This window comes from Antechinus flavipes, chromosome 1 (genome assembly GCF_016432865.1).
Source record: "Antechinus flavipes isolate AdamAnt ecotype Samford, QLD, Australia chromosome 1, AdamAnt_v2, whole genome shotgun sequence".
Classification (NCBI taxonomy): domain Eukaryota; kingdom Metazoa; phylum Chordata; class Mammalia; order Dasyuromorphia; family Dasyuridae; genus Antechinus; species Antechinus flavipes.
Window position 1 is genome coordinate 80,279,007 of NC_067398.1, and position 117,805 is coordinate 80,396,811.

The 117,805-nt window shown below is 44.8% G+C and overlaps 4 protein-coding genes across 9 annotated transcripts in view; 2 read left to right on the top strand and 2 right to left on the bottom strand.

Annotated features, from left to right (window-relative positions):
* The window catches only part of STAB1 (stabilin 1), a 58,410-nt gene extending 43,794 nt beyond the window's left edge, over window positions 1-14,616 (bottom strand). The window contains 12 exon segments of the mRNA XM_051985036.1: window positions 497-640; window positions 1,433-1,515; window positions 1,750-1,877; window positions 5,928-6,067; window positions 6,323-6,513; window positions 7,189-7,308; window positions 7,636-7,731; window positions 8,191-8,260; window positions 8,418-8,503; window positions 8,826-8,941; window positions 9,334-9,467; window positions 14,440-14,616. Of these exon segments, the coding sequence (XP_051840996.1) occupies window positions 497-640; window positions 1,433-1,515; window positions 1,750-1,877; window positions 5,928-6,067; window positions 6,323-6,513; window positions 7,189-7,308; window positions 7,636-7,731; window positions 8,191-8,260; window positions 8,418-8,503; window positions 8,826-8,941; window positions 9,334-9,467; window positions 14,440-14,520 (1,389 nt within the window). The 5' untranslated portion in view covers window positions 14,521-14,616.
* Window positions 14,617-23,971: 9,355 nt separating this feature from the next.
* NISCH (nischarin) lies at window positions 23,972-76,533 on the bottom strand. 5 transcript variants are annotated; one of them, XM_051985060.1, is made up of 21 exons: window positions 76,057-76,518; window positions 70,714-70,797; window positions 69,680-69,862; window positions 55,972-56,020; window positions 50,022-50,185; window positions 49,409-49,504; window positions 47,767-47,862; window positions 45,628-45,780; window positions 43,947-44,015; window positions 43,147-43,332; window positions 42,831-42,959; window positions 40,566-40,679; window positions 39,952-40,060; window positions 35,996-36,117; window positions 35,010-35,062; window positions 32,906-34,180; window positions 28,820-28,994; window positions 27,852-28,005; window positions 26,886-27,014; window positions 26,139-26,300; window positions 23,972-24,761 (listed from the first exon to the last, which is right to left on the bottom strand). In XM_051985060.1, the coding sequence occupies exons 1-21, from the start codon at window positions 76,153-76,155 to the stop codon at window positions 24,130-24,132; spliced, it is 4,233 nt and encodes a 1,410-aa protein (XP_051841020.1). In that variant the 5' UTR covers window positions 76,156-76,518; the 3' UTR covers window positions 23,972-24,129. The 5 variants fall into 5 exon arrangements, with proteins under 5 accessions (XP_051841020.1, XP_051841029.1, XP_051841034.1 ...); XM_051985069.1 differs by lacking the exons at window positions 23,972-24,761; window positions 26,139-26,300; window positions 26,886-27,014; window positions 27,852-28,005; window positions 28,820-28,994 and having other exon boundaries at window positions 33,940-34,118; window positions 76,057-76,531; XM_051985074.1 differs by lacking the exons at window positions 23,972-24,761; window positions 26,139-26,300; window positions 26,886-27,014; ... (1 more) ...; window positions 28,820-28,994; window positions 35,010-35,062 and having other exon boundaries at window positions 33,985-34,118; window positions 76,057-76,531.
* On the top strand, window positions 67,193-90,566 carry TNNC1 (troponin C1, slow skeletal and cardiac type). Of its 2 annotated transcripts, none has more exons than XM_051985103.1 (6): window positions 67,193-67,228; window positions 88,184-88,214; window positions 89,179-89,325; window positions 89,617-89,731; window positions 89,832-89,968; window positions 90,114-90,566. In XM_051985103.1, exons 1-6 carry the CDS (start codon window positions 67,208-67,210, stop codon window positions 90,143-90,145), a joined length of 483 nt encoding a protein of 160 aa, XP_051841063.1. In that variant the 5' UTR covers window positions 67,193-67,207; the 3' UTR covers window positions 90,146-90,566. The 2 variants fall into 2 exon arrangements, with proteins under 2 accessions (XP_051841063.1, XP_051841071.1); XM_051985111.1 differs by lacking the exon at window positions 67,193-67,228 and adding an exon at window positions 85,293-85,394.
* A 4,738-nt stretch (window positions 90,567-95,304) lies between these two features.
* Window positions 95,305-116,958, top strand: SEMA3G (semaphorin 3G). Its single transcript, XM_051985119.1, is given in 17 exon segments — window positions 95,305-96,250; window positions 101,666-101,826; window positions 102,204-102,266; window positions 103,465-103,584; window positions 104,014-104,104; window positions 104,656-104,772; window positions 104,928-105,073; window positions 105,312-105,426; window positions 105,530-105,599; window positions 105,844-105,988; window positions 106,419-106,560; window positions 106,563-106,649; window positions 107,151-107,242; window positions 109,952-109,993; window positions 110,965-111,193; window positions 111,736-111,875; window positions 113,269-116,958. Coding segments are annotated over 17 exon segments (2,292 nt in total). The 5' UTR covers window positions 95,305-96,150; the 3' UTR covers window positions 113,701-116,958.
* The last annotated feature ends 847 nt before the right edge of the window (window positions 116,959-117,805 follow it).

Genomic DNA, 117,805 nt, shown 5'->3' on the forward strand with positions numbered 1-117,805 from the left:
GACGCGCTTCCCAGAACGCCGGGTCCCACATCTGCTAGCCTAGACTCAGAGACCTGACAGAGACACTACCAGGGGATTCCATCCCCAAGCCCAGCGGCCGCAGCCTTCCTTCCTCCGCTAAGGGACCTGTCCCATCCACCTGCCGCCGGCACGTCCGTGCTCAGCGAGTCCTCTCCTCCGGGCTGGCGGCCCCTTCCGGCCCTCTCCTGTGGCCAGCTAGAGGCCCAGCAGCTGTCCTATCTCTGGGCAATCCCTGAAGGACGCACCCAGGCCGGACCGTCCCCCCAAACATCTCGGAGGGCCTGCGGCCAGAGCCCCCACAGAGCTCCCGAAGGCCAGACCTGGCTCTGCTTCTCCCCGTGCCCTTCATCCTGAGCTTCCCAAGAGCGGTCCCAGAGCCAGTCCTGCTTTCTCTGTCCCACCTTCTCTGTCCCTCACGCCCTTAAGCAAGGACCGAGCCCCAGAGAAAGTGGTGAGGGCCTCGGGGCCTCCTTACTAGGTACTTGCTGCCAGTGATGGTCAGCGATTCTCCGGCCAGTGTCCACCACGTCTGGGAGTATGAGGGAGCCGAGAAGCGCTCCTCTATCAAGTGCTGTCCGGGGACGATGTACAGCTTGCATAGCGACTTGGACACCGACTCCTTCACAGAAGGCAAAAGGAGGGTTTTAGGGGCTTCTTAGGAAAGAAGACTCGGTGTCCCGGGGAAGGGGGTCCCGGGGCTGGACGGTTGGGGGTCGGGATGGTGGGACCTGGCTTGGAATTCTCTGACACAGATAACAAGTCTCAGTCATCTGTAAGATGAGGAAGTCGGACTAGGGGGCTCCCGAGTCTTTTCTGGATCTAGATCGGTGATCCCGTGAAAAGACTGGGGATCAAAGCCCAGTGGAACAAGGAAAGAGAGCTTTGCTTCCCCTTCCGACTCTAGGCTTTAGGGGCATCCTCGCAGCAATTCTTCCTGGCTTTGCCCTCAGGGACCACCCAGGAAAGGGGAAAGGATTTTCTCCGAAGGCATGGACACCTTGGCGGGGAAGGGGATTTCTGGGGGCCCCTCAGGGACCACCCAGGAAAGGGGAAAGGATTTTCTCTGAAGGCATGGACACCTTGGATGGGAAGGGGATTTCTGGGGGAGCTGGCACTGGACCGAGAGGTCTGGGGCAGAATATCACCCCTACCAGCCCCACATTTTTCTCTGATGTATTGGTCAAGCAGGGAGAAGGCGATGAATGCCCACGGGGCACCAGTCTGGGGAGGGGTATTTGCCAGGGTTCAGTACTTTTACTCCATGATGTCTGACACAGGAAGCCCCAGTCCCAGGCTGAGGGGTATAGGGATAAGGTGGTCTGGCCCCTCTGAGAAGGAAGGGAAGGAGGGAGCGGGTGAAAGAAGGGGCCCAAGCAGAGAGCTCTGGGGCCAGGGGGCCAGCAGCACTCACATTCAAGGTCCGAGACACGTACAAGGATGGGACCAGCACTGTGAAAGGCCCGGACTTGGATAGGATCTCCCCACAGCCATTTTCTGCCAAAGGGAGACATGTCAGAGTCCCCCCAACTTGGGATGGGAGGGAGCAAGCCTCTCTCCTCTTACAAGGGGTCTCCTTAGTATTTATCCCCTGCATATAACAACCCAGCTCTTGCAGTTCTCCTATTCCTCTCCCCAAGGAGCTGCCGGACCCGCTCCCCAGAATCCTGGGCCCAGGCCCTCTCGTTGCCAGGGTGTCAGGGTCCCCAGGTCAGCTTAGGAGGGCATTACCCAGCATGCTGAGGGCTGTAGATAACTTCCTTTTGAACCGGTGCTGGCTATTGGCTCTCTCCAGCTCCCTGATAAAGTGTCCATAACAGGAGCGTCCATCTCCGATCTCTCCTTCTTTGCAGGTACACCTGATGGGGGATGTTAGATCAGCTTGCAATTTCCAAGCCCACTGACTCAGCCTCTCACTCAGGCTCTGACCCGCTTTGTCCCCTGGGTCTCATCTTTCTGCCTTCCTTTCTTCCTCCTTCTTGTCTCCCTGGTGAGATTCGGGTCAAGAGACCTTAACTGGGGGTTCCTTTGTGAAGAACACTGTGCTGAGCTAAAATGGGGAAGAGAAGACCCAGACCCTGCCTTCAGGGAGCTTTAGTTTGGTCTGTTGTAGCCTCTGAATTAGTCACCCCGCTTCATAGTCTCCTTCTCCAATCCATCTTCCATACAGATATCAAAACGAGTCCCTTTAAGTTCTGTTCCAGTTTTGTCGCTCCCTCACTCAATAAACCCCAAATATAAGATCCTCTGCTTGAAATCTGAAGCTCTTCAGAACTGGCCCCCACCTACCACACCAGACGTATTTATCCATGACACATTTTCTCAGGCTCCACAATTCATCCAGACTGACTTTTGTGACACTCTTTACCCCCAGTGCCCATCTTCCTTTAAACTGGCTGAAATCCTCTCTCTCCTCACTTGCATTTCTTAGAATCCCTTGTTTCCTTCTAGGTTCAGCCCAAGCATCAGCTCCTCATCCTAAAGCCTTACTGGATCTTCTCGATGCCCCCACCCCTCAGGCCCCTCCCAGCTGCTCCCTCCCAGTACTACTTTTTGTTTACTTCATGGGCTTGTATTTATTTTATTTTATTTTTTCCTGAGGCCATTGGGGTTAAGTGACTTTCCCAGGGTCACACAGCTAGGAAGTGTTAAGTGTCTGAGACTAGATTTGAACTCAGGTCCTCCTGACTTCAGGGCTGATGCTCCACCCACTGCACGTAGCTGCCCCATTTCATGGACTTTTAAAAACATTTTTTTTAGTTCCAAACTTAAACATTCCAAGAGAGTTTTTTCATACACACATTTGGTGTTTCATGTCAATCATTTCTCTGTCAGATGGTCGCGGTTTATTTTTTGTATATTCTCTCTCTTTCCATACATACATACACACATATCTATATATAATGTGTGCACATACATATTATCCACATGTACATATTGTCCCCCTCAATAGAATATAAAATTTATATATACATACATATGTATATGTAGGAAAGCTTTATTTTCATCTTCTTTTATTTAGGCACTTACTAACTGCTACTTTATTATCAACAATATGGAAGGCACAGTAAGGAAGAGGATCGGGTTTTTCTCCTTTGGGAAACTCAAAGTCTGCTCAGGACAGGGCACTTGACAAATGCTGCTTGGTCCCTAATGCTCCTACAAGCCCAGCTAAGAGAGCAGCTGCCCCCTCCTCCCCAGCCAAAGTAACTCTCAGTCCATTGGCTCAGTTGGCCTTGAATTTCCCCATCCCCATTTCCCGATCTCCTGTCTCCCTCCACAATCCCAGATCTGCAAGGACCTTCAGAGCCTATCCAGTCTGACTCACAATAGGGCAAGTTCCCTTGAAAGAGAGCATCCTAAGTCTCCGTGAGACCTCCGGCGATGGAGAGCCCTCTCCCTGTTGAGACTCACTCATTTTTTAGATATCTCTCATTGCTTTTCTTCTATTAGCCAAAAATCTGCCTCTGCAACTTCTATCCGTTGCCCCTAATTCTGCCCTCTGGGCCCAAACCAAAAAAGTCTAGTCCTTTCCAGCGATGGTCATTCTACAAGCATTTATTAAGCACTTGCCAAGGGCCGGGCACTGCTAAGCACCAAGGAAAGCAAAACAAGCGTTTCTGTCCTAAAGCAGCTCATGATCATTTAATAAAGAAAACAGGCACAAGCTCTCTGGTTCACCCAAGACGGAGCCAGAGCTGATGGGAGATAATCTCAGAGGGGAAGCCACTAACAGCAGACCCCCTGAAGAAGGAAGGGTTGGCGCCCCAAATTGAGGCGCCCGAGAAGTTTCCTGTGAAGGAGGAAGGAGAACGTGGCAAGCATGGGGGACTGCCAGTGCAAAGACTGGGAAAAGGGGTATTGGGTTTGAGGAAGGACAATAGGTCTATTTGGCAAAAACACAGGTCTCGGAGGAGACCTTCGCTCATATCTTCAATTTCATCTCTCCCTATTCCTCCATGACTTGACTTGGCCAATCCCCCTCTCTCAGGCACCCCTTTACTAGCCCATTCCTCTCAAACCACAAACATGCTCTGGTCTTTCCCAATCTAAAAAACTTCCTCTTGACTCTATCACCCACCCCTCTCACATTTCATCCTCTTTCTCTCTTCCTCTTCTGGGAAAGACCAAACTTCCAAGAAGACTAGTCTACCCTTGACGCCTCTGCTTCCTCATTACTCCCTCATTCTCTCCTTAGCTCCTTTCAATTACTTTTCATTATGACCATTTTGCTGACATTGGTCTCTCAGAGGTCAAAAGTTAGGCCTTCACTGACATCTCTCTTAGGCTTTCTTTCCTTCTCTGCTTCTGCTGCCCCCTTCTTCTGAATATTTTCTCTACTTTTTAGCCTGCCATAATGGTGGACACCACTGGCTCTCTCCCTATCTGTCTGATCTTCTCAATTTTCTTTCCTGGTTCATCCTACTCTTGACTTTTAAGAGTCTTGGGTGGAGAGAGGTCCTGCCCCCTAACTCTTCTCTTTGAAGAGTTCTCCATTTGTTTTATTGACATTCTCCATCTTGCTATCTCATCCCCTCCCTTGGTTTACATTACCGCCTCAATGAAGATGGCTCCTAAATCTATCCCTGCCCCGATCTCTCCTTAGACCTCCTGACGCACATGAACAATCTCTCACCCACATTTCAAGCAGAACTCATTGATTTCCCCCTTAATCTGCCTTTTCCTGTTGATGGTATCATCATCTTCCCAGTCATTCAAGTTCAAAATTTCAAGGTCATCTTTTCTCTCCTTTCTTCCCACTACCTAATCAGTTGGGAAGTCTTGTAACTCTATAATACCTCTCTCATCCATCCTCTTCTATTCACAAACTCTAGTTCAGATTGTTACCCCTTCTTTCTTGGACTTCTATCTCCTTTCCAGTCTATATTTTACTCAGTTAATTGTGTAACTCCCTGATCAAAAGTTGAGTGGTTCCCTACTGATACTTGGATAATGCTAACAATCGTAATTATTATAATTGCTAGCATTTACATATCTTCCTTACAAAGCTCTTTTCATGTATTATCTCATTTACTATTATTGTCCCCATTTTACAGAGGAGAATAATGAGGCTGAGAGAGCTTAAGAGATATGTTCAGGATCACACAACTAGTGAATAGCTGAGGCATGATTCAAAATCAAATGCTCTGGGGCAGCTAGGTGATGCAGTGGAGAGAGCACCAGCCATGTAGTCAGGAGGATCTGAGTTCAAAGACACTTAATACTTCCTAGCTATGTGACCCTGGGCAAGTCACTTAACCTCAATTACCTCAGGGGAAAAAAAAGAACAAAATCAAATGTTCTGACTCCAAGTCTGGCACTTTATCTGTCAGACCATGCTGTATATTCTAAAATACCACCTCCTTTTTTCCAGGCCCAGCACTCCATCCACTGTGGTTCCAGCTGCCTTTTATACTTATTTATGATGTAATATACTGTGTCCATCCCTCACTGTTCCCTTCCCATTCACTAGTAATTTTTTTTCATTTTTTTAATCTCCAAAATCGGTAAACATTCAATCATTTGGTACAATGAAATGAAATTGATTTAGGCATCTTAGTACATACACATACCCTACCCACAATCCTTAGAGAGGGAAGGGACCTGAGATTATATAAAATCCAACTTTTCCTTCTGCTGCCTTATTTTGCATTAAAGTGAGGTTCCCAGGGTTAAGTGACTTCCACAAGACCACTGGAACCATAGACTCTGGGAAAGCTGGAACTTGAACCAAAGTTCTAAGTCTGATTGGTGTTCCTTCCGCACCCCAGGCTGCTTCTCATTTATACTCACACAGAGAATAGGTCATACCATCCCTCAGATTCTGGTCCCACCATCGTACCATTAACCAAGACGTTACAGCCCACCCCGGTACGCCCACATGCTCATTCACACTGTCATGTGCTCACCTGGGTCTGCCCTGCACATCCAGCTGGCAAGTGGCTGAACTGTCGCAGAAGAAATTACGGCAGGAGGAGATGATGGGTCTGCAACCTTCCGAGATGTTGTGGCTAATACCGGTTAGGCCTGGTTTGCAGGCACAGATAGACTGGGGAGCCAGGGGAGGAGAAGAAACCCTTGGTTGGCCGTGACGAAGTGAGGAGAGGGAAGGAGCCGAGGCTCCCTTAGCCCCTTTTTTCGCACTCCCTACCATCACTCCAGTCTGGCTCCCATAGGTTCTGGAGCCTGAGTCCCAGATATGGGGTGTAGGCTATCCTAAAGTCTTCTCAGCAGGGAGAGTAAGGGAGAGTCCCCCCCCAACCTTGCCCTCACCCAGTGTCCCTGGCTGGGAGCCCTCGGTCACCTTGCCTGGACCCAGATATAGGCACCGGGTGGTGTTACTGGGACAGCCACCATAGTTGGAAGTGCAGGGGTCCACGGGCTGGCAGAATTTCCCATCACCATGGTAACCAGCCTTGCACTGACATTCAAAGTCTCCATTCTCCAGGGTTGAGCATGTAGCAAAAGGAGAGCAGGAAGAACAGGGATCTTGGGCTGAAAGATTTGAGGAAGAAAAGGGGCCATGAAAATCAGGAAGGGACGTTGTGGTTAGCCTATCCTATGGACGGCAGGAGGGTAGGAAGGAGCCAGATGGGATATTAGCAACAAGTCTATAGGAACTTGGTATCCCTTCAGTGGATGCATGGAATGGATGAATGAATCAAACAATCAGTGAATCCTTGGTCATCTTGTTGACTGATTAGAACCTTTGGTTGTCCCTATAGAATAGGATATGATGTCAGGGCCTTTCCTTCCCTGACCAGTTGCCCAATCCACGAATCCCTTTAATGAAGACAGTGCCTTTCATTTCCCATAAGGAAATCAGGCCAGTGCCTAATTGGAGATGAATTCATATTAAAGTGAATTTTTATTAAAGTGTACATGACTGAGTAGGGTCCTTTTTTAGTTGGAGAGGGAAATGAAAAGAGAACAGGATAAGAACAGGAGTATGAAAAAGGGAAGGGAGAGTGCCAAAAGGAGAGGCTCAGGGCATTGAGGTCAAATTTCCCCTTTTTCATCATTTGCCTCTGAGTTACTAAATGCACATGGGTATTTGTGCAAGAATATCCATAGGTGAGAGCTAGGTCTGCTTTGGGGTGTAGGGAATTGGGCAGGGGTTACTCTTTTTTTGAACAGCAAGGGCTTCCCTTGGGTCTTAAGAGGGCTCACCTTGGCATTTGGTGCCCCGGAGACGGTAGCCCGGGAGACACTTGCAGCTGGGTGCCCCAGTATCTGTGTTCACACACTGTGAGTTCTGTGGGCAGGCCAAGTCCTTGCAGGCCGCCGCTTCTGGAAGCAGAGCAGAAAAATAGGGCAGAATGGTAGACGGACCCAATCAGAAGTCCCAGGTCCTAGTTCTAGCTGACTCACTGTGTCAACTTAGGCAAAATATACCCTTCCTTTGAACCTCAATTACCCTTTCTGTAAATGGGCCAGGGAAGATTGGACTCAGTGATCTCTAGGCTCTCTTTTAGCCCTGAGGTTCTGGTGGATCCTGTAAGGCAGGAAGGACTTGACCCACAGTCCCCACCTGCCGAGCTGCCCTCCTCCTCTTGCCTGTGGCCACTCTCCAGCCTGGAAATGCCTCCTGAGGCCCTGCTGGCCCAGGACACTCACCCTGGTCACACCGGGGGCCAGTGTAACCAGCAAAGCAGACACAGCTCCCATCACCTTGGGGCCCGTTCTTGCACACACCATGGACACAGGTACACACTGTGAAGAGGAAAAGAACTTCATGCCCAGAGGTCACCCAGTACCTTGACTGGGCTTAACTCTCTGAAAACAAGACCATGGACTCCATCCCCACCCTACTTCCATCCAAAATCCATTAGAGCTTGGAGGGGCCATTTTTTTATATGGATCTCTGCTCCTGTCTCTCTCTTGATGTCTATGACTAGTGGTTTCTCTTGGTCTGTGTATTCTGTCTCTGTCTACCTGTCTTAGTCCCTTTCTGTCTCTGTCCTTCTCTTTTCATCTGTCTTCAACTCTATCTCCACATCTCTTTGTCTCTTTTCCCTGTGTCTCTGAGTATGTCTCTCTATGTCCAACTTCTCTCTATGTCTTGGTATCTGCCTGTATTTCTGCCCTTCTCCCCAGCCCTCACTCCCCCCCCCCAGTCTCTGTCCCTCCATATGTGACCCCTTCTGTTCTCTCTAAGCCCTGCCCCCTTACCTGACTTGCAGTCAGGACCAAATGAGTTCCCATCCTTGCAGTCCTGGCAGGCAAAGCCGCCATATGCTTCCTGGAGAAAGATGCAGCAGTTGTGTTAGTTACAAAGTCCTCCCTCTACTTCCCCAAGGTGCCAATGCTTTCTTCCACTCTTGCTTCACCACGATCCCAATATAGGGGCTGATTGCCACTTCTGACCTCCTCTCAGTGCCCATCCCACAGCCTCTCACCTCACACACACAGGTCCCATTCTGACCAATTCCATCCAGGCAGGTACCATGCCCATTACAGGGTTTATCAGGTCCCCCAGGACACTCTGTGAAGAATAAGGTGGGATCAGTGGGGCTCAATTTCCTGACCCAGAAAATACCAAGCCTCCAACTTGAGCCCCCTCATGCTGACAGTGCTGAGCCAGGGAAGCAGACACTTTGGGGTTTCAGGATTCAGCCACCCCTCTCCCTCCGGGGGTGAGGCAGCAGGTACCTCCTACATCTAGGGGAGACCCTGAGTCTGTTGGAAGAAGAGCCAGTGGTAGGTGACCATAACCTCGGGCAATCATAGTCCCTTTCTCATAGGGGAACTGAGCCCACCCCTGTGTTACAAAGTTTGCGATTGTCCCATTGGTCCCTGCCCCATACCATAGCATTCAGAGCCCCAGTACCCAGGACAGCAGGCCTTCTTTTCCACCTCTTTCCAGCAGACCTGGCTGCATCCAGACATCAAGATGGTATTCTCTCCCAGAGTCACAGAATAACTGAGACAAGAAGCAAGTCAGTAATGGAACTCCTGCCCTAAGGGACCCTTCCTTGGAGCAGCAAGCAGTGGGAACTCTCGGGCATTCAGGACTCACGTTAGAGAGGGGAAGAATGTCTGAGAATATGTCTATCCACTGGAGCTTTTTGGTGTCTTCCCCAAACTTATCCTGTTCATCTGAAGCTTTCAGCATCGATTTCCCTCCCATCTTCCTACCTCCAGATAATTGTTCCTTTTTTTCCACCCCACCAGTGCCTTTCTCCAAGTTTTTCCTTGAGATCTTCTCAGCCAGACGCTGCCCCTTGCAATTTCCTCTGTCTGGGGTGGGACTTCCTAACCACAGGGTGTTGGGTATTTGGTGGGGAAGTGGGGATAACTAGGATAAGCCAATACCTGCAGTCCTCAGGGCCTTTCTCCCAATTCTTGGTCCAGCCTACTGGGCAGGCCTGATTCTTAAAAGCCACACAGGAGGTACATGGAGAATTTGTGAGGAACTTTGTTTTCATGTTACAGTGTTTGGAATGGATCTATAGAGGAGGTAGATAGTGAAGAGTGAAATGGATCTAAAACCTCAAGCCCCCTCATATTTCTACCTAGGAAATATCAGAGCTATTGGGGGCTTCAGACACTATGTACTAAAATAATCTCATTTTACTGAGTGGGAACTGAGGTCACAGAATAATGTTAGGGGCAGAGGTAGGATGAGAGTCCAGATATCTTGACCCTCAAGTTAGTACTCTTTTCACGATCATATTATGCTTCCCCCTATTCCTTGTAAGAAGTTATACATTTATTTCTTTAAATTTTGCTCCAAAAAGGTTTCCTTTTTAGGCTACCTTTTCCTTTAATGCTAATGATGACTAAATTTAGAATTTTAAAATAACCTAGATGTTATTTAATGTTATTCCACGTTATTGCTTTAATATAATCCCTTTTTTGTAAATATATCTGTGCTTGAGTGGAGCATCATTGGATTTTTTTTTCAGTTAGCCATAAGTGTGACTGAAACCATAATGTTTAGACCAGATAACCTAACCTAAATACCATTATTCATTTGTGACTTAATTATAAACAAAGACTCCAGGAAGAAGCCAAAAGTCTCATAGCAGGGCAAGAGTACTGAGTTTGGAGACAGCAGATCTGAATTTGAATCCTGGCTTTGCTACTTGCTGTCTGTGTAACTCTTGAACAATTCACCTAATGTCTCTAAACCTAACTTTTCCTCATTTATATATAGACTAACTGTTTCCTGTAATTCCTCCTCCTGCCTTACATGGGCCCTCATTTTATTGGAGTAGATCAGAGGTGTCAAATTCACAATACTGCAGAGTACATCCTGAATTAGATTAAAATATAATTGGAAAATATTTAACAAAAAAATTAAAATGCAACAGAACATAGATAATGTTAGTGTGTGGTTTTCTAAGTCAATATGAAGCTGTCAGGGATTTTTATGTAGTTTAATGGCTCCATTTCGATTGGAACCTGATATTACTGACCTAAGATGTTCTATGAGGTGTCTAGCTCTAAATCTATGAGCTGTTGAACCTGTGACTTAAAGTGACAATAGAAATATGAGGGTCCTTGGAAGGCAGACTAAGTGACCCAGTGTGAGTTCAGAGGAGCTTGGTATAAGCTATGACTATGCAAGCATGTGATTCTTGGTTTTTAGCTTTGTGGTGACCGATTGCGGAAGCTCCACCCTGGGAAGAGAGCTGAGTCCTCGATTTGGATAGGTCTTGTGCTAGGGAAAAGCTCTCCAGGCCTATTCCTAGAAGGGATGTGGCAACAGCTGTCCTCCCCTTAATACCCCCCCCTCCAATAACTATTGTAAAAGAAAGGCCTGTGAGCAAGGGGGTGAGTAAAAGGGATTAAAATGCTTAGGGTCAGCGCTAGTTCCTTTAACTGAAGAGGAATTATTTGGAAGGTTAGCGTGAACATAAAAAAGAAATCCTGGGACCAAGAGCTTAGAGCATGATGCCTTAAGGTCAACTGTTTGGACCCCTTTGCTCCCTCAATCTATGCATTTTACTTCTTTCAAAATATGGCCAACAATTTCAAACTCAAAAACAAACTGATCCCAGTGCTGGCTTGTTGGTGTAGAAAACCACAAATTAACATTATCTATATTGCATTGTATCTTTGTTAATTTTGTTAAATATTTCCCAATTTGCATTATAATCTAAATCAGTCTCTATGTGAAAGTTTTGGGGCTCCAGGTAGCCCTGCCAGACTGAGTTTGACACCTCTGGGACCCATCTCCACCTTTTTCAGGAAGCTTTTCTTTGACTAATTCCATCTGAATCCAGAATCCTAACCAGGAAACCCAGCCCTTGAGGCAAATTCAATTGCGTGGTGGTGGTGGTGCTAACAGTAGACAAGGATCCTCCTAGATCATTCCAAGACCAATGGCCATGGCATTTGTTTGGAGTAAAATCAGTTGAATATGAGAGAGGAGGTAAAGAGTTTGTCAGTCCTAGCCATGCACAGTCTCACCAAGGAGAAGGGTAGCCTGTCCCCAAGAGGGTTAGGCCCCAATCCCTGTAACTTAACTGATGGCACCTGGCCCTCAATCCTCAACTCCTAGGGGAAAGGGGAGTAGAGGGTGGCAAACTCCAGGAGAAAGGAAAGAAACTTAGGGAGTGGGACCAGAAGACCTTAGGATGGGATTCAGAGAACTGAAGGTCCGTTAAAAGAAGAAAACACTCCCCAAATCTCTGGAACAAAATCCCAGCTGCCCAGCCCTAGTAATGGTATTTCCTAGACCACGCAAATGGTGTTCCTATAAATCTGCCAAAGCCTTCATTGCGCCTAATGATTTCTCCCCGTCTCATTTTTATCTCTGACAAAATTCTGTGTATTTGCTTTTTGCCTTTTCCATTCATTTCCCAAAAGGTTCCCACTGCTCTCATCTCTAATCTGTAAATTCCCTGAGGGCAGGACTCCTCCTGGGATGCAAGAATCTAGAGATCTGGGGTGCTAACCTTGGCTCTCCCAATGACTCACGCTGATAGCTCTTCTTTATCCCCTCTGGACCCTAGCTTCTCTTGTTAATAATTTCTCTGTTACATAGAGAGAAACCCATGTGACTGGCCTGCCTTTCCCACAAGGGTGCCTAAGGTTTTTAGGATATAATGGATGGGAAAGGACTTTGAAGCAGAAATGTCAAGTTATTATTATTGTCCTTTGCTATTCTCTTAAGGAATCTCAAATTCCACTCCTAATTCAGTTCCACCTGGTGCCAGTTCTCATCCAGAAAGCTTTGCATCAACCTTGTACTGAGCCCAGCTAGGGAAACTGAGATTTTGACTTTAAATAGAGACAGAGACTCAGACATAAAGGGATAGAGATATTCCATGGTTAAGAGAGAGAGAGAGAGAGAGAGAGAGAGACAGAGACAGACAGACAGACAGACAGACAGACAGACAGACAAAAAGAGACACAGAGACACAGAATCAGGGACAGAGCTGCATGGATTCAGAGGGAGGGAAACAGCCACTTGACAAGCCATTCAACAACCTCATTCACTGCTGCAGCCATTCTTTCTTTCATTTATTCATTCATCCATTCATATACTCAGCAAATATGTATTCAGCACCTATGTGCAGAACACTGTACAAGGTATTAGTGGAGGCACAACAAGGATATTGTTTGACAGAATTCTTAGTCTCACATACTAGGAAAAAAATAAACAACAAAAAAAAGATATAACATTCCAGAGTGATGGAGAAATGGAACTCAAAAGTGCCCGAAGTCAGAGGAAGAATGCTGCTGCTGATAGAGGAAGTTACAGAAGTGTTTTTGTAGGACTTGGGTTTTAAAAGATGGGGAAGACTTCAAAAGGGGAAGAGAAAAGGTATTTCTAGGCACAGGGAAGAGGAGAGGAAAGAAGAAGAGAGGAGAGGAAAGGAAGGAGAGGGAGAGAGGAAGGGAGAGAGAGTAGAGGAAAGGGAGAGAGAAGGGAGGAAAGAGAGAGACAGAGAAAGAGAAGGAGGAAGAAAAGAGGAGGAGAAGAAAGAGGAGGAGGAAGACGAAGAGGAGGAGGAGGAGGAGAAGAGAAGAAGAAGAAGACAGATCTAAATAGAGAAAAAGGGGGAAAGAGAAGAGACAGATGTAAATAAAAAAGAAGGGAAAAGAAAAGAGAGAAGAGACAGATGAAGAGGGAGAGAAAGAGGGGGGAGAGGATGTAGACACTGACACATAAATCCATTAAAGAGGTGTTCAAACAAAACTGGCCAATAAGAATGTCTTAGTTCAACTCCAAACATCAATCCCTTGATTGTCAATGAAAAGCATCTTTGGGAACTGGAGGGAGGGGGAAAGACTAAGCAGTTTCTTAGGGATGTAGAGAAACTAGAAGCTCAGTGACTATGTATCCGGGGGAACAAGCCCACAGTAAATGCCCTATCAATGCTAGGGATTCTTAGGGGACAGGAACAATATCTACTCTAGGAATAGGGGATCGTTTTCAGGCCTGGGGGGCTTCATGAAATCTGTGGCCATATTTTCACTCAGGCTAGATAACACTGAGGCAGAGAGACAAGGAGGCAGATAGGGAGAGAGACACACACACGGACCAGCAGAAGATGGTGAGGGAGGCAGAGATACAGCTATAGGCAGAGAAAGGAAGATAGAGTACAGATAGAAATAGAGAAAGGGAGACAGAGGGTTAAAGGCACAGAGATACAAAGAGATAAGGAAACAGAAAAAATAATCTGTCCATCCTCAAATTTTCCTAAACCATTTTATCTGGCTATCTCCCTTGCTACCACAATTAATTTTAAAACTTGCTTATTTCTGGGTCTGATCTCTGCTCTTGAAATGTAAGCTTCATAAAGGCAGGGGATTTGTATTTTTGGGTTTTTTATCATTGTTATCCCTAATAACAAGCACATAATAGGTGCTTCATATATATTTACTGAATATAGAGTCAGAGAGACAGATAGAAAACCAAGTCTCAGTCACGTACTCACAGAGAGCAGCAACCAGATGAACATAGAGATCTAATCAGCCATCCAGCCAGAGATGCCCCCAAATTTATATATGGAAACAGAAAGGAGGGAGGAGAGAGACAGAGACAAAGAGAGAGAAAGAGAGACAAAAACAGAGAGAGACCGAGAGAGAAATACAAAGAGAGACTGACATGCAGAGAGACACAGAGAGAGAGGGAGGGAGGGGAGGAGAGAGAGAAATAGAGGTGGGGAGAGAATGAGAGAGAGAAAAAACAGGAAAGTTACCCAATAGTTTGTTCACTGACACAAAAATGGAGTTGACAAAGGTACTGTATCCCAAACATTCCCTGCCCCCCCCCCATCCATCCAGCCCGTCCCTTTTGATCTCATCCCAGTTCTCCTCACAGTCCCAGGACAATTCCCAAAGTCTGACATTCACTCTATTCTCTGTTCCTTTCAGGGGAATTGAATCCAACCCCAAATCCCCGAGACTCTCACCAATCCTACTCCCCCAGTCCTGGCCCAAACCCAGACGGATCCAACCCACCTTGTCTCCCTTCCCCTGGCCCACACCAGCCAGCCAGAGAGCCAGGAGCCAGAGGAGACGCGGCCTGCCAGGGCCAGACATGGCCAAGCGCTGCAGGACTCGGCAGCCTCAGGATGGGGGAAGAGGACTGTGGGCAGAGGAACCTCCGGAGGCTGTCTAGGACACAGATGATCCAGAATGGGGCTGGGGGGAAGCTGCCTTCCTTAAAAATCACACACACACACACACACACACACACACACACACACACCAGCCAGTTCACCCCAAACAGGAACCCATCAGGATTTCCTCTTACATATCAGCCGCAAACAGGCGGAAGGAAAACCTCGGCCACTGACCACCAGGAACAGACTGCTCAGGCCCTTGGCAGGTCCGGAGGCTGAGCCCGGAGCAGGCAGCCCGGCCCAACCCCAGTGATGCTGCCAGGGGGCACAGGAAGCCCACCCCCACTTCTCCAGCAGCATCTCCCCCACCCCTCCAACGGCCGCACAGGGAGGGCCTAAAATGCCATCGTTACAGTGAGCGTCCGGATTCATCTCCCCCGTTAGGTACAAATGTGTGGGAGGGGACGCCTTAGAGGTTTTATTGTGCCCTCTTCTTGATTCCGTTTGGGGTTTTCTTGGCAAAGACTGGAGTGGTTGGTCTTTCCTTCTCCAGCTCATTTTACAGAGGAGGAAACTGAGGCAGACAGGGCGAAGGGACTTGTCCAGGGTCACCCAGCTAGCATGTGTCCAAGGCCTGACTCCAGGCTCAGTGCTCTCCCACTGTACAACCTTCACTGACATTTTAGAGGGAAGGAGTCATAGGATCTTAGCTTAGGTTTTCAATGTCTGTGGCAGCCCTTTTTGTAGTGGCGAGGAGCTGGAAGCCCATCCGCTGGGGAATGGCTGAGTAAATTATGGGATAGGAATGTTATGGAATATTATTGTTCTGTAAGAAACGACAGCAGGATGAATACAGAGAGGCTCAGACTTACATGAACTGATGCTGAGTGAACTGAGCGGAACCGGGAGATCCTTGTACATGGCAACAAGAAGACTATACGGTGATGAATTCCGATGGACATGGTCCTCTTTGGCAATGAGATGATTCAGATCAGTTCCAATGGCCTTGGATAGAGAGAGCCATCTGTATCCAGAGAGAGGATTGTGGGAACTGAGTGTGAATCACAGCATAGGATTTTCACCTTTGTTGGTGGTGGTGTTTTGTTTTCTTTTGTTTGCTTGGTTTTTTTTTTTTTTTTCATCTTTGTGTTTTTTCCCCTTTTCATCTGATTTTTCTTGTACAGCATGGCAAAAATAGAAATATGTTTAAAACAATTGCACATCTAACCTATATCAGATTGCTTGCTATCTTGGGAAGGGGGAAATACAGGAAAAAAATTTGGAACACAAGGTTTTGCAAAGCTAAATGTTGAAAACTTTCTTTGCATGTATTTGGAAAAATAAAATACTATTAAAAATAAAAATAGGTTTTTAATTGATAGCTATTGTTTTTATATCACCTAGATTTTCCAATTTCCCTTCACTTTTCCCCTTATCTCAGAAATCCATCCCTTATAACAAAGACTTTAAAATATTACTATTACTATTATTACTACTACTACTACTACTATTATTACTTCTACTACTACTGCTGCTGCTGCTGCTGCTACCTAGAATTTATATATTGATTCAAGGCTATAAAATTCTTTACAAATATCTCATTTTATTCTCACAACCTTGAGGGGTAGATGTTATTATTATCTCCATTTTAAACTTGAGGCTAAGGGAGAATAAGTGACCTGGCCAGAGGTCATACAGCTAGGAAATGTCAGACATGAGCACATTATACAGCATAGATTTTCTTTTTCTTTCCCTTTTTTTTTCTTTTGGTTTTGGAGAGGCAATCAGGGATTAAGTGATATGCTTAAGGTCACATAGCTAGTGACAAGTGTCTAAGGCTGGATTTGAACTCGGGCCTCCTGACTCCAGGGCCATTGCTGTATATATTTTGCCATCTACTTGTCCCTTACTGCATAGATTTTTGAAAGGTCTCCAGAAGGCATTTGGTCCAATGCCTTGATTTTATAGATGACAAACCTGAGCTGCAGAGAGCTTCGGCAACTTGCTCAAGTTTACACGGGATTCGAAGCAAAAACTCTGACTCCCATCTACTTATAGGGGTGAGATGGGTAGGAAGTGGGGGATTTTCCAGGTGTTGCAGCAAGGAAAGGAACTGAGGCTGGAAGTTAAGACCCCTGCGTTCCATTTCTAGTTCTCTCTGTGAATATGATCAAGCCCCTTCCCCTCCCTATGTCTCAGTTTGTAGAGGATGATCTCTCAAGGCTCTTTCTAATCCCAACCTTCGTTGTTAACACAAGATTAACAGAATCAGGATCCAAACACCAGAGATGTACCAGACTGAGTGGGAGGGCGAGCACGGGGCAGATATGTGGAAGTATAAGAGGGATAAATTTCTACATTTGCTTTTTTAAAAATTAAAGATAATTGCAGAAGTATAAAAAGGGAGAAGTCTGAGGGGTTTGGTGGACTTAAATTTTGATATGAGTCAATAGTGTATGAAATCTCTTTGCTGTAATTTCCTCATCTCTAAAAGGAATAAAGGATATCATGGCCCCTTGATACAGACTCCTTACTACAACTGTTGAACTTACAACTCTGAAGTCCAACTCTGAAGGATGTGATGGTCATCTTTGACTGTCAGTGGAGTCCAAGTTCACAGAATGAAGGAGGGGACGATAGTCCTATTTGTACTGGATGGTGTATGTTGGGAAGGTCGCCAGCAAAACGGAATACTTCCAGAGAAAGGTAAACAGGATGAGAAGATTGGAAGTCCTTCCCTCCAGCGATCCATGGAAGATCCTGGTAGTTGTCCAGGGGAAGTGGAAATTCAGAAGGGATTGAAGATTCTAAGGTTGATTTATCCATTCCTAATTTCTCTACTGACCTCCCATAACACATCTCTACCTACATATTGTATATCTCAAATTGGATGTCCCATAGAAAGCTTGAATACAACATATCTAAAATAGACGCCATTGTCTTTCTGTCTACTGTCTACACAAGACACCCCATCTCCAGACTCTGGGCATTTTCTCAGGTTGTCCCCCATATCCAGAATGCTCTCCTAATTTCTCTGGCTTCCTTTAAGTCCCAGCCAAAATCCCACTATCTATGGAAGTCTTTACAGATCCCTCTTAATCCTTGTGTTTTCCCTCTGTCGATTATTTTCAATTTAGCCTACATATCACTTATTTGAACACAGCTCTTTGCATTTTATGTTCCCATTAGAGCAGGTGATCTTTAAGAGCTGTCACTATCATTTGCCCATTTTTGTGTGTTTATTTCCCCAGCACTTAGCACTTAGTCTGGTACACAGGAGACCCTTGACAAAATGCTTTTTTCAAATATCTGATGGAATGTCATAGAAGGAGAGGTTGGACTTCTTCTGTGATGAAAGAGGTGGCTTTTGGTGAAATTTGTGAGTTATCTATTGATTATTCTGATTTTTGAAATGAGCGGGTAGTATGGCATTAACCTTATATAACTGGCCCACATTCTCTTCTGGTCCTATGGGACTGATGAGATCTTTCATGACATTTTTTTGTGTAATTTATCATTGTAGATATATATACCCCTTTGGGGTTCCTTCTCCCTATAAGGTCTAGTAAGCCCATGATTCAACTCCTTTCTAGCCAGGGAATATCCACATACACATGTGCACCCACAATATATCTTCAAACTTTAAAATATACTTCATTATAATTAGTTTTATTTTTAATCCTATGAATTTTGTCTTATACATTTAAAACTATGATCCTGAGTAGGAGTCCCTGACAGCAATATAAGCCCAGAAGCCCTGATCTAAGGGAATCTGTTTCCTTGTCTTGTAAAATGGGAGTAATGCTATTAGGCACCTCAGAGTTGTGAGGTTCGAGTTAGATTTGTAAAGTGCTGTGTCACTGTCAGCTCATTAGTGTTATTACCTCTCAATTTGGGGCTGCTCCATTTTTAAAGAAATTTTTCCTTAGATTAGGGGATGAGCAGATCCTCACTCTGGAATCTGGCAGGACTGAAGGGAAAATAAGCCTGTTTCATTGCTCTCTAGGAGCTGCAAAAATAGGCCCCGCCGCTAGTTTCCTCACCAGAGCCCAGTGTGTTTGTGGCCGCAGGATGGGGGCAGAGAGGGCGGGGCGGCCTGTTCTTTCTTTGTCCGGGGTCAGTGCCCCCTCAGAAGCATCATCCTCTGAGTCATCTCAAGGTTCCCGGGATCCCAGACCCCATTCCCTCCTCCACTTTCACTGCTCCAAGTCCCCAGAGTCAGGACACTGAGTGGTGAGCTGCTCTTTGTCCCAAAGGCAAGAGGGAATGGGGAGAGGTCCAATCTATTTCTCACCCCATCGTCCCATTCGCAATCCCCCAACTGGCCGCAGTTTCTGCTGGGCCTTGGGGAAAACTCTGGGTCATCTCCAACCTCCCTGTGCAGGGTCTGGGGTCATTTCCTGCCATTGAGCTTATCCCCTCCTCTTCCCCAGCAAAAGATGGATTCTGCCTGATCCCCAGCTTAATGGCACAGCTGGGTAATAAAGTCCAGCTGGGGTCACCTCAGCAGCCAGGGTCCTAATCATGCTCTGGGTGGAATGGCTCCAGGGGTAGAATTGGTCCATTGGGCAGGGCCAGAAAGGACAAAAAGAACCACAGTCTCAGCAAAGTGAGATCCTGAGTTTGTTCAGATGGCTTGCTAGAACAACTCAGTCAGAGAGCTGGATGGTAAATGTGGAAATGTTTCAAACTGCACATGTTTAACCTACATTGGATTATTTGCTGTCTAGAGGGGGGTGAGGCAAAGGGAGGGAGAAAAATTTGGAACACAAGGTTTTGCAAGGGTGAAAGCTGAAAACTATTTTTGCATGAATTTTGAAAACAAAAAGCTATTAAAAAAAGAAAAGGGAAGGAGGGAGAGAGGAAGGAAGGAAGGAAGGAAGGAAGGAAGGAAGGAAGGAAGGAAGGAAGGAAGGAAGGAAGGAAGGAAGGAAGGAAGGAAGGAAGGAAGGAAGGAAGGAAGGAAGGAAAGGAGGAAGGAAGGAAGGAAGGAAGGAAGGAAGGAAGGAAGAAGGAAGGAAGGAGGAAGGAAGGAAGGAAGGAAGGAAGGAAGGAAGGAAGGAAAGGAGGAAGGAAGGAAGGAAGGAAGGAAAGGAGGAAGGAAGGAAGGAAGGTAGGAAGGAAGGAAGGTAGGAAGGTAGGAAGGAAGGAAGGAAGGAAGAGAAGGAAAGGAGGAAGGAAGGAAGGAAGGAAGGAAAGAAAGAAAAAGAAATTAAGAAAGTCATAGCTGGACAGAATATTGGAGGGTATCTCATCCAACCCTGCCATTTTACAGAGGGGAAGTTGAGGATCTCCAGAAGAGACTTGTTTGAGCTCCACACAGGAAGTTAGTGGTCATACCTGAACTAGAATCTCTACCTCTGTGCTATTTCCACTGCAAAATGCTCTCTTTTGCTTAAAGCATGAGGGGCCCTCTGCTCCAGTAGTTGGTATTATATAATCTCCATTAGTCATTCTTTTTGGGTTAAGGCTGCTATCATGCAACTGTAGAATCAAGAAAAGTAGAGGGAGGGCTACCCTCTCCTCCTCCAGCTTGCACATTATTTCCACATAGTCCCCTATGATTACAAGCCCTTCTTACTGCATCTAAACACACAGTGCTGTTTTTATAACAGGAAATTGACATTTTGTTCATTTTAAAAATAAAGCTCATTCAACAAATATTTATTGTATCTCTCACATTCAGGATCCTATCTGGGAAAAGGAGATGAGTAATGGTATCCTTTGCTCTTGGGACCCTCAGAAGCTAACAGGGAAACTAAAATTTGACCTTAGTCTAGCCTTAACCACATTACAAAGCAAAATGCAGTAAGCACATAGGAGAGGCACAATGTTCTAATTTGAGAGGTAGGAATATTTCCTGCTTAGGAAATGGGGAATTTTTAAAGATAATGTGCTTAAAAATCACTTAAAAAAAAAACAAAACACCAAAACCCCAAACCTTTTCTTACATGCCCTAGGAGATAACCAATTTTTTTTTTTCCAAATTTTTTTTCATTGCCTACATTCCTTTTCACCTCACCTCTCAGAACACCCTCATTTCTTTCTTAAAGGGGAAGAAGAAAAAGCAAAAACAATCAACATATGAGAAAAGCTGATATATACAGTGATCCACACTTACAGTCCTCAATTTTTGCAAAGACTAGAAGGAGGGACATCTTTCCTTTGGGGCCAAGCTCAGTCATGACAACTTCACAGCATTTGGTTTTTATGGCTTTGTTGCTATTCTTTCTATTTCTATTGTCATTTTGTGTGTATTTTCTTGATTTTGTTTTCCTTTCATAAAAACCTTTTCATGTATCTTATTTCATTTTTTCTCCTTGTGGTGGGGTAGGAAAGAAACAAGCACTTATGTGTCAAATACTTTACAAATATTCTTTTATTTGATCTTCAAAACTACCCTGGGAGGCAGGCGCTATTTCAGCTGCAGAAACTGAGGCAGAAGCAAATAACTTATCAGAGTCACACAGCTAGCAAGTGTCTGAAGCTGGATTTCTGACTCCAGATGCAGGTTTTCATACATTGTACTAACCGTATATTTCTCTACAACCATGTACCACAATTGGTTTAGCCATTCCCCAAATGATGGGTTTCTACTTTGTTTCCATGTTCTTACCACCCACAAAAACAGGCTATATTTTGTTACATATTTTTGTCCCTGACCTCAAGATGTGCCCGCAGTGGAGTCAATGGGTAAAAGTGTATGGATGAAGGTGATTGGATATTTTAATCATTCTCGTTAACTCTAAGATGCTTTCTAGAATGACCTGTGAGTTAAGTTCCACCATACTGCATCAACGTGACTCCTTTCCATCTCTGGAATTAAACTAACACCAAGAGCACAGCACAGATTGAGACAGGATAGAAACAGCCTGACAGAGTCATCTGCTCCATCCTTGTATTTTTCTGAGGAGGAACCTGGGAGTTTGAAGGACTTTCTAAATTCACATAGGCAGTGAGCATCAGGCAGCAGAAGTCCAGGACTGGATTAAGTTACTTCTTGCCCTTTGTATCCCAAAGAGATCATAAAGGAGGGAAAGGGACCCACATGTGCAAAAACGTTTGTAGCAGCCCTTTGTGTAGTGGCAAAAAACTGGAAACTGAGTGGATGCCCATCAGAGAATAAAGTGAATAAATTATGGTATATGAATATTATAGAATATTATTGTTCTGTAAGAAATGACCAGCAGGATGATTTCAGAGAGGCCTGGAGGGACTTACATGAACTGATGCTGAGTAAATTGAGTAGGACCAGGAGGTCGTTGTACACGGCAACAAGGCTACACTTTGATCAATTCTGATGGACGTGGCTCTCTTCAACACTGAGATGATTCGGATCAGTTCCAATGATCTTCTGATGAAGAGAGCCATCTACACTCAGAGAGAGACCTGTGGGAACTGAATATGGATGATAAATAGTATTTTCACTTTTTTTGTTGTTTGCTTGCATTTTGTTTTCTTAATTTTTTTCTTTTTTGGATCTGATTTTTCTGGGGCAGCAAGATAATTGTGCAAATATGTATAGAAGAATTGCACATATTCAACATATATCAGATCACTTGCTGACTGGGGGAGGGAGTGGAAAAAGGAAGGGAAAAATTAGAACACAGGGTTTTGTAGGAGTGAATGTCAAAAATTATCCATGTATTTATTTTGAAAAAAAAAAAAAAGCATTAAAAAAAAAGTTTCTTCTTGCTCAGAAGTGCTTCCAGTTTAGGGTAGCCATTCCTGAATCTTGAAGGAAGGCCCCAGATCAAGCCCAGTCAGACTCGGGGATGGGAGGGCTCTTGGTTTTATGTCACAATTTGGCTTGTAAACCCACATGAAAGATCACCTGGTGGAGGCCTGGAGGTGACAACCTGGACCTGCAGAGGTCCCCCTACAGGCCAGATGAAACAAAGATCCCTTCTAACTCTGAGGTGCTGTGGAAGGTGAGAGTGGTAAACTTGGCTGGAGAGTCCAAGCAACTTATGAAACAATCTCTTAGGGCAGGGGGTCTTAACCCTTTTGTGCCGTAGACTCCCTCCTCAGAATATTTTTAAATGAGTAAGAAGCAAAGGACTGAAAAGAAAATAAACTGTATTGAAATACAAAACCCAAAGTTGAGCCCCTGTGCTAGGGTATAGGGGACAGGTAGGCCTGCCCTGATCAAGTCATAAATCCTCCAAGTACTCTTCAGAAATTAGTTTTCACTTTAAAGTGTACTTTACATAATATATATACTAATATGTATATTATGTACATAGTAATGTGCATAAAGAATTCTGAAAGAAATCCACATTTAAAAAATCACTGTTAACTATCACACCACACTGTGCTCTCTGTGATTGCCCTTCTCTGCTTGGGGCTCCATGGCCTCCCACTCCCCAAAAAATCCAAGTTTGGAGAGACTACCCTTGCTGGAGCCGAGAAGAGATTTTTGTCTGTCCCCAACCCCCATGCGTTCCTCCTCCTGCTCTTGCTTCTGTCCTGTGTCCTTGAACTGTGTGCTGGCCCCTCCATGCTTCACTCCCTCCCTCCCTCCTCCCTTCCTTCCTCATATCCATGGGCAAAATTCACTTTACGGCAACAATCACTTTAAGTAGAGGTCTGTGAAAGGTCCACTTATGTAAAGTAAGAGCAGCTGTTTGGAAGAGGGGGTCTAAGGGAGTCTAATCTTTAGTTTTTGGAATCCATTCCAGACCTCTTTCTAGACTGCTCTAGGACACGAGTCATTCCAGAGGAGCAGGGGGCTCATTCAGAGATGCTGTTCTCCCTAATGAGATATGCTGGATTCACCCTAAAGCACAGTGACCCAAGAAAACAAGACAGTGTTAAATTCCACTTTATTGGTACTGTGAAAGGAGGCAATGGGGGTTAACACTTGGTGGTTGGAGGGTGGATGGTCCAGTTCTCATCCACAGCCAGTCATGACCCATTTTTGTCATCCCTGTTCCCACTGGGAGTGAGAGTTCACCCTTCCATCCAAGTGACATCCCCATTTGGGATATCTTCATGTGAATTTTGTTATGACATTCATGATTAGCAGCAAAATAAGAACCAATTCTGACACTTCATAAAGGGACAAAAGTAAAAGTGCCTATAAATCGTATTAACTTAAATGTTTAGCAGCACACCCAATAAAATACAGCTCACACACACAACACTTTACTTTTGGACAACACAAGCGCTTCTCTCACCATTATTTACAGTGGAATAGTTTGAACTGACTGATATATACAGGAATCTAATGTGGAAATAGAGACAGCCCTAGACAGCACTACATCATAGTGTTTTGACTCCTTTCAATTTATACAGGTTCCCAGGATACAGAGCATGATAAAATGTTTACATATTCAGCATAAAAATCTCGAACAGGTTAACCAAAAAAAAAAAAAAAAAAAGAGAGAGAGAGAGAGAGAGAGAGAGAGAGAGAGAGAGAGAGAGAGAGAGAGAGAGAGAGAGAGAGAGAGCGCCAAGCCCCTCTGAATACCGAAAAGATGCAAGTACACAAAGCTCAGTGTTCTAGGAAGGCCAAAGGCTTGACAAGCTGGACTGGACTGGTTTCTCCTGGTCCTTGTCTATTTGCTGCCCAATGTCTAGTGGGTTATCCTGTGAGTTCGAGTGGTAGCTCCCGTCCACACAGTGTTTCCCACTGTCTGGCGAGCATTGAAATGAGCTTTTCTCGGCTCTCAGCACTTGGGATGAAGATGTACCATTGCACTTCCCTGGCCCCGTCACGTCCCCTGGGTTTGGGGGCTCCTTGGGCAGTAAGCAAAGTGTCTCCAAAATGATCCAGGGTCAGGTTCTGCATTAAGTCGTGGTTTTGTACATCATCAAACACGAAGGTGAGGGCCTGAGGATACATCTGGTAGCCCATGAGGACTCGGTCCAGGTCCCGGATCCTCCGGCCATCAGCAAACTGGTATTTGTCTTTCTTTGGTGGCTCTTTAGCAAACTCAGGCAATGGGTAACTGACATAGTCCTCATCAAAAAGAAATAAACCTGAACTGGTCAGAATAAGTGTCTTTGGCTGGAGTGAACTACTAGCTGAGTAAGTGCCTTCTACAGGATTCACTTGGAATGCCAAAACATAGAGGAGGATATTGAGAGCAGGGCGATCTGCCAAGCCATCCATCTTCTCGGCCACAATGAAAGCCAAGTCTCCAATCTCCTCCTCATTAGGGTAAATAAACTTGACTCTGCTAGAGTGGATCAATTCATAGTTGTCCATTTTTCCTGCAAAGACAAATGCAGGTGAATTGTACATTGCAACCCCATGATTCTTGATTGTGGCTTAGTAGAAACAACAATGAACTTGGGAGTTAGGGTAACTGGGCTCCTGTCCTAGATACCCTATACTCTACAGATATCCTACTCCACTTAGGAGACATTACTAATGTCTGAAGCTTTTGCCATTAATTCAATCAATCTAGAACTCCTATCACATGAGAAATACCAAAGGAGAGCCCATAACTGAACCTCTGAAATCTTAAGAATCTAGCAGAAAAACAAACTTGACAACTCTGAAACAGATTCCTAACAGAAAGCAGGAGCTCAAATGCTGCTGGTCAATGCTATTTAAGATTTTAGTTTAACCACTACATAGAATTCCCAGTCCCTCTATTTTTGTCCGTCTGTATTTTTGATTTCCTTCACAGGTTAACTGTACATTATTTCAAAGTCCAACTCTTTTTGTGCAACAAAACAACTGTATGGCCATATATACATATATTGTATTTAACATACACATTATTTAATGTGCATTGGTCTACCTGCCATCTGGGGGAGGGAAGGAGGAGAAAAATTAGAACAAAAGGTTTTGCAAGGGTCAATGCTGAAAAATTACCCATGCATATATCTTGTAAATAAAAAGCTATTAAAAAAAAAAAAAGACGAGTTCAAATTCTGCCTTTCACTTGCTATGTGACCCTGAGTTGTGTAGATTTTGGACAGAACATAACCTATTTTGTCCTCTCTTTGCCTTCTTCCTTTTTCAGTGATGTCTCTTTAACAGTCTTGTGTATGTGTGTCTATGAATGACAGAGAGACAGAGAGATACACACAGAGGCAGTGAGACAGGGAAATATTTCTGGAGCTGTCCATCTCCTACTGATGACTCCTATGTATATGTCCCACACTTGAGTGGATAAGTAACTTGCAGTTTGCCTGTTTGTCTGTGCTGGTTTATTTGTGTGATGCCTAACAGGCTCTGAAAATTCCTGCAACCTAAGTTACAGATGGGATACACTAATGAAATCCACACACTCTTGACATACCAAGATTGTATATGTCAAGGAGACCAAAAGCTAGAGAGATCTGAAATGACCAGGGAAAGCTTGTGGCATTTTGGGGATCCAATATCTAGGGGCTGACTGGAAGGTTTGCAGAGTGGGAACAAAAGCCCTGGAGATCCTCATTTGCAGATGGGGAAACTGAGACTCATTGATGTTAAATAACTTCCTCCCGATCACAGAGCTTTTCAGTATCAGAGGGAAGATCTAAATCCACATCTTTGCTAACTTCATGTCGGTTCTTCTTGTCCGATACAGGGATACATTTGCCAAACAGGGAAATGAGGAAGACCAGCCCACAAAGCTAGGAGTTTTTCTTTACCTGTATTTTTGTTTCCAAATTCAGAGTAAAAATCCTTGTCGACTGGTTCTGGGGAAGGCGTGCGGGCCAGCAAGGAGAGGACGGCCATGAGGTGCTGAATGAAGGCGTGAGTAGAGTAGCTGTCTCGAGTCAGGCAAGTGACAATATGATCTGCAGAAGAGCCTGAGGAATAAAGCCTGTGCTATGAACCTAGAAAGGCCATCCCATCCCCTTGCCTAAAAGACGCTGAAACTCTTCACTGTGCAGCATGATTAGGAATAAACCTTTGGAGATCAAACAGTAGGATGAGATGTCCTGCAAAGCTCAGATATAAAGTGTTGAGATTGGCAGCAGTTTTGGAGGCAGGAAGGGCTGACACACATTTTTTGGAATGGATTAGGAAGGCTTAGAAAAAAAGCTGAGCTTTCTCTCTTTAAAATATATTTAGGAAGTGTTAGCCAGAAACATCCTGCATGCTACTGAGAGGGAACTCCAAGGTTCATTCAGTCTGTCTGTTTATTATTCTGTTTACTTGGTTCCTTGCTGACAGGTCGCTGGTGAAATTTTTGACTTCTGACTATGGTCAAAAGGGCAGATTCAGCAACCTCTGTTGTTCCAGAAGTTCATGGTCATTTCCTCCTTTCCCAGCTACTTGGCTGAGAGTATCCATATGTGCACAAATAATGCACATGTAATAATATAAGAAATCAAAATTGAATAAACCTATTTGTTTGTTAGAAATAAGCAGAAAAAAAAAATGTTACTTACCAGTAACCCGAAAGTACTGATCAAAGAGTCCAACGTTAACTGACTGTAGGTCATTGAGCTTTAAAACAAAACACTGGGACAGATGGAAAGGACTATTTTCATAATCAGAATTTCTCTGATTCCAGAAATCTGTGCATAAAAAAGAAAAAAATTTACAAGGATTGGTCATTCTTTGAGGAATTCCTATTTCTCCAGGTGAATGGGCCCATATACAATAATAAAAACTTTTTAAAAACCCACCTCCTTACAAGTCTATCTGTTTTAAATAACAACTCATTTTTTGGGGGGAAAGCTATGTCCAAGAGCAAAGTATGTGATCATTGACTTATAAATTGTACTGTACAGAAGGAATATAACTCAAGCCCCTGGGAATGGAATAAAACAAAGTCTTTTTGCTAAAAGTCAAATGAACTCTTGCTTGATAATGGATGTTGCACCCTGGAAAATCACCCCCAAAGGACAACTAGAGGCAGCAGTCTGACTAACTTGCCTGTGCTATATATACCATATGATTGCTTTGCCCAAAGCTACCCTTGAGCTCTGAACTCAGTAGCAATATATGTATGACCTCAGAGGCTCAGAGACCAACTCTAAAAAGCCAGAGGCCCCAAAGATCAATCACCCAGGCAGGCTAAAAGCATCAAAACTGATCTAACCTTTAAGAGGAAAGAAAGTTTTCAAAGTCAGAATGGCTCAATAAACGGGAAGCTGATTCGGTGGCTAGAAGTCACCAATCAATTCTAAAACACAATCAACCAAATAGTGTAATAAGTAAAAAAACCTTTAGACTAAATAGTCAAGGTTTTCCAAATAGACTCAGTTAATGATCATTATATCTGGAGAGCTAGGCTAACTCAAAACTTTTCAGATGTAGAGGGTTAAATGAAAGAAAAGAAAAGCACACACTCTGGATTCTCAGTATCTCCATCTCTGCAGTGGTGATATCCACTCCTCCTCATTTCTTACCTAACAGAGGCTCACAATGATGCCGGATAGAGTCGTCTAGCAAGAAATACACTGCTTTGGTTGTTAGCAACACACAGGCAGTGACTTCCACATCAGGGGTTTTGTAGAATAAAACTGATGACCACATGAGGTGTCTTAGCTCTTCATTCTCAACCTGAAAAGAAAAAAGCCTTGTGGATCTGCACTTGCTGCAGGTGCTTCTGACTTGCCATCACTTTTCTGATAGCATTTCACCACTGCCTCTAACCACCCAGTGCTACTGAGAACCATTATCTGAAAAATGAACTAATGGGACACAATTAAGGGAGTTGAGGTAGATGGTCTTATTTAAACAGATTAGGTGTCCCAGACATGTCTTTCAAATGATGGGAAATGATGTCCTAAAATAACTTCCTGCTCGCCAGTCCCACTCTAATTCAATCATTAGAAAGTATTTCAGTATTTGAGGGATGGAGGTGGGACTGGGAGGAAAGAATCAGGAGGAAGTAAAGCAGTACTTAAAAAAAAAAAAAAGCAAACATCTCCAACAGGGGTATATTAAGCTATTAATAATCATTAATACCTTAGCAAAAACGAATCAATTTCTTAGGGAAAAATGTTAGAAGAATGGGAACTGGTAAGAGGAGATGGATGTGTATGGGAGTGTGAGAACCAGAGAGAGAAACATCTGGAAAATGGGGTTCTAGGAAGGAGATATCAGAGAGTGACAATACTGGGGGCGTAGAGTAACTCCTGAAAGGGGGGCTGAGAAATAAACTCCACTGGTTCTATTGCAATCTTGATTTTAAAAATCAGCTTTGATTTAAAAAAAAAAAAAAAGATAAAAAAGTTCATCTCAGTCTTCACCAGCAACCTCTAAAATTTGATTTAAAAAAATCATTCAAGTCCAGCCTGGCCCTACCCCTTGGAAAACAAGGAAAGATACAAGCAAGATAAAAAGCCAAAGAGCAATAATTGGGGCACAATACCTCAGCAACATTATTATGGAAAAACTCAACAATGGCACTTCCCCTTAATCCAGCCACATACTGAAGAGATGAGGAAACCGGCAGATAAAAAGGAATTTGGTTGTCTTCTGTCATTTTCTGCATGAGAAATTCACTCGGGTACAGGGAGGAGAGAGTCAAATGAGGCTTGGAAAAGCTACAAAGATTCAAAAAAGGTCTCATTAGGTGAAAGCAAATCCTCAATAATGAAGGCTATTCAAAATTTTTGGTATAAAAACCCTAGTCCAAGCTTCCCAGGGAAACCAAGGTTTAAGACTAGCAAGAGCAGGGAAGGGCCTGCAGGGATTCTCTTCACAAGAAAGCAAAGACCATAACATAACAAAAGGGGATAAAAAGAAGGGAGGGGGGCTCTGGCTTCAGAAAAAATGTTTCCAACTGGTAACTGACTTTAACCATGATAGTAAGGTAGGATCGGTCTGACCTCTGGAGCACAGCCCAGGAATGGCATGTGAGGGGACCAGAAAGGTGCCTGGTCTGGGTCTCAGGAGCCACAAGGCTGGCTGGGAGAAAGGTCCCCTCCTCTGTCCTCAGCTGGCATCTGTGGATTAACCAGCTCTGAGGTGCTTATAAGACTTTTCAATCTCACTTGTTGCTCTACTCTTTTTGTTCCTGCCTGACTCTTCCTGACCATGTTCGGGGTTTTCTTGGTAAAGGCACTGGCAGGGTCGGCCCTTTCCTTCTCCAGCTTATTTTGCAGATAAGGAAACTGAAACACAGACTGGGTGAAGTGACTCGGCCAGGGTCACCCAGCTGGTGACTGAGGTCTATAGGTGAGTCTTCCTGACTTCACACCTGGCACTTTACCTACTCTGCCACCTACCCCCAAATAAAGCACCTTATTTCACAGCAATTGTTCTTACATTCTTTCCACTAGCTGGTGGGCAAAAATAGTTTGCAATTAGTAAAAAATAAGCTATAGCGCTTATCCACAGGCAGATGGGTTTCCCAACAAAGCCCTGGGCACTAGGGAGGGAAGAGGAGCAGGTATAAACAGTCTTGTCCTCAGGGGTCTTACAAACTGGCAAAGGAGGTGGGGCCCAGACACCAAACAGGGAAGTGGAGGGAGCCATTACATGGCAAAGTGAGAGGACATAGGCAGTAGGTAGACAAGAAGTCAAAAGATAATTTCTTAGAAAAAGTAGTTCTTTAACTTCTCTGAAAGATAGGATTTTTAAATGGACTTGTAGGATTTTTATGAGGGAGGAGGAGAAAAACCAATTTGAGTGGGAGAATGGGTCAGAAAAAAAGTCTTTAAGACTGGAAATCAGTATTTTTAGATAGATAGTCAGCCAGCCACAGGAAGCACAGTAGAAGCTAAGACTGAGAGGTAGGGTACAAACAGACATTTAAGAGTAGTTTGAATGCCAGACTGAAGAAGTCTATTTATTAAAGGTCACGATCCCTTGGGGTTCCTCGAAAGAGAGGTATATCCTTTTGGAGGATTAGTCAGTAGTCTTATGGAGGATGGACCAGAAGGGGGAAGGCCAGTAAGGAAATTGAAGCAAGACTAGACAAAAGGAAAAGAAAGCTTAGACTCTGGTGCTAACAGGGCATGGAAAGAAAGAAAGAAATTCCAAAGACAGCTTTGAGGAGAATTAAGGTATCTGATAGATAACCTGACATGGAGGATGACAGCTTGAGGGATTAGACCAAAAAACCAGGAGAAACTGCTATAATCTAGATTTGTGACTTTGGACAAATATTTTCTCTACTGTTCTAGGCCTGGTTTTTCTGAGATGCCTCTCAACCTATGTACCCATTCTCCAAGATGGGCTTCCACCTGAGGGTTTCTGCCCCCCCCCCCTCACCAATTACTCTAAAAGAGCCTTCTATAAGACTCCTTCCCAACTTTCCCAGAAAGATTTGAGGTTATTTGAGGGAGATTTGAGGTTATTCCATTGCAGCGAAGTATATTCACTTCTAAATTGGCTAAATTCCAATGGGATCAAGACTGATGGATGCATGGTTCTCTCAGTCGAAGATCACCAGTTCTAAACAGATGTCTGCCTCTAAACAGTTGGTCACAGGGAATGATCCAGTTAGATTGGCCTGGGTACAAATAAGTTACTCTGCTTCCTACAGGATCTCTGCAGTCCTCAAGTTTCCTCATCTGTAAAATGAGGGCTGAAATTCCTTTCAGATCTTAATCTGAATTGTTCTAGATTATAAACTGCTGGAGAGAAATTACTGGGATTTTTAGTTCCCTTGTACCCACAACAGTCAACCTAGAGCTTTGTACAGCAGGTACCTGAAAAATGGCTGTTGCTATAACAAGCACAATTTCTAGATTTAGGTCAAGAAACTCAACCAAAGAGCCAAGCCTCTGACTAAAGAACAATCTTTCTCTCAAAGACTTTGTCAACTAGCTTAGGGAAAGGCTTTGTTTGAAACAGGCTGGTTGTGCAATCCCACAACTTCTCTGTGCTTTCCATCATCTGACATTCAGTCATGGATAATTAAAGCTGGAGGAACATTAAGCCCACATTGAGAACAAGTACGGTAACCATGCTTCTCTTTTTCTTTGAGAAATGGTCAATGACCAGCCCTTCACACTAGACAACTCAGAGATCCTCAAAGAGGTCCTTGACACTACATACGTAAATGTTTGGTGAGAAAATCAAGCTGCTATCTTTGTACAAAGGGATCTTTTTTTTTCTTTTTTTAATACACAGTGCTTTGGGCATCATGTTGGGAGAGAAAAATCAGAACAAAAGAGAAAAACTATGGGATAGAAAAACCACAAACAAAAAAGAAGCAAACATAGCATGTGTTGAATTACATTCAGTCTCCATAGGTCTTTTTCTGGATATAGGTGGTATTTTCTATCCAAAGTCCATTGGGATTGTCTTGAAACAAAGGGATCTTTTATATAAGTTTTAAAATAACTTGGGCCTTTCTATCATTAATGTTATGCTAAGAGAGTTCAGAATAGAAGAAGAAATCAGAGATAGGAAAAAGAAGAATCAGCACTTTTGGATTATGAGCTCTGTGCATACTTCTGTCAATGAAACTTTCAGGTAGTACCTCACATCATTAAATTGTCCAAATCATTAAAAGCAATATAACTCAACGCTGTTGGGCTTGGGGAAAAACACATATATTAATTGCTGGCAGAGTTGCAAATTTGTAGGATCTTTTTGGAGTACAATCTGATAGCACCCACATAAGTATAAATTATTTTTTAAAAAACTATACTCTCTGACCAAAAAAAAATTCCAGATTAGGAATTATATTCTAAAAATTCTGTCAAGGGACAAACAAACAAAAAAGGAGCTAGTTATAGCAAGATTTTTGCAGCAGGACTATTTTCACAAATTAATAAAAACAATAACAATTTTGAAGCAAACTAATGGAATGAAAAGAGGGCAGTTGCTAAATCAATCATTAGACTCATTTAAAAGGACACACTGTGAGGGAGAATGACAAATTTAAGGAAGAGAGAGACCTGCTAAACCCATTGTACGTAGAATACTTAGAAATAGGGAATGAAAGGAAAGTAAAACTGAAACAAAGAAGTATATGCCATAAGACTATTCAGAAAATAAGAATGAAGAGGCAAAGGAGCCTAAGAATGACTTAGAGAGACAGACTGAAAGAGGAGCATGATGCTTTATGAACTGAAATTAATTAACTGAAAAATGAAGCTACTGAGAATGTTTTAGTGTTTATATTGATAGATTCCTGTTACATTTTTAATAAAACATTTTAAGTAGTGCTAATGATGTTTGTTGAACCAGAATCCTTTGAATGACTAAAATTCAGACTTGTGAAAATTTACACACTTCTATGTTCATTTGCTAATGAACAATGATACAGGGCAAGAATTATAATTGGTGAATTTTAAAACTCTATCATAAAAATCCTCTGTGACTTTAAATTAGTTTATGTACTAAAAAAAAAAAAAATTAAGCAATATTAGTAAGGCCATTCTCACAAGTGGAGGGGAATGGGTTATAAATAACAGAGAAAGATCAATAAGTCTACAGTGGGTCAGTAAGATGTAAATATGTAACTATACACCATTTATTGAATTCTGGAAGTTATTACCTTGCTGCCTGCAGATTATTGGAGTCCAAGAGATGGTTTCTTGCCATTTCCAAATTTTTGGAAGCTTTGAAAATAACTATAGTCTTCACATCCTGTAGGAAAGTCCTCAAGAGGTTGTAGATTCTCAAAAAATGGAATTTTTCATGAGGCAGGACAAATACTGCAGTGACAAATCTGTATCCAACCAACAGTTCAAGCACATGGCCATCGGAGAAAGAACCTTGAGGCTGAGTGGAATGGCGGGTTGGGTGCAAGAGAACCGAGGCCAGTGGAATCCGGCTCAGTTTGAAGATCTGTCTGGTGTCGCTGCAGTTCCCTTTTTCTGGCAAAGTACTGAAATCTGCCTTTACTATGTTCAAGTGTTGAGGTGTCAGGAATACCCAGCAGGGATGAACTACAGATTGCCCTGGCTTGGATGACTCACAAAATGGAGGCTGCAGGCCTTGTTTGGCCCATTCCATCTCTCCCTCAGAGAGATGTTGGACGGAGGTTGGCCAAATATCACTTTTATCACCATACACAAGATATGCAGGAAAACAACCCTTTATCTCACCATCATCTGAGGAAATGTGGTAAAATCCCATCATCTGGTAAACAAATTCCTGCAGACTGGCCTTGCCCCCATACAGCACGGAGCCACCTACCACAGGTGCATGCTGGGGAGAACAGCAGGTGTGTAAACAGGAGTGGAACTCCTGGAGATGGGAGGCGTCTGCAATGAGACACAAGCAGTGTCCTCCAGGTCTCACCCTCAGCACTAAGCACACTTCAGGCAGGAGGAAGCCGAACTCCGTAAGGTCCCCATGCGGAAAGCACAGCACGAGCTTCAGGGCAGAAAGGACGTCCTGACTGCTTCCTCTGGAGGCCTCCCGAGGAATCTCGAACACAGCAACTACACTATCGGTCAGAACCAAACAGGCCGCAAACTGCCGTGTGCCTTTGTGCAGGAGGACAGAGAAGCTCCAGAGGACGTGGAGGATGTGGGGAGGTTCGGGCGCCGGGGCTCCCTCAGGAGCAGCGCTCCACTCCAGAGCTGGCTCTCCCTTAGGAAGTCCCATTTCAAAATAGCCACCCTCTGTCTCAGTGTCTCTGCAGTCACTCCCAGGGCCCCTTCTGCTGGCTGCTTCAGTCCAGGAGAGCGGCTGTCTCTGCGCTACCTGCCTTAGCACAGCAGAAAGGTGCTGGGTGAAATCCTGGTTGGTGGTTGTGTAGGCTATGCAAGTGAATGGCAAAATGATGAGGTTACCTGGGTGATCATCCTCTGAGTGGCCCAAACTTTAAAAGGAAAAAACTCAGTTAAGCTCAGCATGTTTGAGAATGGAGACCTCCCCACACTGCTGGGGGGCCCCATCAAACCCATGAGCCTAGTATCTCAGTTTTCCCCAACAGCCCAAACTATCCAATGCTTTTTCTCATGGCAATTATTCTGAAGAAGCAGTGTTAATAAGTTAAAGGCTGTGGCCTTCAACTAAGTTTGCTACCCCCAAAAGACTCTGGCCAATAAAGCTATCATCTTAACCAGCCCTAGGATGCCTGCCTCCATTCGAGATTTCTTAACATAAGCTTTTAAGAAAATGTATCATAATCTGTTAAAATGAACAGTCCAAAGACTGAAAGATAAAAAGCACTAAAAATTATAAACAAATTAAGCAAGTGAGAACTAGCATTTCGATGACCACTGTTCAAAAGAATGGAGACTTCTAGAAAAAAATGAGCTCATGACAGATTAAAGAACCAACATAAACTCTCCATACATTTGGGATCTACTATGGTTCTAGTCTGGCAAACATCCCACAAATTGTTTTAGAAAATTCATTTTAAGGATCTTTAATCTGTAAATAGCACAGCCATAGAGGGGGCACTGGCTTATGGTTTTCCATACTTTGACATGTCACTTTAAGCATTACAAATCAGATTTCAGCCAGCAAACTTCAAAGTCATTTTTAATTGGACTTATTTAAAGGGAAAATAAAAATTCCCTGGGAAAACTATATCTTTTTTTTGGTTAAAAAATAAATGCAACTGGTTATTGGTGCTTAGGTACCCAGCGGTACCAAATCAAAGCCACCCAAATCTAAGCCAGAGTTTATTAGCCACCCCTCACCATGTGGGATTGTCAGCCTCAGAGCTTTTCCTTGAGTCCATTATAGAAGCTGCCTGAAAAGAGAAGGAAGGCATGTGTCAACAGCATACGAAAAGCAATCCCTCTTCACTCAATTCTGCAACCTTGGGGTCCAAGGCTCCAGCATTTCTCAAGGTTCTCTCTGAATCAGTTACTCTGACTGCATGCATGCATCTGTTCTCCTCAGTACCACAATCTTATCTTTCTTTTGTTTGAGACCTTTCAGAAAGTAAGGTCCGGTCTAGAAATTTGGCATAGCTCCAGTTTACAGTGGTCAAAGAAATATCTGGTGACAAGGACGGCACACGTATATCCCATAGGACTGCTTTTGATAAATCTTAAGCAAAGGAAGGATGGATCACAGAGGTAAATGATATGTAAGGAATGTCAAGGACATGGACAGAAAAGGACAGCATTTTGCAACCATCTCTTTTCCTGAACACAGGAACTCATGTCAGCAGCAAAGTAGTAGAAGTGTAAGGTAACACAATAATTATGCCATGCTATGACTCTGAGACTTGATGCAACATTGCCAGTGATGGAAACACTGCTATGTGTCCAACTGTAAACAGAGAGAGATCTTATTTCTGGTCCTAGCTGACTACACTTTGGAAACCTACAAAGGATAATTTGGAGACTTTTCCCCATGAAATGATTCCATTAGTGATCATTTCTAGCTAAGTAAATGGAAGCTTCATTCAACAATAACTCGTAAGGATAGAAGTTAAGAGAAATTCCTAGTGAGATCCTTATACTAAAACTAACACACCAACAGTTTCTTAGTCTCCAAGTGTTTATTTGAAATCCGAATGGGTAAGAATGTCAGCCTCAAATAGACAATGGAAATGCTTAAGAGGTTACTTGGAGATCAGCTGGGAGGTGAGCCAGTTTCTGTTTCCAAAATTATCTCATCTTTTTAAAATGAGTTTACTCACACAAATAACAAACATCACAAAAGACACAATTACCTGTCCTTCATGTGTAGACACTGAAGGTTCTGAGTAGCTCTGGGTAAGCAAAAGATCATTAGGAGTCACACTAGCAGGTGGTGAGAAGTTGCTGGCTAGGGCTGCTTTTCTATGTATTATTTCTAAAGTAAACACAAAAGGCGATTAATTATCATTAAAGTAAAATTAAAAACCATTATCCAGTTATTTATCTAGTAATACAGAAGACATAATCCTAACACCAAAGGAAACACCTGGTAGCAACAGGTCATTAAAACCCATTAGAAGAGATTTTGTACCATTAACAGATTTAATTATTTTCATACCTAATCAGCCCTGTCTTCATATTTAAGATGAATTTAATAACATTTTCCAAACAGGACAAATATTGCCTTTCAAAATAGGTACGTTAATCAATGATTGATGTATGCTGTTTCTTTTTATGGACATCCATTCTGGTTTCAATACTAAGAAGACAATTCTACTGAATTTGTAGTTCACAAATTAGTCAATACAAACAATTCAGTCATCAAAACTTCAGGAACTCAAGCTCCAGTTTGTAGACTCCTGACCCTAGAGTACACTCCTTCCCCCCCGCCGCCCTCCTGCCCTACCCCAAATTTTTTCAGTAAATGCAGAGCAGGGCTCATCGAAAGAAGGAACAAGACTGACTGTCAGAGTCCTAAAAGGCTGGGAGAGTTCCAGAGTCTTGAAGGGATCCTGCCACTAGTGGGTCTGCTTTCTTGACAACATTTCATACAAGCCTTTCCAGAAGCTGCAGCAGCAACTTCCTAGTGACATTTACTTTTGATTTATGTATTATGGAAACAGATGTTGTTTTCAAAAACCACAGAGACTCATTTATAAAAGCAGCACAACCGGAAATTTTATTTTATTCCTGGCATTTTCTAGATTGGCTGAGAGTGAAATAAAGATACCTAGCATACTTCTAAGTGTATGTAGCAAGTTATAATAAAGAACTTGACAAAAATGAATGGTCAATTTGAATTACCCCATCACTTAAACACCAGAATGCTTATGTCTTCTTAGAAAGTGCCCCTGGAAAGTAAAAGAACCACCTTTCAGAGTTTTCCCATGAGCCTCCTGGTACTTAATATTTGATCTTCATAGCCACATTACCTATAAAAAATCCTACATTAATCAAGTTATACATTAAGATAAATCACTTGGAATGTGTTATCCCCTGCTTTGCTATGGTATCAGAGCATATTTTTCTTAACCAAATGAGGTCTGAGCTAGTTGTGAACTTTTGCTTACCTGGTTCTCATGTCCTGAAACAACAGATAATAGAACAAAAAGAAAAGCCATAAGGCTCCACTTATAGAATGCCCCTATAAGACGGCCACTTCTTAATTTTTTCATTATTTTAATTACTTTGTATAGCCACAGAACAGGGGAATAACTTCCTAAGAATGCATGTCAAAAGAGTTATACAAACTTCCACTACCTCCATGAATAGGCCTATTCAACAGTTTGTTATATTTTAGAAATAATGACAGGTCCAAACTCCAAAGCCACTATTATGGCTTATTCAAAATGCACTTATTATCAAGAATTACCAGGAGCATGCACAGAAAGAGGTGATTATATATTGAATATATAGATATGTGCATGAGTGGATTGTAATAAATAATTTTTTACAGCTACTGCAGAATATTGAGATCAAGCATTAGATACACTAGACTCAAGGGAAAAGTTTGAAAGTAAGTTCTATTATCTAGCTCGACTTAAAAAAAAGAAAAATAACCTTTCTGGTGTCAAGTATTTTGCTTATTAGTTTAAATCAGCAACTCATTTTTGTAAAATTCTTGCAACTTGTTGTTTTTAGGTGCTATTCATAAATGAGAAAAAACTAGCTTTTAATGCAGGGTCAGCTAAAACCAATGATGAGTTGGAACTATGCCCTGAATATACACAAATTTAGATTCTCATACTTCAGTAAAAAAAAAAAAAAAAAAAAAAAAAGAGGTCAGCATTTTCTTGGGACTGAAGCACAGTTCAAAGATTGGGTAAAGCAGATAAGGATAACTGACTTTTTGTTATTTATATAAATAACATATTGGGAATGACAACTCAAGATAAAAAACTTCAGCTGGAAAAATCTTGATCTAGATTTTTATGATCTAGAGATCATTAAAAAAAAAAAAAATTGAGAGATGGTTAGAGCTAACAGTCAACTTTCTCCCAGGACTGAGAGTGGTCTAGGTCCCAGTTCCAGGGTAGGGAGATGGGGATAAGTATTCCTGACCTCCAAGTCAGCAAGCTGTCAACCAGTGACTGAACAAGCTTGGCTATGAGGTCATTCTTATTCAACATCTGGTTCTGTTCCAAAACAAGCCAAGTTCTGACCCATCCATAGAATGATCAACAATGACATAAGGAGAAATGAAATGGACTGCTTTCTTTCCTGTTTATAAGAAAGCTTCTCTCTGGAACTAATTTCCCTCATGGTTTTTTCCATTGGAATCTTCCCACTGTTGTATTACTGATGCAGCAAAACTTCTCACATAATCTACTTAATTTACTTAATTACTATATTTACTAGAATATATTTTAAGTCTGAAGGGATCTACCTAACTGGTCATGATGGGCTGCAGAGAAGGTGCTTATATGTAAAGTTAGGAAAAGTTCATCACTGAAAGCACCCTAAAAAGATAAATCCGCAAGTTCAGTTAAAAGGAGGAAAAAAAAAAACACACACACACACAACTACCACCACTATTTATAAAGTGCTTTCTCATTCACCATCTCATTTCATTCTCAGAAGGTACCAGTCCATAACCTCCATTTAAGTGAAATAATTTGTCCTGGATTATACAGGGAGGTCAGTGTTTTCTTCCTTATACCACACTCTTTTAACTGAACTAAAGGATTATCATGCTAGTTTAAAGTTATTTTTGGCCTTACAAATGCAGAAGTTTAAAACTGGATGTCTGAATGGAGGTAAGCATATACATGGCAAAGGAAAGTTTTTCTCTGTCACCCATCATACAGTCAGAATTCTCAACCATATAAACCAATGAACAAATGATTAGTCTTCCAGCTGATTCTTAATCATTATTATAGATTAATTTATAGTTCTATAAATAGTAGAGGTATCAAACTCTCAGCTTAAACAAAATTCCAAAATTATATTAAACTAATTTTAATTATTAAAACTACATTAAAATGCAATTGGTGAAATGTTTAACAAAATCAATAAAAATACAACATGCCACAGATGATGTTAATTTATGGTTTTTTAAGTCAGTGTGTGGCCACCCAGGATCTGTCTCTGTTTGAATTTGACATATTCGGTTTCCTAGGTGATGTTTCTCAATGTTTCAGAGAGAACTGTTGCTAGGTGATCAGATCTCCTCCACTGAGCAGGTCCTTTAGGGTCCCAGATAGATGGGAAAATAGATCTGAGGACATAAAGGCTTTCTATTTTCTCCCGCTGTGCTCATTACCCTCCTGGAAAGGGTTTTGAAATGACTATGGAATGACAAGTACCAATTAGGACATTTAGTTTGCTTAGGCTTTCTTCATCTTACTGGCTCTCATTTACTTCCATTAGACCAGAACTTTCACAGACACGAATACAACTTTTGGCCATCTCATCAAGCTTCCTATCCACTAACCCTTATTCCCTGTGCTTATCCCACTCCTTCCAGCAACCTTGGCTCTGGCCGCTGGGTCACCTGAGCAGATAAGTCTCCTCCACCTTACCTCACAAGGTGTCAGGCCTCCACACCTCCCAGTCACCTCCACATCATGCTCCCATCCTGGTTTTGCCCATTAGAAGCTTGGCTGCAGGGGGTAGAGGCTGCTTTGCGGGCTTCTATTTCTAGCCTCTGGGCTAAACCCAGAGGCTGGCCCTACACCAAGTGCTCCACAACTGCTCTATCTCTCCTCTAGCCCAGAGAAGCGGTCCCCAGAAGCCGCCCTGCTCGTTAGCACGATACATACATGATTACCTTGGCTGGGGCCGAGAGGCGGAGGCAGAGAGGGAGAAGAGGGACGAACAGGGAGAGAAGAACAGTTTGGTTTGGAGCTGGCAGCAGTGAGCCGGGAATCCTCACTGATCTAATAAAGAAAGCAGGCGGGGATTAAAGACAAGGAGAAGCCGCCGAGCGCCACCAGGACTGCAAGCACACCCGGAGCCCTCCAACCGAGGGCTCTTATTCACGCTCCTGATTCCCTCGCTCCACAGGCCAGACAGCCCTTCCAGGTGGGCTGTGAACATCGACCCCAAAGCATTTTTTCCCACCTGGTAATTTCCAGAGGGAAGGAGGGAAAACAAAGATCGTGAAGGACAGACATAAAATGAGCAAAGGGAATGGGGAGGTAACTGCACAAAACATCAAGCCATCTTCTTCTCCTTCCTGAACAGGTAAAAGGAATGGGACAGACATGAACGCTCAGAAACAGTCATTTAATTTTTTACAAAATGAATTTCTTGTCCTTGGCCACATGAGCAGTAAAGACAGCAATCAGACCAGGTCCATGAATACTCTCAGCTCCTCATCTTGGGCCCATATATCCCCACCCACCCACCCACCCAGCAGAATGCCACCAATGTAAAACCCACCTTTTTATCAGAATTATTCAGTTTGTACTTAGCTTCCTTTGCTTTCTGAATTGCTTTCAATACCTCTACAGTATCAAGTTCCTTCTCTGTAGTAATGATATTATCCAAACAAACCTAAACAAAATTCACAGAAAAAAATATTTTAATGAAAATCCTCAAGACTGCTTGGCTCCAAGAAGAATATACCAAAGAAGGAGACCCTCTCTAGCCCTTTAACTACTTAACTATATGGTCATACTTTAAACACAAAAACAAGACAGTATAAAAATATTGTTAACAGATTATAACCACCCAAACTTCAGTGAAATGGTTCTACTGATCTCATGAGACCAACTATTCCATGTAACCTTGCTTCACTTCAAGTCATGTCTCCTCCACCTGAAGAGGGCCCTGGTCAGCCCCATGATGGCTCCTTTTTTTTTTTTTTTTTTAACTTAATAGTATTTTGTTTTTCCAATCACATGTACACATGTAAAGATAGTTTTCAATCTTCATTTCTGCAAGATTCTGAATTTCAAATTGTTTTCCTCCCTCCTACCCTTACCTCTCCCCTTCCCTTTTCTTTCCCCTCTCCAAGACAGCAAGAAACCTGCTACATGTTATACATGTACAATTATTTAAAATATATTTCCACATTAGTCATGTTGTGAAAGAAAAATCAGAACAAAAGGAAAAAACCATGAAAAAGAAAAATGGAAAAAAATGTAAAGACAGTATGCTTCGATCCACATTTAGTATCCATAGTTCCCTCTCTGAATGCGGATGGCTTTTTCCATCCCATGTCTGTCGGGACTGTCTCACATCCCTGTACTGCTGAGAAAAGCTAACTCTATCACAGGTGACCATCACACAATCTTGCTGTTACTGTATACAGAATGCCATGCAATCCTAATGACCCAAGCAATCCCCAAAGGAGAGGGGAGAAGGCACTATCATCTGCTTTTTGGCAGATGTTAGAGGTATAGATGTGTGCATGGGAAGTCAGATTTTTTTTGTATGTTGGATAGAGTTTGCTGAATTTCATCCCCCCTCCCTTTTTAATCTTTAACATATAAAAGATTACACTCTGGAGGGGAGAAAAATGTAGGTGAAATAGAAACAAAGGGCACTACTACTGATTATTTTTTTAAAGGCACAGAGATGGGAAAAAGAGGAGCGAGTACAGAGGATAATGAGAACCCTAGTTTGGCTGGGATGCAGAAAACAGTACACAGAAGGCCTTGAATGGTAAAGGCTAAGGATAAAAAAAAAAAAAAAACCTGACTCAACAAACAATAAGTAGAACAGTTTTCCACAACATGACCACACCCATGCAGAAAGACAGGTGCATAAAACATTTAGAAAGAAGAATCAGAAAGGTCTGATGACATACTAGCCAGGATGTGTCCACAAACTTCCATTCCTAAGAGAATGGGGGTGGCAATGATAACAACAGGGAAAGTTGAAAAGGGATAAGAGTAAAAATAGAAGTTGGGTTTTGGATACATTGAGTTTGAGGTGACAGGATATCCAAATGGAAATGTCTTATAGCTATAAAAATAGAAATACAAACATGTAACCTAAAACTTAAGGACAAAAAACTCATTTGGAATTTTTTAAAAAATGGTAAAAAAGAGCTCATCAAATTACACTTAATATTTGTCATCACAATTATCTAGGATTCTTTATCACTATTTTAAGCATTTATTTTTTTCCAACCCTGTCAATATCATTAATCGAAAAGGTATTCTCAAAATTGTCTGTTTTGATCCTTACCTTAAGGCCTCATATGTAAGCCCAGAGGCCCCTTTCAATTTTAGTATTGCTGGCAAAAAGTAGGCTGAAGAATGCTTCTCAAAGACACATTTCTACTGTTTTCCTGACACAGTTATCAGAACAGGCAAATAGAAAACATCAGAAAACCTTCCCAAAACTCAGTCAGGTATTCTCTTTGAAGTGGGAAAGGCCACCCAAAAGTCAAAAAGAATTTTTGGATTTCCCAAAGATAGGAACTATGTATTTCTCATTAGCGCTATGCTCTATTCTTACACAATTATATTATATCTTTCTTATTAGTTGTAAGCTCAGGGAAGGCAGGGTTAACACATTTGAATCCTTATTTCTCCTAGTTCAGAGTACTTGGTGAAGATACTAAAATGGATATTAAATGATAACATGAACATGTAACAAAATATGTCCCAGCAATTCCCCAGCACCCTAAAAATCCAAGAACTCATAGCAGCTCATCACTTATATATGATTTGGTGTTTTCCAAGTGTGGCTTACCTCAGAGGCCCTTTCCCCAAACTGAGCTAGTACTTTGGTCCTGTAATCAGGGATGATGCTCAGAGGATTGCTGGATAATACAACTTCTTCTAAGCAAGGGAGGCTTCCTATGTTTTTTATCTCCTCGATCTGAAAGGGGAAAGCATTACAAATCATTTGGTTCCCAACTTTAAAATGGTAAATTCCACTTCAGAAGACTTGAAGACAATTAAATTGTCTTTTTTGAAACAAAAGGAAACCTTTTAAAATTCCCCACTACTACCCACCAATGTAGATATCACATGAATACAGCAATTACTTTAAAAGAAGTTATCACCTGTTCAATTTTATTGTTACTGAGATCCAAGTTGACTAGAGAATATAGTTTGTTTAATCCACTCAGACTTTCCAGAAGGTTCCCTGCTAAATTCAGAGTCTTGATGTTTCCTAGTTTGGTATGAACGCCTTCTAATGATGTGAGTTTGTTGTATGAGAGATCCAAATGAATGAGATTGTACAGATGCTATAGGCCATGAGAATAGAACAGAGGAATAAGAGCTACATCAGTTCAACATGAGTGAAAGTTACATTAAAATAAAACAAAATAAACTCATCTTCAAGTTAAAGAAATCTATTTTTTATTAAAAGCTTGTGATGAAGTAATCCTTTTGATTGGTGGGAATTTAAATGAATATTTAAATTAGGCTTTTTCTGTAAAACAGATTCTAGTTTTCTGATCTTTTACATTAATTATAATAGCATTCATGCTATAGAAAATATTTATTCAGAAGTGTGTTCTCCTCTCAATTTCTAGAAATAAATAACAGTCCCCAGCCCAGATGTCTGTGACTCAGGCTAGGAACCACTGCTTCAGACTACCTTGAGTTCCTAGCCAAGAGCTCTGAGCTCTTGCCATGTCAGAGAAAACAATTACTACAAATATTATTTTTATACAGGACTCCCATAAAGCACTTTCATATTCATCATTTCATTTGATCTTAATCCTTGATTCTTACATCCTAGGAGAAAGAAGATTTAAAGAACTGTGATGAATCTTAATTATTCTTGAATGTCTTTTTTGAAACATAAATTGAAATGGATCTCCTATAAAAGGAATTATTTCTTCACATAAATTACCTGGAGATTTTCTACTACCATCACTCCATTGTGACTCAGATCTAAGTATTCAATCTTTGGAATAAGTTTCTGAGGAAGAAAAAAAAAAGGTCACTAGTAATAATCTCATGATAACTACTTATAATTGCATAGTGATTTGTAAAGCACTTTCATATAAATTATCTTTTATTGATCTTGACCTTTGAACTGCCTATGATCCTTAGGATTTCTAAAGAAAATAAAGACTTTTGAGAACATCTGTACACTGTAAGAATTCTTGGGCCTGAGGATTTTGATAACAAACCTTCTGCTTTTCTTTTGAATTTTGCACAATTGGTACTTCTGCAATAAGTAGTATAATACTGTTTATAATTGCTTCTTTATTGTTCTAACCTATTATCAGATTGAGCAAGGGGAAGATACAGATGAAGACTGGTCACTTCAAGACTCCAACAGAATTCCTTAAGGATAAGCATGACAACCAAGTTCCAGATCATGGTTAACATGTCCCCAGATGCCACAGGAAGGGACTTTTATTATAGATACTATAGATTTATCACAGATACTATTAGGTTCTATAGAGTTGAGATTTATAATCTATTGAATATTTATAATCTATTGAATACCAAATGAACTTCTCTACCCTCAATCAAGTCCTTGGAATATTAATGTAGAACTTTGCTTTGGGCTACTCTTACAGTGAAAAGTACTGGGCTCCTTACAGAGGCACTATTCTACTGATTCTTTTAATGAAAACTGAAACGCCTCCTGAGATTTCATCTTACACCTTGCAAACTGACATGGGTAACAAAAAATTGAGAAGAGCCATTTTTAGAAGGACTATAGGAAGATGGACAGTGATTCTCTATTGGTAGAAGTGCCCCCAAATGTTCTGATTTTCAACTTGTAATCAATCATGTCAAATGACTAAATTGTCCATATTCTTTGAATGGATACTGCTACTGGGCAAATACTCAAGAAGGTTCAAAACAGAAGCAATAGAACAGTATATCCCAAAGAACTCTTTGTGCTAGCAAAAAATGTGAAAACAAAGTGAGTACACCTATTGACTGAGGATCTGCTGAGGGAGAAAAGCCTCAAAATATGTATATGAATGTAATTGATGATATACAGTAGAAAGTGACAAATAAGGAACTTAAAAGAAAAACTTGTATGAAATAATGCAGAGCAAAAAAAATTAACAGAACCAAGTAACAATATATATGACTATAACACTGCAAATGAAAAATCACTAAAGAGAAGTTAAACCATGCATAAACAAAAAGTCAATGAAAGTCCTAGAGAACAGGTAATGGAACATAACTTCCCCTTTAAGGCAGAGATATAGGGGCCTACTGAGACTATTATAAACACTGTCACCTATGGTCACTGTCATTGGAAAGGCTCTATCTGAAAGGACATATGTGAAATGACTGAAAAGTAAGGCAATGGCACAAATAAAGTAGAGTTTTAGATATCAGTTCAATTCATCTTAAAATACACCTTCACTTACACAAACATACATATGGTGTTTTAAGGTCTGGTTAGCCTATGTCTTTATAATTTTGGCAAACCAGAGAGAAATTTCCAAAGATCCAATCTTTTAAAAATTCATCCACTTTCTTAACAAATATTCATTGATTACCTAACTCTGTGCAAGGCCCACTCTAGAGAACTTAAATGGAGATTTCAAAACTCTTACCACCGAATCATCAATTTGTGAAATGCTATTGTGACTCATATCTAGAGTGGTTAATGCTCTCCATGTTGGAATAACTGCAGTTACAGGGCAATCTGGATGTGCACCCTCTGGCTCCCATTCATCAAATTCTGATGCTTCAGGAACAATGATTTCCTGTGTAAAAAGTTTAAAATACCTATGAATGTGTATCGAATGTTTTTCTTTAAAATTCATCATTTTGACAATCACTGAAAAGTTTTAAAGACTTCTACAAATTTTAACACAAACACAGGAGCTCTCATAAAACAAAGCATCACGTTATTTGCATTAATGCCATATTGATAAATTGAAAAGTTTTTTTAAAAAAATACCTGTGAAGTTAACAAGTTTAATATTTTAAAAAACATGACTATTACATTGTCTCATCTTGCTTTATTTTGTATTTTTCCTTCTCTATCTCAAACTTTAAACCATTATCATTAGCTTTACTGCTGTATATCAATAGCTTCCTCGGGCTCAAAGTGACTAAAGTTTACTTAATTTATAACTGGTGGCATCATGACTCTCCATAAAGTACCATGGACTTTTAGCAACTAAAGATGACTTCTCTTTTCTCAAAAATCCTTTATCAACATTATAGGATAAAAGTTTTTGTTTATATTTCATCAATTCCTCGCCCTCCTCCCCTAGGCTTCCCAAATCATACAAATAATAATAGGATTGATTTTATTCAGATTCTAAAACCAATGGAACAAAGGAATAAAATCTTTATAATGTACAAAAGCAAGGTCATTAAATTTTTTCAAATGCCTACCAAAAAAAAAAAAAAAAAACCTCAAAAAACCTAAGATTTCTTTAGTACTCATTTGAGACAGAAAAGGAAAAAAACAACATAAAACAAGATGGGACAGTCTAATAATTGCTCTAACTTAGACTCAATGCTTTCCAGCTAGAAGGGATCTTTGAAACTTATTTAATCTAAGGATTCTTAACCTGAGATCTCTTAACTTTGGTTGCTGGGTTGTTTAATATTTTAGAAACTGTATTTCAATATAATTGATTTCTTTTTTGATCCTACGTGTATACATTTAAAAAACATGATTCTGAGAAAGGGTCTTTAGATTTCACCAGATTACCATACAGCCCATGACACAAAAGTTTAGTTTAGTGAGGCTTCCCTGGATCACATAGGCAAATCTGGTTAGAACCTCAGTCTCCTTACAGCGTGTAAGGATGAAAGATTTTTCACACAGGCCCCAAATTTGTATATCAAAGACCCCACTTTTTTAATACCTAGATAGGGATTAGTACATTAATAAGCTAATTCAAAGTTTAAAAATATGGAAACCTTTTAAATTCACTTAAAATATCTCTTCTGCTAAGCCATAACAGGGCCCCCTTAATAGCTAACACCCTTTGCATTTTTCTAAAACATGATCCTTTTTCAAAAGTTTCTATATCTATGATCTCATTTGTTCCATCTTCAGCCCAAGAATGAGAAACAAACAGTTCAATTTAAGTCAGTATTTAATCTAATGACAACATTCATAAACCAATTTGTTTAAAGACATATCATTATGTTAGATAATATCCCAGTAGTATTTACTTTTAATAATCTGGTTCAAGCTAAAGTTACATGATTACCAAATGCTAACACATATTTTTTACTTTAAAAAGAAAAGCTACCTAAGTTCAATAAGTGCCTTATTATATCACTCATTGATTTAAATTAATATCCATGATGAAGTAGTTCTGGGGAGAAATAACTTAAAAGTTGGACTGATAATATGATCAATTCTAGAACTGGGAGCCAAGGAAGACCTTTAATAATTATCAAGTTGAAGCTGGTTGTGATTTGCCTGAAGTTATATTACTGATTATTAGCAGGACTGGACTCTAGGATTCAAGCCTTGAAATTCACAGTATAGTGCTCTTTACACTCTACATTAAATGTTCTGACAGAGAACTCACAGATCAGAGACAGGGAAAAGGCATTTATTTCAATCACTAATTTAAAAAAGAGAGAGAGCGAGCTGTAAACAACTGCCTAGACCATGACCTTAAACTTTCTCAGTGGAGCACAAGCTGAATTTAATTTTGAATAAATAGACCAGAGAATCCTTTGATGATTTTTCAGGACAAGAAAGGGCATGAACTTACTTTCATTGAGGTTGCTGAGTAACGGACACTCAATGTGGCTAAGGTGTGTTTGGATGAAATCAGCCCTTTGATATGCTTTGCATCACAGTGACTTATCTGTTTAAAAAGACAACATAATTCATAAATTCAATTTCCCGTATAATAAACAGTGCTAGGAATTGGAAGGCAGGAAGCCAAATGAAGACCTAAGTCACCCTTGCAGAGACTTAAGCACCAAGTGATTGTTTTCTAAAAACAATGGCGTCCTTCTTATTATCATGTTTAACGGTAAGGTAAGGGCCATCTATGCCACAGAGGTTAAAGAAGTACCACCAACCATCAGAAACATGACTTGAGTGCAAAAACCCTTTTAATCACGTTAATGAATGAAAGAACACTTGCATCATTTAGTAGGCCCTTGAGTGATGAGAGAAGAAGGAGAGAACTCTACAGCTTGAGCCACACCTCTGTTCAAACTTGCCTGTCTAACACTTGCAAACCTTTTTCCACCTAAATATGAGCTCCTGGAAGGGAGCATATGCAGAGCTGGAAGAATTATGTCTCAACAGATAAACCATTCTTATAGGTCTCTGAAACAAACACAATTTGGGGCCCATGGTTAGTTTGTTATTTCTTTGTAAATATCACTTAAAATTTTTAAACATTTTTTTCTCTTTTAATAGTATTTTTTTCAACATTCATTTTTCATAAGATTTAGCATTCTAAACTTTCTCTCTCCCTCCCTTACCTCTTCCCTCCCCAAGACAGCAAGCAATCTGATATAAATTATACATGTACAGTCATTTAAAACATATTTTTATGTAAATATTTTTAAAAATTAGGACATAAAGGAGCTCAAATACTTATTTACAAAGGATTTTCTTAGACAAATAAGTATTTTAAACTATGCAATTCAATACTGACATGATGGGTTTCTAGTAAGTGTCAATTCTCAAATCATAAATGTGAACAATTCAAAATGGTAGAGAATCCCTCACTCATTGAAAATTTCACACTAAATAATCAGGATAAGCTGTGAAAACTTTTTTTTTCCTCAGTTAACAAGCATTTTCTCTCTTCTACACCACCTAACTGAAGCAAGGGGGGGGGAGGGGGGGGAGAGAGGGACCCAAAAAACAAAACACTTTTAACAAATATGCATAGTTCATCAAAATGAATCCCTACATCATCTGCATCCTAAAAATGTACTGGTCACTAAGCATTCTGAGTCTATATAAGCCTGCTCCAAAATCTGTCCTCAGGAATCATAGCTGCTTGTCCCTTCAGTTTTTCAATTTTCGTGCTCAAGATATAAGCATATGTATATAAATCACTTCTTAGACAAAGGACCAGCATGAGCTAAGTTTTTGTCTTTTAAACTTGCTGAATTTCACGTTCACTTATCCTGTGTTAAATGAGATAAACATTCTATTTTCAAAAACCTCTCTGCTAGGGTAATGGGAAGAGTAAAAAAGATGCTAAATATTTATCTAACAAATTTATGTGCCACCTGAAAGGGAAAAATACCTTTTTGTTAAGGCTTTCTACTTGAGGTAAAATACTAGGATGTCTCAAAGACAATCAAAATAAAGAAAATTTCTTCATAATCTTAGAACCTTATAAACTATATACTTATAAACCTTATAAACTATGGAAACCTTACCTCTATCTGATGAAGAGACTTAAATATTGATAAATCAAAAGGCAAGAGATGCTCCTGAATGTTGCTGGTCCCAAAAGATCCTCCTGTACCAGATACCTTCAAATAAAGAATTTCATTAAGTATGATACTTCACGGGATCCCCCACAAATATTCATGTCTTAATATTTATGTTAGCTGCCAAATGGCACAATGCTGAACCATGTTTTTCCAAACAAAGCCAACATGAGTTTTACACCCGCTCTGCTCTGAGGCATTCATTTTACAAGGAAGAATTTGACAATTTTGTATGTTAAATAAAAGTAAAATAAATCAGCTGAGCTAAGTAAGCTGGAGGTCAATTTTGAGCTTCAGCTGCCACCTGGTGCCAAGCAGCGGCAATACACAAGCATCTTAGCACATCCTGTTTTTTTTTAATCTGATAAGAAGTTTATCAGCTTGGACAAAAAGTAAGCAAACATTCAAGGATGCTGCAAAGCTCTTCTTCCACAAACAATCTCTACCCCACCATCAAATAACAACAGTAAATTCTTACCTATTTAAATAGTCAAAGCATTAAGACTTTCTTACAAATGGGCCACAGGGAGATGGGCCATGAGAGAGGCTTAATAGGTACCTTCAGGTATCGGAGTCTGCAGGTAAAGTCCAGAATGTGACCCAGGTCGGTCTGGGCATCCCCATTAGCACAGGTGGGCTTCCCTTGCCGAAGCTGCTGAGTGATGGCATATAGCTGCAATGGTCTAATGGCAAAAACCTCTCCAGCCATTAAGAGCTGTTCCCCTGAAAACCAACCACAAGAAGTCAGCTTCTGTTAGAAAAAACCTTTTGACCAGCCTAGAGTCTGCAGCATCCAGGCCACCTGGCTGCTTCGTTCCCTTGCAGAAACTCAGGAAGCTGCTGCCAAAAAATGCCTTCTAAGCAGTCACAACATCCCCCCCACTGAGACCCAGAAGCCCTACAATCCACAGAGGATTCTGCTCTGCTGCTCATTCCCCAACAGGAGGCGGGCAGCTAGGTGGTGTGGTGGATAGAGCTCTGGCCCTCCAGTCGGAAGGACACGAATTCTAATCTGGCCCCAGATACTTATCAGCTGGGTGACCCTGGGCAAGTCACTTCACCCAGTTTGCCTCCAAGCTGGAGAAGGAAACTGCGAACACTCCAGTATCTCCTCCAAGAAACCACCCAAGGGCTTGACTGAAACGACTGCATAGCGCCCCCAGCAGGATATGTACCCTAAGAGCCCAAATTGAAGTTGGAAGCACACATGAGACCCTGGTAAAGGGTGCTCAGACAGCAATGGATGCTTTGACCTCACTAACAGGGCAATCCCAGGACAAGCAGATTCCCAGGCAAGCCAGCTCCTTTGCTGCCTTCTGCAATCTTGGATTGCTAATTCCCCTTAGCCCACAGTCTCAGAGTGCTGACAGCTAGGCTCTGTTGGTTAGGACTTGAACTTGGGTCCCTTTGACTCCAAACCCAGCTCTTCATTCACTCTACTAGGTTCTCTCTCAAAGAAGGGGTAATAACAACTCAGAAAAGGTAAAAATTCAGGGGCAGCTAGGTGCTGCAGGGGATAGAGCCCTGAGGTCAAGAGGACCTGAGTTCGAATATGACCTCAGACACTTATCAATTGTGAGACCCTGGGAAAGTCACTTGACCCCAATTGTCTCAGCAAAAAGAAAAAGGGTAAAAATTTAGGAATGATTCCCACAAAAGTGGAATACTGACAAAACATACAAATGGGGTCTAAATGTTTCGGGGAGAGGATTCATTTCTGGGGAATCCAATCTTTAGTTGGCAGGTCGGCATGTATGTCTATATTCATTAATTAGTGATCAATTAGGGAATGGGTAGGATCTACTTACAGAAACTTGTCTATGAAAATTGTATAAGATAGAACTATCAAGTCCTAGATCATAAGGTAACTGGGCCCTTCAGAGTGACAGAGTAATGACCCCACCAGAGCTAATTATTAAAAAGACCTTGGGGGGGGGGGTCGGAGGCAAGATAGCGGCGAAGACACACATGTCATTCTAAGCTCCTCTTCTACCCTCACTACTAATTACCAAATTCAGCCTCAGAAATAGTACTTGACTGGTAGAATCCACAAATACTGGGACAATAAATTACCAGCGAAGATGATCTGCACCAGAAAAGGTTTGTCCTGATAGGGCGGGAGCAGGCCAGCGCAGGCAGGAAGGCAGAACACGGAAACTAGCCCTCACTGAGCAGACTGGGGGTAGGGTGCAGTCTCCACAGGTAGAGAATTTGCAGGGAGGACTCTACCACAGGTTGATGCTCTGCTTTAGTTGCAAAGCAGTAGATCAGCAGAGAAGTTACAACAAAGCCAAAGGCAGAGGGAACCCCAGAAAACACCAAAATTCAACAGGACTAGCTCCAGGAGTGACTCAGCACAGACCACAGCACAGCCATGCAGCCCCATTCTGCAGGAATGGAAATTGATAATCTCCTTGCCCTGAAGGCAGACCCTAAGAGCTTTTAAAAAGTGAGTAAAAAAGCCATGCGAACTCGAACCATCGACAGCTACAGAAAAAGAGCAGGTTTCCAACCCTGAGGAGACTAATAACAGACAATCTCCAGACAAAACCCCAAAGGGGAATATAACCTGATCCCCATCACACAAAGCTCTCCTAGAAGAAATTATGAAAGATCTTAAAAGAGAGCTAGAAGAAAAATGGGGAAAGGAAAGAGAAGCTCTGCAAGAGAATATGGAAAAGGCATATAATTCACTTAAAGAAAAATTTGATAAAGTGGAAAAAGAAAACAATTTCCTGAAATGTGAAATTGTTAAAGGTAAAGAACTCCCAGGGAGTGCAGGGAAACAGAATTTGTGAATTGGAAAAGATAAAGAACTCCCAGGAAAATAGGATTTGTGAATTGGAAAAAGAAAATAACTCAGTAAAAAAAAAAAAAAAAAAAAAAAAGTGAAATGGAAAAAATTCCATAGAGCAAAACAACTCATTTAAAAACTCAATTGGACATATACAAAAAGTAAAAAAAAGCTAATGAAGAAAATAACTCATTAAAAATCAGAACTGAAGCAGCCCTCTTTGTAGTGGCCAGAAACTAGAAACTGAGTGGATGCCCATCAATTGGAGAAGGGCTGAATAAAGTGTGGTATATGAATATTATGGAATATTAATGTTCTGTAAGAAATGACCAGCAGGATGATTTCAGAAAGGCCTGGAGAGACTTACATGAACTGATGCTGAGTGAAATGAGCAGGACCAGGAGATCATTATATACTTCAACAACAATACTATATGATGATCAGTTCTGATGGACTTGGCCATCTTCAGCAATAAGATGAACCAAATCAGTTCCAATGGAGCAGCAATGAATTGAACCAGTTACATTCAGCGAAAGAACTCTGGGAGATGACTATGAACCACTATGTAGAATTCCCAATTCCTCTATTTTTGCCATCTGCATTTTTGATTTCCTTCACAGGCTAATTGTACACTATTTCAAAGTCCGATTCTTTTTGTACAGCAAAATAACTGTATGGACGTGTATACTAATATTGTATTTAACTTATACTTTAACATATTTAACATATATTGGTCAACCTGCCATCTGGGGAGAGGGACAGGAGAAGGAGGGGGAAAAATTGGAACAAAAGATTTGGCAATTGTCAATGCTGTAAAATTACCCATGCATATAACTTGTAAATAAAAAGCTATAATAAAAAAAAAATCAGAACTGAACAAATAGAAACGAATAATTCATTGAGACATCAAGAATCAGTCAAGCTAACCAAAAAAAATGAAAAATTAGAAAAAATGTTAAGTATCTACTTGGAAAAAAAAGACCTAGAAAACAGATCTGAAGAGATAATCTAAGGATTATTGGACTTCCTGAAAATTATGATGAAAAAAAGAGCCTAGACACTATTTTACAAGAAATCATCAAAGAGAACTGCCCAGATATAATAGAATCAAAAGGTAAAATAGGCATTGAAAGGATTCATCAAACACCTTCTGAAAGAGACCCCAAAATAAAAACCCCAAGGAATATTGTGACTAAATTTCAGAACTATCAGACTAAAGAAAAAATATTCAAACAGCCAGAAAAAAACAATTCTAATACCGAGGAGCCACAATAAGGATCACTTGGGATCTAGCTGCTTCCACATGAAAGGATCGAAAGGCCTGGAATCTGATATTCCGAAAGGCAAAAGAACTTGGATTGCAGCCAAGAATAAACTACCCAGCTAAGCTGAGCATTTTCTTCCAGGGAAGAAGATGTACATTCAATGAAACAGGTGAATTCCATTTATTCCTAATGGAAAAAACAGAGCTAAACAAAAAATATGATCCTCCAACTATAGGACTCAGGAGAAGCAGAAAAAGGTAAAAAGAACTCTTGAAAACTGTATTTCTGTTATGGGCATACATAAAGAGCACATGTTTATAATACAAAAAAAAAAAAAAAAGGAAGTAAAAGTGGAAAGGGAATAGTATCAGAAAAAGGGAAAAGGGGAGATAAAAAGAGGGAAATTACATCCCACAAAGAGGCAAAGAAAACCTATCATATCTGAGGGAATTTAGGGAGGGGAAGGAACATTGTGGGAATCCTACTCTTATCAGATTTGGCTTAAAGAGAAAATAACTGACATATCTGGTTTACAGAGAAACTTTTCTCATCTCATTAAAAAGTGGGAGAGGAAAAGGGAAAAGGAAAAGAGTAATAAGGGAAAGGTATAAGAAAGGGGGAGGACTCAAAGAGGGTGGGAGGGATTCTAAAGAGGGAGAGCTGCGTGAGGCAAGTGGTGCCCATAAGTTTAATACTGGGAAGGGGAGTTCAGGGGGAAAGAAAAAGAAAACTATAATCTGGAAATAATAATTTGGCAGAAAATAAAGAATTAGTAGTTTTAACCATAAATGTGAATGGGATGAACTCTCCCATAAGATGGAGGCGGATAGCACTTGGATCAAAAGCCAGAATCCTACAATATGTTGTTTACAGGAAACACATTTAAAGCAGGGAGACACATACAAAGTAAAGGTAAAAGGCTGGAGCATAATCTATTATGCTTCAGGTGAAGTCAAAAAAGCAGGGGTAGCTATCCTTATCTCAGACCAAGCAAAAGCAAAAATTGATCTAATTAAAAGAGATAAGGAAGAGATCTTGCTAAAGGGTAGCATAGACAATGAAGCAATATCAATACTAAGCATATGTGCACCAAATGGTATAGCATTTAACTTCCTAAAGGAGAAATTAAGAGAGTTGCAAGAAGAAATAAGATAGCAAAACTATAATAGTGGGAGATCTCAATCTTGCACTCTCAGAATTAAATGAATCAAACCACAAGACAAATAAGAAAAAAGTTAAAGAGGTAAATAGAATATTAGAAAAGTTAGGTATGATAGATCTTTGGAGAAAACTGAATGGAGATGGAAAGGAGTACATTTTCTTCTCAGCAGTTCATGGAACCTATACAAAAACTGACCATATATTAGGACATAAAGACCTCAAAACCAAATGCAGAAAGGCAGAAATAGTAAATGCATTCTTTTCAGATCACGATGCAATAAAAACTACATTCAACAAAAAGCTCGGGGTAAATAGACCAAAAAGGAATTGGAAACTAAATAATCTCATCCTAACCAATGAATGGGTGAAACAGCAAATCATAGACACAATTAATAATTTCACCCAAGAAAATGACAACAATGAGACAACATACCAAAATTTGTGGGATGCAGCCAAAGTCGTAATACGGGGAAATTTTATATCATTAGAGGTTTACTTGAATAAAATAGAGAAAGAGAAGATCAATGAATTTGGTTTGCAACTTAAAAAGCTAGAAAAAAAGCAAATTAAAAACCCCCAATCAAATACTAAACTTGAAATTCTAAAATTAAAAGGAGAAATTGATAAAATTGAAAGTAAAAAAAAAACTATTGAATTAATAAATAAAACTAAGAGTTGGTTTTATGAAAAAAACAACAAAACAGATAAACCTTTGATAAATTTGATTAGAAAAAGGAAAGCAGAAAATCAAATTGTTAATCTTAAAAATAAAAAGGAGGAATTTTCCACCAATGAAGAAGAAATTAGAGCAATAATTAAGAGTTACTTTGCCCAACTGTATGCCAATAAATTTGATAGGTTATCAAGTGAAATGGATGACTACCTTCAAAAATATAGGCTTCCCAGATTAACAAAGGAGGAAGTAAATTGCTTAAATAGTCTATTAATCAACTCCCTAAGAAAAAATCCCCAGGACCAGATGGATTTACATGTGAATTCTACCAAACATTTAAAGAACAATTAACTCCAATGCTATATAAACTATTTGAAAAAATAAGGAATGAAGGATTCCTACCAAATTCCTTAAAAATCCCTTTCAGTTGTCAAATTCCTTACCCAAACCCAAAACAAAAAAATCCAATAATAACAACAAAGAAAGAAAGAGAAAGAAAAAGAAAAGAAAAAAGGAAAAGAAACTTGTTTGAGATAAAAAGAGAAAGCAAACCAGAGAAAAGTAACCAATGCACTAACTAGGAATGTCAGTTAAAGTACTCTCAGTTTTCCCTTACCTTTGTGAAAGAGCTCCTCAGCCAGGGCAGCAGTGATGCCATTTATTTCCTGGGGAAAAAAAAGTGAGGTGGTGAGGAAAGGACCCTATTACATTTAAAACAGATTTAATTGGGCAACTAGGTGGCGCAGTGGGTAGAGCACCAGTCCTGATGTCAGGAGTACCCGAGTTCAAATGTGGTCTCAGACACTTAGCACTTCCTACTGTGTGACCCTGGGCAAGTCACTTAATCTCAAATGCCTCAGCATAAAAATAAAATAAATATGGATAATAAAACAGATTTAGTTAACTTAATATTAACTCAGCTTGAGACATTCCCAAATAGGCAGATGAATACTTGCAGATGTCCTATATAGTAGAAATCCTGACACTTTAGAAAATTAAGGCAAAGGTAAATAGTTGCAACTACTTATGACGGTTAAAATAGATTATAGCATGTAAACCTGCAAAATTTGCTTAAAAGACAAAGAGTGCAAATGAAATCCTCTAATAGCAAAAATTCAGAAGCCAAAGCCTTCAAAAAACTATAGGGGCTACTTTCCTTCTAAGAAAGCGGGTCTCTGAAGGAAACTGTAACCTGCCATTGCAAAACAATACAATGTTCCTGAGGTTTAGGGCAGAAGGCTGAGAAGCAGGAACTTCCAGAGGGGAGATTTTTAATTTCTTGTGTAAGGAAAAATACATGTTTCTCCAATACTAACGGCATAACACTTTAAAGATTATATATATTGTCATTTAATCCTCCTATAAGGTGGGTAACTACAGATGATGATATCACTGTTTTGTAGATGAGGCAGTGAGAAGTCTAATCAACTAGCCCATTGCAATAGTCATTATCAGAGCTTTTCCTGCCTTTAATTAAACCCAGCACTTCCCCATCTTTTTACACATGCAGCACTAGATTAAGAATCACTGTTCCCCACGCACTTTCTTGAAGCTTCCACACTGTCAGCATTCTTGATGTTCATTTTCCCCCAATTTGGAAACCATTGTTAGTAATGTTTCTAAAAGAGTAAAAAAGAGCAAAACAAATTTTCTTCTAGAGCTGGGATTTTGGAAATTGTCAAACAACACATCAGACTTCGGCCTGCCTAGATGTTTCAACTTTAGAATCTCTGGGTTGTCAAGGCTCCCTTAGGGGTCACTAAAGAGAATATTCAATGGTTCAAAGACATGACTATGAGTCTGTTTCCACATATTTCCAAAAACAGAATGGTTACCTATAACTTGTACTTTTTCAATCATTTGCTTTTGTTTTAATATTTTTTGTTGTCTCACAAAATTACTGCTTTCAGTTGATTCATTCCAATTTTCACAAACACTATCTTATATAAGGCTTCCCACTTTCCCATTCTTTCCTCTAGAGGTCTCATTGCATTTAATATTACTTTTTGTATCTTCTTTTTCCCAGGTGCTCCTGAATTTTTGTGGCCAAGTTATTCTTCTGAGGCTCTATTTGGATTTCAATTGTGGCCCTGGAGTCAGGAGGACTCGAGTTTAAATCTGGACTTTTCTGTTGTATTTCTCTTAGAATCCTCTCAATCTACTTTTTCTTCATTATTTCTAGTGCATTCTTTTGCTCCAGCTTCAGAATCAGCTTCTTGATTGACTCTTTGTTCCCACTTATTCCTACAGAAGAGGGGCCCTACTTTGTAGGTTCTTTTATGCAGTGGCTAAGACTAGGCCAGACCCTCTGCAGAAATTCCTGGGGTTTGGCTCAGTCTCCTGGGGATTCAATTTGGGTTTTGGTTGTAGCCTCCATCTTCTCTGCCTTATCTCCCCTCAGAGCCCCTGAAAGTTTCTGGCAGTGTTCTTGTGCAGTCAGCGACTGATAAGAGCTTATTGCTATTTCTCTCTGTTTTCTTCATCACTGTTTGTTACTTCTAGTACATTTTTATAACTTTACTGGGGTGTTGGCAGGGGAATTTACAAATGTCATCTTAGCCAGTAATCTGATTTCTACAACCCATAGATTTCTGTTAAAACCTTCACTATTTGTAAGTTTACCCTAAAGTTTAATGTATTAAAATCTCTTAAAATAACTAATCATTTTTACTTTCCACAGGAAAAGCAGAGTTGCTAGCCATATGACAGGAAAGTGAAAGGAACCTCAGATATCTTCTACTATACTGCCTTCATTTCACAAGGTCCAGTGAAGCCACTGTAACTTGTTGAAGGCCCCACAAGCAGTAAAGAAAATTATACATTTAGAGCTTTAAGGCAGGTTGCCTAATTTTAGACTTCCATTTACAAATGGGGAAGCTGGGTTCAACAAGCTGAAATGAATTGCCTAAAGTCCCACAAGTGGCAGAATGGATTTCAGCACAGGTCCTCTAATTCCAAGATATGTGGCTTTTTCCTGATGACTCAAGTATAGCAGAACCATTACTTTCCTTAAAATAATTTTGCATATGAAGAGAAGCAGAAACAGAAAAGCTTCCAGTGAGAAGCTGTCAGGACATTTGCTACACTAAAAATTCTTTCCAAGATTGTTAGTCATGAGACTGTTCAAAAATAACTAACAGCTGTAGTCCTCAAAAATGCAGGAGTCGAAAGGGAAATGCAAAGAGGAAAAATATAAGCATTCTAATCATACACTGAGAACACTTATAAAAAAAATTGTAAAGTTAAGAGACAGTGTTATTTCTGAACAAAGAATTTTTGCTTCTGATTAGACAAGGTGGACATGAACATCTTTTCACAGAGCTCTCTACAAGGAATAAATAACGAAAGTCCTTTTTCCAGAAAAGCTTATATGAGCCCAAAGATATAATAATATTTTACTTCAAATAATTTGAGTTTTGTGTTTAAACTTAGTAATCATAACTAAGATCTTACTGATGAGGTGTAGAGTGGTCTAGATTCCTGGTGGTCCAGAGGTTAGTGGTTATGAGAGAGTTATTAAGAATCCCCTTTAAATCGGCTGCAGGTTCTAAGAATGAAAGAATTCACTCATTCCCGAATATTAGTTGCAAAATGAAAGTTTATTGTTAGATAGAAATCAATTTATTCAGAAACTGACTTCTCTTGTGGCAGATCTATGGAAAATGGAGTTTTGCACTGAGAATGAAGTTCTCAGTAGATAGAAAGTCCTGGCACTTGAGTGAGCCACTGAGGTCCATCTGCAAAAGACCTTAAGTTGATAGAAGCTATTTTATGGAGTATCTTGGTGGGGATTGGGAAACCCAAGCAGATTAGAACTCGTGGGGGCTGAGCAGCCCAAGCAAGTCAGAATGGAGGCTGAGACAAGCCCAGATCTCCTACTGGAATTCAAAGAGATGCTTTTGACCAGGATTTGTAATTGAATCAAAAGGCTCTAGCATCCTCGAAAGACAACTGGTCTGGGGAGGATATGCCTTAGCCAGGAGGGGCTGGGAATCTGAAAGAAATCACAGATCAACAGGAAATACAGTTTTTTAAAGGGACCCCAACCCACTTCAAGACTTTGGTCCTCCACTACTCCCCTCTCACCTCTTCTTATCAAACTCACATCTACCAAACAGTTACATTATATAATAATAACAATGAGAAAGAGGATAAATTTATATTACCCAACTTCAATTTTGGGCTTTCACTGAAGCAAGAAATCCTAACCCATGTCACTCCCTACAAACTTTTCCAAACCTATTCCCTCAAGCCTCTCACTCCTTCCACCTTTCTTCCCCATTAGCTGAGGGCTTTATGGAGAAAATCAATGCCATTTGACTAAGATTTTCTCTCCTCTGACCTTTCCCCCAGGTCTGACAATCAGAAAGACCTCTTTACCAAGGCCAGCTCTGAACTTGTTCCCCTGTACCCATATCTCCTGCCTTTTCCAGCAGATGGCAATCTCAAGCACCCCTTTTATATAAGCATTCCGAATTGTTCCCAGTCTTGTGTCACACAGGTGCATATGGGAGGCTAACAACTATGCAGTTGAAGCCTCATTATAGATCTTATAAAACTTCCCTTTTTAGGAATGAAATTGTGATGGATTCCTTTGAACAATAGACAACTGTTTAATGAATATCTCAGAATGAAATCAGCATCAGGAATCAGAAAGACGTGAGTTCAAACCTACCTCATATGCTTACTAGCCATACAAATCTGTGCAAAGGAACTAAACTCTAAGCCCCAATTTCCTCATCTATAATATGGTGATCAAAATACTTGTATCTAACTGATAACAGCACTACAAATAATCAAAGAATGACAGAGCTGAGGGAAACCAAGAAGTCATCTGGTTCAAACCGTATTATGTCATTTAATCTATCTGAGCCTGTGTTTACTTTCCTGTAAAATGAGGGGGTTTGCTATATGATTTCTGAAGTCCCATTTAATGCCAGATTTATGAATAAGAATCCCCTAGATAACATATCTGACAAGTGGCATTCAGAAACAGATTCTCAGCATCAACAAAACTTCTCAGTATGGGGAAGCATTTCCTTACATAAAACCTTTTTTTCAACTTTCCTCATGGATCAAACAATTCAAATCCTGCCACGCTCACTATGATATCCTACCATTTCTTGCCTTTCTTTGTATCCCAAGCACTTAGGATATTTGCTCAGGACATAATAGGTGTCTAATAAATGCATTTATTTATCAAAATTATTTATCAATAATATCTAATAATATAAATCTCAACATAACATATCTTATTTGCAAGTTAACAGAAACATATAAGACTTGTAATCAAGAATTAGCTAAAGCTATGGTGAATAGCTAATTGAGTGTCCTTTCTCTCAGAAACCTGCTAAGTCTGAAGAACTCACTGCTGTGGGAATGGCTCTAGTAGAGGATGGGTGAGGGCTAATTCTCCTCATTGGTGCTCCTCTTGTTGAGTTGTGCATCACTGCTTGCTTCTGACTTTTTAATTAAATTTAATTTTTCCAAGTAACAAATATCTGTCTTTTCTCCCTCCCATCTTCTCAAACCAAAAAAGAAAAAAAAATTCCTGTTACCAAAAATGTATAAATAAAACAAATTCTTACATTGTTGACATCCAAATAACTCAATCTGCACTCCATTAATACCCTTTCAGGAGGTGCCTATTTCATTACCCTATCAAGGCAGGGTATTTCATCATAGATCCACTGGAATGGTAGTTTATCATTACATTGATTAGCTCCTAAGTCATTTTTAAAGTTGTTTGTCTTTAAGATAATATTATTGTATAAACTGATCTCCTGGTTCTGCTCATTTTACTCTGCGTCAATTCATACAGATCTTCCCAGTTTTCTCTGAAACCATCCCTTCCACCATTTCTTACAGAACATTAATATTCCAGCACATTTATATACAACTTTCTCATCCACTGTCCTAGTGATGGGTACCTCCTTATTGTCCAATTCTTTGCTATAAATAGACATACAGATATAAAATTCTAAGAGTTTGTTTTGCATACTTTGGACAAACTCCTTAGTTTGCTTTCCCTACTTGTCCCTCCTTTTCTTTTCTTTTCCTCCTATTTCCTTGTTGAGCAATATTATTTCTATGCTGAACTGTGTATGTGTATTTTTCCTCCTTTGACCAGTTCAGATGAGGATGAGGTTCAAGTGTCAACCATTCCCACTGCTTGTATAGAATCCTATTTTACATACCCCAATTATGAGATGCTTAGTTTTGCATATTATCTGTTTGGAAGAGTTGTAGGGTAGAACTCGGCTATATTTCTTTTTGCTATTCGGCTATTGTGGCTCTACCTTGGTCCCATGGGTTTAACTACAGAGACTGAGAGATATATAGAGATGTCCCCCAGTTTTCCCATTGCTAGCCCCTTCAATCCCACATCACCAAACGTTTACTGGACATTTCAAACTAGATGTCCCCAGAGACATCTCTAACTCAACACATCCAGGATAGAATCCTTATCTTTCTCTCCTACTTCCCACACATCTTTCAAACTCCCTTATTTTGTCAAAAGCACCATCATTCTTCCCATCTCCCAGTGTGTAACCTTGCTGTTATCTTTGACTCCTCACTTTCTCTTACCCTACATATATCCAATGAATTGCCATACGTTGCTGTTTCTACCTCCATAAACCTGCAAACTTTTTCTTTCTCTCTACTCACATAACTACCACCTCCCATTCAGATTGTAATGGCCTCCAATCAGATTTCCTGACCTAAAGTTCTCCCACTTCAGTTCATCCTCTGCCAAACTGAATTGCCCTAAGTATTAACCTCTCAATGGTTGGCTCCCAGGCTAGGGGTGTCCAACTCGGAGAACGCCCATCTTTCCTCCCCACCCAATTACTGGGTGTTGGAACATCAGTCCTCCTTGAGTCAGGACTGTTTCAGGCACTGTACCTGTCTCCTGAGAGTCTAGTCAGTCAGCCAAGTTGGCAGACATTTACTGAATGCTCACCACAGGCTGTGCTAAGTGGCAAAAAGAGTTCCTGCTCTCGAGAAGACGCTCAAATGGAGGAAACAATATGTAAGTAGTAGAGTCCAGATAAGACACAGACAGAATGGAGGGGAGGTAACTGAGTTGATATTCCCAGTGTCTACTCAGGTGCCTGGCACCAAGGAGACAATAAAGGAGCAAATATCATTAGTGTCAGATAATAAGGAAAGAGTTGTGGTTTGTTCCTGTAATCACCATTCTTAAGGTTAACCCTTTCAGGGCCAGTAAATCACTTAGCTGCATGACTTTTTAACATCAGGGAACACCGAATTTGCTGGATCAAGTTTTCTCCTTGTAACTATATAGCTCTATCAACAAGAAGACAATATTCTAGTTAATTTTTATGCTGGCACTCATTGGCCAGATTAAACTAAATTTCTCCAAAGAATTGTCTTAATACAAAATACAGAACAAGTATTTAATTACAAGTATTAAAAACAAGGTTGAGGTTCTAATTTTAAAATGTTTACATTCCCAAAGAAATCAAACCAAAGAAAATGATCCATTTTTTTTTTCTCCTCCAATAAGGAAAACAGAATAAAATGAAAGGGCAAAGGGGGTTAAAGAAAACTTAAAAGAGGGTCACTAAGGCATTTTTTGAGGTCATCCTATAGCTTGATAGCATAGTGGATATAGCATAGTGGATAAAGTACTCAACTTGGGAGGCAGGAAATCCTGAACTCACATCTGCCTCAACCACTTACTTCTGTATATCTTGGGCAAATCATTTAAAATTTTAAGCTCAGTCTCTTCATTTGCAAAATCAGGATAACAGCACCTAAAGTTGTTCTGAAGCTCAAATGAAAGAAAATGTAAAGTGCTTTGAAAACTTTAAAAGCACTATGTAAATGTTCTTTTAAAGAAATAAAATACAAAAGAATAGAAGGAAGGACAGAAAGATGGTTAGTCAAGCAGGACAGTTCTGAAAGCAACAAGGATACCTTAGTGTATAACTTTAAAAAACAAGAAGCCACATAAAGAGATTTCAGTTTCACTATTTTTTTTGGTCTATATTTACACACACACACACACACACACACACACACACACACACACACAGTTATTCAATTTAAAGTTCAGAAGTTTTTTTAAAAAAATTTAATTTTTTTAAATGTGTAGGAATATAGTCACATCTCCCTTTGAGTCCCATTCCAGTGCCTCACTGTGGCATGGAAGGGAATGTGGACTCTCAAAAGTGGTATTAGCGCAGCATAGTGGAAAAAATCCCCATCAATCTGTGGAGAAGAGACATTTTACAACAATTAGGATTACAAATGAGTACTTCAGCTTTTTAGGCAGGGCTGCTGTTGAAGACCTGCCTGCACTCTCACCTGTTCCCATTCAATGGAAAACTGATACACCTGTGTGGGTAGAACAAGGGCCCTTAGCTAGAGATAAAATTCAGGCCTTATTAGATATAATACAGAAGCAACTTGACCAAGGAACTTACAACCTTCTTTAAGCCCTTGGATTTCCCCTGTATTTGTCGTAAAAAAGAAATCTGGAAAATGGAGGATGTTGACTGATTTAAGAAAAGTAAATGAACAGATGGAAACTACAGGAACTTCAGCCTGGACTTCCATCTCCTACCAACTGCTTAGAGAATGGCCTCTTTGGGTTATAGACATTAAGGATTGTTTCTATTCTATCCCTCTAGATAAGGAGGATATAAAAAGATTTGCCTTTTCAGTGCCCAGCGTTAACTTAGCTGAGCCTTATAAATGATATGAATGGATAGTTTTGCGACAGGGAATGAAAAACAGCCCTACTATGTGTCAAATATATGTTGCTGCTGCTCTTACACCAGTAAGAAAAGCATTTCCAAAAGTTATGTTATTAAATTACATGGATGATATATTGGGATGTGCACCTGAGGAACAAATGTTAGAAACATGTCTACAAAAGACCATAGAAACACAAAGGAACTACAAATTGTACATAGCTCCAGAAAAAATTCAAAGACATGCTCCTTTTCAATATTTAGGATATAAAGTATACCCTAAGGTGCTTACAGTACAAAAACTTACCTTAAGAAAAGAGAAGCTAAACACCTTAAATGACTTTCAGAAATTGACAGGATATATCCAATGGCTGCGTCCAGTGTTAGGCTTGACTACCTAGCAATTGCAACCATTATATGATATGTTAAGGGGAGACAGTGTTTTAAACTCATCACGCCAGCTTACAAAAGAAGCTCAAGAGGCTTTGAGAGAAGTTAAACTGCCTTTATCCAATGTGGTTGAAAGAGTCACTCAAAAACCCTTGAAAATATTAGTTTTTGATACAAAAGAGGCACCCACAGCAATCCTTCATCAAGGAGACAGTGTGATAGAATGGGTGAACCTCCCGGCACAACCAGAACAAAGCCTTATTCCTTACCCAGTGCTTGTGGCTAGAATTTTATTAAAGTCCATTAAGTGAGCGGTACAATTCTCTGGGATAAGACCTGACAAGATATACCTTTTATATCAATGCATAAATTAATGTATGCTGTGAAACCATCCCAGAGTGGCAAATTTTATTAGCCACGGCTCCAAGTCTTACACACAAGTCTCCATTAAGATAACCAGGCTATTACATAATTGGCAATGGATTCTTGAAGAAAAGGTTTCTAAAGTTCCTCTTAAAGGACCAACTATCTTTACAGATGCATCCAAACATAATATTTGTGCTATATATTCTCATGACTTAACTATAAAGAGAGTAGTCAGAACTCCTCTTTTCAGTCCACTCAGCAGAATGAATTGCATGCAATCATTCTAGCTCTTACTTATTATCCACAAGATATAAATATAATATCTGATTCAGCCTATTCAGTAAGTATGATACAAAGAATTGCCACAGCCCAAATAAAATTTGTCTCTAATATATATCAGCTCTTTAGGGAACTTCAAGAGCAAGTGAGAAAGCATCCAAGTAAGATTCATATCTTGCGTGTCCACTTACATAGTGGACTTCCAGGTCCTATTTTTTATGGAAATTTAAAGGCAGATAGACTTCTAACCATGTAGGCCAATTTATTTCAGAAAGCCCAAGAATTTCATTCTAAACATCATCAGGCTGCTTGAGCTTTACATTTGCAATTTGGGATAACAAAAGAGGAAGCAAGGAGCATAGTAAAAGCCTGCACAGTTTGCCTTCCTTTCCATGCTCCTACATTCCCTCCAGGGAAAAATTCCCCAATGAAATCTGGCAAATGGATGTGACCCATTATAAATCTTTTGGTCATCTGTCTTTTATCCATTTTGTAGTAGACACCTTTTCAGGATTTACTTTTGCAATATCAGCAGCAAAAGAGACAGCTGGAGTGATCACCTAATTCCTTATACCAGCTTTTGCAATTATGGATGTGCCACAAGCAATAAAAATAGACAATGGTCCTGCATATACTGCTAAACATTTTGCACACTTCTGTGCACAGTATCAGATTTTACACACCACTGGCATACCCTTTAATCCTCAAGGACAGGCAATAGTAACGAGGAGTAACAGAGATATCAAGATACTCCTCCAAAAATAAAAGAGAGGGGGAGCCACAGGTAATCCTAGAGAACTTCTAAATCTAGCTCTTTATACAATTAACTTCTTGATTATTGACAAAGATGAACTGGCTCCAGCAGACAGGTTTTATAACCCACTGTAAGGGCAGTGTCCAGTGCGAGCAGCTCCACTATCTGTAGATAATCACCAGGTGATGTGGAAAGACCCAGAAAAGGGTGAATGGAAGGGATCAGATAAATTAACTGCTTGGGGGAGAGGGTTTGCTTGTATCTCCACAGATGGAGAAGGAATCAGATGGGTGCCAATAAGCCCTATTCGCCTTGTCCATCAGAGACAGAAAAAGAGAATAAACCTCAAAACAAAGGGGAAGACCCAAGATCAGATGGTTCCATCTCTGACTACATGTGCCACTAAAAAAGCATGGCTGTTAACCCAATGTTTATGATAATTGACTCATGAACATCAAAAATTGTTAATGAGACTACTGCAGGACCTCAAAACCGGCAGGAATCATTGGACTCCCTGGCACATGAGACTGTTGTAGGATTTTAAAACCTGCAGGAATTATTGGATTCCCTGACACATGATAAAACTATTGCAGGACCTCAAAACCTGCAGGAATCATTGGATTCCCTGACACATTAAGTAATGGACAATAGATTGGTTTTGGACTATCTCTTAGCTGCTGAAGGAGGTGTATAATTGTTATTTATAATTCCTCCTTCTAGGACTCATGGACATGTATAATTCCTCATGTTGATTCATGTTGTTTGTTACATCACTATTAGCCTGTGTTATATTACTATGTACTTGTGTAATATCTTCCATGCTGATGGAGTTATGTATACCAGTTTCAAGTAAAACAAAAATGGGAGATGTAGAGGGCTGCAGATAGTGGGGGAACTCTGAGTGAAGTATAAGACCCTTCAGCTCAGAGGAAACCTGCTAAAAATATCTGGTTTGGCTCCCCATTTTCCCTTTGGAATTTTTCACCTCCCTACTAGTGATTAGTCAGGGAGGGCATGACCACCTGTATTCTACTTGAACCAAGAATACAGCAGGGTTCTTATAGTTAAGCACTTACTCAGTGTGATTGATGAGATAATGGTTCTCTAGTGATGTAATGATGTAATCAGACTGAGGTATTTAAGGGCTGAGAGGACTGGAGAAGAGAGCTCGAGATCTCAAACTCTCAGACACAGCAAGGAAACACTCAGATACAGAGAAGATATAGAAGACGGAGACAGAAATAGAGAGCTTCCTGATGGCTCTCCTACCTTCATCACTCCTCCACCTAAGACCAAGGCTCATTCAGAGATCCTCCAGAGAACTCGTCCAGAACATTACAATGGATCTTGCAGTGATAAAAGTAAGTGAAGGAGAGATCTCAAGAGATTAAGTAGTAGTAGTAGTACTACTAAACATGTTATCCAATATAACCAAGTTACAGGTTTTTCTAAGTTTTGTTCCTCAGCTTTGTTCCTTCCATTGTTATAATATAGCTTTAAATTAACATTTATTTTATTGCTTACTATGTACCAGGCACATGCTAAGTACTAGAGTTAAAATGAAAAATCAACTAATTTGTGTTTATTTATTATATTGATTTTTAATTATCCTCTATATAACTTTTAAGTTTGTCCCCTAAAGTATCAGATCAATTTTTATGCTGCACTAACCAAAGAATGTCAAGAACTTTCATAAGGGAATTATAATCTTCACCCTCTTTCAAACAAAGCAGAAGTCTGAAAATTTCACAACAGGAAACTAGTTAACCACAAGCTCTGAGTAATAAGAAAGAATGCTGTCCTGGTCCCAAGTTATATATATATATTTATGTAAATATATATATATGTATGTATGTTTCAACTGCTGACTGATGCCATCTTTAAAATATAGCTAAGTTGAGTTTTGTCAGCAAAAGGATATTAGCAAATTTCCTTCTGTTTTCAAGTACAATAGTCTTTATAACTGAGAGAGTGTACAGCTAAATTACTTTTAAAATAATTCTTTATTTTAAATCACTATTGATTGAAGAAATACAAATTAAAATAACTCTGAGCTATCACCTCAAATTGGTTAACATTATAGAAAAGGAAAATGACAAATGCTAGAAAGAATGTGGAAAAACTGAAAGACTAATAATATACGCTGGTGGAGCTGTGAACTAGTTCACCTGTTCTGGAGAACAATTTGAAATTATGTCCAAAGGCTGTCAAATTCTGCATACTTTGTAGCCCAGCAATACCACTATTTGAGTTGTATTTCAAAGAGAGCAAAGAAAAAGAAAAAGGATCTATTTGTACTAAAAAAAGTTTATAGAAACTTTCTGAAATAGCAAAGAACTGGAAATTAAGAGGATGCCCATCTATTGGGGAATGGTTAAATAAGATTAAATAACATCCCATTTACAATTGTGATGTTAAATTCTTGTGCTGTAAGAGATGAGGAGCAGAATAGTTTCAGAAAAACTTGGAATGACATAAGAAGTGATGCAAAGTCAAGTAAGCAGAGTGAGAACATTGTACATAGTAACAGTATTACTGCAGCAATGATCAACCGTGAATGACTTCATTATTCTCAACAATATGATGATCTAAGACAATATTGAAGAACTCATGATGCAAAATACCATCTACCTCCCAAAGAAAGAAATAATGGAAGATGAATGCAGATCCAACTTTACTTTTTTTATTTTTAATAATTCTAATTTTTCTCATTTTAATTGTTTATTTTTAACTCATTTTTTTCTTGGGATCTTTTTGCTCTGAGTTTTCTTTCCCAATAGGAATATATGGAAATGTTTTACTTGACTGCACATGTATAATCTTTATCAACTGCTTACCTTCTCAAGGAGGGGTGAGGGGAGGAAAAGAATTTGAAACTCAGAAAATTTTTTAAATGAATATGAAAAATTACTTTTTACATGTAATTAGAAAATTTTGTTAAAATTTAAAACAAAACAAATCTCATAAGCTTGAAAAGAGTGGTGTGATTGCTTAAGATTCTGAAACACCCGATTCACTGAAATGATAACTGGCTTTTTTTCCCCAAATAGTAAACCAGGAGAGGCAATGGTTATTGTTTCTTAATATAAAGTGTTTGTAACTCTAGAAGACTATAGATTTGTAGAAGCTCTAAGAAAACCACGCCCTAAAAATATAGAGAATATTCTTTTCTCACTATTTCTGAATTTCTCACAATTCTGAATCTGACAACCATCCCTTAAATTTAAAGCATGAAGTTAACAACCAAATTATTACACAGCAAGGCCATATGGGGAGCTCTCTGACCCTCAGAGTCTGGCAATAAATGCCACAACAATGAATCATTAATATTTTAAATCAGGCCCATCAGTCTTATTAAGATCACTAAAATTTTTCAGTTAATAACCAAGGGAGCTATTTAAAAGAAGTTTCAAAAACACCTCTCTGCTCCTTTCAGCAATGCTCTTGGCTTAGATAACTGCATTTATCTTCAATTACACAGAATGCTTTGTGGTGGGGGAAGTCTTAAGGATAGTTTTGATAAATCTGTTTAATTTAAAACAAACATGATAAAACAAATTTCTGCCTTCACTCAAAAATCAGACAGTCAATATGACTCAATCACCCTCACCCAGACAGGTTAAGCCAGTATATCTTTCTATGAGATTTGGCAGAAACCTCTTTGCTAATCTGAATAATGCTAAGGTAACAAGATCACAGAACCATAGAATATAAAAATTGGAAGAGACCTCAAAGATTATCTAATCCAATCTACAATGTTCACATGTAATGCTTTTCTCCTTCACCCATAAGCCCATAGGAAAGAAACTTACATATAAGTGAAAATGTAAGAAGTGTGACAACACTTTAGGTGCAGCAACAGGAAATTTTGTCAGAAGTGTTTGCAGGTAGACTTCCAAATCTTTTTGTCTTTTTTCCACCAGACTTTTGGAATTTTTTCCAATTATCTTTTTAGGAGGAAGTAGGTTCTTATCAATCTTCTTTTCAGCAATAAGCTATAAGAAAACACACCCAGATTAACATCAAATAGTTTGAAGTCTCTCAAAAAGAAGGCCAAAAGCATGAAACCTAGCAGTCCCCCAATTTTTCAATGTCCCTCATCTATATTAGGGGATAGATTGACTGATTACATCTCTGGAAATCAGGACATCCAAATCTGATTCTTTAAACTACATCAGTAGAAACACCAGCACATTTCAAGACAGGAACACCATCAGGAATCCTTCAGGTCTAGTCATAAAAACTATCTTGAAACCCACTTCCAACCTCCAACAAGACCTTCTTGAACTCAAATTGGTGTTTCTTAAAACATGTAGATGGAAAGTAATCTAGTACTAAGAGACTTCTCTAAAAGAAAACTAGAGCAAAATCCAGTGACTCCTACCATGGGGCTGGGCAAAAGCAAATAAAGAGGTATAAAGGATAAAATCTGAGTAGTGAAGATATATAAATCAGAAAAAAAAGTTCAAATCCCCCAAATTATTTCTAATTTTTTAGAATATAAAATTCAGCCCATTTTAATGACACAGATCAGATGTATCGGGTATCTAGGGCAGAAATCAAAATCAGAGTCAATATACATTCTAGATGGACTACATAAAATTTCAAAGCACTAAAGGACTTTTAAATTCTGGGACCAACATTCAGGGACCCCTTAACAGTAGTTTTTCTTTGTAATATTAACACAAATTGCTTTCTTAAGATAAAAAAAAAAAAAGGAGATTAAGGAAAAACGAGTCTAAACTTTTTAAGATACTTTCTTTTCTCACGAAACAGTACAATGAAAAATTTGCTCAGATACTGTTCAATCCAGGAAAACAAAGCCACCACTTTCTAGAAGTGTTACCTTTTCATGTAGATCATGGAAGTCACTGTAACGATGTTTGACTGTCCACTGATGGCTGCCAACAGTAACTTGGATAATATAGACCTAAAAAGGAAATCAATAGCAACATGATGGAGAGATCCCTGCCCAAATCCAAATCAGGTATAACATTTAACAAGCTCTCTTAGAGATGACAATTCTATAGAAAAGGCATAACTATTAAGACAAAGCTAGGACTAAGTGACTTATGTTCTAGTCCTCTGGCTTGTTATATGGCTTCTGAAAAGCCTACTTTTCTACCTTTTTCCATTATTGAATTTCAAACACACACACACACACACACACACACACACACACACACACACACACACACACACACACAGATGTGTATATACATAAGCACATAAATGCATACATACACACATATATAAAATGATAAAAACACTTACATTTTATTCTATTTTTCTCAAACAATAATAACACTCATGGAAACCAGACCTACGTTATAGGAAAAGGGAGGGAGGTTTTTAGTCAGGGAAAACTAGAGTTGGCTGCCTCTGTGAAGCCAGATTGGGTTTGAGGAAAGGAAGGGTATTCATTCTGGAGTTGAACAATACATCATTCTCCATTGTGAGGAAGCACAGTGGAGATCAGTGAAACTATATTCTCCACATTTCATCACGGAGCTCTCGAAGTGACTCTCTCTCCATTCCTTTTCCGCTCCTTGAGGGAAGACTGCTTGTTTTGCTCTAGCTCTTAACAGTGCCTGACATAGAGTGCTTAATATTTGTTGGCTGGATTCCACACCCTACAACTGAATGTTCCCTGGGCAGTTCTCTAGCCCCTGAAAATCTGACAGCTTTCTTGCCTTATCAGACCTCTAAGGAGCCACTCTGCCTCAAACCAATTCATCTAACACACAAGAAGTATAACCTTTCTAAAGCCCAGTTCTGATCATGTCGCCATCACTAGCCCAGCTAGAATACTTTCAGTGGTCTTCGTCTATTTGCCTTCTAAAGTCCAAGCTCTGAATCTGGCATTAAAGCCTCTTCCTTCACCTTCTCCATTTAACCTTATCACTTATCTCTTTAAAGAGTAGCAATTATGCCTTTTAACTTTACACCTGTCATTGGCCTTCATAGAATTTCAAAGTGCAATTCTGATTTCATTATGTTTTTTAAGGCTGTTTCCTTGATAGCGCAGCTATATGGTGCAGTGAATAGAGCACAGACTCTGTAGTCAGGAGGTCCAGAGTTCAAATCTGACTTAAGCCACTTAACATTTCCTATTGTGTGATCCTGGGCAAGTCATTTAACCCCCAATTATCTTGTTCATCCCCTTCCTCCCCCAAAAGACTATTTGCTCAGTATCTTACACCTAAAACTAGCTAATATGACCAAAAAAAAAAATGACAAATATGGAATGGGATGTGGAAAAATTGGGACACTAGCATGCTGTTGGTAGAGTTGTGAACTGATCCAACCATTCTGGAGAATAATTTGAAATTACGCCCAGAAGGCTATCAAACTCTGCCTAATCTTTGACCCATACATACCACTACTAGGTCTGTATCCAAAGAGATCAAAGAAAAAGGAAAATATCTTATCTGTACAAAAACATTTATAACAGGTCTTTCTGATATGGCAAAGAAGTAGCAATTCAGGAAATGGTCATCTAACGGGAAATGGCTAAACAAGTTGTTATGTAATATTACTGCACTATAAGAAATGAGGAGCAAGACAGTTTCAGAAAAACCTGAAAAGATTTACAAGAACTGATATAAATTGATGTAAAATCAAGTAAGCAGAACAAGAACAATGCACATAGTAACAGCAATACTGCAATAGTGACCAACTGTAAGACTTAGCTATTCTCAGCAATACAATGATCCAAGATCTTGAAGGACTCATGTTGAAAAATGTCATATACCTCCAGAGAAAGAACTGATGAATCCTGCGGGCAAGCTCAAGTTTACTTATTCCCCTCTACTTTCTCTATTTTCTTGCTTTTATTTTTAAAACATGTTTAATATGGAAATGTTCTACATGATTTCACATGTATAATTGATATTGTATTGCTTGCCTTCTCAAAGGGCAGGGAAAGGCAAAATAATTCAGAACCCAAAACAAAACAAAAAAATGCTAAGTATAAATAAATTTTTAAAAAACCCTCCTTGTCAAAAGAAAGTAGGCCTTTTCAATAATCTTATCCCAACTATAGTCCCTTCATGTTGGCTTTGCTTCTTGAGGTAACCAGGTCTGTTACACAACTTTAAAGGCAGGAAAACAGCTTGGCAAAAACACCAGACTCCAAAGTTAGGTGGGATTTAAGCTCAAATTCTGTCTAACACTATGTGGTAATGGGGGGGGGGGGGAAGAGAAGGTAAATCACTTAAATCTCTGAGTCCCAGGTTCCTCTCATTTGTGAAAGAAGATCATAATACCTATGGTATTTTTTAAACTATTTTTCAAAGGCCATTGTTGGGCCCCAATGAGAATTTTGCAAAGTGCTTTGTAAGCCTTAAAGTTCTGTGTAAATATTAGCTATCATGTTTTTAAAGGTCAATGTGGTATAGTCTAAGAGATCTAATCCAAACCTATTCTTTAGAAGCAGCTAGTGACACAGGGGATAGAGCGGGTCTGCAGTTGAGAACTGATCTCGAATTCAGTCTCAGATACTGCCTAGTTTAAGTGTGATGTTGGGCAAGTCACTTAAATTCTATCTGCCTCAGCATTCTCAACTGTAAAATGGGGGCAACAACAGCATCTACTGCTTGGGATTGGGAAGACCAAATGAGCCATCTTACAGATGTTTAAGCACCGTGCCTGGCACATTTCCTTCCTTCTTGCTATATAGGGTTGGAAGGATCAGTTAAGAAACATAGGCAATTCATTTTAAAATCTGATCCATGAAGAAACTGAAATGTAGAAGCGAGTGACACAGCCAGTTTATTCTTGCATCACAGCAAATCTGGAAAAAACAAAATTTTTCCTTTAATGGTGAGATTGGAGTCCAAGATATAATAAAATCTGCCTTGCCAAATAGAACTACAGTGTTATGTTAGCTATGATTATCAAACATCAATATCTGTAACTTTTACTGCTATAAGAACATAATAGATAAAGTAATATTTAAAGGATCTTCTACAGACAGGATGGAGCTCACTACAAGATTTTGGCAGGTGAAGTATAGGTGGCAAAGGCATGCAATTAGTTAATGTTTTCTTTTCTGAGAGGACCAAGGTCTAATATTCTGCTTTCAGGAACAATGTAGCAAGCTTAATATGTAAGCTCAACTCAAATGCCAGCACTGGTTTAAGTGTCAGGCCTCTTCAAAAAAGCCCCTATACAGCTGTATTAAGTAAGGCAAAAACTATTTTATATGGCTCAATCCACACCTACTCTAAGTATCACTTACCAGTATTTGCTCCACATTCTCTGGCATACAGGCAAGAAACGTGATCTATACTGATGTCTAAGGCCTTTGCTATGGAAGCTCAACCAATGTTGACCAAGTAATACTGGATAAAACCAAGACTACTTGGGAAGTTATTCTAAATAAAACTGAGTCATAGACCTTCAAAGTGATTTAGAAAAGAGCTATCAAGCATGAGAAATTATTCTTTAAGTACAACTAGGTCAAATTTCTAGCCCTGGCTCTGAAATAAGAAGACAAAGTTCAAATCCTGCTTCCTCAACTGTAAAATGAATTTGGTTTGGATAGGTCTAGGGTATTCTGGGGCTAAAACAATGATCCTCAGGAATAGCAAGTTAAACATCTTAAGAGATTACTTTAGAATATGTTCCTTGAGAGGAGAGGCAGTTTTTGCCTTTCTTAGCATTCCTCACCCATTATGGTACAGTAGATAGATGCTTGTTGATTGCTCTTTCATGACTCATCTAAGAGGCCAGTAAAGAAAATGAACATCTCATCCACTGGCTGATTAACTCAAAATCTTTAAGCTCTGATCACACTACAGGCTCTTCCAGACAGTTTCACTAATCAGTTCAGATGAATTAAGTATTCTTGCATCTGTGAAAATGAGCTACTAAATAAAATGCTATTGATTTTTTTAAACCCTAAACCCTAACAAAAAGAAAAAGAAAAAAAGAAAACGAGTTGCTACCACAAATCAAAAATCACATTAGAGCCTTCCAGATCTTTTCCTCAATTTAAAGGACAGAAAACCAGTTTATAGCAACCAGGAATCACTGTCCCTCCAGGTAAAACACTGCCAAAGGTTTGGAACTTGAAACCAGGAGGAAAAATCTGTTTATAGCCCAAGTTCCATTTGGAACCAGTGATTTCAAGGATATGGAGGACCCAGGCTCTAAGCGTTTCTATCACAAGGGGTGGTGTGAGGACGGGCCCTCTCAGACCCAGAAGAATTTTCCTTTAAAGCCTAAATGCCTTTTCCCAGTTGATGTTTGTCCTTCCTTCTGGAAGAGGACCATGACATCACGGAGGCGATGCCATGGCATTCAAGTGAACTGGATCGAAGTGAGGGAGGGCTGTGTAAGGTCTCCTGTCTCACTTTTCCCTCCAGTCATCTAGAGCCAGTGACCAGATAGAGACCAGGACGACTGGAGATGGCCCTGAAGACCTAAGGTCTTCAACAGGTCTCAACAACACCATACAGTGATTAAGGCTGGGCAGCAATTGAGGAAAAGAATCTCCTTATTTACCTATTCCAAAAAAAAGAGAAAAACGTAAATAAATGAATCTGGGTGGAAAAGGCCTCCAGGTTTCTGACCAAAGCAGAAAAGCTTCTCCTCCCCCTCCCTTTCCCCTCCCCCTTCCCCCCAAAGATTTTTCCCTTACAGCCTACTTCCCTCCGGAGAGATCCCCACCCAGATCTGGCCAGTGCATACTGGCTTTCATCAGGCCTCCCCAACAGACTGCGAGTAGCAGGAAAACAAGCATAGTCTTTTGCTTCACTTGCATCCTCCAGGACTCACAGCCTGGTACACAGTAGGCACTTAATAAACGCTTGACAACTCGAAGATTCGGACCATTTCCCAACCCCATCCCCAAGCCCTCTACCACAGCTTTCGGAGACTCCCCAGGGCTGAGTCTTTCATCAATTTCCCCAGCGCACCAAGGAAATCAACATGATTAACACCCCCCTCCCCCAGCCCCCCAGCCGCGCATGCGTGTCCCAGGGGCGGCTCGCAGATCAACGGCCCACCCTTGGGGTCCTTCAGTGTCCCCCGTCCGCCCCGGCGGCGAAGGCCCTCAGAACGATTGGCTCCTAAGAGAGGAAGCCTCCGGAGGGCAGGTCCCCGTTTTGCCTTTCCCGACGCCGCCTCTGCTTCAAGCCGATGGGGTGTCCGGCCCTCCGCCCCCTCATCCGCGGCTCCTCACCGTGTAGTTCTCCACCAGCTCGGAGCCCGGGATGCGCGCCTGCTTGGCTGGCTCGGCCTCCTCCTCCTCGGGCACGAAGCCCCTGGCGGCCGCCGCCATGGCCCGCGAAGCCCGCCTGCGAAGGGGTCACTGGCGCTGCCCTCTCCCGGCGAGCCTGCCGCAGCCCCCGGTCTGGCCCCCGCCGCAGCTCCGGAGTCTGCGGAGGCCACCGCCGCCAACCCGGGCCCACAACCCGGCTCCAGCCGCGGCTTCAGCCGCCATTTTTGTTTGTATCCGGCTCGCGGAGCAGGCCCCGCCCAACTTTATTGACAGCTACTGGAAGCTTACACGAGGGGGGGCGGGACTTCGACTTGGGGCGGGGCCGTGCTGCAGCTCTTCCGCTCCCCCTCCCCCGCATGCGCAGGCTGGCTCTGCCTGTAATTTGAAAGTGGGTTGTCTGAACCTGAACCTGTAGCGAGTTAAAAGGTTTTCAAGTTACCATCTGAGCTGTTTCTTTCTTTCTCTCCCGGCCCACTTATTTATTCCAGGTTTTAATTCATGCTTTCCAAACCAGAACCGGGTGAGGGGCATTTCAGCTCCTTTTACAGTTAGGGAAACTGAGGCATAATGACAGAAGGGTTGTAGAATCTCAGAGCCTGAGGGCCAGCCGCTGGTGTTCCAAAGCGCTGGGGGAAGTTTTTAAGGCGTAATAAAATTGACCACTAAAAAGCCTTTTTAATACCTCTTAACCTAAAAGGCTGGTTTTGTTTTGTCTTCCTTAGTCATAATCTCATTTTTCTTTAGTACTTTCAGGCTTTAAAGGCTTTTTCACCTACAACAACCCAGTGAGGGAGACAAGACAAGTAGATTTGTTTCCAGAGGCAAAGAGGGGGTTTGTGCCCTGTCTGGCTAATGAATTTGCTGTCAGACTTGGGATTCGGATTCAACTCTCCTAATTCCCAAGGCTGCCATTATTCCCACTATAAGAGACCACTGCCTTATTTGCATGTTGTTTTTTTTTTCAGCACCTAATAGCCCAAAATCTGAGAGGCAGAAAGGGTTTTGTGGGGCATGTTGTCCCACCCACAACTGTCTCCTCACACAGCATCCCTGGACGAGGGGCTATCCAGTCTCCACTCATTAATTGTAAGCTTCAGGAAGGTAGTGGCTGACTTCTACCTCTCAGTATCCGAGGGGCCAGGGCCCGGCACATTTTGTTGTTCAGTCATTTTGTCGAGGTCAGAACTTGAACTTGGAGGAAAAGGAAGAAAGACAGTGGAAGGAGTCCAAATGACAAGAATTCACAAACCCAAGTTATTTGTGGCTAAAGAGAGTTCATTTCTGAACATCACTAAGAAAGAGTCTCTCTTAGTGGACAAAAGCCCCTAGTACAATCGGGAGATTTTGAGTTTTGTGGGCAGATCTTAGAGCTTGGGACAATTGAAATTGGGCCTAAATCTTCGACTGAATGGAGAATTTTGGAATTGAATGTCTGTAGACTAATCTTTACCTCTATAGAGAACTTAATCAGTAGTGAGTGTTATCAATGGGAGTGGTGTCCATTTCTCAGGATAACAGAATGAAGCTCTTTATCTTGTTTTCCTTGGGTGGGCTCCCACAGATGCAGGGTTCAAGGAGAATCTCTCCTTCAGGGAGTTTCAGAGTTTCAGGGTCCCTTTGTCATTACCTCAGTTTCCCCATCTGTAAAATGAGCTGGAGAAGGAAAGAGCAAAATACTCCAGCATCCTTGCCAAGAAAACCCCAGATGGGTTCACAGAGTCAACATAACAGAAAAACACCTGAATTTCTAGTTAGTGATAATATTGTAGAATATTGTGGAAAGAGAAGACACTGAGTTCAACTATTCCTTCTGATATTTGTGCTTGCCTGTATGACCTTGGGCATAATTGCTTTCTAGGTGTCAGTTTGCTCCCCTTATAAAATGGGTGAGTTGGACTAGATTAGCCTTTGAAATCCCTTCCAGTGCTGGGTCTGATACTGGGTTCTATATGGCCATTCCTAAAGCAAGTAAGTGGCAGAGGGGAGACTCCTACCCGGGTCTTCTGACTCCAGGAGTCAGGGTGCTCTCCACTCACCAGATCCTACCTCAAATGTTTGCATACTAGGTATGACCCTGGACCAGCCATTTAATGTCCCAAAGCTTCAGCTTCCACCTTTGTAAAGGAGGGGTAATAACTGTGCCTCTGTGTATGTATATTTATCTAATCTTAAAGCACTATAAAAATGTGAGTTTTTATAACATGTTAATTCCTCTACTCTTCAGGCCTTTTAGAGGAAAGGTTAAGTACAGGCCCTAGCATTGTCTCTTTGAAATGCAAACCTTTAAAAAGGTGTTTAACTTCACTAAACACATCCTCTTTCCTGAATTCAGGGTTTGAGGTGGGGGTCTGTTATTTTTTTATTTTTTAATGATAATAGCTTTTTATTTTTCAAAATACATGCAAAAATAGTTTTCAACATTCACCTTTGCAAAACCTTGTGTTCAAAATTTTTCTCCCTCCCTCTCCATCTCCCCACTCCTCTAGAAAGCAAATAATCCAATATAGATTAATCACATGCAATTCTTCTAAACATATTCTATATTCTGCACAAGAAAAATGAAATTAAAAAGGAAAAGAGAAAGAAAAAAGCAAGCATCAATAAGGTGAAAATGCTATGTTGTGATCCACATTCAGTCTCTAGTCCTCCCTCTGGATGCAGATGGCTCTCTCCATCACAAGTCTATTGGAATTGCCCAGATCACCTCTCTGTTGAAAAGAGCCACGTCCATCAACGTTGATTGTCACATGCTTGTTGTTGCTGTGTGCAATGATCTCCTGATTGTGCTCACTTCACATTAGTTTAGTATCAGTTCAGGTGACTCTCTCCAGGCCTTTCTGCAATCGTCTTGCTGGTCGTTTCTTATAGAACGATGATATTCTATGACATTCATATATGATCAGTAACGTTATTGCCAACATGCGATTCTGGGTCACAGTTCTGGGGGGAACACTGGTGGGTTTTCACAAGGGAGCCCTGCATCTTAGGCAGAGAGGGACACTCGGGCAAGCAGTGAGGGACCTGGTCCCAGTTCCAGGGCCAAGAGGAGTACTTGTGCTCCTGCACTGCAGGGGGAGCCCGAGCCCTTCCTGGGCAAAGACCAGGAGAGCAGTGGCCAGACCTCTCCCTGGATCACACTTGGAAGCGCTCAGAACTTGCAGAGCCATTGAACCAGCTCTGAGAAGAACACAAAAGAGCCTGTGGCTCGGCGCAACGCCTCCCCACTCCAACGGGAGCGGAGTCTGATTTTAACCAAGCTCCAAGAAATGGGCTGGGAAGATGAGCAAATAACAAAAAACAAGAACTTGACTGTGGTGGCAGAGACACAAAACTCAGAAGGCAAAAATGTGACAAGAAAGTCTCAAAGGAAAATGGTCATTGCTCGCAAGCTCAACAAAAATTCCTGGAAGAATTAAAAATGGAAGAAGAAAAATGGGAAAAGAAACGAGAGCAAAGCAAGAAAATTATAAAAAAGTACAGCTTGATAAAAAGCAAAAAAAAAAAAAAAAATGCTGAAGAAATAACACCTTAAATATATATATTTGGCATAATGGGTAAAAGAGGCACAAAAATTCATTGAAGAAATGAACTCCTTGAGCAGAACTGAAGTAGAAAAAGGGCTACAAAAAATCACTATTGAAAATGATTCCTTAAAAATTGTAATTGAGCAATTGGAATCTAATAACTAGGACACATCAAGAAACAATAAAGCAAGATCAAAAGAATGAAAAATATAGAAAATATTAAATATCTCACTAGAAAAACAACCAACCTAGAAAATAGATTGAGGAGAGATTAAGAATTATTGGACAACCAAAAAGCTGTTTTTTTTAAGAGACTATATTTTTTAAAAATCATAAAAAATGGTACTATTTTATAGTACTATAGGTACTATTTCAACATTGATCCTGCCCTGATAGCTTAAATCCAATGAGTAAAATAGAAATGGAAAGAATCCACTGATCACCTCCTGAAAGAGATCCCAAAAAAATTCCCAGTAATATTATAACCAAATTCCAGATCTCCCAAGTGAAGGAGAAAATATTGTAAACAACCATAATTCAAATACCATGAAGCCATATTCAAAATCATACAAGATTTAGTAGCTTCCATGTTAATGAAGTGGAAAATTTAGATTACAATATTCCAGAAGGCATAGGAATTAAGATTGTAACTAAGAATAACCTACCCAGCAAAATGTAATTCTTTAGAAAAAGATTGGATATTCAATGAAACAACTTCCAAACATTTTGGATGAAAAGAACAGAGCTGAATAGAAAACTGGACATTCAAACATGAAACATGAGAAACATAAAAAGGTAAACATGAAAGGGTATGACAAAGTTAAACTGTTTATATTCTTTTGTGGGAAGATGATGTATGTAATTTTTTATTGTAGTTTTTATTTACAAAACATATGCATGGGTAATTTTTCAACATTGACCCTTGCTCAATATTGGAAAAATTACCCATGCATATGCTTTGTAAATAAAAGTTTTTAATAAAAAAAGAAAAAAACATTGACCCTTGCAAAACCTTCTGTTCCAAATTTTCCCCTCCTTCCCCCCACCACTTTCCCTAGATGGCAGGTAGTCCAATATATGTTAAATATGAAAAATACATGTTGAATCCAATATATGTATACATATTTATACAGTTATCTTGCTGCACAAGAAAAATCAGATCTAGAAAGAAAGAAAAAAACCTGAGAAGGAAAAAAATTCAAGCAAACAATAACAGAAAGAGTGAAAATGCTTATGTTGTGGTCCATACTTATTTCCCATAGTCCTCTCTCTGGGTATAGATGATTCTCTTCATTACTGAACAATTAGAATTGGCCTGAATCATCTCTGTTGAAGAGAGCCACGTCCATCAGAATTGATTGTCATATAGTCTTCTTGTTGCCGTATATAATGATCTCCTGGTTGATATATGTAATTTCTAAGAATTTTATCATTATTGGGACATTTAGATGGAGTCTATGAACAGAGGGCATAGGTGTCAGTTGATTATGTTTGGGCTGATTTCTAAAAAAAAGGGGAAGAGAAAGAGTGATGCACTGGGAGAAGTGAAATGGGGAAATTTTTTTCACATAAAAAACATTTTCCATTCTCCATTCTGGAGAAAAATCTGTAAGTATGCCCAAATATATAGTTTTATATATACTCTTTGATCCAGAAATATCACTATTAGATCAAAAAAAAGAAAAGAAAAAGAGCTTATATGTACAAAAATATTTATAGCAGCTCTTTTTGTGGGTACAATTTGAAATTGAGGGAATGCTTATCAGGGAATGACCAAACAAATTGATTGTGATAAAACACTATTTGCTCTAAGAAATGATGAGTTGGGTGGTTTTAGAAAAACTTAGCAAGACCTATATGCAAAGAAAAGTGAAAACAACAAAAAGATTATTGTGCATAGTAACAGCAATGTTGTAATAATGGTCAGTTGTGAAAGACCTGGTTGTTCTGATCAATACAGTGATCCAAGAGAATTCCAAAGGAGTCATAATAAGAAAATGTTATCCATCTCTAGAGAGAGAACTGATGAATTCTGAATTCAAACTGAAGTAAAATTTCTTCACTTTTTTTGCAATATAGCTAATATGAAAATTGTTTTGCATGACTTCACTTCATATTATCTTCTAAGTGGGAAAGGAATATAAGGGAGAGATTTTGGAATTAATTTTTTTTGTTTTTGTTGAGGCAATTGGGGTTAAGTGATTTATCCAGGGTCACACAGCTTGCAATTTAAAATTTAAAGAAAAATGTTTAAAAATAGATTTTTAAAATTATGTACATTAAATTTAAAAGTGATCTTGTATCTGTCCCATCCTCTGTCCCCATGGTTTTTAAACATTTACCAGCCATCTGTTGTATATATTGGATATCAGGTTTTTTCTATTTTTTTAAATTTCTTTTTTTATTACAGCTTTTTATTTTCGAAACATATGCATAGATAATATTTCAGCATTGATCCTTGCAAAACTTTTTGTTCCAAATTTTCCCCTCTCTTCCCCCCCACCTCTCCTATATAGCAAGTAATCCTATACATGTTAAACATGTTAAAAATAATTAAATCCAATATATGTATACATGTTTATATAATTATCATGTTGCTCAAGAAAAATCAGATCAAAAAAGAGGGAAACATGAGAAAACAAAATGCAAGCAAACAACAAAAAGAGTGAAAATTCCATGTTGTGGTCCACTCAGTTCCCACAGTTCTCTCTCTGGGTGTAAGATGGCTCTCTTCATCACAAGATCATTAAAACTGGTCTGAATCATCTCATTGTTGAGTGTACAAATGATCTTCTGGTTCTGCTGATTTCATTCAGCTTCAGTTCCTGTAAGTCTCTCCAGGCCTCTCTATATTCATCCTGCTGATCATTTCTTACAGAACAATAATATTCTATAACATTCATTTACCAGAACTTATTCAGCTCTTCTCCATTTGATGGGCATCCACTCACTTTCCAGTTTCTGGCCACTGAAAATAGGGCTGCCACAAACCTTCTTGCACATGTGAGTCCCTTTCCCTTCTTTAGTGTTTCTTTGGGATATAAGCCCAGTAAAAACACTGCTGAGTCAAAGGATATGCACAGTTTTATAGCCTTTGGGGCACGGTTCCAAATTGCTCTCCAGAATGGTTGGTTCAGTTCACAACTCCACCAACAATGTATTAGCGTCCTTATCAGTTCTTTTCTTTAACCTCCTTGAGGATAACCTATAAATATAGTATACAGATGCCTACCAGTGTCTCAAAGGATATTTATAGTTCAGGTCCTTTTGTTGCAAATAAAAATAAAAATAAAATTTAAAAAATGTCATCACACAGCTTTTCCAACACTGATATTGAGTCTCCCCAATCTTTGTCATATGTGCCAAGTGAAATCTCATGGAAACCCTGAATCAAAATCAGATCTCAGACACAGGCCAGTTGTGTGAGCCTGGGTAAGTCACTTAATCCTGTTTGCCTCAGTTTCCCCACCTGTAAAATGAGCTACAAAGGGAAATATCAAACTGATATCTCTACCAGGAAAACCTCAAAAAGTCAGACTTGACTTTCTGGAAATGACTAAAGAACAAGTCAAATCTCAAAGTTATTTTAATTTACATTCCTCTAATCACTAGCGACTCGGGAACGTATTTTCATACGGTCATTTCCTCCATTCCAAGCACTGTCCTGGATTTGAGTATCCGAAGATAAAAATGAAATAGGAACTTATGTGCTCCCGAAGGGGATGTAATGCGTACCCAAAGGTAGCATGAAATAAGGAGGAACAATACTAACAAGTTGTGGTGGAGAGGCAGGCGATCTCGGGAGTCATCCTGGAGAGAGTGGCCCTGACGCCCAGCCTTGGAATTTGAGAAGCAGAGACAGAGAGTGCAGAGCCAGAGCGGGTAAGCCCGGAGTCGTTACGTGATTTACCCAAGGAAGTGCATTCCAAGCTGCGAGCGTGACTTGTGGGAATACACAGAGGCAGGTGGGCTGGAGCATTGGATTTCAGGGGGAGTGGGAACCAGATTGAAGATGGCTTTAAATGCCAGGCTAAGGAATTTATACCCTCTAGGCAATCAGGAGTCATCGAAGGTTTTTGTCTAGAGAATAACAATCAGATCTGTGCTTTAGGAAAATTATCCTGGTGGCTGTGGAGAGGAGGGGGAGGGTTTGGAAGCAGCAGAGGCACAGAAGGCTCTGAAGCAGGGCGGTGATTGTGGGAACGGAGAAAGGAAAGCTCTTGACAACTGATGGGCAGGGAGAGAGCGAGAAAGGAGTCCTGGATGATGAGCTTGGACCTTGGCCAGGGTGACTCAGAGGGCTTCAGCAGGACTGCAGCCCCTTTGGAGCCTCCCCTCCCCTCCTCTCCCAGCCCTGGGGGAGCCCTGAGCTTGGCCAGGCTGGGCGTGGGGGGGGGCAGCTGTGGAAATCCCAGCTCCCGGCCCCCACTTGGAGGTCTGCCCCCCACCAACTCGGGGAGTCGGGCAGCCTTCCTCCAAATACTCTGTTTTACTTCTCAGGGTGCATATTGTCTGCCCCCTGGCCCAGTACAGCACATGGTCCTTGCGGGCAGGGACCGTTGTTTTTGGTTCTGTCGTCATATCTGGTGGTCAGCTTCTCATACCGAATAGATATGTTTCAAACCTATTGAAAGAATTGAAGAAACAGAAGCGTTAGACCCAGGAGGTCTAAAAAGTCAAGCAAGCATTTATTAATTGCCTACTGGGCGCTTAGCGCTGTGCTAGCTAGGAACACAAGGAAAGGCAAACACAATCCTTGATATCAGAAAACTCGCGGAAACAACAGGTAAATAATTACGTACATAGAGATTAAAGCGGGGATAACCTCAGATGGGAAAGGGGAAGGGAAAGGGGAGGGAATGAGCATTTATACAGCACCTGCTATGTTGCAGGCACTGTACTGAGCACTTTAACAAAAGGGGAACTAGGAAAAGCTTTTTGCAGAAAGTGGGATTTTAAGCAGGATGATGAAACCAAAGGAGCTAAGAGATGGCGATAACGGGGAGAGGAGTCCAGATGCAAGAGACAGCCAGAGAAAATGCTGGGAGTTGGGAGATGGGGAGTAGCAAGGAGGGACAGTGATCCCAGGCAGAGAGAGATTAGGCTGAAAGGCAGGAAGGAACCAGATTGTGAAGGACTCTAAAAGACAAAATTTTATATTCGATTTGGAAGTAAGGGAGTTTCTGCATGGGAGGGGAAGGGTCAGACCTATTAACCAAGAGTGAGGGCGGCCGGGGTGAGGGGAAGGGAAGGCAACCCTAACGCAGCAAAGGCGCATCTCTATCCAACAACTACCGTTGGAGGACGAGGGAGATCTGGAGCTGGACAGGGCCCCAGAGCCAATCTCCAGAGCCCTGGAAGTGGGAGGGGGCTGGGCCAAGTCCCACCGGCCCTAACTAGCCACGAGGAGATGCAAAGCTAACTCTTACCATTTTTCAGGCCCACTACTCCTCTGCCTTCCCTCTCCCCAGCCTTGCCTTATATCTAGACACAGGATGGCTCTGGGGCAGGGCCCAGATAAACATCCCAGTGACTCATAAGCCCCTGAAGGGACAGAGGGGACAGTCCCATGCACCCCACCCCCAGGGCCAGAAGCATCTCCCCACCCCTTTTCTAACTGGAGAGCGAGGAATGCTGATTGACAGACCGGGTGCTATATAACCGAGGCAGGCTCCTCAGCCCCAGACCAGTCCCTGCTGGGTGAGCCGCCCCTGCCCTTCTCCCACCGCCAGCCACAGTCACCATCTCACCATGGATGACATCTATAAAGCAGCGGTGAGTGATTCCTGAGCATCTCTCCAGGCTCCTCAAAGCCCCCTCAGCCCAGCCCAGCCCCAAGGCTGTGCCGTTCCAACCCGGGGAGGCACCTGTGCAGGAGTCCCAGACAGGGAGCATCCTGGACAAGGGGCTCCAGGGCTGATCTTCCCAGAAGAAGGTTCCGCTGCTTGGGGAGACTTTGTGTTTAGTGCCCAGAGAAGCCCTTCCCCGGGACCACTCCCATAGGTCGGGTGGGGGTGGGGGCTTAGTTCTAACATCAGTGTCCAGAAATAAGCAAGCATGAACTAGGGGTGCCCACCCCCAGGACATTCGGGGCCAAGGTGCCCTGGAGGCCACCGCAGAACCGGGCCGGAGCCGGAAGTCCTGCGCTCGAATTTGGATTCTGCTGCTTCTTAGTTGTATGGCTGCGCAAATCATTTCACTTTTCTGGATTCCTTCGGTTTTCTCTTCTGTACAATGGGGAGAGAGGAGTCAGATGGCCTCAAAGGGTCCCTTCTGACTCTAGAATCGTGATGCTGCCAGTGTAGCCTTCGGTCGGGAGCTCCCCGCAGTAGGGGCATCCTGTTATCTCCTCCTTTTGCTGGCCCAGCCGCGGTCCCTGTAGCCCAAACTCCTTAGGAACCTCCCTGTACCCTGGAGGTGAGCCCACTGATGCTGTGGGCTGCTTCCTGTGGTTGGGTAAGATGTTCCCGGCATTGTCAGGACTGTGGGCTGAGGAAGAGATGAGAGGCGAAGAGACGGTGGTGGGAAAGTGGAGATGAGGGGCCGGGGTGCACGAGGCTAAAGAAGGGAGGCAAGAAATTGGGGCAGGGAGAAAAAGAAGGGGCAGGAAAGATACTTAAAATCCCACTTCTGCCATTTAATTACCACATACCCTGACCTTGAGCAGGTTTGTCCCAGATTTTCCACCTGAGGTGTTAGACTGGAGGGGTCTCTTCCACTTCTAAATCTTCAGGCCCAGAAGCATGGAGGTGAAGGGGCTAGAAAGGTGAGGAGGGGACGGGGAAGAAGGAATCTGGAAGCTGATGAGCCACAGAGTCTGAGGAGGGATAAGTGTATGTGTGTGTGTGTGTGTGTGTGAGGCGGGGGGACTCAAGGGCAGAGGCAAGATGTCAAAGGTTCTAAGCAGATGCCCAGTCCTGGTGTCTGTCTGTTTCTCACTTTGTTTCCTGTATGTTTTTCCTCTCTAACAGCCTGTTTCTCTCCCTCTTCCTCTCTCTCTGTCTCCATTTCTTTCTCTGACTCTGTTTCTGTCTTTCTGTCTCTCTCTTTCTCCATGCCTCTTTGTCTCTGTCTTTGTCTCTTTCCCTTTCCCCTCTCATCCTTTCTTTCCCCTTAACTCTATTTACCCCTCAGTTTTTCTATCCCTGCCTCTTTCTCTCTTCTCTCACCCTTTCTTTCCCCTTGACTGTCTATCTCTGTTTCTCAGTTTCCTTCTTTGTCTCTTACACATAGTCCTTTTCCTTCTCACCCTGACTGACTCCCTCCCACATAAACACGGAGGAGGAAGGTCGAGGGGATGGTAAAAGGGAGACGGGAGACCTACGAGCTGTGCTGCAGAACAAGGGAGCCTTGAGCTGGTACATAGGGCTTTCCTGTATGGCTCTTTGCTTGCGGATGAGCAGGAGTGGGAGAATCTAGTTCCTGAGAAGGTCGCTAAGACTGGAGTTCCAGATTTAGGGGAACAGGGGGTACCCCATACAGATGAGGACTGAGGGCAGCAGGGAAAGAATTAAGAAAATTGGAGTTTCCCTGGACCCTGCCTTGATAGGATGGCTTGAGGGAGCCAAAGTGTTCTAGATTTAGCACTAGGGAGGGATCAAGGACACAGGTCCTTTAGGCCTTAAATGCCATTCCCAGCTCTAGCAGCGACTTCCCTGGGCCTAGGGAACGGAACCAGCCTTCTGGGCCTGCTTCCCATTTCATCCCTGTCCGAGGAGAAGCAGCATCTCTCCCTCCCTCTCCTTTCTGGGTACAATAAAAGCCCCTCACCCATTTACCTGCCCCAGGACAGGCTGCTGCTAGGGTCTCTCCAGCCAGGGTAGGAGCTACTCGGAGGGGCTGCAGGAGGGAGGGAAGTGGGGTGGAGAGCTTGCTGCCCAGGCCCTAGTAAAGGCCTTCCTGCTGTCCACAGCGACCCTCCCTGCCGAGACTCAGCCCTAGAGCAAACTCCTGGGGTCATACCAGGCTGGGGAGAAGGGTCTTTAGGGTGTCATGGAAAGGGGGGCCGGGCCCTTCCACCCCATGCCCATAAAAGGCTCCAGGGGCCTCCGAGCTAATTTTGGCTCTGTAGGCGCCACTGGGACAAGTGCACAGATAACAGCCCTCCCTACATGCCAGAGCCCCTCGCTTCAGGAAACAATCGCCAGGTTTAGCTTTGTCCACTGTTAAAAATAGTCCCCCTGACTCTAGGGGAGTCTGGTTTCAGGGTGGGGGATGGGGAGCGTGGGGGAGGGGAGCGGGAGCCAGTCACCTCCCCCTCCCCTGGTCCCTGACCGGGCTGGCAGGGGCTTCTGGGGAGGATCTGGTTTTATTGTCCCCACAATGAAAGGTCGGGCAGCTGCCTGGCGGGGTGAGGAGGCAGGTGGGGGTGGGGTGGGGTGGGGAGTGGGGCTTGGATTTCACCAGGACATGGCCTGGCTGGGAGAGCAGGGGGCCATTGTTGCTCATCCACTGTCTGGGCCCGAGGGGTGACCTTGGCTGAAGGACCTTCCCTCAACAAGGCCTGAGGACCCCATGATGGGGGTGTAAGCTCTGGGTTCATTCCCTGCTCCCTTTTCTCCCAGGTGGAGCAGCTGACCGAAGAGCAGAAAAATGGTGAGTGGCCCCTTCCCTGCCCCCCGCCCGATAGAGCAGGTGGACCCCGGGTCCTTCTAAGTGAGAAAATCCAGGGGTGACAAAGGCTCCTGCAGGCCCCAGAGCGCCTTTAAACGAATTTCTTTCATCCCAAAGGCAAGTGGAGACATTTCATAAATAATAACACAGAGACTTGGTAAGAACTTGGTAAGAACTCCGAGCTGCTCCAGCCAGCCATTCAGTCACCAGGAGCCACTCGCTAGGGACCCGGGGTCTCCTCCTGGGGGAGGCCCACCGAGAGGCAGAAGGGCTGCAGCTGGCACCGTTTTGCCGTTGTCGGTTGTGTCCCACTCTCTGTGACCCACTCGGATACTCAGAGGCTTGCCACCTCCTTCTCCAGCTCACTTTATCGGCTCGCAGGGTTAGGTTTTCTGCCCCGGTCCCCCAGCTGCGAAGTGTCCGAGGCCGGGCGGCAGCCGGCCTTCCTTAGCGCAGGCAGCTGCTGTACGCGTCATAATCATGGGGTGCCTGGGGGGGCAGGAACCAGCGGGCACAGGTGGGTCAGGAACCAGCAGCAGGCACGGGGGGGGGCAGGAACCAGCAGGCACAGGTAGGTCAGGAACCAGCAGCAGGCACGGGGGGGGGCAGGAACCAGCAGCAGGCACAGGGGGCTGCTCCTAGGGAAAGACCTCGGAGAGCCTCCGAGCTGAGCTTTGAGGTGAGCAGCCTGAGCTACATCATGGAGCTGGAAGGGGGAAGACCGCGTGTGAGAAACAGCCAAAAAGTCAGCTTGAGGGGACCATAGAGTGAGTGAAGGGGACCTACAAAAGAGGGCTGGGGTCCATAGCCCGTGGGGGCCGATGAGCACTAACTAAGGCCCCCAAGTCGCCTGAGGCCAGTCCTTCTCTCTCTGGGCTCGGGCGAGGGGGCTCTTTCCCCGAGGGCTCTTCTCCGGGCTGCCCCCGACCCTGCCATCCCCCCGCAGAGTTCAAGGCTGCCTTCGACATCTTCGTCCTGGGCGCCGAGGACGGCTGCATCAGCACCAAGGAGCTGGGCAAGGTGATGCGGATGTTGGGCCAGAACCCCACGCCCGAGGAGCTGCAGGAGATGATCGACGAGGTGGATGAGGACGGTGAGACCCCCTCCCCTTCCCCCGGGGCCTCTCTTTGACGCCAGGGGCTGGTCTGAGGCAGGAAGGTGACTGCGGGCAGCACCGCTCCCTTCTCCGGGACTCCCTCTCCCCAGCTAAGGGCTCTGAGTGGCCTGTCTGGTAGAGCTCTGAGCCCTTGCGGCTGAGCCCAAGCCCTCGGCTTCCCTCCCCTCCCTCACTAAGACGTTCCCAGGGACCCCCTCTGGCTCCCGGGGAGGGGCTGGGGCAGTCCTCCAGGGGGACCGCAGCCTTCCTGTGACCCCCGCTCTCCAGGCAGCGGCACGGTGGATTTCGACGAGTTCCTGGTCATGATGGTTCGATGTATGAAGGACGACAGCAAAGGGAAGTCTGAGGAGGAGCTGTCCGACCTCTTCCGAATGTTCGACAAGTGAGTGGCTAGTCCGGGCCGCCGGGGGCTCCCGCCTCTGGGCCAGGTGGGCGCCGGGGGGGGCGCCTGGAGGGTCCTTCACGCTGCCCTTCTGATGCAGGAATGCCGACGGCTACATTGACTTGGAGGAGCTGAAGATGATGCTTCAGGCCACGGGGGAGACCATCACCGAGGATGACATCGAGGAGCTCATGAAGGACGGGGACAAGAACAACGACGGCCGGATCGACTATGATGGTGAGCAGGGGCTTCCGTCCCCCCACGAGTCCCAGGGGCCCTTTCCAGACCAGGATTTCCTCCGACCCCAAGCTCCCTGTTCCCCAGCCCCCTCCCCCCCCACTGGCCCTCTCTAACCCAGTCTCCCTTTTCCTCTCCCTGGCAGAGTTCTTGGAGTTCATGAAGGGCGTGGAATAGACAAGAGCCTGCCGAAGCCGTGGCCACGCGCCCTTCCCTCGCTTTTCTTCCCTCCCCTTCTGGCCCGGCCCCTGGCACACCTGTGGGCACAGTCAGTGGCCGGGCCAGCCAGAGGAACTGTGGGAGGGCGGGCTCTCCGTGGCACTGCCCAGGACGGAGAAACAACAGTGCCCGCCCCGCCCAGAGCCTCCTCCCCACGCCCGTGCCCTTTGGGGCGTGCTGCCTGCCCTCTGAACTCTACAATGGCCGGAACCACCGAGCCACAGGGCCCAAAGCTAGTCCCTCGGCTCCCCTTGCACCGAGATCGCTTCCTTCCCCTTCCCCATCCCTGCTGCTTCGCCTCTCCCAGGCCTGGAGAATGTCCGGCCTTGGATGAGTGAGATTCCTGAAATAATGCAAATAAAGTGGTTGTGGAGGAGGCCTTGAGGGAGTCCTTGTTGTCAAAAAGACCAAAGATGGGGATGTTGGCCCTCGAAGGGACCCGTTCCTGCTGTCCTGGAAAGCCCCGGAGTTAGAACGCCCAAACCCAGAAGTGGGTGCAGCCCCTGCCATTTCTTTCCTCTTTAACCTTGGGCAAATTCAGTGTGATTTCTCCTGGCCTCTACTTTCGTGTCTCCAACATGAGGGGCCCGGATGAAATGGTGGGAATCCCCTGACTCTGGGCTTCAGTTCTCCAGGGGGAAACCTTGTTCCCCTCCCTCCCAGTCCTGGGTTCACTACTTCCATCCCCCTCCAGCATCCAGGAGAGGAGGCCCTGCCAACCTGCCTGCCCTCCTGGGCCATCCTTGGCACTCGGGCACTTGCACAGGGGAGGCAGGGGGCCCCGGGTAGGACCCCAATTCTGTGACTTCCTGCCTGTGTGACCTCAGTTATCTCATCTGTGCGTCAGGAGTGGGACTCAATGGCCTCTCAGGTCCCTTCCCGCTCCAAATCTGGGCTTATCTTGCATGTCCAGGCAGCTGGCTCAGGAGCAAAATTGGGATGGATTCTGACGGGTTTCAGGACATAGTCCCATTTTTGTTGCTGTTATTCAGCTATTTGAGTCACGTCCAACTCTTTGTGACCCCACTGGGGTTTTCTTGTCAAAGATACTGGAATGGTCGCCATTTCCTTCTCCTGTTCTTCTCACACCTCCCTGATGTCACGGTCCTTTTGGAGAACGAAGGACAAACAACAATAAGGAAGCTGAGACAGATGTCACCCAGCTAGGAAGTGTCTGAGGCTGAACTGGATCTCAAGCCCGCCTGCCTCCAGTCCCTCGCCACCACGACTTTATAGCGACAGATCCCCTACTTCTGGCACACCCAGTGACTAGGGCACTGTGAGCATTGGAAACCCTGAAGTGCCCAAAATAGGTGCAGCCGTGAGTGGGAGGGTGGTTCAGAAAGGGCTCCGAGGGGACAAGAGGCCCTACAGAAGCCAGAATTGCGCTGATCGGGGAAAGGAGCTAGAAGCCAGGAGATTTGGGTCTAGCCCCAACTGGGACCGTGGCAAACCCGCCTCTTCCCCTTGCCCGCTCAGAACAACGATGCCCGGGCTCCCGTGAGGGGGCCCTGGCAGGCGAATCCTCACCGGACACCGGCGGGGGCCAGGGACCGGGGAAGGAGTCGGAGGTTGTTTGAGCCACCTGCTCCCCGGCTCCTCCCGAGACCCTCAGCCAGATGCCGCCGCTGACATTGTTTCCCAAGGCCCCAGGAATGCCAGCTGTCTCTGGCCCTCCCCTCCTTGCCCTGTGCCTTCAGTGTTGGCATTCCTGAGCTGGAGGGGGGCGGTGAACGCCAAGGAACTGGAAGACAGCTGGGCCCAAGCAGCCTGGGGCTGGGCGGGGAGGCTTCCCACCACCCCTCTCATCTCTGAATTCCTCCCCCAAACCTCAGTGCTGAAAATTATCGTGGAACCCTTCTTCTAGTCCCTCTCCCTGCTTAAAAGGTGAAGTCCTGCTTGAATATTCCCAGTGACTGAGAGCTCACTCTCTACCAAGGAAGTTCATTCTGTAATTACTAGACAGCTGGGATTCCTGAATTTCTAGGATCTTCCCCTCCTCCCAATCAGTTCTACTTCATGGTTTACATTAACTCACAGAAACAGAGAATCCTAAAATCTCAGGGCTGAAAATTATCTTGGAAGCTTCTTCTAGCCCAGCTCCCCATTTAAAAGATGAGATCCTTCTGCTTGAATATTCCCAGGGATTGAGAGCTCGCTCTCTACCAAGGGAAGTCCATTCCATGATTACTCGACAGCTGTGACACTTAAGAAAGTCTTTACTCATGAGGGCCCCATCCCTTGCAGCCCCGGTCCCAGTTCTGGACTCTGGGACAAATCAGCCCCCTCGGGTTCGCGTCCTGCGGTGGGTTCCGCTGTGGACCCTGCTTGGGTTTGCAGACGCTGGCGGCAGACACGGGGGACTGACTCAGGGAGGCGGGAAGGGATCGGGAGGCCGGCTTTGGGGTGCCCAGGCACCCAGGCGGGGATTTCGGATGTCCGTCCCAAACTCGGGGCTGAGCGGCCGCCGGCCAGAGCACGCACACACACAGGGCCCACGCCGCTGGGCCGGAGAGGATCCCCCTGGGAGGGACACAACGCACCCCGATGGATCCACATACTATAGACGCGTCAGCTGCAAACACAGCAGCCTGTGCCCCCTGTGCCGTCGGCGTCCGGGCCGGCCAGAGCCAAAACCAGGGGCTGGAGCAAACTCAGGCCCTTTCCAGTTTCCAGAGTGACCACTTGGTGGAGCCAGAACCCCGCGTCTGCCTCCCACATCGAGCCCACGTTGAGCGTCTGATAGTTGCTTTTTTGTGGGGGAGCCCGGGTAGGTTTGGGTACCTGGGTGTGGGAGAACTGGGTGGTGGGACCTCCGGAAGGCAAGGGAGGTTCTAGACTAGAATTTTAGAGCGAGAAGGAGTTGTAGAGACCCTCCTCTCTCATTTTACAGACAGAAAAACTGAGGCCGCCAGATTCAGGACAAGAAATCCATTTTCCTGGCTCCCAGGTTTCCCCCCTCAGTACCAACATGAACAGGACCTCTCACTGCCCCAGCCCCTCATTCCTGTTCTGAACACCCCTGACCAGAAGCATAAAAGGAGACTACTGTGGAGGAATTGGGGAGTGGAAGGGAAGGAACAGCTTGGCCACTGCCCTGAGCAATGAGAGCAGTAGATCCTTCCCATTTTCTGGGAAGGGGATGGATTTTCAGAGTTTGAAGGGACTTCAGTGGAGCTTTTGTAATTCTTGGGGTTAAAAAAGAACTACCCTGACAAGTGGTTCTACTAGCTTCTATTTGAAGAACCTGAGGAATAAGAAACCCACTCCCCTTAGAGGAGGTCCCCATTTCACTTTGGGGGAGCACGAATGATGGGAAATTTAGAGCTAGGGAGATTGCGGGCTCTCTTTCCTAACATGGGCATTCACAGGAGAGAGCTGACCCTACAGGCCAAGGGCTAGAGTCGCCAAGGAAAAAAAGATGGAGATTCATCGTCTAGCTTCTTCTTTCTGAACCCCCCAGCTCCAGAAGCTACTGAGGGCTGGGGCCCACTACTTTCTGTAGAGACTGGGATGGGGAGATGGGAATGGGAAGTAGGAGAGGGGGGCATCAAGACATAGAAGAGAAAGCACAGAAATCTGGGGCCTGGTTCTGACTCACTAGTTGGTTTAGGAAACATTTCTTCTTTCTGGGCCTCAGTTTCCCCATTTGTAGAATGACCTTGTTTCTTCCCACCCTGCCCCTCTTGGATACTCTAGGATTCCAGAATTTGGACTTACTCTGTATGTGGGAGTGGGTGGAAAAGAACTTCACCAAACTGAGAGACCCACCATTTCCCATCTCCTTGGGCAACCAAGCTGCTAGAAATCCAGGATGGGAGTGAGGGAGAAAATGGGAGGAGAAAATGAAAACCAAAGAGTGGAAAGTGTTTGGGAAAGGGAGTGCCAGAGATGCTTTCCCAACCTCCACAAAACTCTTGCTTCCAATTTTTTAAAAGGATCCTGAGGGTTGAGGAGGCTGAGAGTTGCTAGTGTGGGAGGTTCAAATTCTGGAACAGGCTGGCGGCTGGGCCTGGGGGTGGAGGGTGGAGGAGAGGGGCTTGCTTTTTAGGGGAATGGTAAGAAGGGATGTTCCTTGGGAGCTGGGACTCTGGGGTAGGCTGAGGGAGATTTGCGGGGTCCTCTCTCTGGTGTGGAAGATTCTGGGTAGTGGGTGGGTCTCTTGGGCTGATAATCTCTGCAGAGAGGGTGTGTCTCTTTAGCATCCAGCCTTGTATTCTCTGTTCTTTGACCAGAGTCAGGACAGGCTTTTGTTGGGAGCTTAGAGAAGATGCCGCCCCACTTCTTTCCCTACTTCTTCTCGGTGATTATTGTCCCAGAGCTCAAAGAGCTTTAGTCATTATTTCCATTCTCTAATTGTCCAGATAGAGAAACTGAGGTCAAGAGGCACAAAGGGGATTGTTTATAAATAGCATTGCAGTGGCCAGGCTGGGTATAGATGAAGTCCAGTGTCCTGATTCCCAAACCCAGGATTCCGTGCCCCCTGACGTCCTCCTTGTAGTGCCCGTAGCCCCAGGACTTCTGGACCCCCTCTCATCTTTCTCTGCCTTACTGCCTGCCCTTGCTTCTGCATCCCTCCTGAAGAAGTAAGATAATGAGCTGTTGGGTTCACCGAGTGGCTAAGTGGGAACCTGGGATCCTTCTGGGTGTTGGGTTGGGCAATAGGCTCTCAGTCACCTGCCCTGGAGCCTCTGGCTTTGGACCCCTGCTGGGGAATTGTCAGGATAAAGGAGCGCAGGAAAGGTGGGAGTCAGGCCCAGGGGCTCTCTCAGGGTAGCCATGTCCTTGCCTTCCATCTCTCTGGAGTCAGTCTGTCTGCTCCTTTTTACTCCAAGGACAGCTAAGTGACCTGTGCAGGATCCTAGTCTCTCTCACCTCTTCCTCTTTGCTGGAGGAAGGCAGGAAAGAGGCAAGTTCCAGGTCCTGTGCCTGGGGAGCTTGGAGGTGGGGAGGGGGTGCAAAGCTCAAAGTATGATTTTAGCAAGGAACAACTAGAACATTCAGGAAAAAAATAATACTCTGAATGTGAGAACTGGAAGGAACTTAATTTTTTAATTAAAAAATTTTTTAACACACATTGCTTTATGAATCATGTTGAGAGAGGAAAATCAGAGCAAAAAGGGAAAAACCACGGGAAAGATTAAAAAAAGCAGAAAAACAGAAAAAATAAGAGAATTTAGCACACATTGATTTATGTTCAGTCTCCCTAGTTCTTTTTCTGGATGGCATTTTCTGCTCAAAGCCTCTCGGGATTGCTTTGATCACTGAACCACTGAGAAGAACCAAACCCTTCATAGCTGATCATCGCACATTCCTGCTGTTATTGTGCACAGTGTATTTCTGGTTCTGCTTATTGGAAGGGACTTTGGACGTCATCTAGCTCAACCCTCTCATTTCACAGATGAGAAACTGAGATCCAGCAAGGCAGATGACCCGACCAAAGGCGCACAGATGACATGGCAGAGTCCGGCTTTGAATGGGGTCCAAATTCGGCGTTCTTTCCTCTGCCCAGATCAAACCCAGCTCATTTCAGAAGCAGGGAAACTGAGACGGGGCTAGGGGAGGGGCTTATTCAAGGTTGCACTTCCAGTAGAGTCAGGACTGGAACCCAGGACTTCTGCCTTCCAGCCACGGCCCTTCCCATTGCACCGCACTGCCCCTGACCCAGCGCGATCTAAACCAACAGTCGGGATTGCGCCGGCTGCGGGAGCGGGAGCGGTCAGCGCGAAGCCAGTCTGTGTCCGGGCCCCCTTCCCCGTCCGTCAGTCCCCTCCCCACAGGCTCCTGGAGGAGCTGGGTGGGGCCAAGAGCGCTTTATAAAGGGGCTGCCGTGGCCGCTGAAGCAGCTCCTCCCGAGCAGAAGCAGAGCCCCGTTCGAGCCGGGAAGGGCGGCTGCGGACTCAGCCGGGAGCAAGTTCTGGAGGAGGGCGCCGGGCAGCATCCGGACAGCTCCTCGGCGCGCCATGGGCCTCCGCGGGCTGCTGGGGACCGTGCTGGTCACTCTGCTGGGCACCCTGGGAGCTGGCAAGAGCAGCGTGCCCCGCTTACAGCTCTCCTTCAGAGGTAAGACCCTCACCTGGCCCGCCACACTCCTGGCTCGCCACGCTCCCTGACCGCTTGACCAGCCACATCCACGGGACAGCGCCCCGCGGCCCCCCGCTCCCCGAGAAGGCGCTCACATCCCCCGCGGCCCCCCGCTCCCCGAGAAGGCGCTCACATCCTCCGCGGCCCCCTGCCCCCCGAGAAGGCGCTCACATCCCCCGCGGCCCCCCGCTCCCCGAGAAGGCGCTCACATCCCCCGCGGCCCCCCGCCCCCCGAGAAGGCGCTCACATCCCCCGCGGCCCCCCGAGAAGGCGCTCACATCCCCCGCGGCCCCCCGAGAAGGCGCTCACATCCCCGAGGCCTCCCGAACGCGCCCCGGCAGGCACTCAAACCCCCTCTGGCCAGCAGAAAAATGGGGAGAACAGCGAACTCAAGAGGCAGCCAGGTCAAAACCAGACTGCCGGGGTAACTTGTGTGCCTTTGGACCGGTCACTTCCCTGGTTCCTCCTCTGCAAAAGGAGAGGGCGGATGATTTCTAAAGTCCCTTCTAGCTTGGCTATATTATTCCCTGCCCAGGGATAAGTTGGGAGACTTAACAAAATGCCACTTAGATTTTTTAAATTGTGAGTCGTTAGCAGCAAAGCTTTTTATTTATGGGTCATTTCAAAAAACCCTCCCACGGAATCATTGGAGTTAATAAGCTGCACCACGGACAACTCAAAGTCCCCAAGAACAGAGCCCTATCATTTCCCTAAACCCTGGAAGCTTTACAAAAGTTTCCTGACAACAGGTGGGCGAGTTGTCAGGGTCCCCGTTTTACAGATGAGGGAAATAAGATTCAGTTGAAACGGCCTGTCCAAGGTCACACGGAAAGAAGAGATGGGGTTTGAACCCAGGTTCTTGATTTGGCGAAAGCAATGGGCTTTCTGGTTTTACCAGCCAGCCAAGTGCGGGGACTCACGCTGTCCCCCGGGGCTGCCGCTCTTGCTGACTGCTTATCAGCTCGGGCTGTTCAGAAGCTCCAGGAGCTGGGGGTCTGTAGCTGGGGCTTTCAGACATGACGAGGGAGCAGGAATCCAGCTGCTGCGAAACACAATATTCTGTTCTCGGATCCAATGGTGTCCAGAGGACATTTGTGCTTGGGGATGGGGGAAGCCGTCTGAAAGGGGCACACTCTCCCACAGCCCTCTGGAGAGAAAACTAGTGATCCGTTCCCTCCACACCTTCTCCTCTGAAGAGACCCTTCCCCCAGCTGCCATCTGAGCACCCTCTTCCTCCTGTTCCCTCCTGGGCCAGGTTCTCTGGGAAGGGGCTTCCCCAACCTCCTTCAGAGCCCTTTAGTCCTAGGATGCTCTGTAATCAGGCCAACCCCAAATCTCTCATGGAGCAGCCAAATGAGATTCTGGGTTCTCTTGATGTACAAATAAGGAAATGACTGATTTCCCACAAAAATTTCTTGGAAGGTCTGGATGAAAATGCTGGTTTCATAGACTCTTAGCATGTCAGAGAGAAGGGAAAAATCTTCGAGTTGAATTTCATTTTACATGAGAAGAAGGCCCTGAGATGGGAGGGGGCTTGCTCACAGAAGCCAGTCTAAAATTCTGGAGAGCCAGGAGAGCCAGACTTGAAGTCAGAGAACCAGGGGCCAGAGCCAATCTCTGGCCTCCTTGAGGGCCCAAAGTCCTCACCACCTCTAGAGCCTTATCTGGGGGCCTAAGGCCCCTGGAGACTCTGAGATAAGCCTAAACCATATGCTCCTTTCTTCTCCTGAGAGCAGACAGGCTGGCACAGAGCCCAGACCCAGGCAGCGTCCCATGATTTAAGTGTAGTTGACCTTGATAGAGCTTTCTCAGTGTATCACTTTGGGAGTGATGGAGGAACAAGGAAAGGAGATCCAGAGGCTCCTTTGGACTCCATATTGCCCCCAGTAGTGTGACAGACCCAGAATTTAGGATTAGAGGCTGGGCTTAAATCCTGAATATGTCACTCAGATTCAGATGTTACTCAAAGCCAACTGTGTGACGTTGGGCAAGTCATGTAGTCAAAAAAGCACTTGTTAAGCACTTACTGTATGCCAAATCCTGGGGGGAGGGAGGAAGCAAAACTGAGCTATGTGCAAACAGCTGTGTTTTTCCAGATGTTCAGAGGGAAAAGCTGCTGGATGGAAGGAACAGAAGTAAAGAACTGAGAGGGGACTCTCTTGCAAGGGGACATACAAAGGCACTCTCTGGATAGACACTAGGAGTAATGGGAAAGGCCTCTTTGAGAAGGAGGTGTTTGAGCCTAGTGTTAAAGGAAAACCAAGATGTCATTGCACAGGGAACAGCCAGGGAAAAGTCACACAGGTGGAGGACAGAGCAAAACGGGTGAGAAAGAATTCAAGGAGGGGAATGATAAGGCGGCAGATTGCCAAACAGAGGATGTTATGTTGGAGATAATAGGGAGTTTATTGAAGGGGAAGTGACAGGGTCTGCTTCCTGAGGGCCCATGAAGGGTCCTTCTAAGCTCTATAAAGCACTGGGTACTTGTTCCCTACTCTCAGTGAGGCTGAAGGCAACACTGCTGGCAGAAAGATAACAAATAGTCATTTCTAGTTTTCCTCAGTGAGGAGGGGAAAGGAGATGTATGAGTTTAGTCAGGGAAAGAAAGGGTTTGACTTGGGGGGAGGCCCTGGGTTGTGCAAGAAGGTCCTAAGTCCCAGCTTCTTCAACTGTGGTTTGTGACTTTATATGGTGACCTCAAAATTATGATTGACTATCAGTAAATGTTTGATTTGTATACCTACTTTATATACCCACATAAGCAGAGTCCTGTAAAAATTTCTCGGACAAAAAGGGCCATGAGCGGAAACAGTTTAAGAAGCAGCGGTCTAAATGACCAGGTGTGCTGGGGCCCTGTCTGTGGCTGCAGCTGGCCAGGCCATCGGGGCTCCTTCTGTGACCATGTGCCGTCCAGCTGTTCTCTCCCCTGAACCTTTCATCAGCTGCCAGCCCCCATCCGGACTCCAGCCTTGGCTCAGTCGCTCTGGCCTCCCCCAGGACTCATATTATTGACTCTGACACTTTCTGGAACTTGGTCCTGGCTTTCTATGATACTTTCTTTTCTGAGGAGAGACAAAATTTAGGGAAGTGATATAGGGGAGAGGTCAGGAATTGAGGAGGATGTCATAGAGCCTAGTATAAACTGAAGAGGAGGCAGGCAAAGTGAAATGGAGACTGGGATGTGACAGAGGGATGTAATTTGAGGGGGAGGCTGGGGTGAGATATGGAGGTGAGGCTGACCTATGACCTGGGGAAGAGACTGGGGTATTGTATGGGGGAGAAGCTGGGTCCCTGATGGGAGGGCTGATGTTTGTGGCTGAGGGATAAGGAAGGGAGGGGAAGTGCCCAGAGGGGATGATATAAGGGTGGACAGGAAGGGCGAGGGTGGGATTGGGACTTTGGGGAATTACTCTCTGGAACTGCAGATGACATGCAAAATTGCTGCTCTCAAGCTAGAATGGTACTGGCAGGCAGGGGAGTTTTTCCAGATGTTCAGTGGGACAAGTTGCTGCATGGAAGGTATGGGGGAAATTAAGGATGTAGAGAGGTGGGGTCCCTATTGCCAATGCTTTCCCCCAGCCTATGGAGGAAGATGAAGCCAGAGAGAGGAACCAAAGAAGGGAGAGGGAGGAGGAGAGGAAGAGAAAGAGGAGGAGGAGAAAAAAAAGAGGAGAAGAAGAAGAAGGAGAAGGAGAAAGAGAAGGAGGAAGAGGAGAAGGAAGAGGAGGAGGAGGAGGAGAAAGAGAAGGAGGAAGAGGAGAAGGAGGAGGAGGAGGAGAAGGAGGAAAAGGAGGAAGAGGAGAAGAAGGAGGAGGAGGAGGAAGAGGAGGGGAGAGAGAGAGACAGAGAGGACTAGAGACACAGAGAAAAACGGAAGGACAAGACAAAGACAGAAACAGAGTTCACCTTCTGAAACATCCCTGCTCTTTGGGCTCGAGCTCCTTGAGGCCCTGCTGCTCTTCTGGGATGGGCACACCTCTCCCTCCTCTCGCTGCCCCCACCACTCTCGCCTTGTTTCTCCATCCCACCCCTCTGTCCTGCCTGCCCCTCTATCTCCACAGCTCCCAGACTTCACAAAAAATGGTTTGTTTTTCTTATGGCTTATTCAGAAGGCAAAAGAAATAAATGCAAAGATTGTCCACCTTGGGAAGGAAATTAGATCTCTGGAAAAATAAAGTTACTTAGTACCAGGACAGGGGACAGGGAGGTGAGAAAAAGGACCCCAGAAAAGGGTTGTCCCTCTTGGCTAATTATAAATCTTCCCTCTCCTCTAAGTCAGAAATGACAACACCTAACGCATACAATTAGTTTTCTCGTTGAATAAAAACTGAATATAGAAATGCCCATCTCTCCAAAGTCACAGAACCAGAGGAACCATATTGTGCAGTGGGAACAGCACTGGCTTTGGAGTCAGGGGGCTTGGATTCAAATTCTGCCTCTGCTAGTATCTATACGACTATGGGACCCTCTCCGAACCTCAGTTTCCTCCTCTGTTAAATGGGAGGAAGGGTCTCTGAGGTCTGTTCCGGTCTCTGAGACCCAGTCCTTCCCTCTGTACAACCGGACTTGGTGCTCTCTGAAGGCCCTTCCATCACACGTGTTTTGGGGCAGGGGGGACCCGGAGGGACCCAGAGTAGAGGTGACTGAAAGGTGGAGAGAGACACGGCCAGTTGTGTGAGAGAGAGAGTGTGACTGTGCCCGAGTGTGTGTGAGTGTGTCAGTGTGTGCGTGAGACCCCCTCCCCTCTCCCTTACACAACCAGGAGCCCAGTGACCGTTACTAATTCCTCCATTGCCCCGAGGCCCGTCAGGGAGCCCCGCGCCTATAGCGAGCGTGTCAGGGGGCAAATGGGGAGCAGCAGATGGGGTGTGGAGGTGCCATGGCCGGGGCCAAATGGCAGGAATTGTGTATTTTTTGATTATTATTTTGCCTGGAGGTGAGCCCGGAGAGTGCGGATCCCTGGATCCCTGCGCGATGGCAAGGTCCCCGGCCGTGCTTGCCCTGGGGGGCACGCGGTCTTGGGGGCTCACGCCCGCACCCCCATTCTGCAGATGCCAGCCTAGAACCGCGGTGGGGGCCGTCCGGCAGCTTCCAAATGAGCCTTGTTCCTTTCTCGTTCCCAGGGCAGGGTGGGAGCCGGGGGACAAGGGGGGACAGCCGGCACTTCCCCCCAGGGGGCCGCCGTGGGGAGCCCGCTGCTTTACTGGAGCGCTCCACCCCGAAGCCCCCCTGGATGTAGGAAGGGGGGCCCTAAAGGAGGCCGAGGGGCGGGGCCGTGGGCTGGCAGGTGAACCAGGAGGAGGGGGAGGAGCCAGACGATGATAACTGGCGGGGCAAAGCTGGGCGGAGGGTTGGGATTCTGCGCAATGTCCCCTTGCTGGTGTCCATCCCCAGACCTCCTGGCCACTAACCGCTCCACCCTCTTCCTGGGCCCTCGGGGGAGATTGGATCTGAGGGCTCTGTATCTGGATGAATATCGGGACCGGCTGTTTCTGGGTGGACGGGACACCCTCTACTCCCTGAGACTGGACCACGCAGGGCCTGACCCCAAGGAGGTGAGTCCCAAGGCTCCGCGGCTGGGCCCAAAGTGCCTCCTCCCCCGGGACTGGAGAATCCACAGAATCAGAATATGTATCTGGTACCTAATAGGTGTTTAATAAGTGCTCGTTGGTTTATTGAGAAGCACCTTAGGGACCGTCTAGTGCTACTCTCTTATTTTACAAATGAGGAAAATGCGGTCCAAAGAGGGGACAGAATATTCCTGAGTTCGTATGAGAAGCTTTAGCACCTGGCCACCCATCCCCCAAGCCGGACCTGCGTTCCCTCTGCGAGCTACAGGTTCCCACTATTCCTTTCCCACACCTGAGAGAGGGATTTCCCCTGGTTCCTCCCTTGCTTCCCCCAGCCCACGCCCCATATTGTGTGTTCGCAGATCTTGTGGCCTCCTCGGCCGGGCCAGAAGGAGGAATGTATCCTGAAGGGCAGAGACCCCCAGGTAAGCGATGGTGAGACGTTGCGGGAACCTCTCATGATGTCAGTTCCCTTCCGTCTTGGGCCCAGTCTGGTTCTCAGGTCACTGGGACGCTGGGGACTTACTTTCCCTTCCTGAAAGGGGAGGCCGGGGAGATTTACATCCCTTGCTGTCCCTAACCTTGGTTCAGGGGCGGAGGAGATGCAAATCCCAGCATGCATTAAAAAAAATTCACCCAAATGAGACGGATTGGCTCTGGGCCAAGCCCAGCCCAGGTGTGTAGGGAGTGGGGGTCTCTGGGTCACACTGTCCCTCCCCTACGGCTGCTGTTGGTCTCCGGGCCAGGCCTCCATGAGGGGTGAGGAAGGACCCAAGCCCCTGTTCCTTTATTTCTTGGCCAATTCAGGAACCAGCAGCTCAGAGCAATAAGAAACCTGATTTCCTTCCTGTCGGGCAGGGCAGACAGTGGGCCAGAGGAGGGGAGAGCTATGTGGGAGGGAAGGACAGCTGTAAGGGATCGAGCCAGCCATCTCAGGCCGGGGAAAGACCACCTTGCGGGTACCACCCGAGGCCCCGAGTCCGGCCTGAGCCAGCACACAGCCACCCACCTGCCCCATTCGGAAAGTCCGCGTTGTGGAGCCGGCGAGGGCCGGGCTTGAGACAAAAATAAATAAAACCCAATCTTTGTTTTCGCGGAGTTCCCCGCCTGGGGGTGGGGCGGGGAGTGCGCAGACAGAAGGCAGGCTGCGATAAGGGCCGCCACGGACAAATAGCCGGAGTGTCAGAGAGAGCTCAGCAGGGCCTGGGAGAGTCGGGGAGGCTGGGTGCCGGGCAGGGCTGTGCCCGCCATGGAAGGAGAGCATTGTAGGCAAAGGGAAAGTGCAAGGAGAGTCACAGGGTCAGTTCTAGATCCCAAAGGGCTCCAGTGCCCCATGTCCCGTATGTAGTAATGGAGGACTATGCAGGTGAGGGGGACGACCCAGTTTGGGGCATGGGAGTTAAGAAGGGATGGAACAGAAAGCTGCCGAGAGAGATTTGGAGGCCAGGCTGGGGGCCGGACTAAGGACTATGGGAAATGGAGAGCCGGAGAAAATTCTTCCATCGGGCCATCCCACGTGGTGACCGCCGGGGAGGGGCCACTGAGCTGGATCTGAGCCTTGGGACACTGGGCCCCCCTGCTGCCCCCCCCCCCGGTCTCATGCGCTCACTGTCTCCCCTCCAGACCGAATGCGCTAACTATGTCCGAGTGCTGCACCCCTACAACAGAACCCACCTGCTGGCCTGCGGCACGGGAGCCTTCCAGCCCCTGTGCGCCCTCATCGCCGTGGGCCATCGGGGGGAGGTGAGCGGGGGCAGGGACCCTCCGCCGGGAACTCTGGGCCTCAAAAGGGCAGGGGCCTCGGGGAAGGGCCTCCCCAGCCTCTTTGTGCTTGCCTCAGAGCTGGACCCTCCTTGAAGGCTCCCCATTGAGTGGAAGATGACGGGAAGTCCCCAGCCCTGGGGCATGAGGGAGGGCCGTGGTGGGGCCCCTGAAGGGAAGGCTTTGTGCTGGGAGAGGGGGTGGGGGGGAGTAGGAAGAGATCTAAGAGAACCTCCCCCCTCCCCCAAGGACTCCCTCCGCTTCCACGCAATCAGCCTGAGCCCCCCAGGCCTTTTGGCCGATGATGGCAGGGGACCCGGAGCCCGCCGGAGTCCTCACTGAGGGAAGAAGGGGGGCAGGAGGGGGCAGCCTGGGATTCTCCCCATAACCCCCCTTGCTCTGCGCCCCCAGCACGCGTTCTCCCTGGAGCAGGCGAGCGTGGAAGGCGGGCGGGGCCGCTGCCCACACGAGCCCGACAGACCCTTCTCCAGCACCTTTGTGGGTGGGTGACTTGGCGCCCCGGGGAAGAGCTAGGCAGGGACGGGCACTGGAAGGGGGGACTGCTGGGGAAAGGGCCTTCTCACCTCTGGCTCCCTCCCGCCCCGTTTCTAACTTCGCTGGTCGCCCCCCCCAGTCCCCGAGCACAGAAATGAGGGGCGGGGGAGGGGAGGGAGCAGAAGGTGGGCTCGGTGGAGCCAGCCGTGAGGCACGGGCCCCAGCTGGAGTCCAGGAGCGGACAGTGGGAAGGTCACTGCGCGGAGGGAGGGGATCGGCTGGGGACCCCAAAGTAGCTGGATTGGATCTAACATATATTTCTACCATGTCTAAGATATATTAGACTACTGCCCTCTAGAGGAAGGGGTGGGAGAAGCGGAGTGGGGGAAGGAACTGGAACACAAGGGTTTTCGAGGGCTGATGTTGCAGAATTTTCTAGGCCCAGGTTTTGAAAAATGTGGGAGGGGCGCACGGCCACGGGCCGGAGAGGGAGAGAAGCCCATCTGAGAGCCCCTCCCCCGCCCCCGGCCCCCAGGCCTGACGCCCCCTCCTCCCCAGGCGGAGAGCTGTACACGGGTCTCACCGCGGACTTCCTGGGCCGCGAGGCTGTGCTCTTCCGCAGCGGGGGCGCCCGGCCTGCCCTGCGCTCGGACACGGACCAGAGCCTCCTACACGGTGAGCCCTGGGGGGGGGGTCTGGGGCTCTCCGGGGCGGCCAGGGGAGGGAGGGGGCGAGGGCTCAGGGGGGCCTCCAGGCCTTGGGGTCTGGCTCCCGCTGACGTCGTCAGACCGAGGCGCTGCTCCCCCACGACCCTGCCCTCTCCCCCGCAGACCCCAGGTTTGTGGGCGCCGCCCTCATCCCCGACAACGCCGACCGGGACAACGACAAGGTCTACTTCTTCTTCTCGGAGGCGGCGGCCCTTCCGGACGGGGGCTCGGGCCAGGCCATCGTCAGCCGCGTGGGCCGCATCTGCGTGGTGAGGGCGGGGCTGGGGGCTCTGACCGCCCCCCACCTCCCAGGGGAGGGGCAACTTCCCGCCCCCCAGGGGGATCCGGCGTCAGGGCTGGGACCCGGGGAGGGGCTCCCTTGGGCCGAGGGCTGGCTCTGCCCTCCATCACGCCTGGGCGGGCCACCCCCGGACCGACCCCTCTCGGGTTCTCCAAGGGCTCTTGGCTCCCTGCCGGTCCCGGAGTAACCCTGCCTCTGCTTCCCAGAACGACGCCGGGGGCCAGAGGGTCCTGGTGAACAAGTGGAGCACCTTTCTGAAGGCCAGGCTCGTCTGCTCCGTGCCCACCCCCGGGGGGGCCGACACCCACTTTGACCTGCTGGGTAAGCCGGAGGGCGGGGGAGAGCGTGGGGGGGGGAGGGGAATGGGGGAGGGGGCTGGCCGGGAGGGGTCGGGAGGCTTGGAGCCGCCTTCCTTCCCTCCCAGAGGACGTGTTCCTGCTGTGGACCAAGGATGGCAAGAGTCCGGAGATCTACGCCCTGTTCAGCACCGTCAGGTAAGGGGCGCCCCCCATCTCCCCAGCCTTTGTCCCTTTGTGTCCCACTGAGCCATAAGGCCCGGGGCTGAGGCAGCCCCTTCCTCCCCCCTGCTTACTCCCCCAGAGCCAGCCTTTCTCCGCCCGTAGCCCCTCCTGCTGGTGACTGGGGCTCCCGCCTCGGGCCCCTCATCCTCGTCCCTCGGGACCTCCCCAGGCCCGCCTTGGGAAGGGCCGCCTGCCTGACCGGGCCTTTCTTTGCCAGCGCCGTGTTCCAGGGCTTTGCTGTCTGTGTGTTCCGCATGGCCGACGTCTGGGAGGTTTTCAACGGGCCCTTTGCGCACAGGGACGGCCCCCGGCACCAGTGGGGACCTTACGGGGGCAGGGTGCCCTTCCCTCGGCCTGGGGTGGTGAGTGCAGGCCTGGGGGGGGGAGGGGGCTGAGGAAGGAGGGGGCTGAGGAAGGAGGGGGCTGAGGAAGGAGGGGGCTGAGGAAGGAGGGGGGCAGGCGGCTTTCCCGGCTCCCACAGTGCTCTCCGGGGCTCCCGCACGGCTCAGGTGAAGCCCTAGGCCCCTGCTTTCTGGCACCTGCCTTCCTCCCCTGTGGCCCCGAGTCTTCCACTCCTCGGGAACAGTCCTAGACCCCCAGCCCTGGGGCCCTACAGCTCCTTGCCCCCTGAGGGAGAAAGCTCTCGCCATTTTGCTTTCCCAACGCCCAGCTCAAGGAGAGGGAAGGAAGGGAGCCTCAGGGTTAGGCAGGGCAGGGGAGGGGAGACGCCTCTCGGTTTCCCCCTCCTGCTCTCTCTGCCCCCGCTCACATCGCTCCCTCCTCGGCCCACAGTGTCCCAGCAAGACCACGGCTCAGCCTGGCCGGCCCTTCGGCAGCACCAAGGACTACCCCGACGACGTGCTGCAATTCGCCCGGGCCCACCCACTCATGTTCCGCTCGGTGCTGCCCCGGCACGGGCGCCCCCTCCTTGTCAAGACCACCTGCCCTACCGGCTTCTCCAGATTGTGGTGGACCGAGTGGAGGCTGAGGACGGGGCCTATGATGTCATCTTCCTGGGCACAGGTGGGTGGGCTGAGACCCCCACCCCTCCCCCACGTCCCTGCCTGTCTTACTGCCTGCAACCTCCCTATTAGCAAGTGACCCGCATATCATCCCAAAAGCATATCGAGTTCCAGTGACGCCCTGAATGAATCTATCAGTCAGCCCTGGGGGGGACTTTATTCACCAGAGAGGGACGCAGAGAGCAAGTCAGTGAAGGAACTAAGACCCAAACCCGGGACCCCACAAGCTCAGACCCTTCTTTCTCTCTGAGAAGAGCCTGGGAACATCAGCTTGTGTTGGAAGGACAGTCAGAGGGGCCGTAGGTCAGGGGCAGGGGGACAGACTTTGGGCCAGAGGTCTACCCCGCCCCCCCCAAGATTGCTCCGAAGCCCCCACGTGGACGGTGTGAGCCCCGCGTTGACCACAGCCTTGCCTGGGTGGTGAGGTGACTCCTAGAAGCTTTGAACAAGCTTTTTCTCTCCTGTTCCAGTTTCTCCTTCCCCCTCCCTTTGTGCTTCTCAGATGCAGGCTCCGTCCTCAAAGTCATAGCTTTCCAGACTGGAAAGTCTGTGGAGCCCGAGGAGGTGATCCTGGAAGAACTGCAGGTGTTTAAGGTGAGCCTAACAACAGCTGGGGTACGTACTGAGAGGCTTGCAGAGCTCTTTACAACCATCATCCCACCCCTGGGAGGGAGGCGCTGTTACTATCTCTGTCCTACAAATGAGCACATCGAGGTTAAGTTTCCTGTCCAGCACCATGAAAAGAGTAAGAGGTTTGGTCTTTTGTTTATTACAGCTCTTTATTTTCAAAACATACGTATGGACAGTTTTTCAGCATTCACCCTTGTAAAACCTTGTGTTCCACCCTCCCCCCCCCCCATCCCCTCCCCTAGATGGCAAGTAATCCAATATATGGTAAATGTGTTTAAAATATTTGTTAAGTCCAATATATGAATATACATATTTACACAATTATCTTGCTGCACAAGAAAAATCAGATGAAAAAGGAAAAAAATGAGAACATAAAATGCAAGCAAACAACAACAAAAAGAGGGAAAATGCTATGTTGTGGTCCCCACTCAGTTCCCCCAGTCTCTCTGGGTACGGATGGCACAAAGAGTAAGAGTTTGAAGCTGGATTTGAACTCCCGTTCTCTCTGTCCACTGTGCCACCCAGTGCGCAGTGAGGTGGAGGCTTATCCGGAAAGGTCAGGAGGATTTTAGCGAACTGGGAGCTCCGGGTGAGTCAACAGGATGTGAAGGCAGCCAAGAGAATGGATGTGGTCTTAGGCACGGTGCCCAGGGCTGGGCCCACTGTATCCTTCCCTCCTCGGCCATATCTAGGGCATTGTCTCTAGCTCTGGGTGGTATGGTTTAGGAAAGATTTTGATAAGCTACGGGCAGTTAGGTGGTGCAGTGGAACCAGGAATACCTGAATTCAAATCTGGCCTCGGACAGTTATCAGCGGCAAGACCCTGGGCAAATCACTTCCCCCATTTGCCTCCATTTCCTCATCTGTCAAAGGAGTTGGAGAAAGAAATGGCAAATTACTTCTTTACTTCTGTCAAGAAAACCTCAAATTTAAAAAATTTCCAAATAAATAAATAATGAATAAAAAATGAATGAATAATAATGAATGAATAAAAAACCTTAAATGAAAACAACCAAACAACTTGATAAAATGTGAGGAGTTATATTAGATCCTAGAGATTAAAAAAAAGGGGGGGCTTTAATGGGGGTTCAACATGTAATAGACTAAGCAAATAGAAACTAATTTAAGGTGGGTGAGAGCACTAAGGACCGGGGCAGCCGGACAAGGTGGGCAGAAGGTAGCTTCTGAGCCGAGGATCAGTGAGATGGCATACAGGGGACTGCCGAGGAAGGGGAGAGGGGATATCTAGCTCCAGGCAGGGAAGCAGACCTGCCTCCCTGGAACATGCATGAAAGGCTGTGGGATGGAATAAGTTGAGAAAGACAGCAGGAGCCAGATTGGGGACAGCTCTAAATGCCAGAGGGTAAATTTGCATTTATCCTAGCGGCACTAGGGAGCGTCTAAGGTTTTGGGAGGAGGAGAATTCTAAGGTCTGGCTTTGTTTTGGGGAGTTTATTTTGGCAGCTGTATGGAAGGAAACTGAACTGGAAGCAGAAAGACCAATTAGGAGGGTGTTAAAGTAGTCCAGGCCAAAAGAGATGAGGGTCTGAACTAAGATGGCAGCCCGGAGGGTTGCCCATGTGCCCCCCAGGCACCCACAAGCTCAGAGGGCATGTGTAAGGGATGTCGCGGAGCTAGGATTGGCAACTGACTTGTGTTTGGCAAGTGAGGGAGAGAATTGCGTGTGACTCTAAGCATGTGAGCCTGGATGGCTAGAAGGAGGAGCACTCAGCAAAAACAGGGATTTTCAAGGGCAGCTGGGTAGAGCCCCAGCCCTGAAGTCAGGAGGACCCGAGTGCAAATCCAGCCTCAGACACTTAATACTTCCCGCCTGTGTGACCCTGGGCAAGTCACTTAACCCCAATGGCTTCAGCAAAAACAAACCAACACAAAAACCAAGGGTTTTCCAGAAGGACAGATGGGGAGGAAGGTACTGAGTTCCATTTTGGAAGTGTTGAGTTTGGTATACTCAAGGGATATCCAGGTAGAGATGTCAGGAAAGTTTGGGTAAGTATGACAAGGGAACATCTGCAAAGAAATGATGACCCCATTCATGGCTGTTAATGAGAGAAAGCAGAGAGAGGAGCCGGGACAGCGCCCAGGGGAACAGTCATGGTTAGGGAGCGGACACAAAGGTAATTCAGGGAAAGAGATGAGCAGCCGAAAGGTATTATACTGCCATGATATCCGTGAGCACTCTGTGTTGGGAGGGGCTGGATGTGGGCTTATAGGAAGATGGCGTAAACATTCAGGCCAGAGCAGTAGGCTAATTAAGTTAACTAATAAGTTCGTTTATTGTAATTATTAATAAGTTAATTAAGAACTGAGGAATTGGAACTCAAGGAGACGACCAGCCTCCGAATTTTGTAGCTAAATTAGCCAAAGCCTTCAACAGAGTCCAGTGAGGAGGAGGTTGGCTGGCAGTGGAGACTTTTCTCCTAAATACAACAGCTGGAGCAGGCTGCTTGGCCTTCACTTCAAGAGCTTGGCTCTTGGAGGAGGAAGGACTCTTACAAAAAGCCAGAAGTGCTCATTTGAATCCAGGCGGGGAGCCAGCTTTTGAAGAAGAGCCCTCTGGGATAGCTTGCTTGGTTGGGTTAGGGGCCTAAAGAAATGGAGTAAAGGGGAGGGTGGAGATTCAGTCCCAATGATGAACTCCCATTCTGTCCCTAGGTACCCACGCCCATCATCGAGATGGAGATTTCTGTCAAAAGGGTAAGAGAAAAACACTTTTTCTTCTCTCTTTCTCCATTTCACCCCTTCTCCTCCTTTTTCTCCCTCTTCTTGCTTCCTCCTTTTCCTTCTTTGTGGCTCTTTCCTCTTCTCCCTTGGTTTAGCCTTCCCCCCTTCTCTTGAACTCTTCTATCTTTTCTTTCTTCCTTCCAAATTCTTATCATGTGGAGCTTTTGAGCTGCCCTCTTGGAGCCTCATTGGGAAGAAAAGGCTCCTACAGGAAACCATCCAAGAACAGAAATACGTGTGACCAAGTGCTGGGTTGTGTGGTCCAGACCCGTGGAGTTGGGGGAGTGAGGGTGGAGGTCCTTCAGAGTTTTTGAAGGCTTCAGAGAGGAAGCAGGTCCTTAAAATTCACATTTATCAAACCCTATTTTAAGGAGATTAGGGGGCCTCACTTAAAGGGCCTATCACAAATCACCCTCGTGGGATTTAGAATAAGAAGGAAGCCAAGAAATGCACAGGCCACATGCTTATGTTCATAGATCAGAAATTGAGACTGAGGTGAGAACAGTGATTGGAAGACTACATCCTCGGGCTCCCAGTCCGGTGCACGTTCCCTTCCACGTGCTATGTCTCACTAGAAGAATTCCCTTTCTTTCCTCCTTCAGTTTGTAATCTGTGTAAAAGTGGGTTTTCCTGCGTCAGGTTGGCTTGGAATGGGATTGCCCACATATGTATGGCTTGGTGCATTGGACAAGGGCCTGTGTCTTGAGTGGGGAGAGAGCAGAAGTCAGAACCTCGGGGACGAGATGGGAGAGCCGCTGGTCTCTGGGCTGGGAAGATCTCCGCAGGAGCTTGGACGGCCGGGAGCTCCGCGGCTGCTCCTGCCTCCCTGACCCGATGGCACCGAGCCTTTCCTAGCTCCCTTTGAGGTCAGCTGCTCTGATAGGAGGCCCCGGCTCTGGACGGGCCCATCCTGACTCTGCTCCCGGGGTCTGGTCCCCATCTAGCAAACGCTGTACGTGGGCTCCCCACTGGGCGTGGCCCAGCTCCGGCTGCACCAGTGTGAGGCGTATGGGAACGCCTGCGCCGAGTGCTGCCTGGCCCGGGACCCCTACTGCGCCTGGGACGGCCACACCTGCGCCCGCTACCAGCCCAGCTCTGGCAAACGGCGCTTCCGACGGCAGGACATCCGGCACGGCAACCCAGCGCTGCAGTGCCTGGGCCAGAGCCTCGGCGGTAAGCGTGAGGGGGGGTCCCGGGGGTCCCGGCTAACAGCGTCACTGAAAGGTCCCACCAAGCTCCGGGGCCCTGGGGGTGAGCGTGAGGGTGGGGGTCTCAGGGGTCCCAGCTAACAGCGTCACTGAGAGGTCCCGCCAAGCTCCGGGGCCCTGGGGGTGAGCGTGAGGGGGGGTCCCGGGGGTCCTGGCTAACAGTGTCACTGAGAGGTCCCACCAAGCTCCAGGGCCACGGAGACAAGGCTGAGCTGGCTCTGCCCTCCAAGGCGAGCGGACAGAGAGTTGGGGTCCGGGCCCAGCCCTCTGACTTGGCCCTGCACTGCCAGAGCCCCTTACCACTGCTCCGGGAGGGCCGGCATCAGCCCGACGGGGGCCCAGGAAGAATGAATGGCCGGATCTGGAAAGTAGAACGGCTCCATCAGTCCCAACTTCCAGGCCCGTCTCCGGGGAGGGCAGGACGGACATCCTGAGTCAGGTCATAGGCCGGGGCCGAGGAGGAAGGCTGGGAACCGAGCGGGGCGAGCTGAGTCCGCTTCTTTCCAGGGGAGGCCCCGGGGGGTGTGGAGGCCACGGTGGTGTACGGCACGGAGCACAACAGCACCTTCCTGGAGTGCCGGCCCAAGTCCCCACAGGCCGCTGTGCACTGGTTTGTGCAGAGGCCCAAGGACCAGCAGCCCGACCAGGTGAGCCTGGCTCCCCCAGCCCCCGGGGCCTGCCCTTCTTTTCTCTGCCCCCCCTTTCTCTCCGCTCTCTTTTCTCTGTCTCTCCTTCTTCGTCTCTGTGTCTCCATCTTGTCTCTCCCCTTTCTTTCCCATTCCCGGTCTCACTTTTCTGATTCAATCTACCATTCAGGGCCTGTTATCCGTGCACTGCCGGCCAGCAGCCAGAATACTGGGGGTCCCCGGTCCTGAACCTCCCCCTCCAAACCCTTGTGCGGGCTGTGCTCCCTGCCGTCCTTCATCCCTCAGAAGCCCCGGTTACCTTTAGAATTTAGCTTCAGCCCCGTTTTCCACAAGAGGCATTTTCTGTGTCTGTCTGTCAAGGGGGAGGAATGGGCCAGGGAGGTCTTTCTTCTGGGGAGCAAATTTACCCTAAATAAGGAGTTTTAAACCTTTTTTGAACCACTTTGGCAGTCTGTGAACCCCTGAGAATGATGTGTTTAAATGCATAAAGCAAAAAACACAGGATTTAGAGAGAAACTGGTTACACTGAAATGCAGCTGTTAAATAAAAACAAGCTCCCAGCAGCCCAGGTCAGGAAGCCTTTGCGGGATCCCCAAGCTTCACGGTCAGCCTCGTGGCTCCAGGTTCATTACCCTTCGCCACACCGGCAAGTTTTCCCTTCTCTCGGTCCCAGGCGGGGAGGGCTTCTGAAAGGCTCTGGCTCCTCCCTGCCGGGCCCCCTACCACCAGGTGCCCCCCGCACTGGGCCCCTGACTCCCAGGTCCTGATGCTTCCTGCCAGGAGCCCAGCTGTCTGCCCTGACCCCCTCTTCCCTCCTTGCGGATGCGGAAGAGCCCGCTGGCCCTGGTGCTCCGAGGGGCGGGCGTGGGTGGGACGAAGGAGCGATTCCAGGGCGAGCTGGCCCTGCTCCCACAGGTCCGGGGGAGGAGAGGACAGACTGATCCTAGAAAAGGGGACCTCTGGGCTGGGGAACTGGGGGAGGGGCGGTGGTGGGCCAGCCGGCAAATGGGGCACTCTGAGGAATTCGTGGGGAGTGGAGGTTAGAGAGCTGAGCCCTGGGAAGAGAACCAGAGGTGGAACTGGAGCTGGGAAGCACCCGGTGCCACGCGTATCGGTGGGTCTGTCACGGGGAAGCTCTGCAGTGCATGAGCTCTGTGCTAGGCCGTGAGTTGGAGAACGAAGGCCAAAATATCTACGATAATTTGGAACTGAATATGAATTAACTAAATATTTAATTTCTGAATAATGAATTAGCCAGAGTAATCTGCGACCTGAGTGCTACGGGAGTTTGGAGGAGGAGAAGCAGCAGGCCTGGAGCAGGATTTAGGGCACCTGGCAGCGGTTTAGGCAAAAATCATGCTTTTCCACCCTTCTCAGCGACCGTTCCCAACAGGTGAAGACAGATGAGCGCATCCTGCAGACGGAGCACGGGCTGCTCTTCCGGAGGCTCAGCCGCCTTGACGCGGGCACCTACTCGTGTAAGACCCTGGAGCACGGGTTTGCCCAGACGGTGGCCAGACTGGCCCTGGAGGTGATCGGGGCCGAGCAGCTGGAGGGCCTGTTTCCCCGGGAGCCGGCGGAGGGGGAGGCCACCCCCAGGAGCCCGACCCGGGCCTGGTACAAAGACATCCTCCAGCTCATCGGCTACGCCAACCTGCCCCGGGTGGAGGAGTACTGCGAGCGCGTGTGGTGCGGCGACCGGTACCGGCGCAAGGGGAAACACAGCAAGGGCAAGAGCTGGCTGGGGACCGAGCTGGGAAAGAAGGCGAAGAGCCGAGCCCAGGGGGAGCGCAACCGGACCCCCCGGGAAGTGGAGGCTACATAGGAGGGGGGCAGGTAGCTGGGACGGGGAGCAGGGTGCCCAGCTCTCCCGGAGGAAAGCCTCACTGGCCGGCTGGGGCAGGGTGTCCGGGGCCCAGACTGACCATCCGGCCTAGCGCCTTCCTCTTGCAGGAAACTAAAATCTCTGCCCCCCCAGAGCCTGACGGGCAGGAGTCCCGGGGCTGGAGATCCCCAGGCTCCTGAGGCGGCCTGGGGGGCCTTTCCCCAAGCCTCTGTGCCACAGCCCGCGCCCCTTCCTGCCAGCGTCGCCAGGGACCGCCCGCGTCCCAGGAGGCCTGCTCATGTTCCGCTGCCTTTGTTCTCCTTGGGAGGTGGGGTCTGCTTTTGCAAACGCATTTCCAGCTGTGCCCAAAGAGGAGGGCGGCTTTCTTTTTCTTTCTCAGCCTGTGAAACAATAGCCATTCCTACAACTTTTAGGGTACCTGGGCCGGAGGGACCAGGCTCACGTTGAAGCGGCGGCAGGTGGGACGTGAGGCACTTTCCCTCAACGTCTGGGGGACGAGCAGTGAGGCTCAGAGCCAAGTATTTCCATTCTGGTTCAGGATAGGAAAACTCCCAGCAGAGTTTCTGCTGACGGAGCCCAATCTTCCTCAAGGTGGGTGGTGGGCGGTGGGAGAGTTTGTAGGCGAAGGAGGAGGAGAGAAGAGGAATTTGTTTTGACTCAAGACCAGCCATATCATTGATTTAGAGCCAAAGGGGACCTCAAGGACCCCTAATTCAATCCCTCATTTTAAATATGAGGTCCACAGAGATTAAGTGAATGACTCAAAACTATAAAGGTAGGAAGTGACAGGTTTGAACCTTTGGATCCAGAGCCAGCCATTTTTTTCTATGGTGCCACATTGTCCCTGATAGCCTAGCGCTGCCTTTTTCCCTGTAACCGAGGCTGTGGAAGAGATGGGACACCTTTCAATCCTAGCATTCTATGTTTTAAAACAGAGTCCAGGGACCCATACTGCTCTCCACACCCCATCTTTGCCCCTTGGGGAGTCCCATTAGAATGAAGCAACTGGTTTATCTGAGGCACTGAGCCCTGTTTCCCTCTGACGATTCCCTAATTCCCTAAATTAATCTGCCACTTCAAGGGCTGTGGAAATTCTGAGGAGCAGCAGCAGTGGGTCAGTATTTTTTTTTAAAAGAGCTAATGCAATATGAGGTTGCGTTAATAGAATTCAAGTGCCTAGCAGAAAGGAAATCAAGGAATATAATAGTCCTGCTGCCCTATGCCCTGGTTAGTCAGCCTCTGGAATACTGTGTTACATTTTAGAAAAGACATGGACAAGGGGGAGCATGTGCAGAGGAAGAATCTTGTTGCACAAAGAATAGTTAAAGGAACTGGAGATGTTAACCTGGAGACTTGGGGGCAGGGATCTGGGACAAGGAAGAGAAGAAACATGGGTCATTGTCTTTAAATATTTGAAGAGCTGTCATATGGAAAAAGAATTAGCCCTATTATGTGCAGCTCCAGAGGATGGAAATAAGATCAATGGGTGGAAGCACCAGGAAGATGGATTTCAGATTTTTAATTTGATAATAGACTGATCCAACGAGAGAGTGGGCGGCCTATCCAAGTAGCAAGCAGAAGATCGTGTCAAAACTGTTGTCTGCAGGATAGGAACGATGAATTGAAAAATCTCCAAGCTGCCCAGAGCTTCCCCCTCCTATTATTGACATTTCCTGGTTTTCTGAAAACAATTTCCTTTTTTCTTCTTCAACTCCACCTCCCATTCCCCCACTTAGAATTTCTCTAAGTCCTGGCATTGTTCTCTGTAATAATGACTGGTGTGAAGTCAGAAAATCCAGGTTCTCCATTCCCTAGCCCACATGGAGAGGATCAGAAACTCTTGGAAGATCTGGAGGGTGTGGGGTAGGGATAGAGTAGAGGGAAGGTAGGCCCTGGGACCGAGAGGAAGAGGGGGAGTAATGATAGAGAGAGAAGCTCTCTCTGAGCATCAGAGTCCCATCAGCTAGTCCAGAGTCTCCTCAGGAGCTTTGGGAGAAGCGAGGGAGCGCTATGCTGAGTCTCCCACCTTCTGCTGGGCAGGGTTCTGGAGAGGATTTGGGTGTGAGAACCAGCTTACATAGGGTTTTTTTTTTTTTTTCCAGAAGATGCTAATTTAGAGAAAAAAGTTAGGAATTCTAAATCTTGGAACAAGATGTCTGTGTCTGGGACAAATGCTACATAGAACCATCCAGGGAATAATTCAGGGCTAGGATTGGGGAGTGGGGGAGGATTGAATTGAAAAGAGCTCCCATTCCGAGGATGAACAATTTAAGAGATGCAGGAAAAGGGCAAAATGGGGTGGGGGGAGGGAGGTGCCATAAGTCTGACATTGGGGTGGAGGGGAGTCTGCTCCTTTCTCTCAAACCCATATGTAGACTTCATCTATGTACTTTGACATAGAATCGATCTGAAGGTGTGAGATGAGAGCAGAGTTGATTTTCCCCCCTTCCTGGGACTGCTGTGGATGTGGGGGAGAGGGCAAGGAGACAGAGAAGGGATGAAAGGGAAAGGAGAAAGTTTAAGATGGGAAATGGTGTTATCCCAAGGCCTTCCTTGGGATAATGAGAAGGAGAGAGTGGGGCTACAGCAATCAATGAACAATCCAGGTATGAGCCAGGCCCCAGGTTAGCCCCAGCTTGGTCCCAGCACATGTTCATCTCATCCATTAGCTGGGTCAAGCCAAGAAGCATTTATTAAGTGTCTGTTCTAATCGGGCAGGAGGATAGCAGACAGGTCTTGGACACTGAACACAACATTTATATGTGATAAAATGTCAGCCTTTTCTACCAGATCTTGGTTTGGAAGCCTTTACTTTAAACATACCATATTGTTTCACTTGTGAATAAGCCCTGTAAATATATCATATATTTGAATTTTATTTTTCTATGCTAGGTTCGATCTTATATATAGAATATGCTCTTTGCCATTGGAGTGTGTTTCCTATTTTTTTATGATATAACTGTTATTTAGTTCTCCAGAAGGATGCCTACAGAAGACTGTTATGTTAACCTCTGGGGATGGGGAGGAGGTTAGTAGTATTTATATTTTGGTTTTTGTGCATTTACTGTTCTACCAGAGCTGACTCTTCCTGCTTCGGTGGCCCATGGATGGAGAATCGTATTCTCCAGCCTAGGACAGGGGAAGCTAATAAGAGTTGGCTCGAGGTTTGCAAGGAAAAAGGAGACGAATGCTTTGTTTGTGGGAAACTAAGATTGTTTATTAAACTGGGAAAACCCATCTTGTGTGAGACTGATCTTGGAACTTCAGGAAGAAATGCTGGTAGGGGTGGAAGAGCTGGGTTTTGGGTCCTGGGAGCGGAGATTATTTCACAATAATCACAGACATCTGCCATAGCACCACCTGGCCCAGCTCCCCGCTTTTCATCTCAACCAACAAAGCATCTTCCCCCTTGCCAGGGGCGCTCACCTGCATCAACAGGGACTGAACAACAGTGACTTCTTGGCTCCTGGAACTCCCACGGGATTACACACATTTCCTACCAAAGTAGGTTAGCTGGTTTGGGGTGAGGGGTTAAGGGCAAGGGGGAGAATTTCTAGGAACTGAGAGAAACCCCCTCCCCCCTAATATGGCTAAGCCTGGGACTTTTATCTAAGATGGGGCTCCATCACCAAAGATGGATGTCTTAGGTGAGATTTCAGGGCTCATCGCTGGAGAAGAGACTTTAGGCAACTCTTCATTCTATTAGTAAAATCGGTGCTTCCCAGGCCAGCATCTGACATGACAGATCCCCAAGAAATGGCTCCCACTAAGAGTCGGTTCCTGGGACAGACACTAAGTGGCACAGTGGCTAAATGCAGGGCCTGGAATGGGGAGGGTCAGTCCCATTTTAGCCCCAGATGGGCTGTGTGACCCTCGGCAAGTCACTCACCCCATTTGCCTCCGTTTCTTCATTGTAAAATGCGCCCACCTCGCAGGGTTGTTATGGGCTCAGATGGGATGATAGCAGCAGGATCCTTGTACCTAAAGCCGTCATTACTAGCTGGAGTTCTTCATTTCGTCTCCAAATAACCATCCGTCTAACCCGCCTCCGTGTTGTGCCGTCCCCCGGTATTTGTGGGGTGCC

Bases quoted from the DNA above. Each gene is read 5' to 3' on its own strand.
- NISCH (XM_051985060.1), bottom strand. From the start codon at position 76,155: ATGGCGGCGGCCGCCAGGGGCTTCGTGCCCGAGGAGGAGGAGGCCGAG. The intron at 43,333-43,946 runs GTAATTTATGTG...CATGGCCTATAG, and splicing joins TGGTAGTAGAAAATCTCCAG to CATCTGTACAATCTCATTCA. The intron at 42,960-43,146 runs GTGATAACTTCT...TTCCCCTTTCAG, and splicing joins GTAACAATAAAATTGAACAG to ATCGAGGAGATAAAAAACAT.
- TNNC1 (XM_051985111.1), top strand. From the start codon at position 85,371: ATGGATGACATCTATAAAGCAGCG. The intron at 88,215-89,178 runs GTGAGTGGCCCC...ATCCCCCCGCAG, and splicing joins GACCGAAGAGCAGAAAAATG to AGTTCAAGGCTGCCTTCGAC. The intron at 89,326-89,616 runs GTGAGACCCCCT...CCCGCTCTCCAG, and splicing joins CGACGAGGTGGATGAGGACG to GCAGCGGCACGGTGGATTTC.